We start from the raw sequence: 120,504 nt of genomic DNA, 5'->3' as shown, positions 1-120,504 counted from the left end.
GTGTTTTTCTTCTTCTATGAAACATACAGTTGCAAACATCATTTATTGAATGACTCAGAAGCGATAAGAAAGTGATAACGAGAACACAGAATGTGCTAGCAGTGACTGTTGTTTCCATGCGATCCCAGATACGAATAAAAAGTGAAAACAAGTAATTAACTAATTTTTTTCCGGTCGTTCTATTCGATCACCCTGTATAACTGAAGTGCAGGCACATAAGCACATAACAACATATTATGATGAGAGACTGTACATACACATAATAGTATGGCCTCAATAAAATATAGTCAAATGAATAAAAATGAAAAAAAAACAGAGTGAAACAGCGCAGATGGTTTTTGTTTGCCTGTGGCAACCTGTCATTTGAGATCATCTGTCAGCCGAAGTTCATGTAGTTTTTTGGTATGACGTTAGAAGGCACTTAATGCTTTCATTAGCAAGTCGTTACGTCGCCTCCGCTCTTCCTCTCGGCGCTCTTTGTCGATCTGTTCAATGCTGTCTTGAGGATCTTCCAATTTCAGATATACATAGATCTAAAAAATTATGCAACTGATCATGTTATTATGTATGTGCATTATGTTGTTATTTTTGAACCGTATTATATTTTAGGATGTGGTCACTGTAATACATCTTTCTATGTTGTAAAAGAAAAACATTCATTGCTCTGGATTTATTCGCTGTTTATTTGCTACATATTAATGATCTTAGTTTTTCTATAAGCCCATACGTTCTTTTATCTGCAATCATTCCACGTTTTCCGGATTGAAGGTTGCAGTTCGTGGTCATGCAACGCAGAATTCAAAATGCGAAGTACACGGGACTGTCTGACAGTCGAATCAGCGTGCGATAAACTAGAATTGTCGTGAGAAAGGTTCTTGCAAAGGTTTGTGCAATAGATAAACATGTCGGGAAAGGAGATAATACCGGAAGTTATGACTCATCGACTCTGAACGGAAGTTGGAATCATATAGTACATGAAAAAAAACTGCTAACTCCATACTTCCAGTCTTATTCCTCCAGAATTTACTTCTAGAAAGAAGAATGTATTATAAGCATGGCTTTCTCGGAAATTTCCCCCTTTCAGGAACAGCACAGATCTAATATAAGAGGTGAAGCAACTGAATTGATTGCAGTGGTCAAATCAAACGACTTGAATTGTAATAAACAAAATAAGAGATTCCCCCTCCAAAAAAAAGAGCTTGTTTCAAAAAAAGAATCCGTAGATTTTGCCAAATAGAAATTTTCTCGACCGACTTATCACGTGAACACTGCAAGAGCGCGTTTGAAAGTACAGGTTATACTTTAGCGAAAACAACCAGCCGATAACCTGTATTCGATTGTCGCAAATGGAAACATGGCGCAAACGCATAACGCTACATAAAAAGGTAGAGGTGGTAACAATTTTTCTGGAATTCGCTGATCACAGCTTAAAAAGCGGACTTCTCAGGCGAATTTGACAAAAATAACAGCTGCTTTTTTTTCGGAGATGTCAAATTCCTTGGAGGGATTATGATAGTTTTTCCCTCTGAAGGTGAATTCCGCACAATTAAGACTGAAACGATGGTTTTAGAGCGTGGACAGTTTCGTTGGGATTCGAACGTACTGAACTAGGGTCTGAGTCGCAGAACTGCTGTGCTTATCAGCTGTTGTGAAATATGACCTGGTTTGGTGACGAAAAAGTCGTAAGTGCTGGGAAGAAAACTTGGTCTGGACGATGAAAATGAAAATAATCAGAGCAAAAATTACCTGGAAGATAACAACAGCAGCGAATAATAAGCATACAATAGTGATCTCTTTTGCGGATGGCATTTGTGGATGCACAGGGGCAGACGTGGATTCGACTGGTACAAACATACAGTCGCGTAGTTCTGTATGAACAGCCGGTTATAGAATCGTTGTGATGTACGAATCAATGTTAAATGCCAACTTGGATTAGCATTTCGAGCATGAAACAGACGTATGTACATGGTTATTTGTAGTTTAACGAGAAGTAGTAGAGGTAGCAATGATTATTCTATGGATTGAACGCTAGTTCCAGAAAACGAAAAACATACATGCATTCAAGAGAAGCGATAGTAGTTTATGTACATATATGCACTATCACATGTGGCCGTAATTTTCAACACATGCATACATTTTTATCGTGACGATTCACATTCGAATGATCCGAGTGAATGGGCGATATCAACCGAGACCACCGACAAACCGTCTATTGTGCGAGAGTGTGTGCATCAGTTACCATCGGATGAGTCATTGCGTGGAGAAAACCACCCACAACATAGATATAAAATCGTGATAAAGAATAGACGAATTGCTATAACATCTATAGAATGTTTTATACAATTTTTTCAGTATATAAGAATATTTCCCCATATATCAGTAAGGGTTTTTAGAAATCTTACGAAATTTTGAGACAATAACTTGAATTTGATAATAACGTTGGTACAAAGTTACTTCTATAAACTAGATTGAAACTAAATTGTTGCAAAAAAATCATCTATTGTCGTAGAAGGATAGTGAAACTGGGAGATCAGGTCCATATTTAATGCGGTTCTATGCAAGAAACATACAGGAAAATGGAAAAAAAAAATCGAAGAGATAAAGGTAGAACTTTAAAATTTTCTAGAAAATGTGAAATAAAATTACGATATTTAACTCTTTTGAAATACTCTCTGGAGAAATCGATTGAATGGATTTTTTGAAAAAAGGAAAGCTCATTCGCTACTCTACTTAGTAGGGTTATCAAAAGTGAAGGGAGAAATTCGTAAATTTTTTTATTTTTCCAAGTACTCATAGCAATGATGAGGACGAAAGAGAATTAATCAGCACCCTAGTTCAATCATTAAGCGACAAAACAGATGCAATAAAAGTTCTTCTATTCAAAACGATACACATTTGAGGATTGACATGTTTGTATATACTAGTCCGTAAAATTCTACTTTAAGCATATATCACCTGAAGAGCAGCATGCACCAATCGCACACTCTATCAAAATTCTGAAAGGAACTGTTAAAAAAAAGTGGTTAACGAATGTTGATAACAGCAGCCAACTTCTTACGAGTAGAACAAGAAGATTTTCGAGAAGAAATATTTAGTTTTTATTGCAATCGTATCCCAAATGTTGCGCTTATAAAAACGATAAAACTCGAGTTTTTATGAGACATGTAAGCAGTGTCCCTTCATTCCCGGAAATTAGATGTTGAAATGTTCGAATACCGACTACAGAAAAAAAGATCCGAAAAAGTGTGCGCTGGTCATGGGTAGCCGTGCAAACTCGGCAGCAAACGTGCACTTATGCTGCTGAAGGTGTGATATTTGAAAGAAAACGTTGAACGATGGTCATGGTTCATCACACAACCTCCTTATTCATGCATCATTGCAGATATTTCGTTGCAAGGCAAATACATGTGAATCAGCCTACGAAAACAGGAACGAAAAAAAACATCAAGGTGTTAGTTGTTCGTTAACTTCCACTAAGGTACTTCCTAGTCCTCATGAATGTCACGTACTCACCATCTCTAAATGGTTGTTCTAGTACATGAAAGAGGAAAAGTTATAAAGAAGAAAAATGGGAAGAAATAGTGGGATTTAGGAATTATCCACGAGGCGTTGACCGTTCGAATGAAGTTTTGAAGTGTTATTTTAACACCAGATTATAAATTAATGGCCTAGAACGAAGATGAAAAAGATTGTAGCTCTTTTTGTGATCACTACATTGTAAATGCATTATAATAGAGAGGAAATTATGCTCTCAAAAATTCCATTACCACTTATAATAGAGCCACTATAAGAAACGATTCAAAAAATAGTACAAGAACCTAGATTTAGATATTTTAGACCTGTTATTTCAAACCAATTTTACAGAAATCTATTAAAAATATTCTTCGAGTATAAATTTACATATAAAACGGTCGATTATCATTGTTTGATAAATTTCTTTCTAAAAAAATATTTAAAGTTTCAAAATGTTGTCATCGCTTGATTAAATGATTTTACAAATCATTTGATTATTGGTTATTTATTCGTTTTTACTATTTTTCAAATTTTCAATAATAATCGGTGGTGCTTTTTTTTTTGATAGGATCAAGTGTGGATGGAGATAACAGTAATGATTGATAATGGTGATAAAAATATGAATCAAGTAATGATTTCTGGACACCAAATTCGTGAAGGAATAACACGAGACAAATGAATGTGCTATGTTACAGTTTATGGCGCACTTTAACAGTGGTTCCACACCTCTGTACTGGTTTCGGGCGAGAACGTGGAAGTTACGAGGTTCGTCACCGCTGTGAACTCTAATTAGGTTAAGGGTGATGTACTGTCTATCTTACTGAAACAATTAAAAGTTTGATTTCGAAGAAATGAAACTGTTTTTAAAGGTTTTTCTTTTGAAGATTCGTGGGAAGAAGGTGAAAAGTTTTCTCATTTTCAAAAAAATTGCTGAATAAAAAAGAAAAAGAAACTATCTGAACACTATAGAACAACCAATACGAGCTGTATAGATAGCGAGTATACAGAATTATATCAGGAACCGATAAACAATGGAGCTAAAATTCGAGATTTGGCCGACCGACAGCATCTTGTTGCAGTTTCACCTATATATCCATAGGACAAATTAAACTGGAAGCACTTATGCTTTTTGTTGTGCTATTTCAGCACGAGAGAACGTTTATTGCTAAACTAGCGGGGTACTGGTAATAAAAGCAGTAACTTTTTGCTCGCTTTCCAATGAAAACTAGAATTTCTTCAACATCTTCTTCGAAACGCATTACATCGAAAGCCACAATTAGTGGAATGTCCTGACGCAAGAAGTGAAATTAACAACTTCCCCTCATGTATGCATCAATATGGCTGGAATATTTTCTAGCTGACTAGGAAGTTAAATTTTTCCTCACTTTGTACTGATTGAATAAGACAAGTTTTGTTGCCATGTATTGTTCTAAGCAAATTTTCCAAGGAATAAAATATTGAGACATCCGTTTCGCTGCTCGGGATTTTTTAGAACTTTATTCTATTTGATGTGATCGAGCTCAGCAAAATCGTTACATTGCAGTTTTAAATGAGAGCCCCTATGGAATTCTTTTTACTCTTACTTTAAATTCCTTCAAATAATTCCGAAATTCTAACAATTCTAAGTAACAGCAGACAGAAAAAATACGGAAAATGACAATATTTTTTGATTTTATAGAGACATAATTGTCGCCTCTCCTCTTCAATAGATGTATCCATGATCGGCTCGAAATGCTTTTCCCTAATATATATACTTGAAATTAATAAAGAGAGTTGTTTTTTTTTTGCACTCATATCACTGTTAAATATTCTGCAAGTACTCATATGTTACTGATAAGCATCATTTAAAAATCGTTATCTTTTTACATGTGATGTGGACATCATTGGTAATATTCGTAATTATTTCATGCGAAATTCATGCAGTGCTCATAAGCAAGAAATAAATACCTATAAAGTAGAGCTGAAAAAAGCAAGAAAATATGTTAGGGACACAAAGATGAAGAAGAGAGAAGAATGCAGCAGGACTAGTAGAGCAATTCCTTGTACCATTAGTTTTGAGAACTTTTTTTTCGATATGCTGCTCATCCGTTTCATTGCTAGGATTAAACGTATTGCGGAGGCGTCGGTTTCTATTAGTGCTACTGAAAAATGCTGTTGTTTTCTTGTCGAATGAAAGTGTTGTCTTGAATGAACAACCTCGTATGTTTTTATTCTCAGTCAATGAAGAAGTCATTCTTCATTGGCAGACACTTCCTGACATTTGATAGACAAATTTTCAATCGAGAATCTATAGAATAAAGATGGTTTGTGATGAGAAAATGTTGGAATTGACACGGGTAAAAATAACATTTCCTCCTCTATATCTAATAGTTGTAGTGGATGAAGACAAGAGAAACTTGTTCAAGACCAATTTTCAGATGAACGCGTCATAGCACAACAATAATTTGTTTAGTACTAAGGAATCTAGTCGTTTCCGAAGCAAAAAAAAAAGATGCATCAGGAGTTTTCATGATGCAGGGAAGAATCAACAGATAGAGAAGTGAAAATTGCAGCTCAATGAAACGCAGGCACTTCGTTACGATTAGTGAACGTACATTTTTGCAGATCCTTAAAGAGTCAGAAAGACAATAAATTTCAGTGTAATCAACAGTACAACGATAATGTAGATTTATTTCGAAAGTATTGCCATCCGAACATACTGTTTAAAGATAACAAATCCGAGGAAAAAGAATTCAGCAAGGCACTAAAGTACAAAACAGTCACCGAATTCTAACATTGTTCATTTCAGAAGTAATGATCAAAAAACAGATTTTGTTTGCGATGCGAAACGATTCCCAAACCGCAGAGCACAAGAGAAATGTGTGCAGAAGCCGGCTGCTGCAAAATATTGGCATAACACTACTGCACAGATCCACCCTCGCAAATTCCAAGCAATTAGCGGGCAAAGTTTGCTGCACTTGCTTTCATTGTTCCCACTCCAATTAGTTCTGGGAAAAATTCACGAAAAATGGGGATTCAAAAATAACCCTACTAATTTGTGTGCAGAGAACGAATATGTGAAACCTATTCGATCATGGAAAATATGGTTCTTTTTTCAGAAGACGTTTCGATATACATATGACACATTTGCCGCGAGATTTTGAAGTCTTCTCTTCTTCCTTTGCTTTCTTCGCAATCAAAGTGTTAGTAATGAATGTAGAAAACAAAATATGCGAAGAAAAAGATAGCTGAGCCTGTCGTTTTATAACGGCCGTGAGAAATGAATGTATAGCGCTCGCATCGCCCCCTCACACCACAGACGACGAGTAGTCAGTGCTCGCTGACGTAGTTGATTCCCTAGATCAGTTGCGTTCCTTCTAACGATCACCCGCCACGGAGATAGATGGCCAGATAGGAATCTCGAAGAACATCGATGTTTCTAAAGGAAATCTCCGTAACCTGAGTAGGGAACGTTGCAAATACAGGTTGAAAATTCCCTCACCAAATTAATAAAATCTTCGAAGAGTTTTCATATACTCCGGGGGCTGTTCTGCCACCGAATTTTTAATGGTGACCGAATGGCAAAGTTTGCGGTATTTAACGAAATTTAAGCGTGGAACACGGTTCTTCCTAAAAACCCTTGTTCCAAATTTGATACAAAAATTATCGTTATAACGGAGGAATGAAAACTAGAAGACTAACTTCTACAAATAGGACGAAAATAGTGATGTTTTAGGAAAGGAAAGATGGCTGCAGCGATGAAGGACAAGACAGGATCACTGAGGAACACAAAATTGACAGTGTGTCTGTACAAAACGGAATTCAGAATTTGTTTCGCCTTTCCACGTAGAAATATTTCGCCCGATGTCGTTTCGAATCTTTATTTGCACTTTGTGCGTTATACGAATTTTGTTCACACTTTGCTAGGTTATTTTAAGAAACTGAAAGCACAGGAGCTCGATTTCTTCAAAGGTCCTTTTTCGTTAAATCATGCGAAAAAATTATTTTTCCCATTTATGTCTCCAATAATAATAAAATTCAGAAAAAAACGGTTTTTTTGAAATACAAAATAGGAATACGGCACCTTGCAGCAGCGAATAGACTTTTATGCATGTGCGTGCATCAAACTGCAACGAGCTCCTCCTACCGTAGTTGCGGCGCAGCCAGTGAGTGTCAAAATGAATTTGCACGTCCTCGGCGAAAATTTCGTTCCTACTTTTTTGTTTCAGTGTAGAAAGTAGGATGGTAGACAGTTTTTAGAAATGGTTTGAACTATGGCATCTATCGTATGACAAAAAAGACAATTCAAGAATCTTGCGCGGGAAAGAGAAGCGGTTGAGAAAAACAACAACGAGAACAAAGAAAAACTACTGAGAATCGTTTTGTCACCTGGAAGAAAGTCTCTCGATGAGTTTCTACGAGAAAATGACTCTAAAACTAAGAATACAGTGGGAAATAATTATTCAAAAATGTAGAATGTTCTCAGTGAGTAATCTAGGAAAGAATGTAAATTTAGCATAAAAATTTCATAACATGAAGAAAAATGTTATGGAAATCATTGCACTTCACAAGAAAAAACATTTCAGCGAAGTATTTCCTATCAAACGCAGCATTTTAACAAGAAACATATCAAGTGATTACAAATTTCTTGAACTTTTTCTTAAGAGACGAAATGAGGTCGATGACATTAAGGTAACGAGACCCGCGGTCTTCGATTCGTACTCTCAGTCACCTTCATCATTGTTGACAATAATATAGAAAACAATAGAGACACAGTGGAAGACAACATCAGTAAACCGGGCGCCACCACTAAAAATAGCAACCATCACCCCATTATATGCGCAGTCATGTTGTTATCACAATTTCCCCAGAATAAAATAACACCATCTTCAAAAAAGTGAAAGGAAAGAAAAAAAAAAAGAACGCTCTGCATTCAGAACTTTAGATAGCATGCACTTTGTGTCTGTCGGTGGAAATGCAGACGTCGTCCGCGGTTTTTTTTTAATCCTCGAATATTGAACAGTTAAGATAAGCGATTCTAAACATGTTACTGTTGGGTAGCACGTGAATTACCACATGATATTTGCATGTTCAAACAAACTGGTATGCACAATGTTTTTGTAGTTTTTATATCTTTCAGACTGACTGATCGCGGAGTAGACAAGCAATTGTGAAAAACATGATAAAAAGACGATGGAAGTAAATTCTAGACGGTGGTTCCGAATGTGGGATCATTAGGTTTAGAGAGAGGTATGTAATTAAAACATGAAAAATCAGCGAATCTCAGAATACGTGTCCCAGCTGCATCGTCCTCAAAATTTCCGCCAATTCTAGAACTGGACGGACACATATCGATCGCCCAACGTTCGGACTACCCATCAATGCACTATTGACTGCTGGTGATCTACTAATGTTTGATCACCTTAGTGAACGATCTACTTTGTAATGTTGATGTCAAGATGTGTCTGTTGTGTAAGTTGTTTCTGTCCACATGATTCAATCAAATACAGAACGAACTTTTTTCGATGTTTTAAAATGTAGACAAAGTTGCGCGTGAATTACTTAGATAAAAATAAATGCCTTTTCCCAAAATGGATAAACAAATAACAAGTGGCTGTAGGTTTACCGGTACAACAAGAAAGTCAAACAGATGTTTCATATAAGTAGAACATTTTTGTAAAACCTGAGCCCTGAGAATATGTGTCTGAAAATATGGGCGTATGGGATGTAAGTGGAGGAGTTTAACAAAAGAACGAAAGAGTGCATTCTGACAAGGAATTAGAAAATAAGAGAAATAAACATAGCTGGATATCTGCATGAACTAGTTTATCAGTGGTGTAAAACCTTGCTCTGATCGTTGTGGGTGAATTCTGAAGAAGAAAATCGACACGAGCATGAAGAAAAACAGACCCAAAAAAGGGAAGAACAAAAAAGCATTAGAATACAGAAGAAAACCTGCGACTACTCATGAAAAAACTATTTCCTTGTACGCTTGTGGAAGTTATTTTTTTGGAGAGTTCAGCAACACTGGACTAGGAAACAATAATAGGACAAATGATAGAGATAAGATATAAGAAGTCGGGATGTTATTATATTGTGATGTGAATAAGAATGAAACTACTAAACATGCTGGTTCATGTGATGGTCCAACAGTGTTCAGCTGAAGTTGAATGGATGGGTCAAGGTTGCGTTCGTGAATAAATGAGGGAAGCGCCAGTGTTTTGATTGCAAAAATATTGTAGCAATGCTCGGATGGAGAGGGACGAATTCCTTCGCATCTGCGATTGTGAGTTACACCCCCTTAATAACCCCATACACATTTTCTTTCGATACCTGACCTGTAGATCTATTGATCTCCTTCCTACAACTACTTAGTTAAATTGCGATCGATTCTTCAGGAAAGCAAAACTTGAAAGGAAGATGAAACAACGGTAGGAAAATGTTCATATTCATATGAGAATGTTTCCATCATCGACATTCCTTGTTGCGAAAACGTTTTCGCAATTTTAACAATTTCTGCGGTTCATCTAGTTTTCCTCGCTGAATTTCTCAATCCAATTATTTTCTTTTCTTACCATTTTAAAGTCGATTTGTTGGCCCACATAAAGAAAAATGTCGTAATTTTTTTTCAGGATTAAATGAATTTTCAGACGTTACCATCTTGTTTTCAAGGTATGTCCAGTTTTCAAGGGCGATAAATTGCTGATTTGATAAACTGGTTTGATTATTGCAATATTTATGGACAAAAACCTTTACATTATGTGTCAGAAGAGTTCAACGTCCACCTGAAGAATAACAGCACTCGTGAATAGTTTCAAAAAAAAAAAGAGTCCGTCTAAAGAGTCACAAATCTACCAACGAGCTTTCAACTTACGAACAACTTTCAAGTGACTACAATGGTAATATAAGTAAATTTGTCTAACAAGTTAATATCCGACAGATTATCCTTCATACCTACGCACGTAAATTTGATTGCAGTATATTGTATATGCATGTAAAATAATGAATAACGAACTACGAACACTTCGAGTTGCGAGCGGTCGTTTGAGACGTAACTGATTAGTAGGACTGGTGTCTGAATATGAGTTTCTAACTTTTATGCTATTTCAAGGTGCACTGCGTATGAAAATTCTGGGACTGGGCCGGCAGCATTTCAGTAATAACTAGTAGTAGAAATTTATTTGCTTGCATAACAGAAAATTGTGTTTATTTGTTGCTTTATTATGCGTCATTTACAATAACCTGCAGTCATTGTGTCAACTTAGCACCCTCATCCACCCGGGTACGGTACTATGTTGATCCATAAGCGAGATCCATAGGACCACTTTATCGACTACGGAGAAATGGAAGGCTTGCTTGACTTAAATTCATGTTTCATAGAACTAAATCTTTATTTAACGATAGGTATGAAGCGAATATCTCTTCAAAACTGCAAATATGCACCAGCTATTCGCAGTTTTTCTCTTAAATTCACTGGAATTTCATGAAAATTCCGTCCGAAGCAATTACTTATTTGATTCTAAGTAACGGGACACATTTCCTTAAAAAACCCTGCAGTAACTGCAAATATTTACTTATTTTTCTGAAAACACCGAGAGGCGTTTTCGCCAAAGTTTTACACAGGGAAGTCTGATTTTCTATAAACATTCTTTGCTCGAAAATCTTCGATTCTCTGCACTGTCTGCACCATTTCGCTGTAATAATCATTTCGTTCTCTTTCTTTTGCGTCTGCACACAGAAAAAGTTTTACGACTTCACATTCCTTGGTAATTCAACGGGTTGACCATCCATCACAACCGATTTCAAAACATTGAGGGATAGAAAGCAGTTCATCGATGACTTCTAACATAAAACCGCAATGGATTCACGTAGGGAAAAAGAATTCCTTGGACATAAAACTTGAAGACTGATGTACAGAGGTGCTGCAGATATTGGGTCGTTAATATTTAAATTTTGCAAAATGCGTGAAGAGATTTCAAAATGGCTCTTCTTAGAAACCGTTCAAGATCTTTTTCCAATATTTTTGCTTTCTTTGAAGGAAGATTTTCTACTGTATGAATAACCTACTTTAATGTTATTCATCCCATATGTAATTCTGTGAGACGGAAATCGTGAAAATTCCGGTGGTTTACGTGTATAACATTCTTCCAGGAACCACAGCACTGGAGACAATTTGTGGTGTTTGCACTGTGTTTGGCGGAGGTTTCATGAGAATATCCACTGTTCTTATCGGTAGAAAAATACAAAAAGGCTTTCAAGGCAACCTTCAAAAAACGACACTTAAATGTTGATTAGAATGGCCTTAGAGAGGTTTTCGCCGAAAAATGCAGAAACCTCAGAAACCTGTTCAACTCGCGCCGTTCCTTTATAGCAATCCTAGTAGAAGCCATCTCCGAAACCACGTTTGCTGAATCTAACGTCTCCACATATTCTCGAAAAAGTTAGTTCCGATTGAAAAGGGGGAAGTAGGATAAATGGGAGCAGTATTAACTCACTGATGATCGGGAACAACGACGTATAAAAAATTGCATTTGGTAGAATGGCGAGAAGTGCACTTTGAAAAATCTTTCACTATATGTCGCAGACATTAGCCCATTCGACAACTTTTTCTTCAGATTATGGATAACATTTTGGAGAGGAAAGTATCGTGCTAACGAAATTCCAGAAAGCAGTGAGATGGGTCCCATGGCGTCGAATTGATGCGCTATCGCCAGAAAGGGATACAGTGAGATGAGAATGGTCCGACGGTGTCGAATTGGTGCACCGTTGTAACTGTTCAGATACTTCTTGTTGTTATGAAATGAAAACGCGCGACATTCAATTTCCTAAAAGTTACTATTTTTCCAACTTTGTTCTTTTTTGTGCCTTGTATCTATCCGTTATCGCTGAACGTTTTACGCGAAAGAAAGATCAGATTCATTTCTGCACTTGTCATAATTTCACAGAGGTAATCATGGATGAATTGGCCCAATATCCATACCTCTCCATGTTTTCACCTGCTTTACCTGAGGTAGCCATTAGGATCTCTCACAAGAATCTTTGTGCTTCGCACTTTCCACGTGTAGGACTGTAATATCCTGTATTTCAGCTCATAAGCTAGCAACCTAGTCAAAGATTATAATTTTTTTTACTCATAAGTCACAGGTTGAATTATCGAATTCCTGGATTAAGTTTCCTTTGCGGAACCGGAAGCTGTTCTCTTCTCATCTTACAACTCATGTCGCGTCACTTCACCATGTTTATAGGAAACGTTTCCACCGCATAACTCGTCACATTCCGGAGTGGCAGAATCTATTTAGCAAACAAAGGAGTATGCTTCGTTCGAGCAGGGGAAATTCAATCCTCGAAGTTAAGTGTTCAGGGTCATCGTTGATTATGACTGCAGCCAGAAGAAAAGTTAGTCCAACATCATTTTAACATTAGGTCACATTTTTCTCCGACGAGCGATTCAGAGAAAGACCAGAAGGAAATTCAGATTCAATTGCGTTCATTGGTCTTCCTCTCTCTTCCCTATCTCCTTTTTTTGTTTCGCAGTAAATACATCTTTTAAATGGGGATCCTTAGAACCTCCAACCTAATTTGTGAATCTTCGGAACTACACGGAACGTGTCGCATCTATAATATTTATGAAGCTGTTAGAATTCTGTTCACCGAGCTGTAATTCAAGTAAGCAACACCTAAAAGCTGGAAGAAATCGTGGAAACTAATTGTTTCTGAACATAAGAACGAAAATTTCATATTGGTGACTACATAAGGATGAGTTAAGAGAAGTGTGTTATGGCGGAACTCTTCCCGGCTCTATTTCCTAAAAACCGGTCTCGGAAGATGTGCCATCAGCACTTTCTTGTGCTGTGAAGTAGTCTAAATGTAAGTACAATGATCGTGGAGATGAAAAAATGAAGACACATAAGCGCAGAAGTTCAGCACACGTTTTTAAAGGTTGTCCCATTCATCGTAAGCGGAATTCGGCTGATACTCTTCTTCGTTCGACGCCTTTTTCTTCAGAGCAATTTGGTTCTAGAATAAAATAACAATAAGTAAGCACTCTTAACCATAACTGTAAACATTTCACAAGAAAACCCTGCCGTATTTACTCGGTGAACAGAGACATTTTAATAAAATAGAAGTTCAGAGAATTCTTTTCTCTTTTGGAAACTTTGAAGCTTGGTTTCAGCTTGATCTTTCCTTATGCCTAATCAGACTCCTTGTGTAGTGATGTGAACTATTTTTGTTTTGAGATATACCAAGAACATCTGTTTTTCTTTCGAAATGCTTCTACTTTTACTAAGGAGAAAAATCTGTAGGGTACGGAAACGGAAACAGTATGATTTTTACGCTCAAACGTTGAAATTTCGGTTGCAGTCCAGCTATAGATCTTACTGAAATGAAACAACGTGATTTTTATGCCTCTTTTTCCAGTGATGGAATATTATATGTGTTATGAATGCGTAAAAATTTTCATCAAAATCTAGATTTTTTAGTGCTAGATCCAATATTTCTGAGGTCTGCATTGATTAAGAACTATCACCTTTGAAAAAAAAATTCTGTGGAAAAACGACTACTAGAAAATAAAATTAATTGTTTACCTAATTGTCCCACAATCCAAGGACATACCTGTTCTCTCTCGAACTGCCAGCTCTCGAAGTCACGTAGCGTGACTTGAACAAATGATGTCACATAATGCTGTTCCTCTGTACGCTGATACTTTTGAAGCAAATCCAGAGCAAGATCCTTGAGTTCGGCAAGATTCAAAGCCTCACATTCCCCGACTAGCCTGTAATATTGGAAATCGTGTGAACTGAACCAATATGAACCACAGTTTTTACTTCACTTGTTCTTTTATATCTGAGTTAAAATATTCCTTCGTGAGTACCCATATATAATCCGTAACAGTGTAGTCTACAGCTTTTCTGGGTAATTAAACTACCGAAATAAAGGTTGATAGAGAATGTGGCCGATTTTTGTCTGCCAACATCCACAACCTGATTTTTTCATGAATGAAAAAAAACAGATTTGCGCTTTAAGTGTACGTATAGTGTTTTACCAAGTTTCTTAGATCTCATTTCTCAAACATTTTCAAGTAATTTTATATTATATCTGAGCTACTTAAAAACACTAAATTTTAGGTATGTTCATCTCCAGAATGGGTACGATGTGCGTACGAAAGTGACCGATGAAAGAAAGCATCGTGTATGAAACAGGGAAAGATCGCGTGGATGCGCCGCGGTAGTGGAAATCGTTAGTTTGGACTATTTAGAAATCAACAATGCTTCCAAAAAAACGACCGCAAGAAGATCTGCTGGGTTTAGTTCACCTGTCACTTCTGATTAACCAAATTCGAGGACCAGAACTTAGCATGTTCTAATTAATTTGTGCTTTGCTCTCCGAGTAATTATTCTCTAGTAGAAATATTCTCAAAACCATCCTCGCATTAAAAAGGTCTTTATACTTAAGCTCTCATTATTTCTTTTACTCTCTAACTGGTATAGATACTCCAGAACTAATGTCGCGTAATTTTTACAAGTATTTTTGTACCTCACCAGCTTCAACAGTAGAGTAAAATTCTGGCTTGGTTTTCAGGAAGAGTTGAGCAAAAAGACTGATGGCGTTACAGGCTCTACATATTACATTGCTAATTGGAGAGAGTGGTAGTCTGAGTTTTAAGGAGGTATGCTAGCGCAATAGTATTATGAAGGCATTTCAGTGTTTTAGTGTAGATTTACTGTAGCTATAATTTTAGTTAGCTGAGCAAGAAGGTAAAGATAAGCGTCATGGAAAAAAGTGCATAAAAACAGTGAAAACAGCAGGAAATTGGAAACTAAAGAAGAACAAAAAGTAAGAAGAGTAGTAATTAATCAGAGATGCAAACCAGATCGTTTTACTCAGCAGGTTTCTCGCGATACTTTCAAAAGGCTGAGGGACAAAGAAGATGTCGATATTTCAAAAATGTGCTAATATGTGAATAATATGAGGTGTCCGAAGGATATCTTTGCTCCCACTAATTACACTTCTGGATATTGCTCCTCGTGCACTGAATAACACTGATATTACAAGTTTTTTTCCTAAATTATACAAATTCGAACTAATAAGGATGCATATCACGAAACTCACTTAGCTAAATCGTCCGGTTTACTGGGCAAAGCAAGAGATGGTACAAACTTTTCTTTCTTCAGACGTAAATATGCCAAAATGTGGCGAAACGTCTTTGGATCTCGATCCAGATAGTAATTCCCACCCTGAAACATCACTAAAGCTGAGGAGAGAAAAGCACTCCCTTAAAATTTTGATCACTTTGTCCGTTGCTATCGGCTTCACGGTCCCAGGCTTAAACCACTCGGCTAGTTTCGACCGTGGATCTGCCAGCATATCTGTCCTTCGAACCTTAAACTAATACTGTCAGCGAAGAGATATTAAGTTTCAGGAGAAGTCGGCTAATTTTTGAGCGTATTCCTTAATTGCGACCTTCTAACAAAAGCTTGGTCTCAACCTCCTCATAACGCGACCAAATCAAGCAGAACAGAGTGCGTATTATTTCTTGCGATGACGTATTTGGCTGTTTTCCGGTCCCGACTGCATCATATCCGTAATTTTGAGTAAAGATTCACTTGTGTTGTGTTCTTCAAATATTAGCATACGTGCACAAGCTATTGAAGCGCTGTAGGATCTGCTTATTTCCGAAAGGTAGATTTATTCAGATCAGATACTCCATAAATTTGATGTGAACGTTAATTGAAACGAAAAACACCACGAGTTGTAACAGTAATGAACTTTAAATGTATAATTATGTAAAAATGAAAAACAAGCAAGAACCCAAGTAATATATCAGACCTACTTTCATATATATGACGCACAGATTCAATTACATAATGTTAACTAAAATATGCAGAGTTGATAATATGGACGAGTGCAGCGACACTAACTAGGATTCCGGATTACTTTTCAAAAATAACCAGTCATCCTAAAATCAATTCTCAAGTGTGTGTATATGTGTTTATGCGTGCGTGTACGTTTATATACGTTTGAGCGTGATGATCATGTGGGATTCATAGTGAAAACATATTTGGAATTTCTCTGGGTAAAGGACAGAGTGGTACTTCCTCGAAAGTACAGTGAAAAGTTCCTGATTGACAAATTAGAAACTGAATTTTAAAATTAAACAAATTGAATTTTTTACTCAAATAAGCCGTAGGTTTTGAGGGAATAGACGGACTTACGGTGTATTTCTTTCCGCCAACATTTATGTTGAGAATATCGTCCGCGTGGCGACCTCGCGACATTATATGGAAGTTCTGAAAGAAGAAGGAACGTAAGAAAAGCCCTAAATAAGGTAATTACAACTCACGACCGAGTACTAAGCTTCGTTTATGGATAACGAAATGCCCACCTGCGAATCCATTCTTTTACTAGGTAAGTGCTGAGAAAGTGCTGGGTTCCTCCCCTATTCAAATTCGCACACACAACTCAAATTATTCCAGTAATATGAACATGACGGAACTAGAGTGTAATTGTTGGATAAAGGATGGATTAAGGACATACTTCCCAAAAAGAAGCGCTGGGAACCCTCAGTTGTTCTTCTGGTAAAGAACGAAATTTTATTAAGTAACGAACTACGTTTCACCACCTAAATTTTAACAAAGCGGGACATGTTTTCTGAGAGAATTCTCGGAAAAGATGCTCGAGAAGAGAAAATCGAAAAAAAAAATTCGAAATAGGTCTGGATCGGGAAAAAATACTTCCCAAAAATCCTGCTCAGACCATTCATTTAAACATTTCAACTGAAGTATTTGATTTTTCTTTCATTGATATAGTAAGGGCGAATCATTGTTCTCTCATTATTCTTCCGAAAAAGAACTCCTAAGAAAAATCATGTTTGCACGAGAGGAGAGTGAACTCGTCCAAAGGCATATGTGAACAACTTCAATGGACCAATATTAAAAGAATAAGATTGTATAATTTAAGCTAACGCAAGAATAGTAGAATGCGATGGGATAAACATACGAATGAGTTTCAGTGCTACACGCCTCGTTTCACTTGACCACATATTTTGACTTCTATGCACTGCTTATTGCAATTGGAAATTATTGGGTTTTTTTATGTGTCATAATATATGGCGGTTGTTTTAGCCTAGCAATAATTGATGAATGATGGCACTTGAGCTTCCTCTTCCTCTTTTAGACTTACTGGTAGGTAAGATCACTTTTTGTAGGATCTTGCAAATAAAACATAAGCTTCTCCTTTTGCATAGCATGTCCTGTAGTCTTCTGTTTGTAATTCACGATAAAGAGTTCATTCACCTAGCGAGAAACGGGAATGCGTATTCGTAAAGGTGGAATTGCGGAATTTCCTCACTTTTCCATATGAAATTTTACTTATATTTCATTATATTCATTGTAAGACGATAATTTGACGTCTTCTTAGGTTAAAGAGAATTGTCAATAAAAGTGATAGACAGGTTAGGAATAATTATCAAGTATTATTAGCAAGTGAGTTAACAAGTTCGACACTTTCTTCTGATTCACCGATTGTGAGATTTCTTCCCTGGATTCACAATGAACTTTTCTCTGTGCGTGGGTTTGTTTTTTTTAGCAAATAAACACAATGTAGTTGAAATTATTCCTAGAAAAATGAGTTTATCCGAAAGTGACATCTATCACACTTTTTAATTTTGATTTCACTACTACAAAAAGCCAAATGGATAAACAATAATAAAATGTTAAAATTAACTCAAGAGGTGTTTTCTATACGCAATCATTTCTTCTGATAATTAATCTGAAACACCAAATTTACACCGGCTTTACCTCTATATCTTAATTTTTAGCAAATGAGTGGTTCCTGGTTAGGAAAAGATCATATTCTATTATTAACTTCTTTTATTATTAACTTTAATTTCCTTCTCTTTGTGCACGTACAGTAACAGAAATATGTAACAATACATGTTGCTCGCCACTTTTTATTATCCTCTAAAATTTACATGGATAAAAAACTGCCTGAAAGAAGTTTTGTGCGCAGAAAATTGCGCGCTCAGCCTCGCATAATAACTGTTCCTTTCTCTGCAAACATTCACGGTTTTTGAGCAATTGCGGCAAGAAAAAAGTTCACACTTTTTAGCTCTGAGGTTGCCATACGGATTAGGCTTCTCCATATTCTAGCACTTTCCAGGGAAAATCTCTTAATGTGAGTTCAACAATATACATCAATGATTCCGCTACAAGGTTATGCTCACCATTAAGTGAAGGATAACTTTACTATATTTCGCTAACCAGTAAGCAAATTGTCAGTGAGGTATGCATGAATTTTGAAAGGAACACATACTCAAGACAGCATGTAAGCGTTTGCTACTGAGAAACCAACAACAAATTGCTAGTTATTTGCTAGAGGGGGGCTAGATAGGCAGACTTCGGCCATTACCGGAAGGAAATTGTCCAACCTCTTATGCGCGCAAATCGGCGACACATACCGCCACCGGAAACCGTTCAGCTGACTATCGTCACACGTTTGGAGCTTTGCTCTTTTTAATGACTATAATAAAGGAATATAAAACATAACACTCACCATTACTTCGTCGTTCACGGAAGAAAGAGCGACGAACGCTTGCCGTGCTGTCGTTTGTCGCCGCAGCAAAGAATCGGCAGAACGATTAGGGTGCTCTCACCAGCTTCTAAGAGTATTCGCCGCACGCTTCATGGATCTTGCAACAAACGAATCAAGGTTATACTAGTCATATCTAGGCGTACATTTCCTGACTTTATAACGTATCCTTAAAATGAAATAGTTGAAAATTTCAGAGAGATATAAGAAAGCGACGAAATCTATTCGAGGAAATGCTGACTTATATATAAAGTACATTACGTTTTCTAAGAGTTTTGCTCAGGTTCTTTCAACTCGAACTCTCTTCTCGAGATTATCTTCTCGGAAGCGCAAAGTAAAGATGAAATGAAGGGAACAGGAGGGAAACTGAGATTAACAAACTTTGCGCTATTTTGGTGTAAGTTTATCTCTCCCTTTGCGATGCAAATGTCGCGAAAATCAGACATAGTTGTGCTTAATCGTCATTTTACTGGGTGTCCTTTGCTTGTAATAAAGGTTCAAAGTAAAGGCATACCACAATATTTTACATAATAATCAAAGTCGCACAAATGAGTTAAACAATAAGAAATCAACACTTTTATGAGCTTACATCTAGCAGTTCCTTGATATTCCAACCAAATGTTTCGAAATTTTGAGCACCTGTACCCCTTTTCAGCCATAACCTCAGTGTGTGTTGAAATCCATTTATTGCTTTTTGGCGCATATTTGGTGTCATTTTGCTCCTTCCTCAATGATATGCTTGCTCTCGGATAGACCTCCAAGACAGGAGTCTAACAGTATATAAGTTATCTTTAAATTTCCATTTTGTGACAAGCTAAGAGCAAGCGACGGTGGCCGACGGTGCCACACCGTCGGTAATTGCTTTTCAATGTTCATGCATAGTATTGTACTTTTTCTAGACGTTTCACAATTCTCGAGCGTTTTGCTTACAACAATTACTGTTCTTTTCTATTTCAATTTACATCAAGAGCTCTATCGAAAGAAATAGCTTTGTCTGCTTAGTATGTATATCTTGTTTTTAGTTAAATGTAAGCTTTAGAAAATTTCTTTTCTTTATGCATTTGTTGCAGGTAATGTTTCCGAAGAAAATGAGAAAACCTTCAGATTTGTAGGATTTCTTGAAGAAAAGTGCTAGAAAAGGCACAAGATATCATTTGTTACAATGCAATTCTCCGAAGAATGTTGTCGCATGTGATCTTGTTTCGAGTTAGAAATTATGAGGTTAAAAGTATGACCTGAGAACTATCTGAACCTATGTGGAGAATGATATTTTTGAGGAGGGGGGAAGGCGTGAATGAGACTACTTGTCAACATCTTTTATTGAGCGTTAGGAATAAAGTGCAACTACATACATTTCCTTTTTATTTTAACATTTTTTTAAACGAAATCATTTACTAGGATATCGTCTCTTATCAATCAACCCTATCTCTTCCTGTCAGAATCAAGCAAACATCCATATTTTCATTCATTTGACTTACTTGACTTAAACGGCGGACGGATGTTATGGTCTAACGCGGCTTATCCGTATCTCCGCTGAGGTGAGTTGTTTTTGATCATATCCAAGCCTATCCTGTTTGATCTTCCGTTCATATTCGTAGTTATTTACATTTATTTTATATCTGTTCCATGTTTTACGAAAATTTACGTCTCGTGAACTGCTTGTCAAGGTCCGTCCGTCCGTAAGTCAAGCATCATTATAGGGCGAGCTGCGGATAGGTAGACTCGCAGTTTGGCTTTGTTGGCGATGTGGGTCGACCAAACACCGGGTGGCTTCTCCCAGTTTCGGTCCAGAAGCATCCTCAATGTAACTCTGACAATGAGATCGAATAATCACCTTATAATGTAGCCAAGAAAGCGAAGACGGTTTTCTGCGACTACGTTAGAAGGCGGGACAAGATGTTTATGTTATTCTCTCGCCATCTGCCGGCATACCATATCCGGTTCTGAGTAATCTTCTCCGTTATGGCACACCACTGACCGAAGTAGCTAATCATCCGCATCCAAACAAGTTCCTTTCAATGTAGTCGAGCTTCTGTATCACCGTCGAAGGCGCTGAGCAAATCTCCGATCCGTGCATCATGATAGGGCGAATTGCGGATAGGTAGACTCGCAGTTTGGCTTTGTTGGCGATGTGGGTCGACCACAGGCACTTCGTTAACTAATAAATGCAGAAACGGCCTTAGTGCATCCTTTTTGGATACCTCTCTCTTAGTTGCCGTCGTTATTCAACATGCAACCCAAATTACAGAACTCGTCCACAAATTCAATTGATTGTCCCTTCACCTTGGTTCCCGTTCGAGGTCTCGGAGGGACCTACACCTCCTTACAGTTATGAGAGAGCAGACGTAGTCCATAGGTCGCAGCCAACTTGGATACAAGGTTGACAAAATGTTGAAGTTTTGTAATGCTTAGCCTGGTGGTGCTTTCGATTGTTGGAATTGTTATTCTCTAGGGAATGCTTCATCGATCGGAATAATTAAACATCAAATGGCAAAATGTCTGGAGAATATGGAGGAGGTGGTAAAACCTACCAGCTTTGCTGCCTTTTCCTTCTGGGTTAATCTTGCTGCGTGCGGCCTTGCGTTATCGTTTTTTGTTGGATGCGGAACCCTATACCCTGCCTGGTAACTTTCCCAACTTCTTGAAGACGTCTTTGGACTGTTGACCAAACAGAGCCAATCAACCAACTGAGGAGTGTTTGCTATTTCCTGAATACTCGCTTTGTGGTCGGTTTACACCAGTGATTTTGAAGCGACATTATCAAACTTAAAACGGCATCTACTTCGATCGCTATCAGACAAGCCAAGATCACCGCTGGAAAATTTTCTAAACTAGTGTTCGCACTTATTGACTTTCTATACGTCTCCATACACATCGCAGATTTTCTTTGTTGCAACTGTCGCATTAACAACCGAACGAAAATGAAACAGTATGCAAACGCAAGTGTTCTTCAGTAGGTTGATTGGCCGCCATTTTACAACGGTGTAACAAAAAGATTCGAATTTAATTGTCACAAAAGTCAAGGCCACGAGTTGTGATATTCCAATATAAAACAACTCCTTATACATTCATGCTCTGAACTAGAGTGAAGAAAACATTCCACACTAAAAATGCTTGACTGCTTATGGGTACTCCTAACAGTAGGACCACTGCTGCTAACTCCAATTAAGATTAAGATTAAGGTCAATTTAAGAAGAAAAGTGTCATTTAGTCCTAGACATCTGGTTGGAGAAATAGGCAATCACGTTGTCGGAATTTTATAACCCGATACAAGAAGTTATTTTCACCATTGTTTCTAACGAACTTTGAAAAAAAAAAACTGAGAAGAAAGTATGTGCATACTATTTTTAAAAAAATATGTTCATATATATATATATATATATATATATTAAATATTACAAGTGGGCATCAAGAATTACATCCAGAACCGTTGCACATCCAACCAAACTGGAAATCAATACAAGTGAATTAATGCACTAAAAATAAACTATTGATCATTTAAATTTAATGTTGACGACAAATGTATGGAATATGTAGGCCAACAGAAACATCTAGAAAACCTGCTTTATTCGTACAACATCGCATGAACAACGTGTACACTTACTTACATCCGCGGATATATCAGAAATGATGTTATAATCGGGCTCGTAATTCAAAATCGACTGCGTTATTCACTTTAGCTGTCTTCTTATCCTCGACGCGTCGTGCCGTAAGTCTCTGAAAGAATGGGTTTGAAAAAGAGCGTTTTAAATCTCAAATGATTCCAGGGAAAAAAAACAAAAGAATTCAAGTAGTTGAGGAGATCTGAACTATACTAAATAAGAGGTTTTGAGCTGAAGATCTTTGAGAGTTTTCATAGCCTACACGGAACTTCGGTAGTAAAAGTATAAGTTGAGAAGTTGAATAGTGGATTGTGTAGGCTTTTCGACCTTCGTCCAATCTAATGAATTATCAGTTTATCTTCTGTCCAGCTTTTCTGCTCACCATTTTGTTATAAATGCAGTGCACCACAGTATATTGTCTTGTCACGAAATGGACCTTACCGGTACCGAAACAAAATACGAGCGGCAGAGGAAATAGGGAAGTCTAGTCTATGCTAAATGTGTTCAACCCAGTACACGGGACGCGTCCTCTATGAAGGCAGAACGGGAAAGAGAGGGTGTGGAGGAGAAGAGGGCGTGTGTTGCCTCAGAAGTGTTGAGATCAACCGGAAGAACACATTAGGCACCGAGTAAAAGAGTATATCTCCTTTTACCATAGCTTGCCGTGGCATGCAAGAGCGGTTTGAAAGAAATTGTACTGTATTTTGAACTGAGGGATGATTGACGCACTTTACGATGATCTTCTCTCGAATCCCTATAGTCGACCATTGGAGCAGTAGGAGAGTGCCTGAAATCAGAAGAATTCATCTGTTTAAACTAGTCCCTGTAAAAGACGAAACGGTGATTACCATTTTTGCGTCCTCTGTTGGTCGCTGTAGTGTTTTCTGCTTCGACGATAATCTATATCTTCATCAGTATTTTGTGGCCTATTAGCGTTGCTGACCTTCCTTTTGTGAAACTGTTGCACATTCTGTTCCTCAACTGCACGTTCACTGATTGTTGCAATAGGTCCGTTTCCATTTTTGTAGCTATGATATTCATCCCAGTTACCAGGGAAAGTTGTTGAACCAGCGCCATATGAAATTCCACTCCCTATAACTTAATGTTTGGGAAAATTCCAGTAGAAACATACGCGTAAAAGCTAGAACAAGCAACATTGCAAACCATCTCGTGGAGGGCACTGGCAATATCCACCATCGTCTCCTGGTGGACCTTTCCTCCCTGGAGGACCTCGCAGTCCGTATTCGCCTGGGTCACCGATATCGCCAGCACTTCCTGGAGGTCCTTCTGGTCCTATGAAATTGGCAATAATTTGTCATTTTTCTTGTCAGAAATTGTTTTCCCCGGATCAGAAGAACTCCTGAGATGTCATTATTCACACAACGAGAAGACATACCTGGAGGAGCTGGAATTCCATTCGAACCAGGATCTCCTCTAGGACCTGGGAAACCAGGTGGCCCACGTTCTCCTTTAGGACCGGGGACACCAATCAGTTGAACTGCATCCTGACCCGGTTCTCCAGGGGTGCCTTTCTTTCCTGGCCTTCCAGTCTGGCCTCTGTTCCCAGGGACACCGATAGGTCCAGGTTCATTAATCCCGTCGGGCCCTGGGATTCCAGGAATGCCTGACTTTCCTCGTTGGCCTGAAAACAACAAAAATTATAATGAACTTATAGAACGGATCCAGTCAATTGGAAAATTGGCTGGTTTTTTTTTCATCTTTGTTTATCACCTTTTTCACCCTGAGGACCATCTTCTCCACGTGGGCCAGGAGGACATGGAGGGCATACAATTTCTTCGCCAAGAAAGAGTCCATCAATTCCCGGCCGTCCAGGTTCTCCTGGATGTCCATCCTCGGCTGGTGCTCCATTAGGACCCGGTGGACCACGAGGTCCTCGTGGACATTGGATTACTGTGCAATCTGAAACTACACGCATTATGACCAATGAACAACAAGGTTTCCCCCTAGAAAGGAAATCCGGCGGATGGACACTGGCTTGTTTGAGCAATATGGGGCCTTTTCTCGTGAACATTAGTGTTTCGGCAGGCATTCGGATAACGGAGGAACGGTTGTGATCATGCCAAGGCGTATATTATGGTCCGAAGAATTTCTGTATAATTCTGCATGACACCGCTGAGGTTGATATTGACAATTACTATGTATTGATTGCGAATTTCTCCAACTATCATCTATAACAATTGAGAATATTCAATGATTATGTAGTGAGGTTAACAGATATCAACAGCACAATAGATTGAAAATTGCTGAATTTGGAGCTCACCGCAAATTCGAGGCTCATACGAGCTCGGTGGTCTCCTTTTATGCACTCGACCCCATTCTCCACCTGCTCCTGTTCCGTATTCGATAAAAGTCCTCCTTGGTTCAGTATAGTATGCATCTCTCCTTATTCTATCAATTCCCAAAGATATGAGATCATTATATGTTGTTTGGTGAGTCTCCTGAACGAAAAAGTCCTAATGGACATTCAAAAAAAAATATCCTCAAAAGATGGTTGCTGTTTTCAGTAGAAATCCATTGACTTACGTTTACGTGATAGAAAAGATAACCTTATGACGCACTGGCGTAAAATATTTTTACACAATAAAGATAAACAAACTGAATTCGTCTCAGCTGCAAAATACTCCAGCAGATTTATGATGCTTTATTCATGTAATTCTTGTATAGGAATCTTAAAATCTAACCTCAAAAGCCTTTATTAAATCTTCATATTGAGAAGCGAAGGTTTCTATTCCTATAATAGTGGCAGTATATAGGATAGAACAGCTAATAACTACTAGCAAAGAAGTGACAGTTGCTATCCGAGAGGCGAATTTCGTTGCAGGATCCTCGTACGGTGAAGACATCACTGTAATGACAAAATTGAAATTAGCTCTCAGAATGCGGAATCAATTTAAACGAGAATGGAGGTTTTATTCCTGATAATTAAGAAATATACAAAGATAAGTGAGTAACACTTGATGTAATCTTCATCAGTTAGTAAATCACCTTGATTACATTGACTCCCATTCTTGGAGTTAAGCGACGAGATGTCAGTAAGTTGAGGTTGTGGGTCAGGTCCAATGATTGTCATTGAAGCGCATCACGTATCTGCCCCCTTATATTACTTTTCTTGAGAGATACAGCGCCGTCTCAAATTTTTTATCCTCGATCAGGAGACGGACGGAACTTCGGAGATGAACAGAACTCTTTGCCTCACTCCTTCGATCGAGCGTCCAACAACACTGACAGCATCCTCGCCTGTTTGTGATGTGCCCATGTTTCTGAGGTATAGATCAACGCAGGAAGTACGGTGGTGTTAAGGAGGTGAACATGGGCGTTGTTCGTCTTCTACAATACATTCTCGATTTTCTTACATGCTGAGCAAGCCGGCCGTTTGCTTCTCCCAGCTCGATGTTCCCGATCTAGATAAATATATCAAGAAAATTCCAATATTTTCGTTCCAATGAGCGTGAATGAAGCATCCGAGACCGATCCGTTCTCCAAAAACATTATCTATCGCAGAGTCAGTTGAAGACTAAAACTGATATCTTCTAACATACAAAGATGGTTGCGCTAGGAAGTGATGACTCTTTGTTGAATTTGCAAACGAAGAGTGATTAGTTTATAGAAACTGCGAAGTCATCGGGAAATGGAAAGGAAATTTACTGATATGACCACAAATTCTAAGCGAGTTTGTCTCACAGCCGAACTGTGGGCAAGCCAGCAGAAGCAGTGAACTATGAAGCCAACTCTATCGAGAATTAGGAAGCGAAAGGTCACAGCGAACAGAAAGAAATGTGAACCATAACGCAAAACATCCATAATACCTGGGTAAAAGTGGGTTGTTAAGGTGCAACAACTTGCCCATCCACACAAAAAAAAAGAACTCTCAAGGAGGTGAAAGTGATCAGGATGGCAGAGTGACTTTTTGTTGGATTGACGACACGTGAATTGAGGCAAATAATATACGATCGGCGAGAAGTTGTATGGAAAAGTGAAAGGAACTCAAACAATGAGGTAAGGCAAAGGCACAATGACTGTGATTCACCTTCATCATACCTATTCAACAATCAACCAGTTGCTGACCTCCAACGGAGGACTGCCGAATGCGAGAAACCGCCAACAATACGTTTTGAGAGGTAGGAGAAATTGCTTACGCATCTTACATGCGACAATGTGAAAGTCTGAGTTATGTGGAAAAAAAGATGAGTTCAAGGAAGAGATCAGCTGTTGAAAAAGCAGTAAAGAGCTTTGATCGATCGTTGTCGAGCTTCGAATATGAGGCGAAATTGATTGAAACGATTGGAAATGGGGATTGCGAAGAGAGGGTGCGCGAATAATTGTGCGCTATTACAGTTGTTTGAGCAGACTGGTTCACGCCAAGCTTACAGCCGAACTTTGTTCGCTTATAAAATTTCATAGCAATCTGGTTAAGTTCTGAACGACTTCTCTAAGGTCACCTGTTATTTCTTACAGAGATGTATTCTAAAGAGTGAACAGTGAATGGTTTTTGCTTGAGCACTATAAAATATACACCCCGGCTTCTATAATATATTTTCTTCTATTATATCTGTAATACATTTTAAGGCTACTATAAAACTTGCTACCATAACCTAGAACAATAACACTAATGTGGCAGGTGTCCCTCTAGTCAACCTTCCACACCTCTTCTCATCATCTCTTCATTATCATTTTTCTTATATGTCTTTGGTCACAAATGTTACTAAACATCCAATAGAAGTTTTACTCCGGATTCTTAATCTTGATCCATCGTACTTTCTTTCGTTCACTTTAATTTGTTCACTCATCGTCACGCTCCACTTATACTCTCTCGATTTTTCTTCCTTCTCACTTTTTACGAATTCATTTCTAGTTGAAATTTAATGGCAGGATTCAAGTTTTCTATGCAAGCCTTGCAGCACTTTCCTCACTCCCATAGTCCTATCGTTTTATTTTCAGGAAAGGACGAAGATGAAGCAAGTCGTGAGTGTGATCATGATCACGCTAATTATTCCTAGTAATCCTTAAGAGTGAAAAACGCCCCTATCTGATCACAGCATCAAAGATACATTTTATTACTGTAAAAAGGGCGAGGCACGCATCCACGATTCGGCGAATGGGGCAACCTCTACTGTTTATTTGAGTTATTTTAGTTAGATTGCAGGCGTTTGATGACGATGGAATTTTCCGTGTTCCATTCCACAAAAGGTTGTATCGTAGTGGAGACAGATGGGTTGTTGGTTGCTTTCATTGATTTAGTATTGGAATTGGACGTCATCACACTCATATTCGTAGACTACACCCCTAGACCTATCTACTGGTTGGAAAATATCAGCATCGACTGCTTCGTGATGCACTGTCTTCGACAATATTTTCATAAGTGAGATGAATAAAGGTGAACCGTCTAGCAAGAAAAGCAGAAAAATTTAGGATGGATAAAAACTACATATGAGGGACAAAACAAATAAAAATTAACATTGGAAAACATAAGGAATGAGGAAAAATGTTTGCTGTAATGTTCTTGAGTGCTCAAAGATATTCTTCTATGGAAGGTATTAATCAAAACTCTCACAAAGTACAATGCAATAAATGCAGAGATTAGAAAATGAGAAAATTAATAGCTTTACACCTATATATCAAATTGCTACAAATATATACAATGTATAAATAAATACTTAGAACATATAAATATATAATATAAACTTCAAATAGGTTTAAACAGAACGAGGTGGGCCTTAGCACCATTATGTTGTTCACTGTCGAGAACTCGTGGATTCATTTCTGAAATTGGCTAAATTCAGAATGAGTGAATCCCAAGCCAGTTGCGGATGCATATCTAACTTCTGCATCAATAATAACGTTTCATGCTATATGAATACTACACAAGTTGAGCGATTCATTCCCCATTAGATCAAAAATTGGAAAAGATCAGCTGTTTACGGAAGGAGTCAGAAATTTACGAAACATGTGGACTAATTTATTTCCAAACAACCATGACAAAATCAAGGAAATATGCATACTTTAAGTTCCTCAAAAAAAGGGTCCCAATCACGGTGCGTATCTGTATGTGCACATGAGCGTAGTCCCACTCGTGCCCTATAGAGTGGAAGCAGGTGCTATGTTCAGTTTACCGCACGTCCTAAAGCGAACCACTACAGTATACCAAAGCAAAAAGTTCTTTATTCACCTTCACTCCATGGTTTTGACCGAAGATGACCACAAAGGCCTATTCAGAGTATAATCGTGCAACGTAAATGTGCAAATAATTGTGAAATTAATCCACAAAATTGGGAAGGTTTTTTTTTTACTTAAAGAAAGATGTTTGAGTTCTAGATCAGTATGAGACAAGTCCGATCTGTGCAGAGCTGCATAAGAGTGGACTGCTACATACTATTCAAAAAACGTATTACGGAGATTATCCTCAATTCTTACTGTATCTTAAAAACATGAATCAAAATAGCGGATTCACTTATGAATTATCTCTGACGTTCTTGATGAGTTTCATTTTATTGGAAATTGCGCCAGCCACAAAAAAGAAACGTGCGTTCGCAAATAAATGTGACACACGGACATTGCCACCTTACGGGGAAAAAACTAAATGCTTAGGGCAAAAATGACGCACATTTGTCTTTCTGAAAAGCATATAAGATCGGTTGATGTAAGAAGTATCACAGTGACTTCATCATTATTGTTAATGAGTATCGCATTATCCGCTGAATAACTTCCGAAGTTTCAGGATAACTTCACTATTTCACCACTTCTTTGGCTTCGTTTACAGATAGTTGGCAGATTTTAAAGTTTTCATAAGTGTACTATCCTTAATGTGCTTAAGAAGCTTTGACCATTTTCTCGTAAACCAAACATTTTAGGCGATCTTATTCCATAACCTGCTCGAAAGGAAGTAAAAAAGAAAATCCGTTTCCAAGAGCCACTATCTTTGAGCAGAGCATGTTTGTTACACATTCTAGTACATCCTTTATTATTGCATCATTTACATATTAGTTCTTCCTAAAACCTGACACACCTTCTTCCAAGATTATAATGTTACCTTTATTCTTTGAAACGTTTAAACGTGGGTCTCTCATGGAGCCTCATTTTAATCAGAAATTTTCAACGAAAAGTCTCTTCGAACTCGAGAATTGGTTTCAAAATTTAAAGCTATAGGAAAATTTTCAATCAATAGTATATAGGTTTGGAACGAATTTCATTCAGATGTTTTTTTTGACAGACATTTTGAAAGCCCCAAGAAAAATCCTACGTGTTACGGAGAACAATAAGACGATTTATGCAATGTTTTGCGCAATTTTGGATATAACTGGGCATAATAGCGGCAGCTTCTGAAGAACGTTTCCGAATTTTTAATTTGATCTCCAGTCACCCTTGAATATAGTAATACGTACTATCAACTTTCTCTAATGCTAGTCATACTGCATTGATCAATGACGGGTGGATTGAGGATTTCTCTGCAGGTTCTCTAGAGATACAGACCACAAAACATTTTTAGAAGTTAACGCTGCAATTTCAGCCATTTTTTGCTTTTTGGAAAAGATTTTGATCCATGATTAACAGACGGATTCATACAACCGTTGTACCTTTAGCTGTAATCTAAAGATGAATAGTCATTCGTTTCTTTTGCTAGGTCCTTTATTTTTTCATAATTTTCCTCCAATTTTGGTGAAAGTGGCAACAACAATAGTTCAGAATAGTAATATTTCTTTTTTCCTCGTCCTTTGCAATAATACCGCTCCAAATTATTACAAATAAAATTGTCTGCGAGAGTTATCAGAAAGTGCTGCCGGTCACTATGTTATACCCATGACACCTTCGTTTGATTGTTATGGTGATGGAAGGTGACTGCAGTACGTGCATTCACTATCTCCAGAAAATTCTCATTAGTGGTTGAACGTCTTCGTCATGTTTCCGGTGAAAAAGAAGCAAAGGGTTGAGGTGGATGTCCATTGAACCCTCCTAAGTGAATTTTCATCTTTAGCTACGGTCATCCTTAATTAAACTAGTGGCAATGAACGTGGATTAAAGTTGGTATTTCTATTGTATAATTAGATTATATTTACAAAAAGTAGAATTCTTTCGTTGCGTTCACTTTGAAATCAACTATTCAGCACTGCTCCTTCGCAATCTCAACCGCAACACAAACGCACACATCGCTTCTGGAATGCTGACTTAGTACCTTCACATTCTCCTCCACATTGTCTACAAAGTAATCTAACCTTTAAATTTTTAAAATTAAAATTAAAATCTTACTTGTAGTATTCGTAGTGCTCGAAAGTTCTTTTTTTTTTGGAAAGAGGAGTGGAAAATTGAAAATAATCTAAAACGCATGAGCCTCACCTTAACTGCTATGCTCTGATATGGGATTTTTTTGAAAGAGAAAGCTAGCGATGGTAAGGATGAACAAAAAAAGGCGTTTACTGCAATGTGAGACTTTTTTTCAGAGCTAACCAAAAGATGTTATAGTTATGGGGTTTTCTCCTATTCAATCGTTCACGCCCAATATTTCTTCTGTGGGTCTCTCCTTCCCCAAACTTCTATCTACAAAATAGTCTCAAATGTACGGTTCTGCTCATTGGAAGAGAAACCAAATGTGCTTGGTCACTGCTGGAAGTGGAACTCGTTGAAAAATGCCGAGTTAGTACTTTGTTACTTCGAAAGACCAGTTCAATGAAATGCAAATGAGGATTTACAGATGGAGTTAAACGAAGCTGTATAGAAATTAATGAAGATGTATTAGCCAAGAGTATGTTGGCCGTCGAATGATAAGAAGATGATGATGGAAGATAGAGCATAGGATTCGAACTTTTATATCCATGTGACGAATCCATCGCTTGCTCTTTGGTTCCGTTCGGACCGTTACTTTCGCTGCATCGCTCTGTGATTGGAGTTTTTGAATGAACACTGTAACGCTATGTAACACTATAAAACCTAGTCATAACCGCCTGAACTAGTTTCGCTTTACTTTTAATTTGCAAACCTTGATTGCGATGCGACGAATATTTAAGATGAAGGAATAGGGCCCTGCACATAGTTCATATGTTCGTTGCTTTATTTTGTCGTCATACTCCTATATTGACCTCGAACTCAGCTTGGATTAAGCCCAAACAGGTGATCGAAGAGTTTTTTCTCTAAATTTCTGTCGTTTTTCTATGTTGTTTTCGCCTTCTTTCGGTTCTTTCGTGATGAATCAGTCGTTTTTAATTTTTTTTTCCATCTATCACCTCTTTTTCTTCTACACTCAAATAGTGCATCCCATGTTCAGAGGAAAGAGCAAGGTTGTCACTGGAATTGTGCCCATTGGCATGCTTATTCTTTCCAGTGGACGTGTGTAGTTGCTCCGAGATCCCTTAAGTCTTTTTTTTTTTACTTTTTTACCTGAACTTCAGTTGGTACGCCATCGTTGTTGTCCACTTTCCTTTTGCTTTTTTTAAAGTAACATAGGAAATTCCCTTGAGTTTTTCCACATGTTTAATTTCCGTTCACTATGCGTATGTTATCCTTAACATATCCTTCCATCCTTATCTCTGCAATTACAATCAATAATTGCACTCTGAGAAGAAAGATACAGTGCCCTAATTGAAAGCATGGATCATTTTAATTGATTATTCGTAACACTGTAGTTTAGTAGTTCGATTCGAAATTACAGTAGCTACGGTATCGTAAAGAAAGAGTAGTTTTATTACTGAGTACCGTAATCTTTCTTGTCGTAAATTAGCTGACATCTGTTCTGATATCGATTCGATTGATTTTGGTCTTTTCAGTTTCACAAGTAGATCATAGATCAGTACACAGCGTCTTGGCCCACTCATTTGCACCGTCATCGATGTATTTGGAAACTTATTTGAATCCTTAAATCCAATCAGTTACATGAAACTGGGATTGCTTGCTTACTTCTCTGAACATTCACATTGATTTCGCTACTTCACATGGCAAAAATGCGTTCAACTCTTCACCTTCTCGAGAATTTTATTCAGAATTCTCTACATAACGAGTTCGTTCTCATTTTTCCACGAGGAAACTCTCGTAGGTGCTCAATCCCCGTAAGAAAGATGCGGATAAGGAATGCAACAATTTACTGACCCACTTGGTTTTCCTTAAAGCTAAGGCTCTAGAAACCAACAGTTTGATACACAACTTTTTAGATTTTAAAAGTCTCTGTCACAAATGAAAACCATAATTTCTTTTTGTTTGTAACGTGGTAAGAGATCCCATACAAAAACTCAAAATAATTAGCTTACAGGTTTGTTGATATATAGATCGAAACGCTCAGAAGAAGTTCATAATATTCTCTAATGGTTTAGGGTCCCAAATTTGCTCCCGGTAATGTTTTCGATCACTGGGACAACGAGGACACTGATTCCTAAAACTTGCAAACTGATCAATAACATGCGCTTGTAATATATTATAAAGATAAGACCCTACTTATTTCCTACTGATTGCAAGTTACTGAGGATTCAGATACAAAAGTGGTCAGCCCCGTAGGGGACTCGAACCCCTGACCGTTAGATTAAAAGTCTAACGCTCTACCAACTGAGCTAACGAGGCTCCAAGATTGTGTAACGCAGCGATGCTTGAACTTTTGAATTAATCTGCTATTGGTTTTCAAATTATTGCTATGTATCTTTAAGAGTAACTGGTAAACTAAAATATCTAGTTGAGTCTAAATCATTTGAAAGTTCGACTTGTAGAAAAAGTGGCATTCTAGAGTTGATTATAGGGTTCGAACATTCGATCTGATTTTGCTACAAATAATTATTGGCTCTTGTATTCTTGAGGACTAAATTTCATAAGAAGTAGGTTTTCATTGTCATCAGAATAGTTGCAGACAGATTTTATTTATTGGAATGCTTAGGAACCCTATTAGGGCACTTTTGCACCAGCGGTAGATTACATATTGAAGATTTCTTAGAGTGTAGTTGCACAATCACAATCGCTGTTTCAAATACTGGACACGCCATGAATAGTACTGTTCCTTATGCTTCTTGGGAAGTTCAAAAAAAGTCAACCGGTCTTCTTAAGGTAGACCATGACCACCAAAAGAATCCTATGAATATATCAGAACATATGTATGTTCGACCGGATACAGTAGGCAAGCTTTTTCGATAGGTAAACAGAACTGAGGAAAATAGAAACTGGAGATGAAACACATGGTACTCCACTAATGTGTGTTGGCAGTAAGCCAAGAATAACAGTGTGTAGTAGAAAACAGTTAAGCACAAACATAACAACATCCTCAAAATTATATCAAACCCGAGAACTGATAATATGGTACGTATTTACTCCGTTCTTGTTGATAACATTTTACTGCTGTTAGAGGTTTTCCATTTCCAAACGTTTAGTATTTTTAAATATTTTTAAACACTCATCAACCTTAATTAGGTCGAAAAAAGTAGGCAATGAAGAAATTTATAGGTAATACCTACATAGATTATTTATTTATTCAAATTAGTCCTACGGACCAGCCGACAGAAAAAAAAACCACAGAAGGCACTAGGTCTCTCAATTGTAACTGATGTGGTTACATCTTTAGAAAATTATCGAGCCAATAAAAATTTGCAGACCCGCCAAACAAAAGAGGAAAGGATTCTCTCCGACCCGAACTTCAGGATAAGGCTAAGTCCGAATAGCTCACCAAAACAACTATGGAAACTATCTGAAAACAAAAAAACCAGAAGATTAGAGAATTTGGAGAAGGATTACCTTCTGGCTATACCTTGCTTTACTCTTCTTTCCTGACTTTGTAGACATTCATAAACTTCCGTATATAGCTTTATAGCTTAGTTCCGGGTAAAATGTAGTTGAGAGGGGAGGTGGGGGTAAGAAACTCAGTGGCACTCCTGCTTTTTTAAAAAAAAATAATTAGATCAATCGGCGCCCTAAGGCCTAAGCATGTCATAGAGGATTTATGACATGTCAGCTAAAGTTACTACGAGAAAAAAAATAAGTTAGAGCGTCGAGAAATAAGGGCGTCACCGAGTCCCCCCTAACTACATTTTCCCCCAAGTTCCTACATTTACCTTCATATTCATCTAACGGATAATTCCTATAAAACTGGATTTAAATAAAGCTAAAAAACGATAGTCATCTATTTGGACCACTCATGGTAACTGTTATAAAGGAGCAGTTATCTTTAGTATTCGCGGGAATATCGCACGCCAGTAACCGGTGCCGCGCTGCATTGTAAAAAAAAGGTATTATCCATGGAGAACCCAGGACAACTTGCACCACACTTCTTTTTAAAAGCACTAATCTCCATAAAACTTCGAATTTGAGCAAAGTGAAACCTTTTGAAGACCAATTCAATTTTTTGTGCTCACCTTAGTCACATTTTTTTTGATTTATCAAAAGTTCTTTTTACATGCCTATCCTTTTCTAAAAGGATGGTTATTGACAATGCCGATTTTATGAAACGATCTAGTTATTGTTTGTTCCTGAATCAGAAACAACAGGTCACACAAAATTGATAAATATCTACATATTTCAAAAATAATAACTAACCGTCTTCGTTATAGAACTAGTCTTAATTATATCGTAAAACACTCAGCATCACACTGAAACTTAATTTTTGCAGTGAAGAGTTTGAAGATTCGATAAAAGAATAAACGAAGCAAATTACGTCAAATTAGATTGATCGGAAAAATTTTAAAACTACTGAACGAAGAGCTGCCGCGAAAATTAAGCTACATATGCATACGCTCCTAATAAAATGTATCTCGGAAAATTTCCAAACTTTTTCTGTAAATGTAACTGCTCTATGTGTATGTAGTAGTGACACTAAAATATTTATGGAATTGTTTTCTTGAGCAAAACTGTATACGAATTTAGCAAATTTATATGTGTTCACCATAGAACTGGTGCTAAAAATCGCTTACTGTTCTATTATGCGTGTCCAGCGTGAGAGGTACAGCCAGCCCTAGTTTGCTTGTGCGTGACTCGTTCATGACTCAGAGGCACGGATGTCTCCGTCGATCACGAGAAAATCCTGGCAGGGATATAATAATGCCCTGACAAAAATCGCAATGAGATAAAAGTAACTATTGCTTTCGCTACTCTCTTAATGAAAACAGACGGGGAAATATCCGCAGATGAACTGAAAGAAATAGTTTTTATCTGCCTAAGGTGAGGAAAAACCTTCATTTTCTCCAATTTTCAAGGCGGAAGGACTCGACTATTCTTCGTAGTTGCAGCTCAGTAATTGCGAACGAAGATGTCCGAACGTCGGCGTATCGCGAAAAAAAAAATGAGGGAAAGAACTCACGAAAAGATTTGTTTGCTCTGCACCTTGTCTACTTAACGCGCCTACTTCATTCAACGCAGAAGTGGCGATAACATCCGAGTGCATCTACTTCATAAATTCTTACTGTCCAGAAGTTCAAACAGTCTATGATTAGCAATGTATTGAGGCTTATAGGTGCTAAGGATATTATGACCATCTGCTCAACCGTGTATATCCAATTTCTCTGTAACAAAATGCAGGGTTCGGAGGCAGAAATGGGTCGGATCAACAAAATGGTGCAAACCGTTTTCTTATTTTTAAAGGGCCAATTGTGCACGTTCCTCTCTTTTTCATGTGGTTGTGGCCGTACTACACAGCTTCGGTGTTCGACGGAAGATTATTTGCACAAACCATTACATTTTCTGCTCAGAAACCAGCCAAGTACACGTGCTGACAGCAGAAGTAAGAGTACAGAAGTCACGAACAGATGGATGTTTATCTTAAAGGCATCACCCCACGAAGCTGGAGTGGTGCGAGTGTTAGGTGGGTTTTGGCCGTATGGGGTCGTAGATTATGGAGAGAAGGGTGATTCCGTGCATTTCTTCCTAATTGCTGTAAAAAAAAACGGCTTCGAGCGCTCGGCGCGCTATTTTCTACAAATCTACAAGTTCGATTGGAGCGCGCCAGCCTTGTGCACGCGCCGCACCTTCCGGGCCGTTTTTTACGGCGATTAGGAAGAAATGGACGGAATCACCCTCCACTCCATAATCTGCGACCACGTATAGGCGTAACCCACCTGAAACCCGCACCATCCCAGATTCCTGGGGTGATGCCTTTAAACTTAGGTAAATATAAAAAAAATAAAGATAGGAGCAGGACAAATATGATCAATTTTATCTATCCCTTGAATCGGAATCGTTTATAAGACAACACGTCACTCTTAGAAAGCAAACAATTATGATTTGTGAAGTTTTCATACACCACTTTGTTAATATTGCAGTAAATAAGACTAACACCCTTTTATTGTACAAAAAATGCAAATAATTAATTATTGGAATCCTTGAAATAATATTACCTAGGTTGAATAGGAGAAAGTGGGTTTTTTTCTGATATCTTCAGCTGCCAACGGCTTTTCTGATACTAGTAGTCCCCTGAGGCAGTCTGCCATATTTTCATTATTTCTAGGATTTCTAGAAGAGTTAAAACAGTCTTCGTCTTTGAAAATTATCATATCATCATATCACTGTTAATCATCAATACCATTATCAGTATCATATTGTTTTTCCTTTACAGTAGATCTATCATGAACATAAGACATGGCTAGAAGACTGAAATATGAACACTTTTGGAGTAAACTTTTAAAATGGATCTTTTTCGAATATTTGTCCTCGTGTGTTTGTAAGAAGAAAATTTGAAAATATGTGGATTTCCAAGCAAATCTTTTCCAATAATAATTTCACCTTTAAGTACATGGGATCGTTTTCAAGACGTCTAATCGTTGACATCGAGGTTGACGCAATCTGGCATATGGCGCATAGATGCCTGCCAGAGGATATATGAGAGACACTTGTGGACCACCCAAGAGGTTACCAGCAAGCAATGAACGAGAATTTTCACTCTCACAAGAGCTAAGTTCTTCTTTGTTTCTATCAAGAATTAAGAAGTATACTTACAAAGCATGGACATGCTCTCTCTTGGATGCTCTTTGACACGAGCATATGTTTTTGATAGGAAAAGTAACAATTATGGTGAACTGCGCTCTATTCCGAACCTTCTTCCAGATGCGACAAAGAACGGAAATGAATCCAAGACAATCCTTGGTGATTTACTATAGTGCTGGCCTCCCATCCGATTACATTTATGCGGTGTCAGTGATCGTGTGTCAATGGAGTGATGTGGCACAGATATCCGACGACACCAAGAGATCTTGCGTGGATTTGCATCCGACCTTTGTTGGCCTACTTATCGTTCACAGCTAGTTTTCCAGAGGCAGAGCCCTAACGTTGAGTCGATAGTTTTGGCTCTTTATCTGGCCAAATTGCACCATAGTTAGGGTTAAAGTGAAAACGAAGGAAGTGCCCGAGGCTAATACGACGTGAGGAGATGACCATAAGGGTGTTACACAACGAAAAATTAGATGTAGACATATGGAAATCCGCATAAGCATCGGCGCACGTCTATAAAAATGTTGTACGAAGACGTCGTTGTAAAAAAGAAAGTTTTGTAAACATAACTATAAACGACTGAATTTTGCTAGGATGCATTGTAAATGAAATGAAATCTGATAATTGCTCCACGATTTCCTTTGAAACCCTATTAATTTTCTGGTCGAAGAGAACTGGAGAGCTCAATTTTACTAGAACATCCATCTATGTACCCGTCAAGCGGAATCGTAGAAATGAAGAGACGCTACAAAATGAATAAACTCTCTTGATAACTTTTTCAACAATTATAACACCAAATATGCTACCGGCTTCATTCATAGTTTATGTATTTTTATCGTTAAAAAACGACCCACTTTCTGTCAGAGCAAGTTTTGAGGCTCTTCTCCTGTTTCGACAACACGACTATTCTATGCGTAATAATTATCGGTGAAGACTGGTTTTTTGTACACAACAACTCACGGGCAATTTTGTACGCTGTTCAAGATTTCGGAAGACTTAATTGCAAAAATATTTACACTGAATACGCAAAAGAATGGTCAGGTGAGACTATTCTCGTAGTTTTTCTTCATATTTGTGGCTTCCGCGAGATGGAAGGCAATCGGCCAGTGAGTCACAGTTTGCCCACACTCAATCGCACACACACACACGTATTGAAGTCAAACTTGGCCATTTTATGCCAAGCACTTCGAGTACGGCTAAACTCGGCGACAACAGATTGCTTTAGCAATAAGGTATGTGGACGGTGGTTATTCCTTTCGAGAAACGCCCATTAGAACTTCAAATCCAAACTGCTGATGTCCGCTACGTATTGTCAGACTTCTCTAAAAAGAAATAAAAAATTCGACGAGAAGTGATTTTCTATGGAAGCATCACAGCTTTGTCTAACGAGCCAATGAAATTGTTCAGAAATGAATGAATGTAACACAACAAAATTGCTTAGGGAATATCCGATTTCTGAGTCACTGTGACCTCAAATTATGATTTGTACGCCTTGTACAAACGTCAACTGTGGACGAATGTAGACGTTTATACAGAAGTTATTTTGGATGTCCGTCATTTAGAGATATGAGTCAAGCATTTCCTGGAACTGAAAGTGCAGCATGCCTATGACTAGCTTAAATGCTCTTCAGCTGCTTGACTCATCAAGCAATTCTTTTCACTATGGCACAATCTGCCCACGATAACTTTGAGATGCCCCAGTTGTGAAAATTCTACTTCACGAAGAACTAAGTCGGTGGAGAGATCTCCAAAAAACCTTCGCGACGCGAGCACGACTACATTCAAGCGGTGTTTCCTGCGAGAGGAGAAGAGCAGCGGATTTCCCCGCAAACACAAAGCTACCAGCACAGTGCTTCCTCGCCACGTTCTCTCGCGTATGGGTGTGTGTATTTAGCAAGATTCTTGGGACGCGTTGCTCTTGCAATCACTCGGAGGACTCCTCCATGAGCACTCTGTTGACTGAGGTGCTCATCGTCCTTCATGCCGGGCTTCCACCCCGATCAAAAGCCGCTCAAAGTCGAGAGCGTGGATAAACCGAGGCTCTTCTATCCTCATTCTGTGTAACACTCTTACGTTAAGAGGATCGAGCATTAGGCCACAATGAGAGAAGGAAACTACGTACACGAGCCGAAAAAGCACCTCTTTTGTGATGACACATTTCACCTGGACCAGTAACGAGTGTTCGAACTTAAACGCATGGTAATCACGGACAACTTCCTAATCTATTAGGTTACAAAACAAAAAGCTTGGTAACAGTAATGGTTCAGAGAGGAGGTATTTTCAGAATAATTCTTCTCTACGAAAAGAAAGATATAACTACTACTTTCAAAGCTACGGAGAGAAGTCCTATTTCTTACGCTAAGAATAAAACTCTTAGAACTACCACCAATAGAAGAACATTGTCATAACTCTGAAATGTTCTGTCCGATAAAAACAGCGTGACAAGTCCAAGGAAAGAAAGAAATCTAATTCTGGTATTCCTTCCATACTAATAGTAACACTTTCGACGCTATCCGCAAACAAAAGAATGTTCCTAACAGGTTTGAACTCGAATTTTCAGGAAGAACCATAATAATCCAAACTTTTGCTGGTAACTTCAATGAAATGTGAAAGGATTGTGCAGTTTGCGCGAGTGCTGGGACCTAACGAACAAGTAAAGGTCATCTCTTTGGAAGCACTTGCTCAAAGAGAATTCAAAAGGAACGTGCAAAAATGAGCGATTTATTGACAAATACTCGGCTGAGGTCTGCGTGAGATGCGAATGGCCACCAGTCGCCTGGACCACCCCATAGAAGCATGATCTACATGAATCAATCTCCTGATCTACCTTGTCGCAATTTCCGATATGGAGAAACTGATGAAATAATTGAAAATAAAGCGCTACTGGCCACTAGTAACTCGATGCTCTCCTCCGCATTCCGCCATCGCTACAATGAATGGACGTGTTTCCCGCCGAAGAAACTAAAAACACTGCTAAAACATCTGCGAGTTGAAAGCGGACGACAGTACAAAGTTGGCAGTTGGCCAATTCTTAGAGTGTCAAATTCGCCGCACTATAACCATAACAACTGCCGCCAGTAACCGAAAGCATTAGGTGCAACGTTCGCCTACGCGCTCGGTCGTAGCTACCTCGACCGCTATACCGAATGCGTCTTCTGCCAATAGTGGACGAGGTCTAGACGCTAATGACCAATGGCAGTTCGCGCAGCGGTTGCGCTGCGTGCTGGCGGGTCGCGCACATATAAAAGACGATCGGGAGGCGGGCCTACACTAGTTCGTTAGCCGCCATCAGCACTCATCATCATGTGTGACGACGAGGTTGCAGCTCTTGTGGTCGACAATGGATCGGGAATGTGCAAGGTATAACTACATGATCCTAGTGTTTATTTGGTTGTGCTTTATCTGTGCAGTTTTGCATGTTTCTTGTAATTTTTGAACATGTTGTTTTGTTGATGGCTGTTGGTTCGGTGGACCACCGGTGAGCCATAGGTCATGACTCCACGTGGGTGACCGACATTTCTGTGATTCTGTTTTATATGCGGAGCTGTGGAGTGATTGTGGTTGACAGTTTGTGTGTACTGAGGTCTTGCTAGTGCCAGTGTACGCGTGTTGTAGATAGCTTGCTGTGCAGATAATATCAGTTCTCTGTTGCCAGCTATCTGCAGTTCGCATGGGAGCCACAACTGCAGCGTAATCCGAATGTCAGGTCGCTTGCGCAGCCATTGTTTCTTCGCGCCTTTGACATTTTCAAATTTCCCTCGCTGGCAGTTAGCCGACATGCAATGGCGCGGGTTCAAAACACGGTTCCACACTGCTTGGGTTGCATAGGGATCTTTTGAGGTTTATCTGCCTCTGAGATCTCCTACAAAGATTAATTGCGTTGAGTAGTGCAGTTCGTGACAGTTGTTAGTACAGACAGCGCGCTGTAGGCGGATTGGCTGAGGACGTCCATGTTTGCTTGTTTAAGTCTTTGCGTATGACAAGCTGGCGCGGAATGCGGAGAGCCGTTGCGGGTGCGTGTGTCCCGTTGTTCTTCAGGTCGAGTCATTGCGCATGCGCAAGAAAATAGGGTGAGAGGGATCGCGTCCTGCGTTCTTTGTATATGTGTGATGGGAGGTTGCGTTAGTCAAGGCCGATTGGTTCTCGGACGTTTCTTGATGACAGTCCTCGACAGTTTTGCGGCAATCGATCGATCGAGCACACGTTCGAGAGGATGGACTGTATGCTAATTCTGTGGAGCAGAAGGCGAAGGAGGTCGTTATTTGCTGAGTGCGCGGCATTACACCCTGAGCATTTCTTGGAAGAGGTCGGCTCGGCAAACACACAGTTGCGCTGGTTCGCCTAGAGTAGCTCTGGTCTATCTGGCTTCCTGTGCCACATCTGCTGCTGTCGCTCATAAAACGAGCATCGCACACAGATGGCCAGTTGATGGACGGTGCGTTGCACTCTTTCGAAGTGCTATTCAATTTTGGGTTTAGCTGACAATACTGCGTAGAGGAGAGGTGGATCTATGAACCAACGCTATAGTTTATGTTGTATGATACCAGTTCTTGGATCCTAGTGCAGTTCACTCAGCAGTTTGCTTCAGGCCGGTTTTGCCGGAGATGACGCTCCGCGTGCTGTTTTCCCGTCCATCGTCGGACGCCCTCGTCACCAGGGTGTCATGGTTGGTATGGGACAGAAAGACTCATACGTCGGAGATGAAGCGCAGTCGAAAAGAGGTCCGTGTTTTCGTTTTGATATGGTTTTGATTTCATTAATGCTGTACGCCGAATGGGTGTCTGTTTATAGGTATCCTCACCTTGAAGTATCCCATTGAACACGGCATCGTTACGAACTGGGACGATATGGAGAAGATCTGGCACCACACTTTCTACAATGAACTTCGTGTCGCTCCTGAAGAACATCCTGTTCTTTTGACCGAAGCTCCACTTAACCCAAAAGCTAACAGAGAAAAGATGACCCAAATTATGTTCGAGACTTTCAACACTCCCGCCATGTATGTGGCTATACAAGCTGTGCTCTCCCTGTACGCTTCTGGACGTACCACTGGAGTCGTTCTTGACTCCGGAGATGGTGTCACCCATACTGTCCCTATCTATGAGGTAATTGAAATCACTTGTACTGTTTTTGCGCACACTCTAATTTTCCAAGAATTCTTATCTCCAACATCTGCATCTAGGGATATGCCCTACCACACGCCATTCTTCGTCTCGATCTCGCTGGACGTGATTTGACTGACTACTTGATGAAGATCCTTACTGAGCGCGGTTACTCCTTCACCACCACCGCAGAGCGAGAAATTGTTCGTGATATCAAGGAAAAGTTATGCTACGTTGCTCTCGACTTTGAGCAGGAGATGGCCACCGCTGCCTCATCCTCCTCACTCGAGAAATCATATGAACTTCCCGACGGACAAGTTATCACCGTCGGAAATGAACGTTTCCGTTGCCCAGAGGCCCTCTTCCAGGTATGGAAATCCCTTGAAAAATACTTTTTTCTTTTTGTGTGCATTCCTTCCTAAATTTGTATTCTAAAAAGTTCTGTTTGTTTTCTCGAAAACATTATTGTAGCCTTCCTTCTTGGGTATGGAATCGGCTGGCATTCACGAAACCTCATACAATTCAATCATGAAGTGCGATATTGATATTCGTAAGGATTTGTATGCTAACACTGTTTTGTCTGGAGGAACCACCATGTACCCTGGTATCGCTGACCGTATGCAGAAAGAAATAACTGCCTTAGCTCCTAGGTATATATTCTCCATTCTTTCCTTTACTTTCTTATTATCATTGTTAGAAAGCAGCTCCCAGTATTAATGAATCAATTTACAGCACAATGAAGATCAAGATTATTGCTCCTCCTGAGCGCAAGTACTCTGTTTGGATCGGTGGATCAATCCTCGCCTCGTTGTCCACCTTCCAACAGATGTGGATCTCGAAGCAAGAGTACGATGAGTCTGGTCCCTCGATCGTTCACCGCAAGTGCTTCTAAAGGATAAATATCTTCTCTATGTCTCATTTTCAAACAAACTCATTTTGCTCCATCATCGATGTACTATATGTTATGCCTATGGTTTGTTTCTGTCTCGGGCGGGCTCCCGTGCTGTATGTACTACTTCCGGTAGTAGTAGCTCGGGTCATGCTGGCCAAGTTAGAAACAGGTCCTAGTCATGAATGTTTATGCTCATGAGAATGCAATAAACTTTAATATGCAATGATAATAAAGATTTGAAAATTTTCGTTCATACTCATACAAAGTCGAATGTCAGCAGCGCTCTTCTACTGTAGTAGGTAGCTCTACTCTTAGGTTTGAAAGCATCCGGAGCTTTTATATGCAGCCTTAATTGGATATGGTTAATTTTCTTCAGAAGGATTCGATTAATTTCTCATTTGACTTGGTATTTTTTAGTACTATTTTTCGGCTCTATTTTCAAAAGGTTTTTGTGGTCATGTGAACGCTCTGGATTTTTATGCATGAATCTGTGCATCTAAAAAGCCTAGTTTTCTTTTTTCGCTAATTAAGATATAGTAGCTAATGCTTATGCGGCCATCTGACCGTTCGAGAGTGATTTCTCGATTTGGAACGTCACGATTCTTAGTCAATGTTCCCTTTTTTCGAATCCACTTTTGGTCCTATCATTCAGTGCGAAGAGCTTGCAGTCCTTACATGTGGTGGAAGCGCGCCGACGACAGTTCCGTGAGCCCTCAATTCTCGACCTCAAATAAACTCGTTCTTTTCTTGTGATGCTTCCGTGAGTCGGAACCGAGAAGAGAGTTTAGGGAGGTGGGGATTTTACACAGATCATCCGTATTCTTCTGTTAGCCAGGTTTTACTGAGAGAAGGTAGGATAGGTTATAGGTAGTTAACTAATGGAAACTGGAAAATCACTGTACCTCCAAGAAGTAAGTTGTTGCTGGTGTCACTATTTTCTCATAACTTCTCGGCTTGATGTTATCCCATGTATACAATGTGTACAATGTACATCTTAGGAAGGTTTGAGGAGAAAATTCCTGGAAAGATCTTGAGAAAAAATCTCGAAAATACTAAGGTTAAACTGAAAGGAATCATCGTCGTGTCACTTCACTGCAGTGAATTCATTTTGCAAAGTTACTTGCTCTGCTTTCTTTCCACTGTTACGCGATCGCGCGATGCATTCTGCGACATAGGACAAGTCAGAGGGGTGTTAGGATAGAAGGGCACCGAATTTTGCTACAAACCATGCTTCGCGTATCTTTCCAACTATACGCTACCTCACTGCGCTGAAATTGTGCTTCAGAAGTGTTTTTAATCGAATTTTCAAAGGCAACCATTCAAAAAATGGACGATGCTGGAATCCCTCATCAAATAAATAGCAGTGGGGTCCAGTTCAGAAATATGAGTGCAGCCGTGCTCAATTCCGCCTAGTGATTCAGAAAAAGGAGTGAGAAACAGCCTTGGTTGCACACGTATGCCCTAGGGTACAACTTCCTACGCGACAGTATGTGGTAAGTTTGATCATCGGCCAACGTTCGGAATCCAACAAACATAGTTGAAGTGACCAGCAGATGCTGCCCAATCCCACATTCGTACACCTGTTGCGGATCGGATCGTTCTATTACTCGTAGTAAGTGGCCTCGTTGAGGGTAAGGGTTCGGGTTTAGGGCCATTTCACACACCTTTCTCCGATCTACTAGGGGGAATCAAAAATGATTAAGTCCATACTTAAGAACAACACCTCCGCTTTTATCAATACCCGTAGAAGTCAGAACATCGTCAATTTGGTAATACACTTTCCTCAAAGAGATTCCCGAAACTCTGAATTGATTTTTATTCTGCACAGCTAATATGTATAACTATTGTCCTACAACCATCACCACTTCTTATTGTTTGTCCTGGGTTGAGCCCAATTATCACAAAAGTTTTCTAAAATTAGAAAAAAAAATTATAGAATGGCCCATGTAAAAGACTTATGCATAAACGGGTCAAAACGACATGAATCACGAGTTGCAATTGCGGTACATTTGCGTACGCGCTCGAAACGGCGCGGTGGGGGCAGCAGTTGCAACCGGGTTGGGACCGTGGCAAACTGCAGCGATGGGTGGTGCCAGCAAGGGTTTCACCACACTCTTAGCCGCTACGCATCACTGAAGCGCCTCGAGAGAAGCCGCGTACGCATTTGCGTTCGTGTTTCATGTCGTTTTGACCCTACTACATCAGCAGGTAGCATATTCCTTCATTGAATGGCATGTCAAGGGCAGCTGTCTGTATAGACCCCAGTTTTTAAATGCTTAATCAATCCAAGAATTCCAAAATCAGTTGGAACATGGAAGTATAGAGTTAAATGATAAGGTGATAGAAATATGCAAAAAAAAATATCTAGTAGATCCATGTTCCAATATGGCATTAGAAGGTCCATACAAATATGCGACCGATGAATGTGCATTTATATTTTGTCGGCGAAAAGGGTCAAATCGAATTTCCAGACAAAAACAATGCCTCAGCGCTTATAAAAATTGTGGTCGGATTCTTTCCGCACCGATTAGGAATGGCTGCTGAGTCACATCTGGTGCTGCTCCTCGGTATCGCTGTCGCAGCAGGTATTTGTTGTTTTTTCTTGCCCTCGCACGCTTTTATACGTTGAATTTACTTATGTATACATACGATTATGTACAATATAAGATACATTATAACATACCTTACATAAGTATCCTATCGTATACTCACTGTAAGGGTAGTAAACTAAAAAATAGAGGGTTTTGCCTTCATCAATTTTCTTTTCGTGAGGATTTCACTACAAAAACTATGCAGTCAGATCAAAACGAGTTGAAACTCGTTGCACTTGCGGCCGTGCTCGTAGTGGAGCTAGTGGTTGCGATCGGTTTGGGACCCTCACATGCTGCAGTCGTACCGCAAAGCTAACTGAGGATCCCGCCACAATCGCAACAACTGACTCCACCGCGCCACTGCTTGAGCAGCCACTACGCCATTGCACCCAGACATCGTTTTGATCTAGGAGGTTCGTTTTGGTAGTGTTAACTACCCAAATATTTTAGGCCAAGGGTCGACCAAGAGCGAGTTCCTCGTACCGCTGCAAAAGATTGGTTTGTTTCTGTAACTCTTGCTTAGTTCAGCTGAATAATTCAGTTTTCCTGGGAATGTTTTATAGTGTCATTCAGAACGTGGTGTGGCATGCCCTCCTATAACTATTGTCGAGTGTGATCCGCCGCAGGAAGACCCTCAGAAAACTGAATGTTACGCCCCAATGGTGAATGGTGATCTTAACTGCTCTTATCATCTATGGAATACTTTTGAACTATGTAGGAGTGGTTCGACTTTTTTATATACTTATATTGTTTTTTTTTTCAAGATCGAATATCAACCAAAAGAGAAATGGTGGACCGCAAAAATAAAATGTGAATCGCGCGGACGTCCAGTGCAACTACGAGTTATCGTTGAAGGAACGACATTGTGAGTTATCCAGTAGAATAGTAAGCCTTGGAGGAAGCAAATTCTTTTTTCAGTATACAAGCGGTATCCAACAATATCGTTCATCCACTGGAAATGATCCTTGCTTGCACCAAAAATGGAAAGTATGTCACAAGTAAAGGCCATCCTCTAGATTATGTGTACTGTTTCGCTCCATTGGAGAATGTATAAGGTAGTGGCTTTGCAACCACTAATGCTTGAAGTTATATTGCATAAAGTTTACTAACGACGGAAAGGTCCTCCATAAGTGAGAGTATTTGGAAGTTCTGGGATCGGAGCTTACTGTGATAATCTTCCACAAAATCACTCTGTCCTGGTTTGCATGTGTGCAACGTTCGGGTAAAAAGCATGTGAAGTTATTCCGCTCAACTCAATTAGACTGTTCCTCATCACTGGAATTTGGCTCTGCCTGTGTTACCTTTAAAAGAAACAACCCTCTTCAGGGTTCCTTGTTGTTATTTTCATTGAAGGGCTGAGAAATCAGTCCAACAGAAACAGTACTTCGATGGGCGGACAGCAATATCCTGCCCGGTTCATCTAATGTTGGAAATATTTAAATAATAGCTAACTTACAAAACTCTATATATGGCATGATATCAGAATAACACTAATGAAAATGCAAGTGATATAAAGGGTAAAGATGGTGACCAAGTAACAATTAAGCGTTTGTTCCCATGAGCTTTTCAAATTTGTTTGTAATAGTTGAATTAGCTTGTGCATTTTTCTTTAGCAGAGAAAATCGCGTTACACTGAAAGAAAGATGTTAGTATAGTTCGTATCCAACTATGCCTAATTATTATGCACTAGAAGGCTGCCAGAGTGCCCGTTATGTCATTGGAGTTTGCGAATGATAATTTTATTAATCAATTATGTGCATGTCTGTATTGAATCCCTAAAAGGTGATTGTATGGTATGAGATGAAATCTATCAGTGAATCTCGAATTGTTTATTACTCAACTAATAGTGTTTGAAAAACTGGTTTCCTTTTCTTCGTCAAAATCAATGCACAAGTTAGGTATTCATCTCCGTCTGATTTTCCATTCATGGATTCTTTCCATCACTTTTTGGGTGCTGACCTAAACCAACGACTGAGTCGGTGGTTCATTGCTGACGGCGGTTTATATCCATCGCTGATCGTGCCCGATTTCAAGCAATAATGGCACTTGCTAGTTTAGCACCTCCAGGTTGGCAGATTGAAACCGCTGAAGACCATCACAACGATGCCTAATGTAATGAACTCAGCAGCGTGACATCCAAGGTACACAGCCGGCAGGCGCTTATAGTTGGAATTTATCCAAACGCAAAAATGGGTTTCAAACAACAGTACGATGTGCTCGGAAAATGACATTATCCCGAAAAGCAAATGTCGAGCAACGATAGTGGTCTGGTACACGTTTGCAACCAGGCAAACCTCACCACATTTGAGAACATTTAGGAGGAATCTTTGATGCCATCAGCTTACGTGACAAGAGTTAACCCCATTAGCAAATGAACAGAAGTCCCAGCTGAAGATTGAAAAAAAAAACTTTTGAACTTCAGTCCGTTTACGTTTTGGGAAGGAATGTCACTTTGATGGATATCCGGAAATCTGGAGTTGTCTGTGCCGTCGCTTTCAATTTTGACCAGCGCCCATTTCTTTTCAGCTTTAAGGTATGGTTCTAAAAAAATAAATAGAGGACTTCTTTCTCAAGTCAGGTCTGAGATATGAGGAATGCAAGTGGGAGTCCAGACAATGTCGATTGACAGTGGAGTACGGACCAAGAAGAAGATGATGATGCATAGCAATGCATGGCAATCCTTTTATCAGTTGTGTCCAGGACGCTGCAAAGAAAACTCTCGATTCTAACGCCGAGGAAGAGGTTTGCTTTTCCGTCTGCGAAGACAAGATTTTTCTTTTTTTCTTATCGTTTTCTATGTGTCACCTGCACTACTAGTGATCTCAACCGGGTGAAACGACCAAGGACAAAGTTGCGTCGTCGGTTGAAACGCGGTTGCCAGAATGAATGGACATCAAGATCTAAGGAGTTCAAAAAAGCGTGGGAAAACAAGAACCTGAAAAAAGCCTGTACTCTACTAACGCAGTATACTGCCCCATTGAGTCGCCGTCGGAGAGGTAACGCTGCTAAGCTGGAGAGAGGACTCCAACGCCTTGGCGGACCGACAAGCGCTATCAGCTTCCGAACTCGAACATGTTTGATGACCGAATTACGCTGCGGTAAGCGAGTAACCGCCGACAGAGTTGGAGACCCACGAAGAACTCGTAAAGGCACACCATCATAACTTTCATCCGGGGAAGTTGTTCGTCATGGAATTCAAGAACTCAACAGGAATATCTTTGTTGCCTGTAATGTGCAAAATCTCGTAACGGAGCATCTTGGATCGGCTTAGCAAACTTCGCAAAGACACCACAAATGACGAGCTTGCCAGCTTTCATCCCGGTTGATCTACGACTAAAGGTAGCATGCCACGGATCTGAAGTGGTGAGGGAATCCGCGGGAAAAGCTAGAGAATGGGTTGCAAATTGCGGGATACGGGATGGCTCAGCTTACCTCTCTTTAATCGCGGTAGAAGAAACGACTTGAAAACCTCTTTTAGTTCCTACATTAGAACGCTCCTCCATATTCACACTTCGGTCCCTTCAGCAGCCTATTCATTGGATTCATTTGAATAGGCTGGTGAGAAAAGATCACTGATCTTTGATCGATCGCACTTGGATGCGGCGCTTGCACGAGGGTGGTACGTTGCAACTGAAAGCGTCGGAGAAAATGACCCCTTCCACGCTGTTTGTTACGTCGACAACGACGATTGTTGCTACGGAACCACCCCGGATTCCGGAATATACTATCCCAACTCTAGCTTTCCCTGCGGACTCCTTCACCACGTCGTGATTCGTGGTATGCTACCTTTAACCAAGTACTTATTGTTAGGAGATTGATCACAGTGTGGAAGCGGAATTTGATGCCAATGTATAATAGTTAGCTTTTATGGGCTTCAAAGCCGCTTTCGAGTTTCCTCATTTACTTCTCTTTTCTCATTTTACTTCTTAACGCGCTTGGCACCGATGGAATTTTAGGATATTTCGTGCGCATAATCAACGACACCAGTAAAAGAACAGCTGCTGCAAGTCGATCACTAGCCTGATCTACTTCACCGCTCGAGGCAGAAACGGATGGAAGACTGGCAGTGAATGAACAATTCATGTCCAACTTCAAGATACGTCAGCGAAGAATATTTGAGAAGTGTTCCACAATTGTCTCAACTTGTACCGTCACGATGCCCTTTAATTCTCAACTACGTCGAAGGTGTGATGTGTTCGCCAACTGCATCGCTCCTTCAACATTGCATCGAAACCAACTGCTGCTTATGTGTTAGCACTCCATACTGATAAATGCAAGAGAATGTCTCCTCAAGTCCTTGAGCGGGAACTGTTAGCAGCGGAGTAACGACAGAAATCGTAGATCGGTTCTGTTATATAGGCTCTATATTTAAGAAAAGCGGTAGTCATGAGAAGAGTACGCAGCGGAAATGCCTTAAACCCGGTTCTGTATTTTGGATTTGACTAAGCGTTTGTAATGGACTCCAACCCCCTACAGAGTCAATGAGCAAGTCTACTTAATCGCCATTCTTCCTACCATAATATTCAAATTTTGACAGTATCTGCTGTGTTCGTAAAACTTGGTTTTATGGAGATGAAGATGTTAGGAGGACTCCACAACTATTTTGGCTAGAGTATGCGATAGCTAAGATCATTACGCACAATTAGATTTGATTTCGGAGTATTATGAGGTTTTCGGGTAAGACCGTAGCCAAACCGACTGTAATTACTTAATGCAATTAAACCTGGCTAAACGAAAGATACGAATTTTTTTTAAAAAGATCAAATAAGAAATAGGCTCTCAGTTCCAAGTTCTAAGTCTTTGACTAATCGTGAAACAATTGCTCCAAGCAAATTATTGCAGATACATTAGTTAATTTATGAGAAGTGAATGTCTCTAGCAGTGTGTAAGGCATATTTTGTCACATCAGGAAGAATATCAACAAGCGAAGAAACCTTAATCACATTTGGTAAAGAATTTAAACTATTCTTCCAATCCGAAGGTTTTACCATCTCTACGCCCTACAACTCTTCGTTACCAAGGTTCAATTAAAGTACTTCAAAATGAAGTAACAACACTTGGTGTTTGCTATTACTCCATCAAAATCCATCCGGCATCCTTGCGTATAAGAAATAAAATCGTCTCAGAAAAATTGTCAAGTACACAGGACCCTCACTATAGCGGCGACACAGAGCTTGCTCATGCGATGTTATGATGCGCAAAAAGAGTATATCATCTGCATTTTTGAAATGAAAGCAGAATGAGCAACAACAGTATTATTTGGGTGACCATAGAAGGGCTGAAGAAACGCTTAAAAACAGTGAAGGAACACTGCTGACTTGGTTTATAATTTAAGAAATTGGTGCACATAACCAACAGTAGAATATATATAACGTATATGATGTAGATGTTGAACGGCAGTACATGTATAACGTGTGTTAGAATATGCAAAAAATCCTCTGAAGTGTATACGGAGAAAAAAAAGGATAGGGATTTTATTTTACATTTTCAACTCAGACATCTTCAAGCAATTTCACACCCTTCCTTTGCTCTGCATCACTGGGAGCTCTTTTTCGTCGAAGATTTCCTTCTGGTCGAAGATATTGTTGGCTTACGTGACGATGTGGGAAGTCGCGGGGTCGTTGACCCTCTCACTGTCGTCTTTAGAGGAGTTGTCGTTGACGTTCTCACTGTCGTCCTTAGAGGAGTTGTCGTTGACGTGCTCTCGGTTGTGGTTACAGGAGTTGTCGTTGAAGTGCTCTCGGTTGTGGTCAGAGGAGTTGTCGTTGACGAGCTCGCGGTTGTGGTCGTTGGTGCAGTCGTTGATGAAGTTGACGTGCTCACTGTCGTCGTTAGAGGAGTTGTGGTTGACGTGCTTCCTGTCGTGGTTGATGAAGTTGACGTACTCTCGGTTGTGGTCAGAGGAGTTGTGGTTGACGTGCTTCCTGTCGTGGTTGATGAAGTTGAAGTGCTCTCGGTTGTGGTCACAGGAGTTGTCGTTGACGAGCTCGCGGTTGTGGTCGTTGGTGCCGTCGTTGATGAAGTTGACGTGCTCTCGGTTGTGGTCAGAGGAGTTGTCGTTGACGAGCTCGCGGTTGTGGTCAGAGGAGTTGTTGTTGACGAGCTCGCGGTTGTGGTCGTTGGTGCCGTCGTTGATGAAGTTGACGTGCTCACTGTCGTCGTTAGAGGAGTTGTCGTTGACGTGCTTCCTGTCGTGGTTGATGAAGTTGACGTGCTCACTGTCGTCGTTAGAGGAGTTGTCGTTGTCGTGCTTCCTGTCGTGGTTGATGAAGTTGAAGTGCTCTCGGTTGTGGTTACAGGAGTTGTCGTTGACGTGCTCTCGGTTGTGGTTACAGGAGTTGTCGTTGACGTGCTCTCGGTTGTGGTCAGAGGAGTTGTCGTTGACGTGCTCTCGGTTGTGGTCAGAGGAGTTGTCGTTGACGAGCTCGCGGTTGTGGTCGTTGGTGCCGTCGTTGACGTGCTTCCTGTCGTGGTTGATGAAGTTGACGTGCTCTCGGTTGTGGTTACAGGAGTTGTCGTTGACGTGCTCTCGGTTGTGGTTACAGGAGTTGTCGTTGACGTGCTCTCGGTTGTGGTTACAGGAGTTGTCGTTGACGTGCTCTCGGTTGTGGTCAGAGGAGTTGTCGTTGACGAGCTCGCGGTTGTGGTCGTTGGTGCCGTCGTTGATGAAGTTGACGTGCTCACTGTCGTCGTTAGAGGAGTTGTCGTTGACGTGCTCTCGGTTGTGGTTAGAGGAGTTGTCGTTGACGTGCTCTCGGTTGTGGTCAGAGGAGTTGTCGTTGACGAGCTCGCGGTTGTGGTCGTTGGTGCCGTCGTTGATGAAGTTGACGTGCTCACTGTCGTCGTTAGAGGAGTTGTCGTTGACGTGCTTCCTGTCGTGGTTGATGAAGTTGACGTGCTCTCGGTTGTGGTTAGAGGAGTTGTCGTTGACGTGCTCTCGGTTGTGGTTAGAGGAGTTGTCGTTGACGTGCTCTCGGTTGTGGTTAGAGGAGTTGTCGTTGACGTGCTCTCGGTTGTGGTTAGAGGAGTTGTCGTTGACGTGCTCTCGGTTGTGGTTAGAGGAGTTGTCGTTGACGTGCTCTCGGTTGTGGTCAGAGGAGTTGTCGTTGACGAGCTCGCGGTTGTGGTTACAGGAGTTGTCGTTGACGAGCTCGCGGTTGTGGTCGTTGGTGCCGTCGTTGATGAAGTTGACGTGCTCACTGTCGTCGTTAGAGGAGTTGTGGTTGACGTGCTTCCTGTCAAGGAAGTTGACGTGTGCTCTCGGTTGTGGTCAGAGGAGTTGTCGTTGACGTGCTCTCGGTTGTGGTCAGAGGAGTTGTCGTTGACGTGCTCCGGTTGTGGTCAGAGTTGGTCGTTGACGTGCTCGCGGTTGTGGTCGGTGCCGTCGTTGACGTGCTCCGGTTGTGGTCAGAGGAGTTGTCGTTGACGTGCTCTCGGGTGGTTGAGGAGTTGTCGTTGACGTGCTCTCGGTTGTGGTCAGAGGAGTTGTCGTTGACGAGCTCGCGGTTGTGGTCGTTGGTGCCGAGTTGTCGTTGACGTGCTTCCCTGTCGTGGTTAGGGAGTGTAGTTGAAGTGCTCTCGGTTGTGGTCAGAGGAGTTGTCGTTGACGAGCTCGCGGTTGTGGTTACAGGAGTTGTCGTTGACGAGCTCGCGGTTGTGGTCAGAGGAGTTGTCGTTGACGAGCTCGCGGTTGTGGTCGTTGTGTCGTTGACGTGCTCCGTCGTGGTTGATGAAGTTGACGTGCTCTCTGGTTGTGGTTAGAGGAGTTGTCGTTGACGTGCTCCCGGTTGTGGTTGAGTTGTCGTTGACGTGCTCTCGGTTGTGGTTAGAGGAGTTGTCGTTGACGTGCTCTCGGTTGTGGTTAGAGGAGTTGTCGTTGACGTGCTCTCGGTTGTGGTCAGAGGAGTTGTCGTTGACGTGCTCTCGGTTGTGGTCAGCGGTGTTGTCGTTGACGAGCTCTCGGTTGTGGTCAGAGGAGTTGTCGTTGACGTGCTCTCGGTTGTGGTCAGAGGAGTTGTCGTTGACGAGCTCCGGTTGTGGTCATGAAGTTGACGTGCTCTCGGTTGTGGTTAGAGGAGTTGTCGTTGACGTGCTCTCGGTTGTGGTCAGAGGAGTTGTCGTTGACGAGAGTTGCGTGACGTGCTCTCGGTTGTGGTTACAGGAGTTGTCGTTGACGTGCTCTCGGTTGTGGTCAGAGGAGTTGTCGTTGACGAGCTCGCGGTTGTGGTCGTTGGTGCCGTCGTTGATGAAGTTGACGTGCTCACTGTCGTCGTTAGAGGAGTTGTCGTTGTCGTGCTTCCTGTCGTGGTTGATGAAGTTGAAGTGCTCTCGGTTGTGGTCAGAGGAGTTGTCGTTGACGAGCTCGCGGTTGTGGTCAGAGGAGTTGTCGTTACGTCGTTGGGTTGAGAAGTTGACGTGCTCTCGGTTGTGGTTAGAGGAGTTGTCGTTGACGTGCTCTCGGTTGTGGTCAGAGGAGTTGTCGTTGACGTGCTCTCGGTTGTGGTCGTGAGGAGTTGTCGTTGACGTGCTCTCGGTTGTGGTCAGAGGAGTTGTCGTTGACGAGCTCGCGGTTGTGGTCGTCGTTGGTGCCGTCGTTGATGAAGTTGACGTGCTCACTGTCGTCGTTAGAGGAGTTGTCGTTGACGTGCTTCCTGTCGTGGTTGATGAAGTTGAAGTGCTCTCGGTTGTGGTCAGAGGAGTTGTCGTTGACGAGCTCGCGGTTGTGGTTACAGGAGTTGTCGTTGACGAGCTCGCGGTTGTGGTCAGAGGAGTTGTCGTTGACGTGCTCTCGGTTGTGGTCAGAGGAGTTGTCGTTGACGAGCTCGCGGTTGTGGTCGTTGGTGCCGTCGTTGATGAAGTTGACGTGCTCACTGTCGTCGTTAGAGGAGTTGTCGTTGACGTGCTTCCTGTCGTGGTTGATGAAGTTGAAGTGCTTTCGGTTGTGGTCAGAGGAGTTGTCGTTGACGAGCTCTCGGTTGTGGTTACAGGAGTTGTCGTTGACGTGCTCTCGGTTGTGGTTAGAGGAGTTGTCGTTGACGTGCTCTCGGTTGTGGTCAGAGGAGTTGTCGTTGACGTGCTCTCGGTTGTGGTCAGAGGAGTTGTCGTTGACGTGCTCTCGGTTGTGGTCAGAGGAGTTGTCGTTGACGTGCTCTCGGTTGTGGTCAGAGGAGTTGTCGTTGACGTGCTCGCGGTTGTGGTTGAGGGTTGATGAAGTTGACGTGCTCTCGGTTGTGGTCAGAGGAGTTGTCGTTGACGTGCTCTCGGTTGTGGTCAGAGGAGTTGTCGTTGACGAGCTCGCGGTTGTGGTCGTTGGTGCCGTCGTTGATGAAGTTGACGTGCTCACTGTCGTCGTTAGAGGAGTTGTCGTTGACGTGCTCTCGGTTGTGGTCAGAGGAGTTGTCGTTGACGTGCTCTCGGTTGTGGTTAGAGGAGTTGTCGTTGACGTGCTCTCGGTTGTGGTTACAGGAGTTGTCGTTGACGTGCTCTCGGTTGTGGTTAGAGGAGTTGTCGTTGACGTGCTCTCGGTTGTGGTTAGAGGAGTTGTCGTTGACGTGCTCTCGGTTGTGGTTAGAGGAGTTGTCGTTGACGTGCTCTCGGTTGTGGTTAGAGGAGTTGTCGTTGACGTGCTCTCGGTTGTGGTCAGAGGAGTTGTCGTTGACGAGCTCGCGGTTGTGGTCGTTGGTGCCGTCGTTGATGAAGTTGACGTGCTCACTGTCGTCGTTAGAGGAGTTGTCGTTGACGTGCTCTCGGTTGTGGTCAGAGGAGTTGTCGTTGACGAGCTCGCGGTTGTGGTTACAGGAGTTGTCGTTGACGAGCTTACGTGCTCGCGGTTGTGGTTAGAGGAGTTGTCGTTGACGTGCTCGCGGTTGTGGTCAGAGGAGTTGTCGTTGACGTGCTCGCGGTTGTGGTTAGAGGAGTTGTCGTTGACGTGCTCTCGGTTGTGGTTAGAGGAGTTGTCGTTGACGTGCTCTCGGTTGTGGTTAGAGGAGTTGTCGTTGACGTGCTCTCGGTTGTGGTTAGAGGAGTTGTCGTTGACGTGCTCGCGGTTGTGGTTAGGTGTGGTTGTCGTTGACGTGCTTCCTGTCGTGGTTGATGAAGTTGACGTGCTCTCGGTTGTGGTTAGAGGAGTTGTCGTTGACGTGCTCTCGGTTGTGGTCAGAGGAGTTGTCGTTGACGAGCTCGCGGTTGTGGTCGTTGGTGCAGACGTTCAAGTTGACGTGCTCCCTGTCGTGGTTAGATGAAGTTGTCGTTGACGTGCTCTCGGTTGTGGTCAGAGGAGTTGTCGTTGACGTGCTTCCTGTCGTGGTTGATGAAGTTGACGTGCTCTCGGTTGTGGTTAGAGGAGTTGTCGTTGACGTGCTCTCGGTTGTGGTTAGAGGAGTTGTCGTTGACGTGCTCTCGGTTGTGGTCAGAGGAGTTGTCGTTGACGAGCTCGCGGTTGTGGTCGTTGGTGCCGTCGTTGACGTGCTTCCTGTCGTGGTTGATGAAGTTGACGTGCTCTCGGTTGTGGTTAGAGGAGTTGTCGTTGACGTGCTCTCGGTTGTGGTCAGAGGAGTTGTCGTTGACGTGCTCTCGGTTGTGGTTAGAGGAGTTGTCGTTGACGAGCTCGCGGTTGTGGTCGTGGCCGCGTTGACGTGCTTGTCGTGAGTGCTCTCGGTTGTGGTTAGAGGAGTTGTCGTTGACGTGCTCTCGGTTGTGGTTAGCAGGAGTTGTCGTTGACGTGCTCTCGGTTGTGGTCAGAGGAGTTGTCGTTGACGAGCTCGCGGTTGTGGTCGTTGGTGCCGTCGTTGATGAAGTTGACGTGCTCACTGTCGTCGTTAGAGGAGTTGTCGTTGACGTGCTCTCGGTTGTGGTTAGAGGAGTTGTCGTTGACGTGCTCTCGGTTGTGGTCAGAGGAGTTGTCGTTGACGTGCTCCTGTGTTGAGGAGTTGCGTGAGCTCTCGGTTGTGGTTAGAGGAGTTGTCGTTGACGTGCTCTCGGTTGTGGTTAGAGGAGTTGTCGTTGACGTGCTCCTCGGTTGTGGTTACGAGCTGTGAGGTTGTCGTTGACGTGCTCTCGGTTGTGGTTAGAGGAGTTGTCGTTGACGTGCTCTCGGTTGTGGTCGTTGGTGCGTTGAGTTGTCGTTGACGTGCTCTCGGTTGTGGTCAGAGGAGTTGTCGTTGACGAGCTCGCGGTTGTGGTCGTTGGTGCCGTCGTTGACGTGCTTCGTGGTTGATGAAGTTGACGTGCTCTCGGTTGTGGTTAGGCGTTGCGTGCTCTTGTGTCAGAGGAGTTGTCGTTGACGTGCTCCTCGGTTGTGAGGAGTTGCTGACGTGCTCTCGGTTGTGGTCAGAGGAGTTGTCGTTGACGAGCTCTCGGTTGTGGTCGATGGAGTTGTCGTTGACGTGCTCTCGGGAGTTGTGGTTAGAGGAGTTGTCGTTGAGTGCTCTCGGTTGTGGTTAAGGAGTTGTCGTTGACGTGCTCTCGGTTGTGGTTACAGGAGTTGTCGTTGACGTGCTCTCGGTTGTGGTCAGAGGAGTTGTCGTTGACGTGCTCTCGGTTGTGGTCAGAGGAGTTGTCGTTGACGAGCTCGCGGTTGTGGTCGTTGGTGCCGTCGTTGATGAAGTTGACGTGCTCACTGTCGTCGTTAGAGGAGTTGTCGTTGACGTGCTTCCTGTCGTGGTTGATGAAGTTGACGTGCTCTCGGTTGTGGTTAGAGGAGTTGTCGTTGACGTGCTGCTCGGTTGTGGTTAGAGGAGTTGTCGTTGACGTGCTCTCGGTTGTGGTTAGAGGAGTTGTCGTTGACGTGCTCTCGGTTGTGGTCAGAGGAGTTGTCGTTGACGTGCTCTCGGTTGTGGTCGTTGATGCCGAGTTGTCGTTGACGTGCTCGGTTGTGGTCGTTGGTGCTCGTCGTTGAGTTGACTGCTCTGGTTGTGGTTAGAGGAGTTGTCGTTGACGTGCTCTCGGTTGTGGTCAGAGGAGTTGTCGTTGACGTGCTCGCGGTTGTGGTCGTGGTGTTGAGGAGGTCGTTGACGTGCGTCGTCGTTAGAGGAGTTGTCGTTGACGTGCTTCCGTCGTGGTTGATGAGAGTTGTCGTTGACGTGCTCTCGGTTGTGGTTAGAGGAGTTGTCGTTGACGTGCTCTCGGTTGTGGTTAGAGGAGTTGTCGTTGACGTGCTCTCGGTTGTGGTAGAGTTGTGTTGACGAGCTCGCGGTTGTGGTCGTTGGTGCCGTCGTTGAGGTTGCGTGCGCTCGTCGTTGGGTCGTTGGTTGATGAAGTTGACGTGCTCTCGGTTGTGGTTAGAGGAGTTGTCGTTGACGTGCTCTCGGTTGTGGTTAGAGGAGTTGTCGTTGACGTGCTCTCGGTTGTGGTCAGAGGAGTTGTCGTTGACGTCCGGTTGTGTAGAGGAGTTGTCGTTGACGAGCTCGCGGTTGTGGTTGTGCTCTGGTTGCCGTCGTTGATGAAGTTGACGTGCTCACTGTCGTCGTTAGAGGAGTTGTCGTTGTCGTGCTTCCTGTCGTGGTTGATGAAGTTGAAGTGCTCTCGGTTGTGGTCAGAGGAGTTGTCGTTGACGTGCTCTCGGTTGTGCTCAGAGGAGTTGTCGTTGACGAGCTCTCGGTTGTGGTTACAGGAGTTGTCGTTGACGTGCTCTCGGTTGTGGTCAGAGGAGTTGTCGTTGACGAGCTCGCGGTTGTGGTCGTTGAGGAGTTGTCGTTGACGTGCTCTCGGTTGTGGTTAGTGGAGTTGTCGTTGACGTGCTCTCGGTTGTGGTTAGAGGAGTTGTCGTTGACGTGCTCCGGTTGTGGTCTGGTTGATGAGTTGACGTGCTCTCGGTTGTGGTTGTCGTTGACGTGCTCTCGGTTGTGGTCGTTGACGTGCTCTCGGTTGTGGTCAGAGGAGTTGTCGTTGACGTGCTCTCGGTTGTGGTTAGAGGTTGTCGTTGACGTGCTCTCGGTTGTGGTTAGAGGAGTTGTCGTTGACGTGCTCCTTCGTGGTTGATGAAGTTGACGTGCTCTCGGTTGTGGTTAGAGGAGTTGTCGTTGACGTGCTCTCGGTTGTGGTTAGAGGAGTTGTCGTTGACGTGCTCTCGGTTGTGGTCAGAGGAGTTGTCGTTGACGAGCTCGCGGTTGTGGTCGTTGATGCCGTCGTTGATGAAGTTGACGTGCTCTCGGTTGTGGTCAGAGGAGTAGTCGTTGACGTGCTCTCGGTTGTGCTCAGAGGAGTTGTCGTTGACGAGCTCGCGGTTGTGGTTAATTCGTGCTCTCGGTTGTGGTCAGAGGAGTTGTCGTTGACGTGCTCTCGGTTGTGGTTAGAGGAGTTGTCGTTGAAATACGTGCTCTCGGTTGTGGTTAGAGGAGTTGTCGTTGACGTGCTCTCGGTTGTGGTCATTGGTGGAGTTGTCGTTGACGTGCTCTCGGTTGTGGTCGTGAGTTGTCGTTGACGTGCTCTCGGTTGTGGTCAGAGGAGTTGTCGTTGACGTGCTTCCTGTCGTGGTTGATGAAGTTGACGTGCTCTCGGTTGTGGTTAGAGGAGTTGTCGTTGACGTGCTCTCGGTTGTGGTTGACAGAGTTGGGCCGTCGTTGACGTGCTCTCGGTTGTGGTTAGAGGAGTTGTCGTTGACGTGCTCTCGGTTGTGGTTAGAGGAGTTGTCGTTGACGTGCTCTCGGTTGTGGTTAGAGGAGTTGTCGTTGACGTGCTCGTTGAGTGCTCTCGGTTGTGGTTAGAGGAGTTGTCGTTGACGTGCTCTCGGTTGTGGTCGTTGAGGAGTTGTCGTTGACGTGCTCTCGGTTGATGGTACGTCTGTGTGTAGAGGAGTTGTCGTTGACGAGCTCGCGGTTGTGGTCGTTGGTGCCGTCGTTGACGTGCTTCCTGTCGTGGTTGATGAAGTTGACGTGCTCTCGGTTGTGGTTAGAGGAGTTGTCGTTGACGTCCGGTTGTGGTCAAGGTTGACGTGCTCCGTCGTGGTTGTTGACGTGCTCTCGGTTGTGGTTAGAGGAGTTGTCGTTGACGTGCTCTCGGTTGTGGTCAGAGGAGTTGTCGTTGACGAGCTCGCGGTTGTGGTCGTTGGTGCCGTCGTTGATGAAGTTGACGTGCTCACTGTCGTGGTTAGAGGAGTGCGTTGACGTGCTCTCGGTTGTGGTCAGAGGATTGTCGTTGACGTGCTCTCGGTTGTGGTCAGAGGAGTTGTCGTTGACGTGCTCTCGGTTGTGGTTAGAGGAGTTGTCGTTGACGTGCTCTCGGTTGTGGTTAGAGGAGTTGTCGTTGACGTGCTCTCGGTTGTGGTCAGAGGAGTTGTCGTTGACGAGCTCGCGGTTGTGGTCGTTGGTGCCGTCGTTGACGTGCTTCCTGTCGTGGTTGATGAAGTTGACGTGCTCTCGGTTGAGTTGCGGTTGTGGTGAGGAGTTGTCGTTGACGTGCTTCCTGTCGTGGTTGATGAATGTGTTGACGTGCTCCGGTTGTGGTCAGAGTTGTCGTTGACGTGCTCTCGGTTGTGGTTAGAGGAGTTGTCGTTGACGTGCTCTCGGTTGTGGTTAGAGGAGTTGTCGTTGACGTGCTCTCGGTTGTGGTTAGAGGAGTTGTCGTTGACGTGCTCTCGGTTGTGGTCGTTGGTGTTGTCGTTGACGTGCTCTCGGTTGTGGTTAGAGGAGTTGTCGTTGACGTGCTCTCGGTTGTGGTTAGAGGAGTTGTCGTTGACGTGCTCTCGGTTGTGGTCAGAGGAGTTGTCGTTGACGAGCTCGCGGTTGTGGTCGTTGGTGCCGTCGTTGAAGTGCTCCTGTCGTGGTTAGAGAGTTCGTTGACGTGCTCTCGGTTGTGGTTAGAGGAGTTGTCGTTGACGTGCTCTCGGTTGTGGTTAGAGGAGTTGTCGTTGACGTGCTCTCGGTTGTGGTTAGAGGAGTTGTCGTTGACGTGCTCTCGGTTGTGGTCAGAGGAGTTGTCGTTGACGAGCTCGCGGTTGTGGTCGTTGGTGCCGTCGTTGATGAAGTTGACGTGCTCACTGTCGTCGTTAGAGGAGTTGTCGTTGACGTGCTTCCTGTCGTGGTTGATGAAGTTGACGTGCTCTCGGTTGTGGTCAGAGGAGTTGTCGTTGACGTGCTCTCGGTTGTGGTTACAGGAGTTGTCGTTGACGTGCTCTCGGTTGTGGTCAGAGGAGTTGTCGTTGACGTGCTCTCGGTTGTGGTTAGAGGAGTTGTCGTTGACGTGCTCTCGGTTGTGGTTAGAGGAGTTGTCGTTGACGTGCTCTCGGTTGTGGTTAGAGGAGTTGTCGTTGACGTGCTCTCGGTTGTGGTCAGAGGAGTTGTCGTTGACGTGCTCTCGGTTGTGGTCAGAGGAGTTGTCGTTGACGAGCTCGCGGTTGTGGTCGTTGGTGCCGTCGTTGACGTGCTTCCTGTCGTGGTTGATGAAGTTGACGTGCTCTCGGTTGTGGTTAGAGGAGTTGTCGTTGACGTGCTCTCGGTTGTGGTCAGAGGAGTTGTCGTTGACGTGCTCTCGGTTGTGGTTAGAGGAGTTGTCGTTGACGTGCTCTCGTTGTGGTTAAGGAGTTGTCGTTGACGTGCTCTCGGTTGTGGTTAGAGGAGTTGTCGTTGACGTGCTCTCGGTTGTGGTTAGAGGAGTTGTCGTTGACGTGCTCTCGGTTGTGGTCAGAGGAGTTGTCGTTGACGAGCTCGCGGTTGTGGTCGTTGGTGCCGTCGTTGATGAAGTTGACGTGCTCACTGTCGTCGTTAGAGGAGTTGTCGTTGACGTGCTTCCTGTCGTGGTTGATGAAGTTGACGTGCTCTCGGTTGTGGTCAGAGGAGTTGTCGTTGACGTGCTCTCGGTTGTGGTTACAGGAGTTGTCGTTGACGTGCTCTCGGTTGTGGTTAGAGGAGTTGTCGTTGACGTGCTCTCGGTTGTGGTCAGAGGAGTTGTCGTTGACGTGCTCTCGGTTGTGGTTAGAGGAGTTGTCGTTGACGTGCTCTCGGTTGTGGTTAGAGGAGTTGTCGTTGACGTGCTCTCGGTTGTGGTTAGAGGAGTTGTCGTTGACGAGCTCGCGGTTGTGGTCGTTGGTGCCGTCGTTGACTCGTCGTGGTTGATGAAGTTGACGTGCTCTCGGTTGTGGTTAGAGGAGTTGTCGTTGACGTGCTCTCGGTTGTGGTTAGAGGAGTTGTCGTTGACGTGCTCTCGGTTGTGGTTAGAGGAGTTGTCGTTGACGTGCTCTCGGTTGTGGTCAGAGGAGTTGTCGTTGACGAGCTCGCGGTTGTGGTCGTTGGTGCCGTCGTTGAAAGCGTGCCGTTGTGGTCAGAGGAGTTGTCGTTGACGTGGTTCCTGTCGTGGTTGTTGAAGTTGACGTGCTCTCGGTTGTGGTCAGAGGAGTTGTCGTTGACGAGCTCGCGGTTGTGGTCGTTGGTGCCGTCGTTGATGAAGTTGACGTGCTCTCTGTCGTGGTTAGAGGAGTTGTCGTTGACGTGCTCTCGGTTGTGGTTAGAGGAGTTGTCGTTGACGTGCTCTCGGTTGTGGTCAGAGGAGTTGTCGTTGACGTGCTCTCGGTTGTGGTTAGAGGAGTTGTCGTTGACGTGCTCTCGGTTGTGGTTAGAGGAGTTGTCGTTGACGTGCTCTCGGTTGTGGTTAGAGGAGTTGTCGTTGACGTGCTCTCGGTTGTGGTCAGAGGAGTTGTCGTTGACGTGCTTCCTGTCGTGGTTGATGAAGTTGACGTGCTCTCGGTTGTGGTCAGAGGAGTTGTCGTTGACGAGCTCGCGGTTGTGGTCGTTGGTGCCGTCGTTGACGTGCTTCCTGTCGTGGTTGATGAAGTTGACGTGCTCTCGGTTGTGGTTAGAGGAGTTGTCGTTGACGTGCTCTCGGTTGTGGTCAGAGGAGTTGTCGTTGACGTGCTCGCGGTTGTGGTTACAGGAGTTGTCGTTGACGTGCTCTCGGTTGTGGTCAGAGGAGTTGTCGTTGACGAGCTCGCGGTTGTGGTCGTTGGTGCCGTCGTTGATGAAGTTGACGTGCTCACTGTCGTCGTTAGAGGAGTTGTCGTTGACGTGCTTCCTGTCGTGGTTGATGAAGTTGAAGTGCTTTCGGTTGTGGTCAGAGGAGTTGTCGTTGACGAGCTCGCGGTTGTGGTCGTTGGTGCCGTCGTTGACGTGCTTCCTGTCGTGGTTGATGAAGTTGACGTGCTCTCGGTTGTGGTTAGAGGAGTTGCATCGCGGTTGTGGTCGTTGGTGCCGTCGGATGTCGTTGACGTGCTCTCGGTTGTGGTTAGAGGAGTTGTCGTTGACGTGCTCTCGGTTGTGGTTAGAGGAGTTGTCGTTGACGTGCTCTCGGTTGTGGTTAAGGTTGAGTGCTCTCGGTTGTGGTCAGAGGAGTTGTCGTTGACGAGCTCGCGGTTGTGGTCGTTGGTGCCGTCGTTGATGCACCTCGTTTGACGAGTCTTGACGTGCTCGTCGTCAGAGGAGTTGTCGTTGACGTGCTCTCCGTTGTGAGTCGTTGACGTGCTCCGGTCGTGGTTGATGAATGTCGTTGACGTGCTCTCGGTTGTGGTCTAGAGGAGTTGTCGTTGACGTGCTCCCTCGGGTTGTGGTTGAGTGTCGTCGTTGACGAGCTCGCGGTTGTGGTCGTTGGTGCCGTCGTTGACGTGCTTCCTGTCGTGGTTGATGAAGTTGACGTGCTCTCGGTTGTGGTTAGAGGAGTTGTCGTTGACGTGCTCTCGGTTGTGGTCAGAGGAGTTGTCGTTGACGTGCTCTCGGTTGTGGTTAGAGGAGTTGTCGTTGACGTGCTCTCGGTTGTGGTCAGAGGAGTTGTCGTTGACGTGCTTCCTGTCGTGGTTGATGAAGTTGACGTGCTCTCGGTTGTGGTTAGAGGAGTTGTCGTTGACGTGCTCTGTCGTGGTGAGAGTTGTCGTTGACGTGCTCTCGGTTGTGGTTAGGAGTTTGACGTGTTTGGGAGTTGTCGTTGACGTGCTCTCGGTTGTGGTCAGATGGAGTTGTCGTTGACGTGCTCTCGGTTGTGGTTAGAGGAGTTGTCGTTGACGTGCTCTCGGTTGTGGTCGTTGGTGCCTTGACGTCTTCTGTCGTGGTTGATGAAGTTGACGTGCTCTCGGTTGTGGTCAGAGGAGTTGTCGTTGACGTGCTCGCGGTTGTGGTCGTTGGTGCCGTCGTTGACGTGCTTCCTGTCGTGGTTGATGAAGTTGACGTGCTCGCGGTTGTGGTCGTTGGTGCCGTCGTTGACGTGCTTCCTGTCGTGGTTGATGAAGTTGACGTGCTCTCGGTTGTGGTTAGAGGAGTTGTCGTTGACGTGCTCTCGGTTGTGGTTAGAGGAGTTGTCGTTGACGTGCTCTCGGTTGTGGTTGAGGAGTTGTCGTTGGGCTCTCGGTTGTGGTCAGAGGAGTTGTCGTTGACGAGCTCGCGGTTGTGGTCGTTGGTGCCGTCGTTGACGTGCTTCCTGTCGTGGTTGATGAAGTTGACGTGCTCTCGGTTGTGGTCAGAGGAGTTGTCGTTGACGAGCTCGCGGTTGTGGTCGTTGGTGCCGTCGTTGACGTGCTTCCTGTCGTGGTTGATGAAGTTGACGTGCTCTCGGTTGTGGTTAGAGGAGTTGTCGTTGACGTGCTCTCGGTTGTGGTCGTGGGTTGGGTCGTTGACGTGCTCTCGGTTGTGGTTGAAGTTGACGTGCTCTCGGTTGTGGTCAGAGGAGTTGTCGTTGACGAGCTCGCGGTTGTGGTCGTTGTGTTGACGTTGATGAAGTTGACGTGCTCTCGGTTGTGGTTAGAGGAGTTGTCGTTGACGTGCTCTCGGTTGTGGTTAGATGAAGTTGTCGTTGACGTGCTCTCGGTTGTGGTTAGAGGAGTTGTCGTTGACGTGCTCTCGGTTGTGGTTAGAGGAGTTGTCGTTGACGTGCTCTCGGTTGTGGTCAGAGGAGTTGTCGTTGACGAGCTCGCGGTTGTGGTCGTTGGTGCCGTCGTTGACGTTGACGTGCCTGTCGTGGTTAGAGGAGTTTCGTTGACGTGCTCTCGGTTGTGGTCGTTGGTGCCGTCGTTGACGTGCTCCTCGGTTGTGGTTAGAGGAGTTGTCGTTGACGTGCTCTCGGTTGTGGTTAGAGGAGTTGTCGTTGACGTGCTCTCGGTTGTGGTTGACGTGCTCTCGGTTGTGGTCAGAGGAGTTGTCGTTGACGAGCTCGCGGTTGTGGTCGTTGGTGCCGTCGTTGATGAAGTTGACGTGCTCCTGTCGTGTTAGAGGAGTTGTCGTTGACGACTCGAGTTGTCGTTGACGTGCTTCCTGTCGTGGTTGATGAAGTTGACGTGCTCTCGGTTGTGGTTAGAGGAGTTGTCGTTGACGTGCTCTCGGTTGTGGTCAGAGGAGTTGTCGTTGACGTGCTCCTTCGGTTGATGGTTGACGTGCTCCGTTGTGGTTAGGGAGTTGTCGTTGACGTGCTCTCGGTTGTGGTCAGAGGAGTTGTCGTTGACGTGCTCTCGGTTGTGGTCGTTGTCGTTGAGAGCTCGTCGTTGACGTGCTCCCGGTCGTGGTTGAGGAGTTGTCGTTGACGTGCTCTCGGTTGTGGTCAGAGGAGTTGTCGTTGACGTGCTCTCGTGTTGTGGTTAGAGGAGTTGTCGTTGACGTGCTCTCGGTTGTGGTCAGAGGAGTTGTCGTTGACGAGCTCGCGGTTGTGGTCGTTGGTGCCGTCGTTGACGTGCTTCCTGTCGTGGTTGATGAAGTTGACGTGCTCTCGGTTGTGGTTAGAGGAGTTGTCGTTGACGAGCTCGCGGTTGTGGTCGTTGGTGCCGTCGTTGACGTGCTTCCTGTCGTGGTTGATGAAGTTGAAGTGCTCTCGGTTGTGGTCAGAGGAGTTGTCGTCGAAGTGCTCTCGGTTGTGGTCAGAGGAGTTGTCGTTGACGTGCTCTCGGTTGTGGTCAGAGGAGTTGTCGTTGACGTGCTCTCGGTTGTGGTCAGAGGAGTTGTCGTTGACGAGCTCGCGGTTGTGGTCGTTGGTGCCGTCGTTGATGAAGTTGACGTGCTCGTTGTCGTCGTTAGAGGAGTTGTCGTTGACGTGCTTCCTCGGTTGATGAGTTGAGTGCTTGTTTTAGAGGAGTTGTCGTTGACGAGCTCGCGGTTGTGGTCGTTGGTGCTGTCGTTGACGTGCTCTCGGTTGTGGTTAGAGGAGTTGTCGTTGACGAGCTCGCGGTTGTGGTCGTTGGTGCCGTCGTTGACGTGCTTCCTGTTGTGGTTGAGTTGAAGTTGACGTGCTCTCGGTTGTGGTCAGAGGAGTTGTCGTTGACGAGCTCGCGGTTGTGGTCGTTGGTGCCGTCGTTGATGAAGTTGACGTGCTCTCGGTTGTGGTTAGAGGAGTTGTCGTTGACGTGCTCTCGGTTGTGGTCAGAGGAGTTGTCGTTGACGTGCTTCCTGTCGTGGTTGATGAAGTTGACGAGCTCGCGGATGTGGTCGTTGCGTGCTCCGTTGTGGTCAGAGGAGTTGTCGTTGACGTGCTCTCGGTTGTGGTTAGAGGAGTTGTCGTTGACGAGCTCGCGGTTGTGGTCGTTGGTGCCGTCGTTGACGTGCTCTCGGTTGTGGTCAGAGGAGTTGTCGTTGACGTGCTTCCTGTCGTGGTTGATGAAGTTGACGTGCTCTCGGTTGTGGTTAGAGGAGTTGTCGTTGACGAGCTCGCGGTTGTGGTCGTTGGTGCCGTCGTTGACGTGCTTCCTGTCGTGGTTGATGAAGTTGACGAGCTCGCGGTTGTGGTCGTTGGTGCCGTCGTTGACGTGCTTCCTGTCGTGGTTGATGAAGTTGACGAGCTCGCGGTTGTGGTCGTTGGTGCCGTCGTTGACGTGCTTCCTGTCGTGGTTGATGAAGTTGACGTGCTCTCGGTTGTGGTTAGAGGAGTTGTCGTTGACGTGTTCCTGTCGGTTGTGTTGTCGTCGAAGTGCTCTCGGTTGTGGTCAGAGGAGTTGTCGTTGACGTGCTCTCGGTTGTGGTCAGAGGAGTTGTCGTTGACGTGCTCTCGGTTGTGGTCAGAGGAGTTGTCGTTGACGTGCTCTCGGTTGTGGTCAGAGGAGTTGTCGTTGACGTGCTCTCGGTTGTGGTTACAGGAGTTGTCGTTGACGAGCTCGCGGTTGTGGTCGTTGGTGCCGTCGTTGACGTGCTTCCTGTCGTGGTTGATGAAGTTGACGTGCTCTCGGTTGTGGTTACAGGAGTTGTCGTTGACGAGCTCGCGGTTGTGGTCGTTGGTGCCGTCGTTGACGTGCTTCCTGTCGTGGTTGATGAAGTTGACGAGCTCGCGGTTGTGGTCGTTGGTGCCGTCGTTGACGTGCTTCCTGTCGTGGTTGATGAAGTTGACGTGCTCGCGGTTGTGGTCGTTGGTGCCGTCGTTGACGTGCTTTTGTCGTTGACGTGCTCTCGGTTGTGGTTAGAGGAGTTGTCGTTGACGAGCTCGCGGTTGTGGTCGTTGGTGCCGTCGTTGACGTGCTTCCTGTTGTGGTTGATGAAGTTGACGTGCTCTCGGTTGTGGTCAGAGGAGTTGTCGTTGACGTGCTCTCGGTTGTGGTCGTTGGTGCCGTCGTTGACGTGCTTCCTGTCGTGGTTGATGAAGTTGACGAGCTCGCGGTTGTGGTTACAGGAGTTGTCGTTGACGTGCTCTCGGTTGTGGTTGATGAAGTTGACGTGCTTCGGTTGTGTTAGAGGAGTTGTCGTTGACGTGCTCTCGGTTGTGGTAGTTGGTGTTGTCGTTGACGTGCTTCCTGTCGTGGTTGATGAAGTTGACGTGCTCTCGGTTGTGGTCAGAGGAGTTGTCGTTGACGAGCTCGCGGTTGTGGTCGTTGGTGCCGTCGTTGACGTGCTTCCTGTCGTGTTAGTTGGAGTTGTCGTTGACGTGCTTCCTGTCGTGGTTGATGAAGTTGACGTGCTCTCGGTTGTGGTCAGAGGAGTTGTCGTTGACGTGCTCTCGGTTGTGGTCGTTGGTGCCGTCGTTGACGTGCTTCCTGTCGTGGTTGATGAAGTTGACGTGCTCTCGGTTGTGGTCAGAGGAGTTGTCGTTGACGAGCTCGCGGTTGTGGTCGTTGGTGCCGTCGTTGACGTGCTTCTCTGTTGTGGTCAGGAGTTGTCGTTGACGTGCTCTCGGTTGTGGTCAGAGGAGTTGTCGTTGACGTGCTCTCGGTTGTGGTCTAGATGAGTTGTCGTTGACGAGCTCGCGGTTGTGGTCGTTGGTGTTGTCGTTGACGTGCTTCCTGTCGTGGTTGATGAAGTTGACGTGCTCTCGGTTGTGGTCAGAGGAGTTGTCGTTGACGAGCTCGCGGTTGTGGTCGTTGGTGTCGTCGTTGACGTGCTTCCTGTCGTGCAGAGGAGTTGTCGTTGACGTGCTCTCGGTTGTGGTCAGAGGAGTTGTCGTTGACGTGCTCTCGGTTGTGGTCAGAGGAGTTGTCGTTGACGTGCTCTCGGTTGTGGTCAGAGGAGTTGTCGTTGACGTGCTCTCGGTTGTGGTCAGAGGAGTTGTCGTTGACGAGCTCGCGGTTGTGGTCGTTGGTGCCGTCGTTGACGTGCTTCCTGTCGTGGTTGATGAAGTTGACGTGCTCTCGGTTGTGGTCAGAGGAGTTGTCGTTGACGTGCTCTCGGTTGTGGTCAGAGGAGTTGTCGTTGACGAGCTCGCGGTTGTGGTCGTTGGTGCCGTCGTTGACGTGCTTCCTGTCGTTGTGGTTTGACTGCTCTCGGTTGTGGTTAAGGAGTTGTCGTTGACGTGCTCTCGGTTGTGGTCAGAGGAGTTGTCGTTGACGTGCTTCTCGGTTGTGGTTAAGGAGTTGTCGTTGACGTGCTCTCGGTTGTGGTCAGAGGAGTTGTCGTTGACGAGCTCGCGGTTGTGGTCGTTGGTGCCGTCGTTGATAGTTGACGTGCTCCTGTCGTCGTTGGGTTGTCGTTGACGTGCTTCCTGTCGTGGTTGATGAAGTTGACGTGCTCTCGGTTGTGGTCAGAGGAGTTGTCGTTGACGTGCTCTCGGTTGTGGTTACAGTGGTTGATGACGTTGACGTGCTCTCGGTTGTGGTTAGAGGAGTTGTCGTTGACGTGCTCTCGGTTGTGGTTAGAGTTGTCGTTGACGTGCTCTCGTTGTGGTACGTTGACGTGCTCTCGGTTGTGGTCAGTGGAGTTCGTCGTTGACGTGCTCTCCGGTTGTGGTCAGAGGAGTTGTCGTTGACGTGCTCTCGGTTGTGGTCAGAGGAGTTGTCGTTGACGAGCTCGCGGTTGTGGTCGTTGGTGCCGTCGTTGATGGTTGACGTGCTCTCTGTCGTGGTTAGAGGTATGTCGTTGACGTGCTCTCGGTTGTGGTTAGAGGAGTTGTCGTTGACGTGCTCTCGGTTGTGGTCGTAGGAGTTGTCGTTGACGTGCTCTCGGTTGTGGTTAGAGGAGTTGTCGTTGACGTGCTCTCGGTTGTGGTCAGAGGAGTTGTTTAAGTTGACGTGCTCGGTTGTGGTTAGAGGAGTTGTCGTTGACGTGCTTCCTGTCGTGGTTGATGGTTTGGTTAGAGGAGTTGTCGTTGACGTGCTCTCGGTTTTGGTGTCGTAGAGGAGTTGTCGTCGAAGTGCTCTCGGTTGTGGTCAGAGGAGTTGTCGTTGACGTGCTCTCGGTTGTGGTCAGAGGAGTTGTCGTTGACGTGCTCTCGGTTGTGGTTACAGGAGTTGTCGTTGACGAGCTCGCGGTTGTGGTCGTTGGTGCCGTCGTTGACGTGCTTCCTGTCGTGGTTGATGAAGTTGACGTGCTCTCGGTTGTGGTCAGAGGAGTTGTCGTTGACGTGCTCTCGGTTGTGGTCAGAGGAGTTGTCGTTGACGTGCTTCCTGTCGTGGTTGATGAAGTTGACGAGCTCGCGGTTGTGGTCGTTGGTGCCGTCGTTGACGTGCTTCCTGTCGTGGTTGATGAAGTTGACGTGCTCTCGGTTGTGGTTAGAGGAGTTGTCGTTGACGTGCTCTCGGTTGTGGTCAGAGGAGTTGTCGTTGACGTGCTCGCTTGTGGTTTGAGAGTTGTCGTTGAGGCTCCGGTTGTGGCTGTTGGTGCCGTCGTTGACGTGCTTCCTGTCGTGGTTGATGAAGTTGACGTGCTCTCGGTTGTGGTCAGAGGAGTTGTCGTTGACGAGCTCGCGGTTGTGGTCGTTGGGTCGTTGACGTGCTTCCTGTCGTGGTTGATGAAGTTGACGTGCTCTCGGTTGTGGTCAGAGGAGTTGTCGTTGACGTGCTCTCGGTTGTGGTTAGGAGTTGTCGTTGACGTGCTCTCGGTTGTGGTTAGAGGAGTTGTCGTTGACGTGCTCTCGGTTGTGGTCAGAGGAGTTGTCGTTGACGAGCTCGCGGTTGTGGTCGTTGGTGCCGTCGTTGAGTGTTTCTGTCGTGGTTGATGAAGTTGACGTGCTCTCGGTTGTTAGTAGGAGTTGTCGTTGACGTGCTCTCGGTTGTGGTCAGAGGAGTTGTCGTTGACGAGCTCGCGGTTGTGGTCGTTGGTGCCGTCGTGTGACGTTGACGTGCTCTCTGTCGTGGTTAGAGGAGTTGTCGTTGACGTGCTCTCGGTTGTGGTCAGAGTTGTTGTCGTTGACGTGCTCTCGGTTGTGGTCAGAGGAGTTGTCGTTGACGAGCTCGCGGTTGTGGTCGTTGGTGCCGTCGTTGACGTGCTTCCTTCTGTTGATAAGTTCTCGGTTGTGGTCAGAGGAGTTGTCGTTGACGTGCTCTCGGTTGTGGTTAGAGGAGTTGTCGTTGACGTGCTCTCGGTTGTGGTCAGAGGAGTTGTCGTTGACGTGCTCTCGGTTGTGGTCAGAGGAGTTGTCGTTGACGTGCTCTCGGTTGTGGTCAGAGGAGTTGTCGTTGACGAGCTCGCGGTTGTGGTCGTTGGTGCCGTCGTTGATGAAGTTGGTGCTCTGTCGTGTTAGGGAGTTGTCGTTGACGTGCTTCCTGTCGTGGTTGATGAAGTTGACGTGCTCTCGGTTGTGGTCAAGGGAGTTGTCGTTGACGAACTCGCGGTTGTGGTCGTTGGTTCGTCGTTGATGAAGTTGACGTGCTCCTGTCGTGTTGTGGTTGACGAGCGTTTTGTGACGTTGACGTGCTCTCGGTTGTGGTTAGAGGAGTTGTCGTTGACGTGCTCTCGGTTGTGGTCAGAGGAGTTGTCGTTGACGTGCTCTCGGTTGTGGTCAGAGGAGTTGTCGTTGACGAGCTCGCGGTTGTGGTCGTTGTGTCGTTTGAAGTTTCGTGTTGTGTGTTAGAGGAGTTGTCGTTGAAGTGCTTTCGGTTGTGGTCAGAGGAGTTGTCGTTGACGAGCTCGCGGTTGTGGTCGTTGGTGCCGTCGTTGACGTGCTTCCTGTCGTGGTTGATGAAGTTGACGTGCTCTCGGTTGTGGTTAGAGGAGTTGTCGTTGACGTGCTCTCGGTTGTGGTTGTTGTCAGAGGAGTTGTCGTTGACGTGCTCTCGGTTGTGGTCAGAGGAGTTGTCGTTGACGAGCTCGCGGTTGTGGTTTCGTTGGTGCTTCGTCGTTGATGAAGTTGACGTGCTCTCGGTTGTGTCAGAGGAGTTGTCGTTGACGTGCTTCCGGTTGTGGTTGATGGAAGTTGACGTGCTCGTTGTGTTGACGTGCTCGCGGTTGTGGTTAGAGGAGTTGTCGTTGACGTGCTCTCGGTTGTGGTTAGAGGAGTTGTCGTTGACGTGCTCTCGGTTGTGGTCAGAGGAGTTGTCGTTGACGAGCTCGCGGTTGTGGTCGTTGGTCCGCCGTTATGAAGTTGACGTGCTCACTGTCGTCGTTAGAGGAGTTGTCGTTGACGTGCTTCCTGTCGTGGTTGATGAAGTTGAAGTGCTTCTCGGTTGTGGTCAGAGGAGTTGTCGTTGACGAGCTCTCGGTTGTGGTCGTTGGTGTTGTCGTTGACGTGCTTCCTTGTCGTGGGTTTGATGACGTTGACGTGCTCTCGGTTGTGGTCGTAGGAGTTGTCGTTGACGTGCTCTCGGTTGTGGTCAGAGGAGTTGTCGTTGACGTGCTCGCGGTTGTGGTCAGAGGAGTTGTCGTTGACGTGCTTCCTGTCGTGGTTGATGTAGTTGACGTGCTCTCGGTTGTGGTCAGAGGAGTTGTCGTTGACGAGCTCGCGGTTGTGGTCGTTGGTGCCGTCGTTGACGTGCTTCCTGTCGTGGTTGATGAAGTTGACGTGCTCTCGGTTGTGGTTACAGGAGTTGTCGTTGACGTGCTCTCGGTTGTGGTCAGAGGAGTTGTCGTTGACGTGCTTCCTGTCGTGGTTGATGAAGTTGAGTGCTCGTTGTTCAGAGGAGTTGTCGTTGACGAGCTCGCGGTTGTGGTCGTTGGTGGTTGACGTGCTCCTGTCGTGTTATGCGTTGACGTGCTTCCTGTCGTGGTTGATGAAGTTGACGTGCTCTCGGTTGTGGTTAGAGGAGTTGTCGTTGACGTGCTCTCGCTTGTGGTCAGAGGAGTTGTCGTTGACGTGCTCTCGGTTGTGGTCAGAGGAGTTGTCGTTGACGAGCTCGCGGTTGTGGTCGTTGGTGTTGTCGTTGACGTGCTCTCGGTTGTGGTTAGAGGAGTTGTCGTTGACGTGCTCTCGGTTGTGGTTAGAGGAGTTGTCGTTGACGTGCTCTCGGTTGTGGTCGTTGGTGCCGTCGTTGACGTGCTCGCGGGTTGTCGGTGCCTCGGTTGATGAAGTTGTTGACGTGCTCTCGGTTGTGGTTAGAGGAGTTGTCGTTGACGTGCTCTCGGTTGTGGTTAGAGGAGTTGTCGTTGACGTGCTCTCGGTTGTGGTTAGAGGAGTTGTCGTTGACGTGCTCTCGGTTGTGGTCAGAGGAGTTGTCGTTGACGAGCTCTCGGTTGTGGTCAGAGGAGTTGTCGTTGACGTGCTCTCGGTTGTGGTCGTTGGTTGTCGTTGACGTGCTCTCGGTTGTGGTCAGAGGAGTTGTCGTTGACGTGCTCCCGGTCGTGGTTGATGAAGTTGACGTGCTCTCGGTTGTGGTTAGAGGAGTTGTCGTTGACGTGCTTCCTCGTTGTTGTGGTTAGAGGAGTTGTCGTTGACGTGCTCTCGGTTGTGGTCAGAGGAGTTGTCGTTGACGAGCTCGCGGTTGTGGTCGTTGGTGCCGTCGTTGATGAAGTTGACGTGCTCACTGTCGTCGTTAGGGGAGTTGTCGTTGACGTGCTTCCTGTCGTAGTTGATGAAGTTGACGTGCTCTCGGTTGTGGTTAGAGGAGTTGTCGTTGACGTGCTCTCGGTTGTGGTTACAGGAGTTGTCGTTGACGTGCTCTCGGTTGTGGTCAGAGGAGTTGTCGTTGACGTGCTCTCGGTTGTGGTCAGAGGAGTTGTCGTTGACGAGCTCGCGGTTGTGGTCGTTGGTGCCGTCGTTGACGTGCTTCCTGTCGTGGTTGATGAAGTTGACGTGCTCTCGGTTGTGGTCAGAGGAGTTGTCGTTGACGTGCTCTCGGTTGTGGTCAGAGGAGTTGTCGTTGACGTGCTCTCGGTTGTGGTCAGAGGAGTTGTCGTTGACGAGCTCTCGGTTGTGGTCAGAGGAGTTGTCGTTGACGTGCTCTTCGGTTGTGGTCGTTAGGTTGACGTTGACGTGCTCTCGGTTGTGGTTAGAGGAGTTGTCGTTGACGTGCTCTCGGTTGTGGTCAGAGGAGTTGTCGTTGACGTGCTCTCGGTTGTGGTCAGAGGAGTTGTCGTTGACGAGCTCGCGGTTGTGGTCGTTGGTGCGTCGTTGTGTTGACGTGCTCCTGTCTTTGCCGTCGTTGACGTGCTTCCTGTCGTGGTTGATGAAGTTGACGTGCTCTCGGTTGTGGTTAGAGGAGTTGTCGTTGACGTGCTCTCGGTTGTGGTTACAGGAGTTGTCGTTGACGTGCTCTCGGTTGTGGTCAGAGGAGTTGTCGTTGACGTGCTCTCGGTTGTGGTCGTTGGTGCCGTCGTTGACGTGTTCTGTCTGGTTGATGAAGTTGACGTGCTCTCGGTTGTCGTTGACTGCTCGGTTGTGGTTAGAGGAGTTGTCGTTGACGTGCTCTCGGTTGTGGTCATAGGAGTTGTCGTTGATGAGTTGCGTGCTCTCGGTCGTCGTTAGAGGAGTTGTCGTTGACGTGCTCTCGGTTGTGGTTAGAGGAGTTGTCGTTGACGTGCTCGTTGTGTTGTGTTGTGGTCAGAGGAGTTGTCGTTGACGAGCTCGCGGTTGTGGTCGTTGGTGCCGTCGTTGATGAAGTTGACGTGCTCACTGTCGTCGTTAGAGGAGTTGTCGTTGACGTGCTTCCTGTCGTGGTTGATGAAGTTGACGTGCTCTCGGTTGTGGTTAGAGGAGTTGTCGTTGACGTGCTCTCGGTTGTGGTTAGAGGAGTTGTCGTTGACGTGCTCTCGGTTGTGGTCAGAGGAGTTGTCGTTGACGAGCTCGCGGTTGTGGTCGTTGGTGCCGTCGTTGATGAAGTTGACGTGCTCACTGTCGTCGTTAGGGGAGTTGTCGTTGACGTGCTTCCTGTCGTAGTTGATGAAGTTGACGTGCTCTCGGTTGTGGTTAGAGGAGTTGTCGTTGACGTGCTCTCGGTTGTGGTTAGAGGAGTTGTCGTTGACGTGCTCTCGGTTGTGGTCAGAGGAGTTGTCGTTGACGAGCTCGCGGTTGTGGTCGTTGGTGCCGTCGTTGATGAAGTTGACGTGCTCACTGTCGTCGTTAGGGGAGTTGTCGTTGACGTGCTTCCTGTCGTAGTTGATGAAGTTGACGTGCTCTCGGTTGTGGTTACAGGAGTTGTCGTTGACGTGCTCTCGGTTGTGGTTACAGGAGTTGTCGTTGACGTGCTCTCGCTTGTGGTCAGAGGAGTTGTCGTTGACGTGCTCTCGGTTGTGGTCAGAGGAGTTGTCGTTGACGAGCTCGCGGTTGTGGTCGTTGGTGCCGTCGTTGGTGAAGTTGACGTGCCCACTGTCGTCGTTAGAGGAGTTGTCGTTGACGTGCTTCCTGTCGTGGTTGATGAAGTTGAAGTGCTTTCGGTTGTGGTCAGAGGAGTTGTCGTTGACGAGCTCGCGGTTGTGGTCGTTGGTGCCGTCGTTGATGAAGTTGACGTGCTCACTGTCGTCGTTAGAGGAGTTGTCGTTGACGTGCTTCCTGTCGTGGTTGATGAAGTTGACGTGCTCTCGGTTGTGGTTAGAGGAGTTGTCGTTGACGTGCTCTCGGTTGTGGTTACAGGAGTTGTCGTTGACGTGCTCTCGGTTGTGGTTACAGGAGTTGTCGTTGACGTGCTCTCGCTTGTGGTCAGAGGAGTTGTCGTTGACGTGCTCTCGGTTGTGGTCAGAGGAGTTGTCGTTGACGAGCTCGCGGTTGTGGTCGGTGGTGCCGTCGTTGACGTTCCTCCTGTTGTCGTTGTTGTTGTGGTTGCTGTGGAGCTCGATGTTGTGGATGTCGTTGTTGTTGATGTGCTTGTGCTCGAACTAGATGTTGAGGTCGTCGGTGTTGATGTCTTTGTTGGTTTTGGAGTTCCTGTCGACGGTCTTTTTGTTGATGTTTTGGTGGTTTCGCCTATTTCTTTTTTGCATCTTATCTTTCGTACTCTTCTTCCTGTTTTTGTGTACCAGTGACCGTTTTTGCAGTGTAGTTCTTCTCGAATTGTATTGGTTCCTTCAGCTAACTTGTTCCATATGTTTTCATCCAAGTTTTCTATTATCACTTGGTATCCGCTTGCTGTACACACCACAGTAGCTTTGCAGTTTTCTTTGTCGTATCTGAACATGTTTTTCAATCATTTTCTGATGTCATTAATTTCGAATTAGTGCTCTTAGTGTTACTAGTGGATATTACTTCCTTATCTTTCATATTATTGCTCTTCCTTCTATTTTCAGAGAAGCTGCATTCTGAGAAGCTCCTTGATGGTCGTTATGACTACTCCTTTATCTTTTAGAAATGATGGTTTTATTACCTTATATATGTTTGTACACATTTTGTGTTTCCTGGTTGGTTGGTACATTTAGTTATTGAGATCCGTCCGCATTTCTCGCTTCCTAAATATTCAACAATTGAATCGGTTCTCTTGAAATCATTTTTTATTCGAGCCTCTCCTAATTGTGTCAAAATAGGAGCAACATGGATGTTCGCGAGCAGAATTTGACATTATGCGTCTTTGTTGCTCTTACCTTACCGTGTTCAATGTTTTGCGTTTTGTGTTATCTAGAAGAGATAGGAGGTGTCACTTCTACACCTAGTCTCTTTCAGCCCTAGCTTGGTCAATTTGTTTATGTTACTGGTTTGTTGATTATTTGCTCTGCATTAACATTCCGTCACAAACCTTTGTCGCCTCCCGAGGCATAAGGAATGTGCTTTGGATACCATGGCTCTCGCACCACAACACTTCCTCGATTATTTCCGTCTGACTGAAAAGATACTATTTAGCGTTTGATTTTTTTCGTAAGTAGTATGAAGGGATATAAAAGAGCTTCTTTTCGTGGTACGAAAGGTGTACCGCAGCCGGTAAGAGATTCGCCTGTGACTGCTTGAGCGATGTTTCGATGTAAGGCTAGTCCGGAGTGGTGAAGATGCTGACTTGGCACATAGGCTCGCTCACGCTTGTCATTGTAATCCTGCCCAAGCGTTCCTAATCCTCAAACTACGGTGAATTGAAGTCGAGGGTATAGCCGTATACCTATTTGTATTGATGAACGCCGTGCACTTAATATTTATCGTTTATCATTACTCGTAGCCGATTCAACATTAATTAGTTGACATGTCTTTAAATTCCAGTAGTTAGATTACTGGTAGCTTGGTGTTCATTCGGCTTGCTATGAATGTTTTCTTTCGTCGCTCTCTTTTTGACTACCGCTGCATGTCTAATTTAATGCATGCTCTAATTTTGCAACAATCGTGACTTTTAATTTAGTTTTGAAATGAACGTATCCATTTCCAATCAACAGGTTTCTCAAATATATGTATTATTTCTTTTTAATAAATCGAATATCTCTACACTGCAATGCTTTTCGTGATTAGTTCTTCCAAAGTGACAAGAATATTTGCGTTTTGTACCTTCATTTCGACTATCCAAAATCGCAGCTGAAACCATAATTTCTTAAAGAGATGCGCAACAACAGCGGAGAACATATAGTTGCTCTTTGATCCGCCAGTGTTAAGAGATCGGCTTAGTACTACAGATTTGGGTGCTGTTCGGATGAAACATCATGTACAACCAAAGTTTGTTTAAAATCCCTTAGGATGGACTTGATAATGACTAAGAACAGCTCTCTGAAGAATCTACATCCTTTGAATTTGAGGGACCAATAATCTTCACCTACATTCCTGCTGAAAAACGTAGGAAAAGATGACTTCAAAATTCTAGAATTTTGTTTACATTGCGATGACATACGAGTTTATTTGAACGAATGGATATGGTTATCGTTCAGAATCTCCCTTTTATGTAGAGCAGCGGCATTTATAAATGTAGTATTAATATACGAGTATAAATCAGTGCACTTACTCTATGTTGAGGGAGACGCACAGGATATCGATTTGAACCATAACGGTAGCCATTAGCTTTGTAATCAGAATTCTGTTGCAGAACATTGCGATAGGAGTCCAACGCCTGCAACTGTCCGAAGAGAAGGAGGCTAAGGAGGAGAATTCTCCCCATCCTGCCTGACGGTGGAGCTTTAAACAATGAGCTGACCTTTTATAGTTAACCGCATTCTCTTCTCATTGCTTATCATCTAATAACATCGAAAAGAATGCACTAATTAGAAGACATTATTAACATAATGAACATTCAACCTTCAATATTGATGTTGATACGACCAAGAACTGAATTTTATTGAAATTGACACGTCAATATATGCTTTCTGCTACGTTTTAGAAGTTTCTCAAAATTCAACGGTCAATTTCATAGACGTAGCAGAGACATCGGCTACCTTTTCTCCAAATCAATCTTTTACTATTTATTGTTTTTCTAGAATCGTTTGAAGGACAATGACTTGAGGGGGCTAGCCAACTTGTCAAGTCGGTGTTTTTATCCTTCCAGACAAATCTATTACCAATTCATCATATCGTTTACCTTCACTGATTTTATCAATGCTATCGACAGTCTTCATATGCACATGCTGATTTGCCTTAAATTGGAAAACATTTTATTTGTCGAAACTGACTGACAACGGTCTGCGTGAACTAATACTGCCCACTGGTGTCTAATCTAATAGTGTGGAATTGGAATGTATCAATCCTTCCTATGAAGATATTGAATACACGTTCCCTGAAGTTATCAGTCGATCCGAAGGCAGATACTCGGATGTTGTTGACTAGCAGTCTATAGGAATGATTTTGCTCGAGCTTGTCACAGATTCACTGAGCAATCATTTCACTGTTGGTGCTACAAATTCTAGTAAAGTAATAGCTACGAAGATCATTATCAAAAAAGTTCTATTTCCACGAAGTATTCATCGGAATGCAAGACATTTCATTGTTACAGTGTAGAAGGAATTAAAAACTATTGTCTTTTCCGTAACAGTGACTGCAACAAGTAACTAATTGGCAGCTTACTCCTTTTATCGTGCCAAACATCATAAACGAGTTTGATGTTCAAAAATTCACCGTGAAATTCACCAGGGATCTTCCACCAACCCAAAGGCTCCTTAGGAGGTTACTTGTACATTTCGGTTTCTGTGATTTTTGCTAACAATAACATATTTGGGGAGTCCTAATGCAACGTGCACTACTGCCAAACACATATTTTTTGGCAAGTACAGACTAAACACCACAAAAATGGTAAATACTGTCTCTTCCTCGATGTTTATGGGAAACGGTCATGTGGTGCTCCAATGATGTTGATGATGTTGCATTGGACGGCTCCTGACAGAGTCATAATCGTTACAGTAGGCTCTTTACTCCCCTTGTGCTACGTCTCGCTTAAGCCCCCCACACCACCTTCCCCGTCCATTTCGCTGCGTCTGCTGCTCTTACGATGCGCGAAAAAAGAAGAAATGCGGCTGGTGATGGAAGCTTCTGGAAAATTTGGGTCTAATTGTTTAACAAGTTTACATAAGTGAATTACCGTTTACAAATGTGAGTGGAAGTGTTTACTATCCGATTCTGAATCCTTAAATGGAAACCACTCATCCATCTCTTTAAAAGAAAGGAAAATACTAATGCCTTGCAGACATGCGTTGTAGCTAAAGGCGTATCTCGAAGGTACAGAGGTCTCTCTTTGTCACTGATACACCTAACCCGTATCATTGATTTTAGGTAGAGAATAGGTAGAAATAAAGGAAGGAAGTGGAAAAGAGCTTGAAGAATATGCACGAAGTTATAAAAACAGAACAAACACAAGGATAGATCAATTTAAATTTAAGTCCTCAATTCGAATAGTTTAGGTCCTGTGAGATGTAAATGGAGATTGCCTGGGGTAACTGCAAATCTTGGATATAAAGTTGCTGTGCGTATAGTTGTCACAGTTGAAAGTTGGACATAAGCTCGTTGATAGACATTGTGACGAACTCATACTTATGCGTTGCGATTTTTTATAGAACTGATAGTGCGTGGAATGTATAAAATTATGGGGTATATGGCATGTAGTGTTTTTTTCTGCTACATGTTTTTGTTGCTTCTGTCATTGGTTCTGATATATCTTCCAAATGGATAGAAGGATTTACTTCTGCTCAATTTATGATAATATGCGCTCAGTTTATCATATTCGTACATCAGGTCTTGTTGCCTCAATCTGCACTCTTCTCCCTCTGAAATTCGCAGTAAGACACCTTCGTCGCAACTCGAACATCGCGCGGCATGGGTTCGAGCGTAGGGAGGAGAGTTCTAGCTAATCCAAGGTGGAGATTACCTAGATGGTGGAGCGGCAGTGGTAATTACGCGGCGTTGAGGGCAGGTATGCAGCGGTCAGCAAATTTTTGCGGGTACCACTTGTTCCTCATTCTACGTTTAGGCGCATCAAAAGGATAGAGGTCGGTACCCTGTTTGTTGTGAAGACTGTGTCGTGAAGATTCGCTATGCAGAAACAACAGCAGCGCACCTCAGCGTCTCTGATCTTCGATCGATGACGTAGAGTTGAATTTGGAATCACCTATTTTACTTGCGGGATACTCCTGGCATCACCTTTTCAATTGTCCATTCTATGGCGCTGATCGCATTTTCCTCCTGCCTGAGAAACGTCCAATTTTCCGAATGGTGGTTCAAAACAGGAAGAACGGTGGTGTTGAATAGCTGACCACGGAGTCGCATGTTCTCAATCCTATTCTGTACATCCTCGATGCTCTTATCTACTTTCTAAGATTTCGTCTTCCTCCTCCTCAGCTCGAAGGTCATATGGTTCATCATACTGATCTCCCAGCCGAGACTTACATAGCTTGAGTACAAGGAATTATCAAAAATCCATCCGTTACTAGTAACGTCGAATTCTACAGGTTCAGCTGAAGACCGATCTTTTTGCACATTCATTGAATTTGACCAGTAGCCGCCTCATCACTGACGGTTAATGTTAACAGAATGATGTCATCAGCGAAACAAAAATGGTGTATCTCCCGGCCGTTAAGTTTCACTTCCATTTCATCCCATTCCAATCCTCGCATAGCGTTCTTGAGAGTGACAGTGAATATTTTGGGTAAGATTGTGTCATTCTGTCGAACCGCTTTTTTCACGTCAACTGTGGCATTGTAGACTGGAGAAGCTTTAGTCGTGAAGTTGCTATATAACTTACGAAGTACCGTTATACACAGAGTGGGGATGTCTTGGTTGTACAACGATTCTTCACAGACATGATGGCATGTCGGCTTTAGGAAGGGAAGACCTCTGGGATAACATGACCAAATAACATGGCCATCTTCCTCCAGATGGTGAGAAGGCAAATGGGCGTAGCTGTCGCAGAGATCTGATAGATTTCTCGATGCTGTAGTTGTTTCGTCTGGGATCCGGAGAGCGGTAATTTTCGTCATACGGTAAGCGATATCTCCACGGGCATGGCGAATGCTTTTGGCCGTCTCTGCTGCTTCAGCCAATACCGCTGCTCTTTACTCTTCGAGGTCTTCTCTGAATCACTTTTCGAGCTCGGACGCCAATTCGTGGTTGCCTGCACTTCGCGCAGCTCCACGTTGACTAGTCAGCTTCAGAGTTTCCGGTGACAGGTGTCCCTTGGTGGTTTTAAAACTCTGCACTTTCCTCGTAGAGTGGTGAAGATATTCTAGCCGATCATATTCCCCGTCGAAGTTGTCCATTTCGGTATCTTCCCAAAAGCCAACTAGCGAAGCGACGGGACCTGTATTGGAGTTTAGCAGTTGACGTATGATGTTCGTTCTGCCACGCCGAATACTTAGCAAATCTATTCAGCAATCCCTCAAACTTGGATATCTGAACCGATAATAACGACAACGTTACCAGTAGTGGTTACATACACCAACAAAAAGAGCGATCAAGAGATAAACCATTCTAAGAAGAGAAAAGCACGAAAACTGATACAACAAACATTCTAGTAGCTTCTTTTCTTGTGTAGCTATTTATTCTGTACAACGAGGGCGTAGTAAAGTGCGACGATGTCAGGCACATAGAAATGGGAGTTTCTCTGTGCAAGAATCGGGAGTTTCTCTGTGGATAACACAGAGAAACTCCCGATTGGGAAGCGGCAGTAATCGAGCTAACTAACCCTTATCATGTTCGTAGGACTTTGCAAGTCCCTGTCGCTTGATTGCAAGAGTTTGGTCGGAGCAGCGTGAGGGATACAAGGGTATTGTGAGTCAATCCTCGCACAGCAGAAACAGGAAATCCATTCTGTGGATCAACCTTCGTTTCAGGGCAGGCACAAGGTCATTTTGGTTTGCGATTAGCCTTCTCCCGCCACTTAGGGATGCGGCACCTGGCCTTTTTACTAACTGTGATTCCTCCCACGAGAAAGATCCTTGCATACGGTTATATGGGACAACATTTCTTTATGGTGCGAAAAGGTGCTGTCATCCAGCACATCGCCAAAGCTCATAATTTGAAAGGTCTTCCGTTTCCAGGTGGCTAGGAATCTTTGGCAACAACTATCCGTTTCGTCTCGCTGAAGTGCCGTACATTTTCGAGAGAACTCCAGGAAGAAATAGTCTAAACTTCTGAGATATCTCTGTGTGTCATTTTCTGCACTGCTGGAAGCACGCATGAGAGACCGGGCCTTCATCAGAGATTACCATATCTACTGTGGCGATGCTGACGGAATGAAAGTAGAATAACCTGCGCGATAGCTATGTGGAAGGACTACAAGAACCTCGTGAAGGAATTTGGCTCAACGTCGTCTGAATACGCCTTTTTACGACTGCGGGATCGCAAAGAATGCAAATTCTGGATCGTAAGTGCCCACACACTTGCCGAGACCGCTGAAGAGAACAACAAAAATGTTTTCTATGATGACCTGAATGCGTCTAGGTCTGAAATACCCAACCAGCACGTGGTGATGGTCAGAATCGACGCAAATGCGAAGATGGGACTTGGACAACAATCCGTTGTGCTAGGAAAAAGGTATTATCCAACGGAGTGCACGTCTGATAACGATAACCGTCTCACCGACTTATGTGAACAGATGCGCATCATCATCACTTCCACGTTTAAGAGGATCGTTGCCATTGTCTTATGTGGCAAGGGTCAACATTTTTAACACCTGAAGAACAGCGCAAGCAGAAGATGAGAACTCAATCAATCTTAACCTCAACTCTGACGAGCAACATTCCTCAGTTCGAGATTCGGAAATCTAGAGCTGTTTGGGAGTCGCTTTTTGCAAGAGACGAAAAACGCAGGAAGAAGTTCTGCCAACCGTATCTGTTCATGCTGGAGGGTGGACCCTGAAGAAACTTGGGGTGCAGAATCCTTCACAAAGTGTATCTGCGGAGACAAGACCCTCATATAATTCTGTATGGGCCGACCGCAATAATTTCTACCATGAAGACTAGAAGGGAGTTGCGCTGCCAGCTGGAGCAAGATCGCGAATGGACGTCAAATGCGAACGAGTTTGAAAAATCATCGGAGAATAAGAACCCGTGAAAGGCCTATGTTTAATGAGACAATTCAGTCGACACTGCTGTTGTTGAAGTAACATCGAATTCGAAGTGATCGCATCGAATTGGTGCGATCACTTCAACACTTCGATAAACCCGCAAGTGCTATCAACGCTACCAATCAACAGCTTACTTCTTACGACCTCCTTAGTCACCATGAAAGCACCTACTGAGGCAAAAGTTTTGTTCTATATCCAAAAGATGAAAAATAGAAAATCTAGTGATGAGGATGGAATTAGCACAGAAATGCTGAAATATCTTGCTCCGTCAACAATTCGTGAGATGACGGAGATCATCCGTTCAATGTGGATCGACGTAAGAATATTTGACTGGTGGATACATTTTCATGATTGCTCTCCGCAAGAAGTTATCCGTCACTGACCATAGGAAATATCGAGAAATCTCACTACCGCGTGTTAAGTACAATGTTTTGGAGCTGAGTATCTTGAACAAACCCATTAAACATCGCGAAGAAACAAGGCGCAGCGAGTAAATCGGCTTTCGTTTTGGCTGATCTACGATTGACAAAGTATTCATGATGGTGATGATCCATGATGATGGAACAGTGATCAAAATGAGGCAGCGGTATCTGAAGCCAATGCAGATAGCCTATTTAGAATCCGGATCGACTCTCCTCATCGGGGTTGTCTTCCCAACTCGTCTTGTGCCGATGGAGTACCAGGAAAGTTTGTTCGCTTACTCGATAACGTGAATCAGAGAACGGTTGCTGCACCGGATGTTCATAGTTTTAAGTAGTAATTGCTCGAAGACAAAAGCAGTGGCAGGACCCTTCCTGTTCTCCTTCGTCATCGATGACATCATGCAAAGAACCTTCGATCATTGTCCTGCTCTACCACCACCAGGAAGCTGTGCCAAACTTCAACGTGGTGTCAACCTTGCATCGAAGCTACCTGCAGCCTATGGATTACGTGTACGACCTGATAAGTGCAAGCAGATGTGGGTCTTTTCAAGACCTAAAACGGGAGTCAGGGTGAACTGACAACCGATCAAACTCATCGATAAGTACTATTATCCGGGCTGTATCCTGAAGAATAAAGGCAGCTGCGAGAAAGATATTGGGGAAAATTGCCGCTTTTGCGTTTAACTCCTTAACAAAATGCTTGTTGTCGAACCTATCACTTACGAAGTCAGGCTGCTAGTTTACTTATCCGCGATTCGCCCCGTCATGACGTACGGATCGGAGACTTGGGCAGCAATTACAGTGATGCCGAAAATCAGCTGCATGGTAAGGAGCTGCTTAAACGGCTGTTTGGCTACTGGCCTAAGATATGGCACAAAGAGGATCTTCACGCGGAAATTGATGTGATGATCCACGTGAAAGGTAACAACATCTGAAATCGCTGTGGAAAGTGACTGCAGAGAATCTTGGATGAAAACCAGAAGGCTCACATTGGAAGGAGATCAAGAGGCGGCCGTGTTCAGCGTGTTCTGAAGATTCTCGCTCGGTCACGTTTGAAAGGGCCAAGTGGCAGGTACCGGAAGTTCTGGACGGAGGTGGTGAAAGAGGACCTGAGGATGTTTGGCGCAGAAGAGCACTTCAGTTGAGTAGTAAGTTCTCGCAGGGCATGGGATGGTGACGAATGAATTGATTCTGTGCAAGCTCTTCCTGAAGATCGAGTGAGTTAGGCAGAGCTATTCGCAAGGAACACACATCTCAGTGAAGATGCGAGGAATCGCGTCAGACAAATTTCTTCTTGAAAGGATATACAGGAAATATAAGTGGTTTTTTGTTCGAAAAAGGTCTCAATGGCGAACCTTTTTTTGTTGTGAATCGGAAATAGTTGCTCTGCAAACTGAAAGTTGTTTGGAAACGAAAACAGGCGACCATGAAAAGTTATCCAAATTTGAGGGTGGAGGCAGAGATGCTTCTTTTAGTCATCAACACCACATCAGTAAAAATACTTATGAGATATAATGAAAGCATGTATTCGCTGGTGCTGTGGCCGCAGTAGCAGTAATCGACCATATTGGACATATGTATTGAGACAAAGAAATGAATGTAGTGGCGTCAACAAGGGGACGACAGTGAGGCAAACCTTGCAAACTAACATCGAAATCTACGGAACAGTTCAAATCTGTGATGAGAATCAGGCGGAGTTTCACCACATTTGTTTCTCAAGTATTTTCGAATGTATACTCTTTACTTTATTTTAAAAAGGTCAACTTGCAGCGTTTTGCTCTAATTAAATAAAAATAATTACTTAATTGCGCTTAAAATTTTATGTCAACTTCATATGTCGTTTCAACTAGTAGAAAATAGTCATGAACTGTGAAAATCTTTATACTGCTTGTTCGTTCAGCAGAGCATTGATGATGCTTTCGGGGTCGACGTGATTTTTGACGACGCGGTTTTTGTTGTAGTACTTGTCGTTGATGTGCTCACGGCAGTAGTTGTAGGCGTGGCTGTCGATGTACTCACAGCTATAGTTGTAGGAGTTGTAGTTGAAGTGCTTGAGGTTGTAGTTGTTGGTGTTGTCATCGACGTACTGTAGGATGCAGTTTTTGGCGTGGTCGTCGACGTGTTCGGTGTCGATGTGGATGTTGTTGGTGTGGCCGTGGACGGGCTCCCTGTCGTCGTTGTTGTAGTGGTCGCTGTCAAGCTCACTGTTGTCGAAGTGTTGTTGATGTGCTTGTGCTCGAGCAGGAGGTTGAGATAATCGGTGTTGAGGTCTTTGTTGGTTTTGGAGCTGCTGTCGACAATCTTGTTGTCTTGATTTGGTGGATTCGCCAAGTTCTTTTTTGCATCTTATCATTCCTGCTCTTCTTCCTGTTTTTGTGTGCCGGTGGCCGTTTTTGCAGTGTAGCTCTTCTCAAATTGTGTTAGTTCCTTCGCCAAATTTGTTCCATATGTTTTTATCTAAGTTTTCTATTATTATTTGGTATCAGCCTGCTGTACACTTTATAGTAGCGCTTCAATTCTCCTTTTCGTATCTGGTCAGGTGTTTCAATTTCTTTCTGATGTCCTTAAGTTCGAATCAGTGCTCTTACCTCTTCTTACATTTAGTTATTGAGATCCGAGATGAGACTTCTCGCTTCCTAAATATTGAACAATTGAATCGGTACTTTTGAGATAATCTTCTCTTTGAACATCTCCTAGGTGTGTCAATATAGGAGCAAGGTAGAATTTCGCGAACACAATTTGACATTATGCTTCTATGTTGTTGTTACCTTACTGTGTCCATTGTTTTGTGTTTTGTGTCATCTAGGAGAGATAGAGAAGAGATCTCCAGCATCTCGCTAAAATTGTTTATGTTACTGGCTTTTGGCTTTGTTGATCATTTGCTCTGCATTAACATTGAAGTCAGGCCAGTCCGGAGCGGTGAAGATACTGACTTGGCACATAGGCTCGCTCACGCTTGTCATTGTAATCCTGCCCACCCGTTTCTAATTCTCAAACTTCGGTGAACTGATGTCGAGCGCATAGCCGTATACCTATTTGTATTGATGAACGCCGTGCACTTAATATTTATCGTTTATCATTACTCGTAGCCGATTCAACATTAATTAGTTGACATGTCTTTAAATTCCAGTAGCTAGATTACTGTTAGCTTGGTGTTCATTCGGCTTGTTATGAATGCTTTCTTTCGTCGCTCTCTTTTTGACTACCGCTGCATGTCTAACTTAATGCATGCTCCAATTTTGCAACCCTCGTGACTTTTAATTTAGTTTTGAAATGAACGTATCCATTTCCAATCGACAGGTTTCTCAAATATATGTATTATTTCTTTCTAATAAATCGAATATCTCTACAACTGCAATTCTTTTCGTGGTTAGTTATTCCAAAGTGACAAGAATATTTGCGTTTTGTACCTATCCAATATCGTAGTTGAAACCATAATTTCTTGGAGAGATATGCAACAACAGCGGAGAACATATAGTTGCTCTTTGATCGAAATAGAAACAGAAACTTAAGAAATAATTTATTGTTCAAGCTGCTAAGACGATAGCGGCAAAAACGATAGATCGGTGAACCGCAGGCTGTTAGGTATTCATACATCTTTGTCTTCTGACCAGGTATAGATTCATTTTGAGATAGAGACGATCGAGCATTGAGTAAATACGCACAGAGAATCGTCGACATCGTCGATAGACATCGTGGAACTGGACAAAAAAGGATGAGATGCATAAAATGACTTAGAGATGAACAGCGAACATGAAAAACGAAGAAAGGAATCAACATTTTGTCTTAACAATGTGCAATGTGTTTACAATATGACAATTGACCTCACAGGTTCAGCTCCCGGCTAAGGCAATTTTGTTCAAAAGGGATAGAAATTTGTAACAACTTCTAAAGAATGAATAATTCAACTTTAGTAGTATACAACGGCTTAAAAGTAAATTTAAAAAAATTTAGTGATCAAAAAAGCTCAGATTCTGTGCACCCTGTTGGGTCTGGGAGATCGCGAATAATTTCGTCATAAAAGCACTTAAAGGAAACGTTTAGACAATTCCATGGTGGATAAGGTATGTCCCAAAAACGGTAATTTTACTGTATTTTTTTCACCCCGTAGTCTTTTTGGCATTTTGATGGGACAGATGAGAAAAGTGGTATTTTTCCGCTTCTCGTCCCCATCAAAGATTTGAAAAAACGGCGAGGCTGAGGAAAATATTCAATGCAACCTCTGATAGAGAAAATCCTCGGCTACAACATAGTGGGAGATGGTTTGCATCGTTCTGAGCTACTTCGAGTTATTGCATTTTATTCAAGATCAGTCACTTTTCGGCGCGTGAGCGGATTTGGCGTTTTTTCTATCCTTTTTTTTCCATCCGGCACTTTGAAAAATAACCCATATATTCGGATGGAGGGTCTAAGAAAACCTCTATGTGCGAAATTTCTCCTTTTCGGATCGTCTGGTTCCCAAAAAATTTAGATGGGAGAAATAGAGAAAAAGTCGAAATATTTCAAACTTCGTCCCATCAAAATTCCAGAAAGACTAAACTGTAAAAAAATACAGCAAAATGACAGCTTTTTAGAGCAAACCTTCTCCTCTCAAAAACCATCTAAACGTTTTCTTCTGGTCTTCTTATGACGAAGTTATCTCCCAGACATAACAGTAGGCACAGAATCTGAGCTTTTTTAGTCACTAAATTTTGTTAAATTTACTTTTAAACTGTTGCGAACTGTGTAAAATTAAATTCTTCAAAATTCTTCTTCAAGAAGAAAATAGTCATGAACTGTGAAAATCTTTATACTGCTTGTCCATTCAGCAGAGCATTGATGATGCTTTCGGGGTCGACGTGATTTTTGACGACGCGGTTTTTGTTGTAGTACTTGTCGTTGATGTGCTCACGGCAGTAGTTGTAGGCGTGGCTGTCGATGTACTCACAGCTATAGTTGTAGGAGTTGTAGTTGAAGTGCTTGAGGTTGTAGTTGTTGGTGTTGTCATCGACGTACTGTAGGATGCAGTTTTTGGCGTGGTCGTCGACGTGTTCGGTGTCGATGTGGATGTTGTTGGTGTGGCCGTGGACGGGCTCCCTGTCGTCGTTGTTGTAGTGGTTTCTTCCTCTTCTTATTCTTAAATTCTTCTTTAGAACTTGTTCCAAATTTCCAAATCTTTTGCAAAATTTGCTCCAGCCTGGAGTCGAACCTGAGGGCATGAAGAATGTAATGTACAATGTATAATCAGCGCACAAGCATAAGACACAAGGTTTCCGATGGGAAGGGTCGTGTCCCTCCACCACGCTTGACCCTGGCTGGAACTCACTTGGCGCGGTAGTAAACAAAACTTTGAATAATGACGCAAGCTCCATGTAAGGTGGAAAAACAACGCTTTGACGAGGCGCAAACGCACAAAAACTACATTGGCTTCGAAGTTCGCTGGGTTCGTTTTTAAAGGTGAAAACAGAAGTTCACTCTTCCGCTTGTTGACAGTACCAGGTGATTTCATTTACGAATGCAAAACCTAGAGGGTGGCGCAGATCAAATCCATTCGTTTAACGTTCACTTCGTTCGTTTAGCGTTTCCGATTATGATATTTTCAATACGGAGTTCCCCCGGGTTTTAAATGCCTTAATCTATCACTCGGCTTAGCTCGCTTAACAGTCTCTCTATGAAGCGCACTGGGGTTCTATTCGGGTGAGACGTGACTGTAAGCAAACTTGAGAAGAAATCCTTCGTTCTAGAATCGAATCTGATCCTTGAACATGATGAGACCAAGGTATTTTCTCCACTGGAGTAGGATTTTATTTCAATTTTTTTTTCGCGTCTTTTTATCTTTCTTGTGTCTTCTGAGTTTTGCCGTTTGTCTTCTGGAACATTCCTCTGGAGAGAATTTGTAAGATATATCAAGAGTTTTTCAATCGAAAGAAAGGTTTTAAAGGCGGACATTCTTTAGTGCGAATCAAAACGAGTTGTTCAGGAAACTAAGTTTTGTTTATTAAATAATACATATATTTGAAACACAATGCCAGTCGAAAATAGCCATCCCAGTCGTTGCTTTTGGTTAACAGTTAACTACAAAAAAAAAACAAAACAAAAACAACAACTGACTAAAATAAAACGCATGTATTCCCAACTCTGGGCACTGTAATTGTACACGTTTGAAATATATTTAAGAAAAGTCCAGAAAAGAAGTGGAATCAACAAAGTAGCAGCATCAATGAAATCCTTACAACCTAAATAACATCTACGACTGATCATTGCATCGGTCTATCGAACATACATCCATTAACCTGATGAGACGGAGTAGCTCCAGAATGTGAATTCCTCAAGTGTTTTTAAATTCATACCCTTTTTTTTATTCACGAAAAGGTCACGCTTCTAGTGTTTTCTTTTCATCAAGCACAAATAATTAACTATCTCCTTTTGAAATCTCGTGTCAACTTGATAAACAGCTTCAACTAGTGAAAAGTATTGCATAAATCGTTCCAACCGTAAAAAGTAATGATAAACCATGAAAATTTGTATAATGTATATTGTTCACTGAGCGAAGCATTTGTTACAGTATGGAGATTACAGTAGTGAAAATTGTTAAGTTTCCTAAATTACCTTTATTTAACGTCAAAATATCTTTATTCGTACGCACACCCTAAACTTCACCTCTTGCCAATTACATCGGTCATTAAGATGAAAGTAAACGCTAATTTTACAGCACATTTTTTGAAATCGTCACCACTTCATTTGCCACGTAACCATCTCTATGCTGGGCTTAATGGTAACTTTTTTCCTCAAAACACAAATTTTTAAATTTCGATGATGATGGTGTTAGATCTGTTAGATCGTTCTTCCTTCGAATTTTTGCTGAATTTCATGTAAAAACGAGAACGAGCGAGTTCCAATTAGGAACAGTTTTTTTTTCGAGATAGTATCCAGACTCTTTCCTGCTCTAGGTAAGCCCAAGGTACAAAAGGCTACGTAGTTTTGGAACGAGAAAGTTCAGGCGGCAATTCGTGAGAAGAAGTCCAAGTATAAGCTCTGGTGAAGGACGCGTCAGCCTGAAGATTGGGGTGCTTACCTAGCGGCGAAGAGGGAGGCAAAGAAGGCAGTCTCCAAGGCGAAGTCGGACCGCTACAAGGCTGTGTACGACATGCTTGATACCAGAGAAGGCGAGCGGGCAGTGTATCGTTTAGTCAGAGCGCGTCATCGCTCAACGTTGGATATGGAGCACACCAAGATCGTTAAGGAAGCTGACGGAGCCGCTCTGGTCAGATCTTGGAGAGGTGGCGAGAGTACTACAATCACTTGTGTAACGAAGAGTTCTGTCATCCTCCCATCGCAACTGTTCCCAGCGTCGAGGGTCCTGTTCTACCAATTACTGCCGTCGAAGTCAGTGCTGCCCTCGCAAAATGAAGTCGAACAAGGCAACCGGTCCTGATGACATACCTGCTGATATCTGGAAGCTGCTAGGAGATCGAGGGTCCGTGTGGCTCGCAACTCTATTTAACAATATCGTTGCAGAAGGACGGACTCCAGACGTTTGGCAAACTTCCGTGACCGTCTGTCTGGAAAGGGAAAGGAGACATTACTGACTGCACTTCGTAGAGGCCTATACGACTGCTGTGCCATACGATGAAGGTTTTTGAGCGTGTGCTGGAAGCTCGTCTGAGGAAAACTGTTGGCGTTTCACTCAACCAGTGCGGCTTTGTGAAGGACCGCAGCACTATAGATGCTATCCGTGCTGTCCGAATCCTCCTGGAGAAACATCGAGAGGAGAATCGCAGTGTGCATCTTGCTTTTCTCGATCTCGAGAAAGCTTTCGACCGTGTCCCACATGAGCCGTTAAGAATGTTCATGAGGTCGCATAGAGTACCAGAAGAATATGTGCGGTGGACGAAGCTGCTTTATGCGAAGCCTACCAGCGTTGTACGATGTGCTGCTGGAACAAGCAGGTCATTCCCTGTACAAGTACGGGTTCATCAGGGTTCATCCCTCTCACCTCTGCAGTTTATACTGTGCATGGACACGATAACGAAGGAAATCCAGAAGCAGCATCCGTGACTCTACTCTTTGCCGACGATGTCATGCTTGCGTTGGAGTCTCGAGATGATCTTCAGAAACAAGTACATTCTTGGAAGGATCAGCTGCAGCAATATGGATTGCACCTCAACACATCGAAAACTGAGTACATGGAGTGCGGACCAAGGATAGAGGATGGTTAAATTCGTTTCGATGGCACCGAATTAAACAAGGTGAACTGTTTCAAGTACCTTGGATTCAAAGTGACTTCCACAGGCGACATTGATCAAGAAGGTCGAGCACATGTTAATGCGGCATGGATGAAATGGAAAATGGCAACAGGGATACTGTGCGACAAGAAAGTCCCTGTTCGACTGAAGTCGAAGATCTACAGGACGGTTGTGCGTCCTGTTGCCCTTTACGGATGCGAGTGCTGGCCGAGCCTTGGAAAGAGCTGCACGCTATGGAGATGCGGATGTTGAAGTGGACGATAGGTGCAACGGTAAAAGAGAAAGTATCTAACGACACTGTACGTTCCATCTTCGGCGTCGTCCCGATAACTGAGAAGACAAAGGAGGCGCGACTGAGATGGTTTGGTCACGTCTTGCGGCGGGAGGAAGATTCTGTTGCCAAAACCGCTTTCAGGCTCGACGTTTCAGGAGTGAGGCCGCGTGGGAGGCCAAAGATTCGCTGGTTAGACCGTGTGAAGCTGGATATGATAGATGCACGTTTGTGTACGGCTGATGCAATAGATAGAACCAAATGGAAGACAAGAAGCAGAAAAGCGGACCCTGCAACAACGCGGGACAAACGTTAGGAAGAAGAAGAAGATTGTATCCAGACTCTTTCGTATGCAGCTTGAATCACGAAGAACCATCATGTTTCATCTGAAGACGGGAAAGAGATCATATACACGCCCATTTTACACGGATGGACATAATTACTTGATTTTTACTCTTCTTTGACTATGTGTGGACAGTTGTATTTTGTTTGAAACACATTTTATAGAGATATTTTCATTCAGTAGTAAACAATCTGAGATTCAATGCTGGCAAGAACAAAACCAACTAGAGGTACTTCATAAGCTAACTTTACAATATGTAGGTGGCAAAAGTGCCACAAATGAGAAAAAAGTAAATAATAACGAGATGGTCAGAGAAAACGAGCAAAAAGGGAAAGAAATATGTAAAGAAGTTGGCAAGGAATAAAAGAAGCTTATGACACTCCCAGACGACTAGAAATGGGATATGGATGAAATGGAGTGCGTACACTCATAGTGACAATAATTAATGGAACAAACAAAAAATAAAACGCTCATCAGTTTCTACCCAGATAAAAATCTATAAAAATGTTTCTATTAAAAAATTATAAATTCACCTAGAGCAAAAAAAAAACGCTGAAAGAATCGCGCGCATATGAAAGTTCACGAAGATCGCAAGTTCAGTGAGAGTACACGGGTATGGCAAAAATATAAAGTGGCCCTGACCAAAAGCACATAAAATGGCTGTCTACCTGGATAAAACTAATATGAACTTGTGGACAAGTAATTTTTATATTGCATAATTGTAAGATAAATCAGTTGATGATGAGAGAGAATTAGAGGTAAGCCGGTTGTTCCGGTCTTAACGCTTGCACCCGACGTATGTACTCTGACTCACGGAAGAAGTCGGATTGGAAGGAATTATGTCGAATTGTGGACATGCCTGCAAAGTTCGTTTTTATGACAAATGAAATATTGTATCCAAGCACGAATGGAAGGATGTTGTCGATGCACTTATTGCTACTTGTCGCTTCACAGCTGATTTCTTGTATTATAAATGGAGCCTCGACATCCCTCTTTCCCTTCTTCTTTATTTAATTTATTCTGCCGAGGAAAATTCCGCACAGTCCTTTTATTTTTCCATATATGTTACGTTTAATATGACATTAAATGGGAAATTACATAACGTTTCGTCTAGGAATCCTGAAAATGGCCGTTGTATGCAAATACATGACTAATTCAATTACTATGGCTCATTACCTCCCTTGGTGTTCTTGAAGGAGTTAAAAAAAGTAAGCTTTTTTTCTTAGGATATATTTGGAATAAAACAAGAGCTGTTTTATTTCACTGACAGTTTTTTTTTCTAGATGGACGAGAAACAGCAATCTGCAAACGATACGTTTAAGTGCTTTCCGTCATTTTTATGCGCTTGAACACATGCGCATTTTTTTTATCAATTGTACTTAAAATACTCCAAAACCTGTGCGAAAAGTCAAACAAGATAAAAGATTGAATTAGAAAATCAAAATTTGTGTTCTTGTCAAGAAGAAGAGTTATGTTATGCATGATTCACATTAACAAGAAAAAATAATTAGCACCATCACTACTACCTAAACATGACCACATTTAACTAATTGACTATATAAAAATTGTCTTTGAAACAAAAACGTTGTCCTCGTGACAAGAAACTTTATTAATGCAAAAAAAAATTGTGCATAATCGCAATGAGGTTTGGTTACTTGAATTTGTTGATATATAAATGAATAAATATATATATATATATATATATATATATATATATATATATATATATATATATATATATATATATGAATATGATGTATATATTTATATCAATGTAAATAGATGATTTTTTCAACATTAAACTAGAGTTTGAATTGGCCAGAAAAATTCTATGTGTGCAACTTGGCAGCAAAAATCCTTTTTTTTTGTCGTTTCGGTGACTTCATCTGAATCTATAATGTGAATTGAGATAATTGTTATCCACAGTCACAAATTGGCCCAAATATTAAGGATGTTGTAAAGATTAAGGCACCAAAAAGTAGTGTTTTTTGCATCTTAACTTTTTCTCCAATTGAAAACTATTTGTACTCTTCGGATCTGGAATTGAAAATTTGCACATCATATGAGAGAATATAGTTGATAGTGAGGGTTATTGCGATCACATCATTGAGACAAAAATGCACTGAAAAATTATTTCAACTCAATTTGACCAGAAATCATTTTATGTTACTTTTTTGATTTCTTCACATACGAACTATTTGCTGTAAAATGTACTCACCTGAAGATGTCTCGTCTATAAACCGTAATTTCATAAGTAACTCATGAGGCTCAAATGGTCGATCACGCAGTTCGTTATCGAGGAAATCTCGGACGTCGTTCCAGGTGACCTTCAATTTTATACACCTCACCTTTCTAATAATTTGGAAAGAGGAGTGCTTGGTTACCTTTCCGCCTTTCTTCCGCCGCATCGCTCCAAGCAACGCGACGATTTCTTTCAACTCTTCGCTCATACCCAAGAACCTAAAACGGAAAGATAGTGACCAGTATTGGAAGTAGTTGGGAAAGTTAGAAAAGTCTACCTCTTCGCTCGACCAAAGTAGTGAATTCGCGTAAAGTACGCTTTAAGATGAGTAGAGGCCAAATCAACGCACATAGTTACTACGGAAAGACCTAAAACGGAGGATTCTTTAATCAGGAATTTTGGCGTGGGACCAGGCTGAGCGTGAACAAGCTGCTCATACTTAGTTTAACTCACCTACGATGACAAAGGCGACAATGAGCGAAAGAAAAATATAGTCTTTGACAACTATGTCTCCCAATCCAACGGTTACAATTAAGTTGAAACCAAAATGAAAGGCATGAATGAAAGACCAGGTGCTGAAATCACAAGTATCACTAAGAATTGTTTTCTCGTTTCATATGTTTCAACAAGTAATTCTCTCACTGTTTAACTTTTGTTTAAAAACGCTTAGCAAATACACCAGAATGGCTCCGAGCACTCACCGTTCCCAATTTATAAACATGGCTGATCCCATAGAGCAATATAAACAAATGCAGGCAACATAAGCTCCTGAAAGATTATGAAAAATGAAGCATTCACCAGTTATACAGGTAATTAACTCACAAAAAACTGCAAAAAGGTACACACTGCTATTATTCTACAAAGGGATAAAACGTGAAAAGGATGAAGGGATAACGATATACATAGAAGGTTGAGGGTAGGAATGGATAATAAAGCTACAGCAAAGTAAGCGAATTTCTTGTGGACACTGCTCATAGAGCCACAGTAGGATTCCAAATATGAATAAGTCTAAAACTGCATACGAGCAGGCATTATGAGTAAATAACGGGCAAAAAAACGTCCTTTTGTCGGATGTGCTCACCGATCGGGAACCCCAGATGGATCTCTTCGCCGCTCGGGACTATTAAATATTTTTATAAGAAATCAACAATAGAACTTATAATAAAGTGCTCATATTATGAACGAAATAAATAAATAACAAACAAAACAAACAATAAAGCTGAATATGAATAACAAGAAAGATCGAAAAAAGTCACCTATAGGAAACCAGAGTTTTTCCTCGGTGCCGTCCACACCGAGAATATCTAACGTGTCCGTATTTCCATTGGACGACTGCATCGACTTCCGTCGTCCGTGCCGACTACGGTAAATCCACTGCTGAAACAATGAAGGTTGGCAAAAAATTTTTGTCTTCTCCGCTTAGCTTAAGGTTGATGCAATCCATTTTAGAATTTTCCGTGATTTGAAAGTTTAATTTTCAGCAACACTTTTGTTGTTATTACAGAGAAAATCATTTTATTATTTTGTAATGTCTAGCCACAGAAACACATTTTCTTTGTATGGTGTTGAAAAAACAAAGATCTTTGTTGCATTCCTATAAAAAAGACAACGGAATTTTCAAGAGCAGAACTAATGTTTTTGGTATTTTGTGGCATAACAAGACTACAAATTAGGGATGCACATAATAAAGCCTACCTTTACTTTGCGCGTCATCCTATTCCAATTGCTAACAAACTTGAGCAATGTTTCTGAGAGGAATTTGCCAATATCGGCAGCAGTGATGAACATAAGAGGAATACCAACAAGTGCAAACACCACGGCAAACACTTTCCCGACATCGGTGTCAACAGATACCTCGCCGTAACCTAAAACATCAATATCAGTTACTGTTAATGAATGCGAAGAGGATTTTTAACAACGTCCAAATTTTCTACGAGCTTGAGCTTCTACACCTACAGAAATTACATTACAAAGAAATTAATATTTGATAAACTTGTAGAGAGCAAAGAAAGCTTCCGCAATACAAGAATGATCTTGAACAACAATTCGAAAAGTTTCAATTCTTTTGAAGACACTTTCCCTAAAAAAACATCTTTAATAACAATTGGGAAGGTTTGAAGTCTTTTAATAATACACACAGCCGTGGTCACAATATATCCATTTATATCATTGTTATATTGTTGTTTTATTATTTTTATTTTATTACATCTATATTATTTGTTTATATATTTGTATCCAATAAAAGGTTTCAAATAACGTTCAACTTCATTTTCATTTTCAGATGGAGTTTGTGTTTTCTATATTTTTTAAAATCATTTCCTCCTAGTTCTGGATAAGCAACGATTTTAGAATATAGAAAGCACAAGATAAGTGTTCTAAATGGGTGAGATTGACATGTTCTTAATAGCGAGTTAAATTTTGAAGTTATGGAAGAAATCTCGCGCTTTGAAGGGTTCAATGTTACATCACACCATCAAGAACTCGTATCCTCAACGCATTTCCATATAACACTAGTGTGTAATTAATGCTCTGTGAAAAATAGTCCACTCAAAAGGCTACTCGAACGTCAAACAGTTTTAATTTCTTTCCGCTGAACGTCCTGCAAGAAAACATTGCAAGAACATCTCATTGAAATCAAAAATTCCTTTGAAATATTATTTCTACCGAACATTACTCCAAAAACTATTAATTATTACTTAACATAGATATTTGTCTTGATAGTTGTCTGTAATTTAGTTTTTTAACTGCAATTATAGATGTTTATTAGGTAACCTGGCACATAGCCAACTTTACTCGCAACCATTCCTGAATTTGCCTACATCTGTTTACAGAAAGTTATTTATTAAACCGAAATATTTTCTTAGCTAGAAAATAGTTAGAAACACACGTAGGAACAAATTCTCCAGTATATTCTACTGTTTCTTAATGTTGTTTATGTTCATACTGTTTTTATTTCTATGAACTGTATCAGAACTGTTCCCGTAGACAAAAGGAATTCATCGATAGCGGAAGTATTCTCACTAAAATATTCAGACTGACTGGAGAATTTTCAGACATCAAAATAGAGAGACACTGTACCATTTTCTTCTCCAAATCTATGGGATTTTGACGAATTTAGTCATATTTGCTACATAAATTAGTCGACAGCAATCTTCATCAAAAATGTCTAAATTGCTTATATTTGGGATAAACGGTTATCATTTGGTGAATAAATGCTAATCCACTAATCAACCGAACTGTGAAAATTACAAAGTGACACACTTGAGACTAAGTCTGAAATATTTTGCACATCTTAAATTTCCATGTAGGGCTTTGAAAAACTATTTTGGTCAGTTCTGCATGTGCGTTCCATTAGATTCCAATAAATTCTTCATTTTGAATCAAATTTAGTCATGAGTCATATTGAAAACAAAAGGAATAAAATATAGAATTGGACACTAATGCTGATTTTTACAAAGAATGAGATTATTGGGTTCAAATTAGACATTCATGGCAAACGTAATAAATCGTGAATGTTGCATCTTTCCATTTCCCATAGAAAAGTGGAAGAGTTAAGCTGTGTGTGACAGAAAAAAATAGTGAATCTTTGTCAGGCTGAACATGAGAGGAGAGATCGGCAGAACACACAATTCATTTTTTTTTTGTTTGTAGGGCACTTAGAAAACAATCCTTTTTTTGTGACACATCACTTTTTGAGGTAACCTTCATTTTAAGGTGCTACTTAAAGAGAGAGGAGACAGAAGCTCAACTGTAACCTTTTCCTCTTTCCTGGTTGGACTGGGCATGGAAAAGGAAAATAAAGGATTCTTGAGTATTTTCTGCGCGCTGCCGTCCCAAGGCTATAGTAACGTAATATAATCTAATCTCTAATCTAAATCTATTTCATATATGATATTATCATAATGAGTATCTGAGGCATTATTTGCAGAATTAACCAAGAACTTACCGTTGTACTAATTAGTTAGCAGCCCAATCCTTCACACATTTAACAAGTGTATCCAATCTTTCTGGTGGGTTAAAGAGGATTACTGCTTAGTTTTCAAGTAAGGTTTATGAAAGAAATAGGACGTAGGTGAAATTTGCGATATTTTTATACTGTCTTCATTGAATTCATGATTTCTGTCCTTCATACAGGAAGTACGATCAAAGAGAAATGAAGCGAAGTAAAATCGATAAATCAATGTGAAAAATAACGAACCACATGTGGTGAGCACTGTTAGCACATACAGTAACGCTGTCGGAAACGTCCACTTATTGTGCATATTGGCTAGATCGTCAGGCCTATTCAATTCACGTCGAATAGGTCGTCGGTCGTCAACAACTTCCGATACCGATAACATCCATTCCCTGCAAAAAAGTGCAATAAGAATCCTAGACGTCGTACCATACATATATGCTTTTTGTTTTTGTGCTCGTATTGTTCTCTAGTCTTTCCTTCCTCTATTTCGATGAATCGCAATGCAGCGATTGTTTTCCTCTCAGTGACAATAAAACACTATATTCCCGAGAGTGTAGTGAGGAAGTCAGCTGAAAGTATGCAAAGAGCATCGATGGTTGAAGTTCGTTTAACGATACTCATCGTGTTCCTGTCAACTATCCAGAATGTGTTGTTCTCTCAGGATGGTCTAAAGTTGTCGAAACGATTCTGTCCAAACTGAAATGGCTCACATTTTGCATACGAAATTAGTTCACGCCCTCGATGTGGTGTGCTTGTTGGCGGACGGGTGGCATCAAAATGGAAGTAATGCATGCGGCTCGCTCAATCTTAGTCCAGCTCCAGCCGCTCCTCCATCCATACGAGTGAAAACCAACAACTTTCACGAAGGAGAGTGCCGGTGATGGAGATTTCGCAGAGCTCGGAATAGCTGCATGTGATGCGGATTATGGAGGCTATCATAGATTGGTGCTTATCCAGAAATTTGCTACTACCCTCTTTTATCGGGAGAGTAAATGACGTTGAGCACTAGATGCAGCGGTGACTGCGAAAAATCTGAGTTCAAGAGAATTGTGTTTCGTTTCATAGTGTAAATACTTCTTATTAATACATAATAAAATAATAAATACTTTTCCTTACCATCACAAACACTTCTGCATCAAAGAGATGGGATATATGTAGCTTGAATTCAGTAATTTCACTGTGCAACATATCTGCTTCTTATATGGAAATGATGGATTACTCCCCCATCCTAGCGACCACACAAAAGAAAGAAAAGAAAGAAAACTCCTTGACGCTAATACTGGATCCTCGAAACAAAGTGCACACCCCATACTAAGGCTAATTATCTCACGCATCCAGAATGAGCGAAACACACGTCAAGGAAGAACAATTTGGAGAAAACAGTTACCGAAATGCTGCCGCCCAATCTTGTTCGTCCACTAAACGACCTCCATGTTGGGCTTCGTTTAGTATCCGCCAGCTATCAGCCGTAAAATTGGACATCATGTTTGTTAAACTGTAAAATAATTAAGGAATTTTTGGAATAAAGCACATGTTTTTCTATTTGGTGTAAAATTAAATGGTGTTGAATCTAGTTTCTAAATGACGTACCGCACAAGTTTCCTCGATCTAGCTAGAAGTTCTGTCCTAGTTTCTAGGAGCATCAATATCCATGCTCCTAGACACAAGTACCCGATAAGTACTGCGACTAGTATCACATGGGGTGTGAGGATTTTGATATACTGAAAGAGAATGATCTATTAGACGTATATTTTTGAAGAATGGACCTAAGCATTCATACAGGACTTTGTCTTCTGGAAATATAGAAAAACAAGTGAAGATCAAGTTAGCGAAGAAATGTTTTTCTGCCAATTGGATTTCTGTTATTTCAAAACATTGCAAATACATTACAACATATGTCTGTACATGATTTAATCTATATTTACAGATTAATTTATGTACAGAAACGGTCGTGACTTCACTTGTATCTCTATACTTACAGTACCTATATGAAGCTCTTGCACACAGATAAATTGCAGGAAAAGGTGTTCTTTCTAGTGTTGTGATGAATACAGTTATGACCTAACGGTAATCATCCTCAAAGCTATTTTTCTGCAACCACTATCTCACCTAGGACCTTTTCTCAACATTGGTCTCAGGTTTGAGGCTTTCTCCCTCCAAAATATTCGACAGTCCTCTTTTTCGTAGCTCCGTTAATGAGCATGAACTTTTATTTTCTCTTCGATGACGGATACACGACGAGAATCTGTTGAATTTTGAGCATCGGCCATATTTTTGGACGTCGCCTGGGGAGTTACACGCCGCGCTTTTGACTCTGAGACTCTGGGCAGACAAAGTGTAGCCCTATTATTCATCATCTATTCAATTTGCAAGAGCGGACAGTGCTTTTTTGCGACAGAATTTTTCGCGTTGTTTCTGGGAGCACCTTTCAGCTTTCGCAATGCGATGCACTTTACATAGACCAAGGAATATTGCCTTGAGAGGTACTAGACTTTGTTTATATTTCATCGGCGATGAACTTCAATCTGTGTCATCGAGTAGGGTATTTTTGACAGCATAGATGTCAACGGAGAAAACTAGATGTGGAAATGATTGAAGAACGAAACGCAGGTCTGCATAAGATTAATTCAAACCATAGCCAGTAGAGGATGTGTTTTGAAAATAAACAAACAGTTGAACGGATCCTGAAACTTTCAGCCACCATTACAACGTGACAGGAGATTCTACGAGATTCAAAACGATTTAGCTCTATTTCAGGGTTGGATATTAAGAGTCCTTCACTAAAAATTGTTTCTGGTATTCCGAAAGGTAGATTTAAAACTAAAAAAAAGTAGTACAAAAACAATAACAGAAATGGCATATTAGCTCATTATTTGATAGAAAAAACAACTGAACTCAGCAATTCTCGTTCTTTTAGAGTGCGTTCACTTATGAAGTGCTTTATATTGGATGCTTGAGCGCCTCCGCTGAATAAAACATCGTATTCTGGAAGTGGTCTTAAGATATTCTTTTGTGCGTTCCTCAAAGGATAGATATTTGAGGAAATGCCAGGCTTCCAAAGCAGTAAATTTCAGTCATTTCCGACAAATATCCAATTTTTAACAATATTTCCAGAAAAATAGCAAATATATAATCGTTGTTCCTTTCAGTGTTATTCGAAGAAAAATTTAATGCAAAAAAACATTCGGTTCTCCTTCTATGGTCATTACATTTCTGTTTTACCACCTACTTCAGTATAGGCCCTCTCTGTAGAACAACTGTAAAAAGAACTTTCCAAAATGCTCAAAAGTCAAGGCTGATTGTGAGAAAAGCTCGGGTTTCTCTCCCAGCTTGGTGTCAATATTTCCGTTAAAGGTTACCAGGGAAAGTAGAAGCCTCTAATTAAGTGTCGACTGGGCCTAGCTAGGCCGTGAATTACCCGTAACAAGTCAAAAATCTTAGCAAAAGTCTAACGAGCGGCAGTAACACTATCTAATGTAAAGTGTCCATGAGCTGAACATTTTTACAAGCTGAAAACGCCGAAAACAGTTCATCAGAGTATAATAATAAAAGTATGGAGATGTGAAAGGAGTATGAACAGATGTCCAACTCAAAGTAACAAAAAAAGAGAAAAATGAAAAAAACTCCTAGGAATATTTGTGGATTCTAGTATGAACGAAGATTTACTGCTCAAGCATCGGAAGGGAATTGGCCGTAACTGCATTGCGCTTGAAGAGAATTAACGTGAAAAAGGCATGCAATCTTTGCGGCTTCCTCTTTAGTTTTCCATAAAACGACCACCGTATATTCATTAATAAACTTTTGCAATTGGAGGAAAAACCAAGGAAATAACCTTGACAGTTTGCTGTGGACAACTTTTCGGCTCCTGTCGCTCGGCGTCCTCCTTGATAGTGTCGGTGATGACTGTCGCGCCATCATCGGCATCAATTAGTGCTGATTGTGAATTTAGCGGAACACCTTCCCATCTCGCTGTCACATGATCTGAAATGAAACTTTGATAGTTAGCCAATTATGGGCACTAAATCCATGGCCCTCAATACTCACCAAAACTTAACACCCCTGAAGTTTTACTCTGTGGATATTGGTCGCCAGGGCCCGGAGAAACTGTCGGAAACGTTCTGTCTGACGTTACGCCTTGCCCACCTAATCATTTTATAACCTTCTTCTTTCAAACCATATTTCGTTAGTTGCTACAGAATTCGGTAATCCAGAGGATTAGCGCATAGTTAAATAGAATCCCTCCCGATCGACTTACCCCAATCTCTCTCACTTTCGTATTCAAAGTTGCAATTGTGCAGTAGTAACCGATGTGGAACCCACGAAAGGCGCCCACTAGCCGCTTATAATAGAGTTTGGAAAGCGAACAAGGGATTTCCGATAAATATATCTACACCCATACCACCATCCTAACCAACCGAACATAGGATTGCCAGATCCAGAGTCGTCTCAAAACGCGACCACCACCTTCTTTATGCCAACTTTCAGATCAATCCTTAGGGTAGTGCACTAATGACAGCATCAGTGATGAAGGCAGTAAATCCGCTTTCTAAGTGAGTGCTTGCACGGTCCTCCTCCTGCACTAGTTGAATGTCACTGGTAAAAAATGCTTTTTTTCTTCTTGGTAGAGAAGGGCAAGTGAGTGTTACCTTCGCTGCTTGGCCGAGTTAAAAAATGGATGAAAAACTGAAAGACCTGCATAATGAAGAATAGTCCTGTCACAGTGAAATCTGGAGAGCTTCTTCGTCGTGGAGACAGAAGAAAGAGTTTACATCAGTCACCGCAAAATGAAGTAGACTAAATTCTCCCATAAAATTTACTACTTTTTTGTTGTCCTCAAGGGCTACGAAAAACCAAAACCTTCAAGTGTTGAATAACGAGATCTTCAGACATTGCAGAAGAAAGTTCTATGCTAAAAAAGTAGTTTAAAAAAATAACCTATAAGAATTTTGCCGTCATCTTGAATGGAAATAGTTGGTCGACGCAAGAAGATTTTTCCGCGACTGGTTCGACGCGCTTCGTTCGTAGAAAAGACCGAAGAAACAGGAGAAGCGCACAGTTCCAGTAAATCTTGAGCATGCAGGTCATGTCGTAGGGACAATGTGAGGTTATGCTGATCGTCAATTCGCAACTCTTCAGGCAAGTGCCTCAATAATTCTTGCGTTTCAGGTGTAGGATGTCGTGATAGAATTTCAGGAATTTGATATGATAGCCTAGTATCCAAATGGCCAATATTTAAATGTGCCGCATGAGTAAGTGTAGGGCGACGCAATGCACTTGTGGATGGTCTAGCATTTGGTGAATAGAAGAACATCGATTATGGACGACGTTACTTCACTTTTAAATATTCGATGGTCGTACTTTAGAATGAGGGATGAGGTGTTAGGGTGCTTCAAGCAGTGAGTCCAACGAAGCGCTTGTGGGCGGGCTTATCATATGCAAGCCAGCTAGCTACCAGCATAATCAGCGGCCGAGACTCGTCCGCGGAGGTCAAGTGAGAAGAGGAGGATGTCTTCGAGTCATCTATACGCGCTCAAATCCAACACGTACTAATCGTTTCGCATCATTTTCGACCCTCTCGGTGACTGTCTTTTTGTTTGGAAGTGATCGGAAATTTATGATAAAGATGAATATTCTTCATATTCCCATGGACGGAGGTATTCGCCGTGAAAGTGCATAGGTGCCTGACTACTGCGCACATTTGCGGCAGCCATTCGTCGATTGCTTTAAGAGAGAATAGTCCTACGAAAAATGTATGCTCAAGTCTTAATGGCTCTCTCTTTGACTGCGGATTTTATTGATATGAGGACAATTAAAAAGTATGTTTGGTAGGGTATTTTTAAGGGAGTGAGAACAAATGCTCATTATAACTTTACCGAATTCATAAATCTTAAAATCTCACAAACTATCTCAAAATCCACAAAATTAGAGCAGTGGAAGTTCTGCTTCAGCTCACTACTTATCCTATCAAAGCTGGGAACGACACGTATTAGATAAACAAAAAAAAAACATATCAGCCCCAACTTATGGATGATAGAGGTAAATAAAAGAAAAAAAAAATTAAATAGCACAAGAGAAGAGAGTTAGGTGTGAGAGAGGAAACTTAGGAGTATGTAAAGAAGATTTCAGAAGAAATAAGAATTGAGGAGTCGGCGACATAAACAAGTTTTTTGGACTTCCGCGTAAAAACTACATCAAAATTTAACACAAGGAAGTAGTGGTACTCCAAGAAAACGTTATTCTTTCTTGTTAGAATGAATGACAAACAATTACGGAGAATATTTGACTAGTACTTTTGTCTTAGTTCAAAAGTGTGCACATTTTGCGTAGTAGAGACAATATTGGGTTTAGCAAAAAAACGGTTTACTGTCCTCATTTCCATACAAGACCAAACTGACGCTACACGTGTAATCCAGAAAGCCGTCATCAACTACCTATGTCCTTAACAAAGATTAAACGAAGTCTAATTATTGCTGACGGTAACGAGATTACCTCAAAAAGTAAAACCGTAAATAACTACTTGAACGTTTTATAATGGGATTATAAATGAGTGAAAAAAACTCCAGTCTTCTCACTACAACAAAGTAAGTGATGGATATAGAAAAATGCAGACGAACCTTCACACTGAGCGATCAGTTGGAGCACATCCAAATGTCTCGGTGAGATCATCACATGCTAGAACCGCCAGTCGAAAAGAATTGTGAATGCATGACTTCCGATTGTTGCTAGTGCTCCGAACAGATGACAGGTGTGTGCGCAAAAATCTCGCAACAAAGCTAGCGCGCCGTGGACGTAGGAGTTAATTAGTGGTAGGATTTTTAGAGAGGAAAAAGTGAGGAAAGAAGAAAAAAGAACGATTGGGTATTTATCGCTTAACACACTGGCACACAGAATGCGAATCGCGAGGCCCAAACCATAAAATCCACATTAAATGGAAAGCAACACGAACGCGCCGAACGGCACATATACTAACTATTAACTTACTTAATTACAAAAAGATAGTGTAAGAACTGTGTAAGAGTGTAAGAACTGGATGTAGTAAGCATTCTGACAGTAAATTCCGACAGAAATAATTGTGATAAGAGCAGAATTCAGTTAACTCTTTTTCAAGCGCAGCTATAAGCGTATTTCTGAATCGTTTTATGTATATGTAGTCGATGTGAGCCCAAATGAAGACCCAGACGTGGGCAACTCATTTAAAATAGGGATCTTGTGGAACGTCAAGGTAAATTCTCTCAGTTTTACCACTAATACATCAGGGAAAACAGTGCGATCTAAGTCTAAGGGAATTAACAAAGTGAAAAGACCTGAAGAAACACGGCGATTGATGTGAGAAGAGGAATTTCAGAGCGGAACTGAGCGTTCCGATGAGGGAAGCACTTTCAAGTGAGCGCAATACGAAGTGCGATACGATGTCCCGTCGGGGCTACTGGTCATCATCGCTAATCTAGGTGTTGTTGTGGTAAAACGGCCAAAATTTGGCGTCGATCTATGCTCGAATAACTCAGACCAAAAGTGAAGTTGACTAGAAATTCGATCCACTCAGTACGCTAACGCATCAGTGAACGTCTACAGAAGATTTCTGCCATATGCGCATTGTAGTAAAAAGCATACGACGATCAGTAAACGTTGTGGAGGATTCCCGTTTTTTATGATGGTTGCTAGGCTGCACTATGCTTAACAGCATAAACATTCAAGAGAACGACATGTTTCCTTAGGGGAAGGAAAGGGAGAAAGACCAACCATATCAATCGAGACATTTATGCATTGGGTAGTTGAGTGGCTAGCGATTCGAAGAAAAAAAGTAAACCACTTGTATACCTCTCGTTTATGAGGCAAGTTCGTTCTGTACGGAAAAGGTTCCACATCCGTGAATAATTTGAAGATTACATGCAAAGAAATGCTTAAATAAACTATGAATAATGTATACGATTGGGGATGTCACTGGGTGCCACATGCTCGGTGAAGAGCGGAATAGGTGGTACTCGACTACACTGTCATTAACGGCTCACTTTATAATCCTTTATCCTAACATATGGCAGATTTGGCCCAGGATGTCCGTTAAAAACTGACAGAGTGGCAATGAATTGAGTATGACTATCGCAAGAAAATGTTTTTTTAAAATAGAAATCCTTGTAGGAAATGCTTCTCGTTATTTTTATTTAAAAAAACTACTCTTAAAAGCAATGTTATTTAAGGAGGAATAACTGCTAGATGCACTGAAAACGTTTCTGGAAAATGTCAGTTATGAAGAAAGTTCTGGTATTAACATAAAAAAGAAATACTATATACTATTTAGTTATACTGATTTTTTTTAACCGCTAGTCAAGTTCGAAATAAAAATCTGATTTTTAGGAATCATGTGTGAAAATTTCGGCGTCTTTAGCTAAATCTATGAAGTGAGTTACAAGAAAACCAAATTTACACAGAACAGCAATTCTATCAAATTCATTCTTTTTTTTTACTTTTGATTTTCTAAACTGTAAATATGAAAGCCAAAAAAACGTATCAATTGCTGCAGTAACCGTTTAATTTTCTACCCAAACATACTTTTGTAGGAGCACCGCAGTGCTTAGCTTTAACACAAAGCATTTCTTGTACAACATTAAACTTATTTTTACCAAACCTTTTCAAGAGAGGAGAAAAGTTTGACTTCATTATAGTAAGTGCTGTTCTGCCTATCATTGAAAACAATACTATTTCAGAACTAAAAAGTGTTTGAAATTTGAAATATTCAAAAAATGAATAAGATGAAGATGAAGATGAAATCCTATAACCATTAAGTTTGGATTGTTGCAGAAAAAAAACCAGAAAGTGGTAGAAGCAACCAATTCGCCGCCTTGAGCGCAGTAGTTTTTTTTGACAAAATTGAATATATATTTACAAAAAATCCGCTAGTCCTCAATGAATGGCATTCAATTGGATTCGTTCCTTACCTTTTTCTCATTCTATAACTTGTACAAGCCATAAACGAAACGAAAGAAAGATGATCAAAGAGAAAGCTCCATTTTATGAAAATTCGAATCGACGAGTCTTGCACAACCTTCCGCAAATTAATATGCGTCAACGTGGGATACACAATGTCTAGGACATTCGAAAAAATGTGGAGCCAAACGTCTTGCGATTAGCTTGCAGCAGATGACAACGAAAACAGATTGGTTTGCGGCGAAGAACGATGATGTGAAAAATTGAAGCAATACTACATATGTGCACACAATACTACCCTTTCACTAAGTATACTTTTCACGGATATTGGTGTAGTTGCACAAAATTTGAGCATTTGTGATGAATTAATACGAAAAAAATGGATATCTGTCACTCCTATTTCAGGAAAATAAGACAAGAACGTTACAGCACCCGCACACTAGCACCTTCATGTCACGTACAAAAAAAAAATCGAGTAATTTCTTTCTCCTCTGCAAATGCATAACTTTTTTGTCTAGAAATAAAGTTCCAGACTAGTTTCTTCTTATTTCCTTGAAACTTCCATCAAAAGAAAACAAATATGACGATTCGGTGCCTTCTACTTCTTTTGAAATATTTTATGGCGGAGAAATAATAAGTAAAAAAGGAACCTTAGTGAATAAATGATGGTTTTCATTGTTGTATTATTGATATTCATTTCAAAGTGGTAAACATAACCAAAAAGGCTTGTTGTTTCAAGTTAAAACAGAAAAGGAGGTCAGTGAGTTAATACAAAAATAGAAAACTTAGAGAATGTGTTAGTGAAAGGATGAAAAATAGATAAATTTCGATAGACGGTAAGAAGAAGAAAACAAATTTCAATCACGTGTTTGGAAGATTAAGGGATGAGATAACAAAACAGCGAATGCTGAGCGGTGAACAGACATAATAAGCTACTTTTATTCCTATGTGATACTTTGTCAACCATATATCTTTTTAATGAAATCAAATGAGATCATAATAAGATTTTCTAAAAGTCTCAAAAAACGTTTATATCCTCGTGTGATACATCATGTATTGTATATTTGTTTTAAATAATCACACAAGAAATATGAAATTGCCGGAAACGAACATCTGGTGCAATTTTTCCGTTACCAAGCATATCTCTGACTTATTCAGACAATATTTATTTTAAAAATTCAAAGATCACAAGTCAAATTTTTATCGGACCTGAAAGAAAGACAGAGAATCACTAAATGAGAATAAACACCAAAAAATCATCACCCATATATTTTTACAAATAGATGGAGGAAATCTGAACGCATTGATGAACAATGGGATTCATTCAAACCTCTGTCAAAGATGCACGTTAAAACCATAAAAATTAACGATCCAGTATCAAACTTTGTTATTTAAGTACCCAATTTGTCATTCAAAAGACGTGGACAATGCGAATAGAGTAAAAAACATAAGAATCGATTAATGTGCGCTTCTGCGAAGCTCATTTGTATGGAGTTTCTACAAAATAATAGCTATCAGAATTGTTTGAATTGAACGAAAATGACATCGAGCGCTATGAAGAATAATTGAAATGTAACTGAAATTATAAATGTCTGATAGGAAAACTACAAGTCGATATAATGCTCTCTCCTGCGATATTTATTCGCTAAACGTCACACACACCCTTGCTTGAAAAATGTGGAAAAATCGTATAAAAGCAATTATTTTTCTTTGAAATCTGTAAGATTATTCGGTTAAATTTTCAATGTTGTGTAAGCAGCCGCTCGATGAAACGAAATAAATCAGAAGAACTGAAGTTTGGTAGAAAGAAAAGTAGATTTTGATTGATTTTGCAAGCTCAAACAGCCAAAATGAACAAAAATATGGAGAAATGCAGGTAAACAATACCAAAATATTTCCAGAGCTTTGCTGAGAAGTTGCCGATACAAAGAGTCGAATTTCTAGACTCGCTACGAAATCTTTTCAGAATTGGAACACTTTTACAACCCTCAAAAAACGTTTTGATTTCGTAATCTAAAAAATACGAAAAATTCAAAAAAAAAATATCTAATAAAATAGACTCATAAGTAAAAGAGGGAGCGGGGAGAATGTAGAATGTAAAGAATGTAGAATTTGCAGGAAAGAATGATGTTACAACAAGCGTACTCGTAATACTGAAGCATCCCCAAATGTGAAGAGGCAAATGTGAATGCATATCACATTGTACATTGTAAAGGACAGAATTGGGTTAAAAAAACTCAAGGACAAGCATATATCCTGGCGTTTTTTCATTTATTTCTTCCACAACCCTGGGGTAATGACGTAGAATTGTCCCGCTTTACTACATCCATTTGGCGACGAGTAAAATTTCTATTCGAAAGTTTCGGTCGATGACGAACAGTTACTCAAATGATGTAGGCTTGAGAATATCCATAAGAGTTCGCAAGATGAGCTACAGCTTTAAAAATCTTAAAAAAAAGAAAAATTCTAAAATAGAACTTACGCTGTGTACTGCCTTGTTTCTTGCTCCGTTCTTGATCATGTATGCCTGCAGTAGTCCCGATAAGTCCTGCTGCTGAGAAGAGCGCAACAGCAGGACTGAACTGTTCGTTGCGGAAGGCCTGCGAGTAGATCATACGCGGCGGCACACACCGCCCACGCGGCCCGTAGAAGAACATACGCGACGACGCATCGGATGCGATCACGACGCTTCTCTAGCGCCTGATTGCAGCGATTCAACCGCCAGCCATTTCAACTTTTCCCGCTTTTACCACTATTCACAATTCGTGTCCGATCATCAAAGAAGGAAACATGGACATTTGCTCCGACATGTACTAACAGACAATAGAATAGGAAGTGCCAAACGGATGCGGAATACCCGACGCGGATGGGCTTGAGTAAGTGCACAAAGAGAACAAAAAGAAAAGAGTTATTGAGTGAGCTAGGTTGTTGATTATGGAATACAAATAAATTTTATGAGATCCACACGATGGATGTTCATTACCACGTCAGATGCAAGAAGGCGACTGACATCGGGGATTACGTGTTACCCGTGTAAACATCCGGTCCAGCATTTTTCCTCTTTTATCCGAAGCAAGGATCATTAATTATCCGTTCGTGTCTTTCGATCCACCTCTGTCTCCGTCACGCAAAAAACGAGCGCAAATATTCTGGATATCTCCAGCCTTAAGTTGGATACTGGATACCAAGAAAATTGGCGTACTCGGGCGAGATACATGTTTACATGGCAATGTGTTTTATTTGAAATCTTTGTTAAGACTGGGATATACAACAGATATCCTTGAGACCTTCGACATTCAAAAAAGCTGGAAATGTTGTTAAAATTTGAAAACTTTGCTAGTATTGTAGGTTTTTGAATACTTGGTTTACGCGAGTAATCGAGCATTTCAAGTAGCCGAAAATTCCAAAACAAACACTACGAACAAAACGTGCAAATTAAATTTCTTCTGGTTTACAAACAGTACAATTTGATTTCAACGACAAATACTCAATTAGAAGTTCAGTTGTGTTCTCATATTTTTCAAACTGTTATTATTAGAAAAGATTGAACACGAGAAGTTATTTGCGTTAATCGAATATTCGAACACTTTCAAACAACTTTTTTTGGCAGAATCGTTCTACGACGCCAATTGAATACTTCGTTAAAGCTTTGATTTCTACAAATATTAGACAAGAGGTCTGCTCTTCGTAAAGAAACTCCATTCCGTTAATTTTCTTTATTTGTTGCACCAATCCAGACTTCGCCGCAATGAACCCAACAATGCAATGAAGAGTTAATTGAATTTAAAAAAGACGTTTTGAAAAAAAAAGCGAAACGATATCATAAAAGTTTGACCTAATCAGTCCAATTTAAAAAGAAAGATCTTGACTCAGCAATTCGTTAACCTGAGCGTAGCCAGTAATGATCTAAAGATGTTCTTGTAAGATTCATTGATAAAACGGAAAACCAACCAGGAGTATGTATTTTAAATTAACGACATGAAGCACTGAATGATACTGGTAGAAGATATTTGAACACAACATTAGGAGGTAACGAATTGACGAAATCGCCTAAGAACTCGTTAGTACAAAAGCGAATCTGAAATGAGAGCCATTTTGCACTATTCAGTGTTGTCAAAACTCCTGAGAATTCTCGTGCACATTTACAAAAAAAAAATTAAATTATTGCTTTTAGTTCTACTGGCTTTCACATGCAAAGTTTTGCAAAAATTCTTCGTAATCCATCACTCCGTGCTAATGTTTCCCCATGACAGTTTTCAAATACCATAATGTGAAACATCTTCAGAGGATTCAGAAACCAGATAATCAGATGCGCTAGACTAATTAGTTGTTGAGGAGAAATAACTCCTTACACCCGTACACAAAGTTAAATCATTTGGTCTATTTGATTTTTAGACATGTATGGTAATTTTTGTCATAAAACCTACAAACTGCATTCCTGATTTGAATCTATTACTAAAAAAACGCAAAAAAGGGAAAATTCTGTCCTCTATTTAATACAGGAATTAGACTATTTAAAAGAGAATAATTGCTTGAAATGTACGCGTCCATACAATGTCGATTACATTTTGGACATCACAAGTCTATCTCTGGCTTGGCAAACCGAAAGCATTAAAACACATTAGCAATCCTATTGATTCCTCGTTAAAGCGAACTCATCAATTTATCGCTTGCAACAGATTTTTTTCTTGACTAAAGCTTAATCTGAATTTCGTTGTTCGAGAGGATGTTTAGCAACGTGAGTAACAGGTTGGTATGTTGATGATTTTCATACAACCTCCAGAATTTTAAACGTCGCTAACTACAGCTCTTATTACCTAACTTCTATAAAATGAAAGGGTTTGCAAAATGACCAAAGCCAGACAATACAGAACTATTTCAAATCTTCATGATAAAACCAAATTTTCAATAACAGCCAAATTAAAATAGGTGAAATAGGATGTAGGATAACAATAGTAGTAGCTCTACTAGTAACTTTAATAACGTTCCAGGAATCTGTGTCGTTAAATGGATATTTTTTTAGAAGAGAAGTACTCTTCTCACTAGCTTTCTACTTGCATTGAGAGGGCGACTCCACTTCTCCGGTATCCAGTAAAAACTGTCTTGCAAAATGAAAACACTCAAAAGAATTTTTCAGTAATTCGCTGACAAGAATTGCACTTCTCAAGCTCCAGAAGAAGTTTTATATGGGGATAGTTCTTCAGGATTCGCTTGAGATGAATCAATGCGAGATTCTACTAGTAAATATGTTTAAGATAGGTACCACTTTTCTGAGTATCTTAAGAGTACTTATATTTCGCTGTATTCTTATATCCAAGCTTGAAGAAGGTGGGAAGAGAAAAAATACTTCTGGAAGGTAATTTATTGAACAGTATTCTAGGATAAAAAGGAAAAATTTCATTTCATTGCAATGTTTTTGAACCGCTTAAAATTAAGAATTAATTCTGCTGAACGATTCTTTTTTTTTTTTCGAAACGATATTCCGTTCGATTACTTTGGCTGAAGACACATGAGCAACGTTTCATTTCAGTAAACTACAATGCATTATTACTGATAATTTATTCAATGAAAGATGAGGTTGTACTTCGGATTTACGAACGGCCTAGACTGATCACCCGTTGGGCCGCAATTTTACATTGATGGATTTGCTCGCGTGCTACATGCAAGTAGGGCCATTTGCCGCTTTTTATGAATTTATTTCGTAATTTCTAAAAGAAAAAACTCTCTCAACAGCCTCATCAGCATGTCGATTGGATGATACCTTGACGGAATTTTAACGATGGGCATGTGTTCGGATATGAAGAAAACAGAAGGAATGAGGAACGACATGTCGGTAAGCAAACGTCAGAAAATATAATTGAGAAATGGTTGCAGAAATCTTGTCACCAGACGATGGATATGCGATGACACCGGTCGCGACAACCGAACAACAACAGAACCGGAAAGCTATGAGATTGAAAATTAAATTCGCGACGCACCGAAATCGCATTGCCGCCGTTCACAGCAATACGTTTGCGTCGAGAAAGTGACGATGGATGTGAATGAGTGCACAGGCAGTGAAAGACGGCAACAAAATAAGAAAGATGGGATCCCGTTACCGGTGTGTGTTAAAACTGCTGGGCCGCATAATACGCGGACGCAAATCGTGACCGGGCGGGCAGCACAGTATCAATGTGTTGATGGAATCAAAAAATCCTGCCGCAGTGGTACAGGTGAAACCGTTCCCAATGCAAAATTGTTCACTACGGTAAATCACGCATAATCGTTAATTCATCGCCAGAATTATGATGATGGATGGACAGGACTACGGGAATCTTTATGGATTTCGTTGATGACATTGCTAAGGAAGGATCCTTTAGAGAAATCCTTTTCGTGAGCACTGCTTCAATGAGCAATAAAAACGTATAGAAGCTTTATTGACGTGCTCGATGCAATGTGGAAGAGTGCGTTTGGAACAGTAGCAAGCATTCCAATGGAACAATTTTAAATTATCCACGCGAACGGCTTGCAGGAATCGAGCTATTAGGGTCGGCTTGTTTGAGTAAACGTCAAAAGATGCACTAACGGGCGGTAGCTGGAAGCGACCGAAACCGACTAGGAGGATCTTCTGAGTGGTGTCATCGCCATAGTCATCGTATCGAATTGAAACAGCATCTATGAAAAATTCATGTCAAGCTATACGAAGCGCATAAGCTTCGATATAACGAACAAATGCCAGCGAAATCCCCAGCAAACGTGAATTTATGAGGATGGCCTTAGATCGAGATGTATCACCCAAAAACAAACACAGATACATCCATAATCCGGAGACCGTGGTTCCGCGTACTTCGTCGCGATTGGTGAATTTGTGATATGTCTCTGCCAAGCAATGTGATGTTATGTAGTTTTTCTCCAAGTGGTGGAACTATGCCAAGCACTCCAAGAAAGTACGAAACACATTGTTCTAGCATGGATTTTGTTTTGCCCATGCTTGAGCGCCAAGAAACTACGAGCGGTAATGAGTGGGTTTATGGACTCGGAAGGCAAACCGTTTCCTCGTCGTCATCCACACAAGAAAAAAACCCTTCCAGAATAGCGAATGCATGCGAGCAGGATCCTAATCGCTCGACCCCAATATAAGATGTTTTCTCAACACCCAATAGCATTATGGATTTTTGGGGTAGATCCTTTTTCTTCGTGATTTCAAAACAAACAGTGTTCCACCTTCTCGGATGTTCCAACATAACTGTATAGAGTATCAAGTATCGAGCTAAGCAACGATTTAAAAAGAAGGACAAAAATACAGAAAGGAGATTGTTTGGATTACGAATGAAGATCTCTTCCTCTTCTCATTCATTTTCATGACCTCCTGTCACTCTTCTATTCTATACTTGAACTTTTTCTCGTTTTCTTTGCAACGTGAAATGAATATGAGAGCCAAGCGTCGCTTCTTTTTTGAACAGTAAAAAAATTAGTGGTAAGAGGGGTTCTAGCTTGATTAATAGCTTGTCAAATATTATATGGGAATAATCCATGAAGCGATCGTGTACTCTTGTCTGTGAATGCAAAGGACATGGCAATTATTGTTCATCAGATGAATTAGTGAGGATGATGGGAACACACACTGACAGTAGAGTGATAAAAAGTGACCTTCTTTCATCTATGCTGCCTACATAAACTAGTGATGATTATTTTAATCCATGTTCATATTACGGAAGTGTTTTCAAACCAAACCACGTTCATACGCGGATGAAGCTTCCCGATTACATTTAACAAGATGTACCCTATCAAGTAAACGAACTGTGATATACTGGTTTAAGAAAGATACCATCTATGTGAATACCAGTGATTCCTAAGTGGGGGAATTCAGAAGTTGCGGAATTGATTAGCATTTTTCATCCAGACATGGGTCATCCCTCAAACTTTCGGCTGTTGTGGCAAAAAAGCCGAATGTCAAAGTCACATCACACGCTGTTTCAATGTTCTCGTCGCCACGTATGAGCGAACACAGCCAACCTCAAAAGCCGGCTTTTCAGGATCTGACAGCAACATTACTACCTCCTCTCAACAAATCGTCAAGCAAATTACTACTCGATTGGCCTGCCGCCATCAATGCTTTGTTAAGCAAATGTTCAGAAACTACAGCTGTTAGGTTATTAGGTAGTTGGCACCCACTCAAACTGCGTAGTTCCAATTCTACTCGAAGCACTAGGAAACACTGAGCGATATGAAAGAGGAAATTTTGTAAGAAGATATATGCATGTCTTTCGATTTGCCCAGCGTTTGTCCACAAATTATGGCTACGGAAACAAATCGTTTGTCGTCACTTAGCATTTGCGAGGAAAAAAGATTGACGAGGTGTCGAATTACTCGAAATGTCCCATCTAAGCGATTTGAAGGATTGTCGACTAGGCCACGAAAATTGAGCACACAGCGTGTCAGACCATCACGAGATATTAATTAAGATGGAAAGAGGCACAAGAAAATGGATGACATACGAAGGAGTAAAACATGGAAAAACCGAGGCCGAAATTCCCCGAAACGGAGATTACCTCTGTCTTGTGTCTTCTCCGGACATAACTCCGCGAGTTCGCTAGGCGATCTGAGGTGAACTTTCTTCGTGCCGGAGGGAAGCACAGTAATCGTCATACGGCGTGCATTCTCCTCGAGTGTCCATTGGTTCCAGAACTTGCGCAGGAACATATCGCAAGCCTAGAGCAGCGTTTACGGACGCGTGAGACGCCAGAACTGCAAATCTGCCTGTCACATACGGTCAGATAGTATACGCGAGACAAGTTTGTGTACTATGAGACAGAGCGCACAGCAAACGTGTAAGTGTCCATTGAGCTCATTAGGTTGGAGAGCATAAAAAGTAGAGGGCAAGGAGGGTGGAGGCCTCCGCGGCGGCTTCAGAGCCAATAACTCGGGCGCCGCGCGGCTTTCACGAACAAAAGGAGTAGCGAAGGACGCATATCATTGCACTGATTAGCGGAACGAAATGCGTGTTGCGTGCGTTTGACGCGCGTCTGACGTGCCGGCTGCAGCAGCAGCCGAAAGCGGCGAGACGCCCGCTTGAGAAATGACCGTTTTCAATTGATATCGGCGAGTGGGTGGCGTTAAAGTGTCAAAAACAGCGAGAGTCCGAGCTGTTGCTGAGTTAGCGGGACACATGCTATGCACCATGCAGACCTCTTCTTCGTCTATTGACCACTAACATATGAGTGTAAACATAAATAAAAGCTCTCGTCGGCCAATTTGGCGAAGTTTGCGGCAAGGATTTGCGCGTTGTGGTCGTACGACGGCTGTCTGCCTGATGCATGCGGTCCTTCATGTCCGCACCGATACGCACACATATATACATAGTGATGCATACATACACAGATCCTTGCGAGCAAGAAAAAAAGAAGCGGGCAAAGAAGCTGAAGACAGATCGGGTGCAGAGGGAGATGAGGGTATGAGAAGAATGTTGAGGATTGCAGTGTGTTTCGGACAAAACGAGGTGTGAGTTCTCAAATTACGCGCCATCCAGGATGCTATGGACAGACAACAAACACCTTGGCGCCGAACCAGATCCGATTTGCTCTGCAACGATGTAAAGCTAAAACGGATCAGTTTCGACGTTTGCTGCCGACACGACAACTAGAAGAAATACACTTGTAATGACGTCACGCGGGGCACCGTAGTACATTGACGAATAGCAGACCTTACTGCGTGGAAACGCTAGTAGAGACTTCGCCGGCCTACCACCTCTCATGCGGATCACTGCTCCTCACCTTCCCATACAGAACCATCTAACGACAAATAATGATGTGTTGGGAAATAAATCAGTAACAACGTGCTCATACCTATAGTTCGATTCCGTGGCCTCTGCGTGGGTCCACGAATAGGCAAAGGATTGAACATCGCCCATCCAATAGGATTGTCTGTTGGTGTTGTTAATGATGGCTGATAGTCTTCGATGAATCCGACACCATACCATTGTGGTGGGCAAAGATGATGGGAGCTGACAACTATGTCAGCGAGCGTGCCTCTACGCGATAATCGCGACCCACGGCGATCGTCATACGTGAGGCGAGATTGACGTCGTTCATCCATCAGGTGAACACTTACTGACTGTAACATGTTGAACGTGCAGACGAACGGCAGCCAATCTTCGAACGTAGTCGCGGTTCGTGTTGCCGATGTAGCTAGAATAAGCCCGTTTAGTTTTTTTCTGACGCTCTTACTCATTCGCAGTCCCTCGACGACGATTTCAGAGAAGCTCATCGCTAGGGCTGCGTGAGCCACTTTCAAGCATTGCGCTCATATTCCTACAAAGCGGCCGCGCAGACGATTACTGTTGTCGGCTAAGAGAGATGAAAACAATCGCCATACGACTCCACGGAGACTACTTGTCAAGTCCATGACAACAATGGGAAAGGGTAAGAGTTGCTGCGGTTAGTGCGCGAGTTGTCCTCAACCTACATCCCTACAGTTTTTGAAACATACAAAGCTAGAAAGCTCAGCGATTCCTTGTACCTGATAGCAAGGATAACAGGGATGAATGAGCTGGTCAAAATTCTCGGATTTCAAGAGCACACTGAACAGTTAACGAGCCCACGTGTTTACTCGTTTCGAGAACAACTTGTCTTCCTCAATGAGTTCAGCTTAATCTTAGCCATAATATTGGATTCTCATTTGCTCTTCGTCACTTTTGCGACGAACTCTGCTTCACAGAGGGAGATATTTACTACTAGGCTAGAACAGAGCTCGGTATGCTCCTAGCTGCACAAATTATCCATCATTTTAAGTGTCCAGTTGCTTACAGTAGACTATAAATGCATGGAGGAGTCCGCGTTAGGGTCGCCATGGAGCCCGTCATAACTCGCTGAGCACAGGTTAATTCTATCAATTGTTCTCTGGAAAGAAGTCTCATTCTGATTACACTAAGTTGTGTCTGACTTCTATAGAAGATGATGCACTGAATGTTGCATTGAAGTTTACATCCTTTGAAAAAATGTTCTTATAAAAGATGTTCTCTTCTTCTGCAGCGGAATCGTCCAAAAAACAAAAACTTTGCAATTTTGCCGTTATTTTTCCACGTAGAAAGAGGGCACCATTGTGATTCATTCACTATCACAACCTGGAAACATCTACATATTTGTTGGAGGAAAAAAAAACCTATTTGATTATCGAGTTGATATGAAAACGTTTGAAGCTGCCGATCGATCACAATTTTTTTTTGTAAAAAAAAAACGAAATGTGTGGGCTGGGATAATTCAAAAGAAAATTCCGATAACCGTGTGATTACTACTAAATAGAATTTAAATATCGGTTAGAACACTATTTCAAAACTTCAGAAGATACCAGAGTATGGTTTGGGGTAACTTTTTTGACTAACAGAAGTTCCTTGAAATTTTTTTCTGATGACTTTTAACGCAATCCTAAGTTTAATTAACCTTCTTCCGAAAGCTACTAAGAAGAACGGTTTAGTGTTTCAGACTTTACGTTTTAAAATAGTATATGTACATAATTAGTATTTTTATCGACAAGTAAAGAGAAATTCAGTGCAGCAAATGCTCAAAAACTAATAGAAGGCTGCTATTTTTAAAGATCCTTACATGTGACCTAGGAGCCTCATGGTCCCTTTAATGATTAGCTACGATTCAATCGTATTCTAGAAACCGGATAAGTAGAACTTTTCAGAATACGGATATAATGCGCTTAGTTTAATGTTAATTCGTTCAACAATTTATGATCTTCCGAACATTAAAAGATCCTTCGAAAAGCAAATACTTCAAAACGTTCATATTAATTATGATCATGACATTCTTCTGTTAATTATGAACATGACAACAATGACATTCTTAGATTTCTAAGAAATTTAGATTGTTCGAATTTGAAAAATTCGATCACTACGTGAATGAATTTAGAGTAATCAGTGGCAAACCGACGGAAGAATCCACTTGTAGCAATTCTTGGATCGTCCTTATCAAATACGCGTATAAAAAAGCACGTGAAATGCCCTTACAGACAAACAATAACAACGTAATCCAGTGTCATTTTCTTGCAAGAAGACTGTGAGTGACATTTCATCCTCTGGGAATATCAAAATCATTTACGAGGTCACTAACAATGTTTGCACTTCCCTCCCGTACACATTCTTGGATAACGTGAAATCCCAGATAATGTGTACGTTCTTCGACAACACATGCTACCGTCCCACTCAGCGTAATAGGCTCATTTATCAGAGAGAAAAAACTAAGAGTTTGGCCACGTTCATCTCTGCTACAACTTGCAACATACCTCTTATTCACACATAACTCAGCTATTCATCCGATATGACTCAATTGACTACCTCTTGAACCTCACACATGACTGCACAAGTGCATTATACACCTTGCGATCGAACTACTGACCTAAGCAACTTTTCGAATTCGTTGAAAAGCAGACCCGCTGCAAAGTCATTTGTTATGTCAAGTTCTCACTGTGACTTGGGAGTCAAAGGATCGATATAGACCTCGTCTATACGCCAAAAATAGTGCACCATGGGAGGCACACTGGAGCGGCTGCGTGAAATCGCTCCGACGCTACACCATAAATTATCACATTTGAGGATGAGAGTAGTTGAACTGAAGAGCGAAGACGAGGGATCACATGCCAACGAATTCCAGAAAAAAAGACTACTCATAATCCTGCATGCGTACCTTTTGTACGACTCCAGAAACGAAACAATCGCTTCTGTCTGCAAGTATCACCGTTTTCTGCATTAAAACAGCCACACACTAATGACCAGATGAGTGGATTTTATCAGAGCGCTATGAAAACACTAGACTCGAAAAGGCGCGAGCGTAGAGAAAACGAGGCACAAGCACAATAGAGAGAGGAGTACAACCAAATTTAGGAGATCCTTCGGACAAATGTGCCAATCACCAGCGTCATACTGGCTGTGCTATTTATTTCGTGGTAAAATTGCGGAAAATCCAGCATATGCACCATAGATGCACTAAATGGAACCACCATATCATCAGTCAAAAATTCGCATTGAATTCGTCGAAGAACCAGCAGAAACGGGGACGTGACGCCAGTAGCACAAG

At 42.4% G+C, this 120,504-nt stretch overlaps 21 protein-coding genes across 33 annotated transcripts; 11 read left to right on the top strand and 10 right to left on the bottom strand.

The window, feature by feature from the left end:
- Positions 1-410: 410 nt before the first annotated feature.
- Positions 411-1,854, bottom strand: RB195_025761 (uncharacterized protein; the record flags this gene model as incomplete). Its single annotated transcript, XM_013453921.2, has 2 exons — positions 411-533; positions 1,747-1,854. 2 exons carry the CDS (start codon positions 1,852-1,854, stop codon positions 411-413), a joined length of 231 nt encoding a protein of 76 aa, XP_013309375.1.
- Positions 1,855-6,754: 4,900 nt separating this feature from the next.
- On the bottom strand, positions 6,755-8,318 carry RB195_025760 (uncharacterized protein; the record flags this gene model as incomplete). The annotated part of the gene is made up of 3 exons (XM_064214040.1): positions 6,755-6,931; positions 6,995-7,008; positions 8,225-8,318. 3 exons carry the CDS (start codon positions 8,316-8,318, stop codon positions 6,755-6,757), a joined length of 285 nt encoding a protein of 94 aa, XP_064069921.1.
- A 5,107-nt stretch (positions 8,319-13,425) lies between these two features.
- RB195_025759 (uncharacterized protein) lies at positions 13,426-16,769 on the bottom strand (the record flags this gene model as incomplete). The annotated part of the gene is made up of 5 exons (XM_013453920.2): positions 13,426-13,509; positions 14,107-14,266; positions 15,604-15,728; positions 15,784-15,873; positions 16,707-16,769. 5 exons carry the CDS (start codon positions 16,767-16,769, stop codon positions 13,426-13,428), a joined length of 522 nt encoding a protein of 173 aa, XP_013309374.2.
- Positions 16,770-22,713: 5,944 nt separating this feature from the next.
- Positions 22,714-25,773, bottom strand: RB195_025758 (uncharacterized protein; the record flags this gene model as incomplete). The annotated part of the gene is made up of 9 exons (XM_013453919.2): positions 22,714-22,797; positions 23,412-23,469; positions 23,531-23,774; positions 23,847-23,975; positions 24,079-24,324; positions 24,414-24,602; positions 24,964-25,141; positions 25,385-25,548; positions 25,689-25,773. The coding sequence occupies 9 exons, from the start codon at positions 25,771-25,773 to the stop codon at positions 22,714-22,716; spliced, it is 1,377 nt and encodes a 458-aa protein (XP_013309373.2).
- A 15,104-nt stretch (positions 25,774-40,877) lies between these two features.
- RB195_025756 (uncharacterized protein) lies at positions 40,878-68,266 on the top strand (the record flags this gene model as incomplete). 6 transcript variants are annotated; one of them, XM_064214038.1, is made up of 22 exons in its annotated part: positions 40,878-40,934; positions 42,163-42,295; positions 42,366-42,679; positions 42,757-43,044; positions 43,148-43,326; positions 43,409-43,522; positions 45,688-45,776; positions 46,040-46,153; positions 46,610-46,657; positions 46,733-46,821; positions 46,924-47,024; positions 47,078-47,146; positions 51,656-53,505; positions 53,718-53,915; positions 53,989-54,655; positions 54,704-55,362; positions 55,436-56,313; positions 56,363-56,802; positions 56,900-57,011; positions 57,085-57,191; positions 57,427-57,590; positions 57,639-57,892. In XM_064214038.1, 22 exons carry the CDS (start codon positions 40,878-40,880, stop codon positions 57,890-57,892), a joined length of 6,924 nt encoding a protein of 2,307 aa, XP_064069918.1. The 6 variants fall into 6 exon arrangements, with proteins under 6 accessions (XP_064069918.1, XP_013309372.2, XP_064069920.1 ...); XM_064214034.1 differs by lacking the exons at positions 40,878-40,934; positions 42,163-42,295; positions 42,366-42,679; ... (10 more) ...; positions 56,900-57,011; positions 57,427-57,590 and adding exons at positions 58,605-58,948; positions 59,070-59,564; positions 59,706-59,887; ... (11 more) ...; positions 66,340-67,021; positions 67,078-68,266 and having other exon boundaries at positions 53,889-54,646; positions 54,704-55,088; positions 55,147-56,313; positions 57,085-57,266; positions 57,603-57,887; XM_064214037.1 differs by lacking the exons at positions 40,878-40,934; positions 42,163-42,295; positions 42,366-42,679; ... (17 more) ...; positions 57,427-57,590; positions 57,639-57,892 and adding exons at positions 58,411-58,568; positions 58,630-58,948; positions 59,070-59,564; ... (13 more) ...; positions 66,446-67,030; positions 67,078-68,266.
- RB195_025757 (uncharacterized protein) lies at positions 51,546-53,585 on the top strand (the record flags this gene model as incomplete). Its single annotated transcript, XM_064214039.1, has 1 exon — positions 51,546-53,585. The coding sequence occupies one exon, from the start codon at positions 51,546-51,548 to the stop codon at positions 53,583-53,585; it is 2,040 nt and encodes a 679-aa protein (XP_064069919.1).
- Positions 68,267-68,333: 67 nt separating the features above from the next.
- Positions 68,334-68,792, top strand: RB195_025755 (uncharacterized protein; the record flags this gene model as incomplete). Its single annotated transcript, XM_064214033.1, has 1 exon — positions 68,334-68,792. One exon carries the CDS (start codon positions 68,334-68,336, stop codon positions 68,790-68,792), a length of 459 nt encoding a protein of 152 aa, XP_064069914.1.
- An 803-nt stretch (positions 68,793-69,595) lies between these two features.
- Positions 69,596-71,594, top strand: RB195_025754 (uncharacterized protein; the record flags this gene model as incomplete). 2 transcript variants are annotated; one of them, XM_064214031.1, is made up of 4 exons in its annotated part: positions 69,596-70,432; positions 70,499-70,972; positions 71,060-71,250; positions 71,306-71,594. In XM_064214031.1, 4 exons carry the CDS (start codon positions 69,596-69,598, stop codon positions 71,592-71,594), a joined length of 1,791 nt encoding a protein of 596 aa, XP_064069912.1. The 2 variants fall into 2 exon arrangements, with proteins under 2 accessions (XP_064069912.1, XP_064069913.1); XM_064214032.1 differs by having other exon boundaries at positions 69,596-70,463; positions 70,533-70,942; positions 70,994-71,244; positions 71,324-71,594.
- Positions 71,595-71,827: 233 nt separating this feature from the next.
- On the top strand, positions 71,828-72,412 carry RB195_025753 (uncharacterized protein; the record flags this gene model as incomplete). Its single annotated transcript, XM_064214030.1, has 1 exon — positions 71,828-72,412. The coding sequence occupies one exon, from the start codon at positions 71,828-71,830 to the stop codon at positions 72,410-72,412; it is 585 nt and encodes a 194-aa protein (XP_064069911.1).
- Positions 72,413-72,458: 46 nt separating this feature from the next.
- RB195_025752 (uncharacterized protein) lies at positions 72,459-72,977 on the top strand (the record flags this gene model as incomplete). The annotated part of the gene is made up of 1 exon (XM_064214029.1): positions 72,459-72,977. One exon carries the CDS (start codon positions 72,459-72,461, stop codon positions 72,975-72,977), a length of 519 nt encoding a protein of 172 aa, XP_064069910.1.
- A 56-nt stretch (positions 72,978-73,033) lies between these two features.
- On the top strand, positions 73,034-75,642 carry RB195_025751 (uncharacterized protein; the record flags this gene model as incomplete). 2 transcript variants are annotated; one of them, XM_064214028.1, is made up of 4 exons in its annotated part: positions 73,034-73,594; positions 73,646-73,787; positions 73,920-74,129; positions 74,186-75,642. In XM_064214028.1, the coding sequence occupies 4 exons, from the start codon at positions 73,034-73,036 to the stop codon at positions 75,640-75,642; spliced, it is 2,370 nt and encodes a 789-aa protein (XP_064069908.1). The 2 variants fall into 2 exon arrangements, with proteins under 2 accessions (XP_064069908.1, XP_064069909.1); XM_064214027.1 differs by having other exon boundaries at positions 73,034-73,600; positions 73,857-74,138.
- A 46-nt stretch (positions 75,643-75,688) lies between these two features.
- Positions 75,689-77,678, bottom strand: RB195_025750 (uncharacterized protein; the record flags this gene model as incomplete). Of its 2 annotated transcripts, none has more annotated exons than XM_064214026.1 (5): positions 75,689-75,721; positions 75,756-75,786; positions 75,981-76,062; positions 76,347-76,431; positions 77,526-77,678. In XM_064214026.1, the coding sequence occupies 5 exons, from the start codon at positions 77,676-77,678 to the stop codon at positions 75,689-75,691; spliced, it is 384 nt and encodes a 127-aa protein (XP_064069906.1). The 2 variants fall into 2 exon arrangements, with proteins under 2 accessions (XP_064069906.1, XP_064069907.1); XM_064214025.1 differs by adding an exon at positions 75,863-75,926 and having other exon boundaries at positions 75,709-75,786.
- Positions 77,679-80,481: 2,803 nt separating this feature from the next.
- Positions 80,482-80,979, bottom strand: RB195_025749 (uncharacterized protein; the record flags this gene model as incomplete). Its single annotated transcript, XM_064214024.1, has 1 exon — positions 80,482-80,979. The coding sequence occupies one exon, from the start codon at positions 80,977-80,979 to the stop codon at positions 80,482-80,484; it is 498 nt and encodes a 165-aa protein (XP_064069905.1).
- A 1,283-nt stretch (positions 80,980-82,262) lies between these two features.
- Positions 82,263-82,670, top strand: RB195_025748 (uncharacterized protein; the record flags this gene model as incomplete). Its single annotated transcript, XM_064214023.1, has 1 exon — positions 82,263-82,670. The coding sequence occupies one exon, from the start codon at positions 82,263-82,265 to the stop codon at positions 82,668-82,670; it is 408 nt and encodes a 135-aa protein (XP_064069904.1).
- Positions 82,671-83,803: 1,133 nt separating this feature from the next.
- RB195_025747 (uncharacterized protein) lies at positions 83,804-84,665 on the top strand (the record flags this gene model as incomplete). Of its 2 annotated transcripts, none has more annotated exons than XM_064214021.1 (3): positions 83,804-84,024; positions 84,291-84,409; positions 84,511-84,665. In XM_064214021.1, 3 exons carry the CDS (start codon positions 83,804-83,806, stop codon positions 84,663-84,665), a joined length of 495 nt encoding a protein of 164 aa, XP_064069902.1. The 2 variants fall into 2 exon arrangements, with proteins under 2 accessions (XP_064069902.1, XP_064069903.1); XM_064214022.1 differs by having other exon boundaries at positions 83,888-84,024.
- A 702-nt stretch (positions 84,666-85,367) lies between these two features.
- RB195_025746 (uncharacterized protein) lies at positions 85,368-85,841 on the bottom strand (the record flags this gene model as incomplete). The annotated part of the gene is made up of 1 exon (XM_064214020.1): positions 85,368-85,841. One exon carries the CDS (start codon positions 85,839-85,841, stop codon positions 85,368-85,370), a length of 474 nt encoding a protein of 157 aa, XP_064069901.1.
- Positions 85,842-88,275: 2,434 nt separating this feature from the next.
- Positions 88,276-88,686, bottom strand: RB195_025745 (uncharacterized protein; the record flags this gene model as incomplete). The annotated part of the gene is made up of 1 exon (XM_064214019.1): positions 88,276-88,686. The coding sequence occupies one exon, from the start codon at positions 88,684-88,686 to the stop codon at positions 88,276-88,278; it is 411 nt and encodes a 136-aa protein (XP_064069900.1).
- Positions 88,687-91,096: 2,410 nt separating this feature from the next.
- RB195_025744 (uncharacterized protein) lies at positions 91,097-91,686 on the top strand (the record flags this gene model as incomplete). 2 transcript variants are annotated; one of them, XM_064214018.1, is made up of 2 exons in its annotated part: positions 91,097-91,448; positions 91,511-91,686. In XM_064214018.1, 2 exons carry the CDS (start codon positions 91,097-91,099, stop codon positions 91,684-91,686), a joined length of 528 nt encoding a protein of 175 aa, XP_064069898.1. The 2 variants fall into 2 exon arrangements, with proteins under 2 accessions (XP_064069898.1, XP_064069899.1); XM_064214017.1 differs by having other exon boundaries at positions 91,097-91,525.
- Positions 91,687-91,799: 113 nt separating this feature from the next.
- RB195_025743 (uncharacterized protein) lies at positions 91,800-92,300 on the top strand (the record flags this gene model as incomplete). The annotated part of the gene is made up of 1 exon (XM_064214016.1): positions 91,800-92,300. The coding sequence occupies one exon, from the start codon at positions 91,800-91,802 to the stop codon at positions 92,298-92,300; it is 501 nt and encodes a 166-aa protein (XP_064069897.1).
- Positions 92,301-93,079: 779 nt separating this feature from the next.
- On the bottom strand, positions 93,080-105,193 carry RB195_025742 (uncharacterized protein; the record flags this gene model as incomplete). 2 transcript variants are annotated; one of them, XM_064214014.1, is made up of 13 exons in its annotated part: positions 93,080-93,186; positions 94,546-94,654; positions 94,712-94,787; positions 94,847-94,937; positions 95,023-95,144; positions 95,271-95,337; positions 95,826-95,946; positions 96,265-96,434; positions 98,768-98,916; positions 99,915-100,022; positions 100,118-100,248; positions 102,360-102,508; positions 105,142-105,193. In XM_064214014.1, the coding sequence occupies 13 exons, from the start codon at positions 105,191-105,193 to the stop codon at positions 93,080-93,082; spliced, it is 1,452 nt and encodes a 483-aa protein (XP_064069895.1). The 2 variants fall into 2 exon arrangements, with proteins under 2 accessions (XP_064069895.1, XP_064069896.1); XM_064214015.1 differs by lacking the exon at positions 105,142-105,193 and adding an exon at positions 103,463-103,838.
- Positions 105,194-117,187: 11,994 nt separating this feature from the next.
- Positions 117,188-117,694, bottom strand: RB195_025741 (uncharacterized protein; the record flags this gene model as incomplete). Of its 2 annotated transcripts, none has more annotated exons than XM_064214013.1 (1): positions 117,188-117,694. In XM_064214013.1, one exon carries the CDS (start codon positions 117,692-117,694, stop codon positions 117,188-117,190), a length of 507 nt encoding a protein of 168 aa, XP_064069894.1. The 2 variants fall into 2 exon arrangements, with proteins under 2 accessions (XP_064069894.1, XP_013305894.2); XM_013450440.2 differs by having other exon boundaries at positions 117,188-117,523.
- Between the last annotated feature and the right edge of the window lie 2,810 nt (positions 117,695-120,504).

Source organism: Necator americanus, chromosome X (genome assembly GCF_031761385.1).
Source record: "Necator americanus strain Aroian chromosome X, whole genome shotgun sequence".
In the NCBI taxonomy this organism is placed as follows: Eukaryota; Metazoa; Nematoda; class Chromadorea; order Rhabditida; family Ancylostomatidae; genus Necator; species Necator americanus.
This window is presented reverse-complemented; position numbering and strand designations above follow the sequence as displayed.